The sequence below is a fragment of the Simochromis diagramma genome, unplaced genomic scaffold (genome assembly GCF_900408965.1).
Source record: "Simochromis diagramma unplaced genomic scaffold, fSimDia1.1 OVJJ01000343.1, whole genome shotgun sequence".
NCBI classification, from domain to species: Eukaryota; Metazoa; Chordata; class Actinopteri; order Cichliformes; family Cichlidae; genus Simochromis; species Simochromis diagramma.
Genome location: NW_024386831.1, coordinates 6,668,714 through 6,786,793, shown reverse-complemented (window position 1 = coordinate 6,786,793; position 118,080 = coordinate 6,668,714). Strand labels below are relative to the sequence as shown.

At 40.9% G+C, this 118,080-nt stretch overlaps 5 protein-coding genes across 12 annotated transcripts; 2 read left to right on the top strand and 3 right to left on the bottom strand.

Moving 5' to 3' along the window:
- Positions 1–7,185: 7,185 nt before the first annotated feature.
- On the bottom strand, positions 7,186–75,451 carry tmem163a (transmembrane protein 163a). The gene is made up of 8 exons (XM_040027737.1): positions 74,888–75,451; positions 68,042–68,161; positions 25,905–25,948; positions 24,760–24,851; positions 20,237–20,333; positions 13,437–13,548; positions 10,875–11,016; positions 7,186–10,694 (listed from the first exon to the last, which is right to left on the bottom strand). The coding sequence occupies exons 1-8, from the start codon at positions 75,087–75,089 to the stop codon at positions 10,634–10,636; spliced, it is 870 nt and encodes a 289-aa protein (XP_039883671.1). The 5' UTR covers positions 75,090–75,451; the 3' UTR covers positions 7,186–10,633.
- A 687-nt stretch (positions 75,452–76,138) lies between these two features.
- Positions 76,139–82,127, top strand: acmsd (aminocarboxymuconate semialdehyde decarboxylase). Its single transcript, XM_040027736.1, has 10 exons — positions 76,139–76,296; positions 77,240–77,284; positions 79,115–79,211; positions 79,301–79,350; positions 79,523–79,759; positions 79,900–79,993; positions 80,162–80,257; positions 80,431–80,603; positions 80,821–80,919; positions 81,300–82,127. The coding sequence occupies exons 1-10, from the start codon at positions 76,240–76,242 to the stop codon at positions 81,360–81,362; spliced, it is 1,011 nt and encodes a 336-aa protein (XP_039883670.1). The 5' UTR covers positions 76,139–76,239; the 3' UTR covers positions 81,363–82,127.
- A 3,190-nt stretch (positions 82,128–85,317) lies between these two features.
- On the top strand, positions 85,318–113,837 carry ccnt2a (cyclin T2a). Of its 7 annotated transcripts, XM_040027730.1 has the most exons (10): positions 85,322–85,526; positions 86,237–86,318; positions 86,411–86,539; positions 86,840–86,900; positions 88,102–88,164; positions 89,587–89,632; positions 93,782–93,945; positions 94,113–94,183; positions 100,397–101,672; positions 101,849–103,051. In XM_040027730.1, the coding sequence occupies exons 1-10, from the start codon at positions 85,369–85,371 to the stop codon at positions 101,920–101,922; spliced, it is 2,124 nt and encodes a 707-aa protein (XP_039883664.1). In that variant the 5' UTR covers positions 85,322–85,368; the 3' UTR covers positions 101,923–103,051. The 7 variants fall into 7 exon arrangements, with proteins under 7 accessions (XP_039883669.1, XP_039883667.1, XP_039883665.1 ...); XM_040027733.1 differs by lacking the exons at positions 100,397–101,672; positions 101,849–103,051 and adding an exon at positions 113,732–113,837 and having other exon boundaries at positions 85,321–85,526; XM_040027729.1 differs by having other exon boundaries at positions 100,397–103,051.
- map3k19 (mitogen-activated protein kinase kinase kinase 19) lies at positions 103,079–113,855 on the bottom strand. 2 transcript variants are annotated; one of them, XM_040027727.1, is made up of 13 exons: positions 113,728–113,855; positions 113,489–113,604; positions 111,925–112,085; positions 111,183–111,243; positions 110,232–110,319; positions 109,401–109,529; positions 109,086–109,240; positions 108,984–109,018; positions 106,645–108,867; positions 105,759–105,863; positions 105,259–105,497; positions 104,910–105,162; positions 103,079–104,800 (listed from the first exon to the last, which is right to left on the bottom strand). In XM_040027727.1, the coding sequence occupies exons 1-13, from the start codon at positions 113,829–113,831 to the stop codon at positions 104,588–104,590; spliced, it is 3,882 nt and encodes a 1,293-aa protein (XP_039883661.1). In that variant the 5' UTR covers positions 113,832–113,855; the 3' UTR covers positions 103,079–104,587. The 2 variants fall into 2 exon arrangements, with proteins under 2 accessions (XP_039883661.1, XP_039883662.1); XM_040027728.1 differs by lacking the exons at positions 111,183–111,243; positions 111,925–112,085; positions 113,489–113,604; positions 113,728–113,855 and adding an exon at positions 110,427–110,636 and having other exon boundaries at positions 103,079–104,223; positions 104,592–104,800.
- Positions 113,856–114,388: 533 nt separating this feature from the next.
- Positions 114,389–117,572, bottom strand: LOC120731371. Its single transcript, XM_040028382.1, has 4 exons — positions 117,306–117,572; positions 116,348–116,480; positions 115,709–115,903; positions 114,389–114,412 (listed from the first exon to the last, which is right to left on the bottom strand). Exons 1-4 carry the CDS (start codon positions 117,314–117,316, stop codon positions 114,389–114,391), a joined length of 363 nt encoding a protein of 120 aa, XP_039884316.1. The 5' UTR covers positions 117,317–117,572.
- Between the last annotated feature and the right edge of the window lie 508 nt (positions 117,573–118,080).

The following is a 118,080-nucleotide window of genomic DNA, read 5'->3' as shown; positions in this document are numbered from 1 at the left end:
TGCACTGCCAGCAGCGTACGAGGTCAGGGGACAGAATCTGAAGTTGAAAAGATTCATTGGAGAGAAAACTCAAGAGACGAGGCCAGCGGAAAAGTTGGGTCTACAGAGAGAGCAGCGATTACAGAGAGATTTTCTTGTAAAATGATGACTTGATTGATCTGAGGTCAAAGCTGAAGGGTAAAGAAAGTTTTTGAAAAAGTGCCAGCAGTTAGATGACCACGTGTAATGTCATCTCGGAGAGGGGAACAACAATATGCCAGCGTCTGAGACCATGAAAGTCTGAGTCGGCTGAAGATCGTTTCAGAGATAAAAGCTGGTGTCAGTTAAGAAGAGACTGAAAGCAGAAATGCGACATTAAAAAGGATCGTGTCATGTTTTAAGAAACATGAAACCAGGTTCAGAGGATATGAGAAAGAATAGGTAGACAGTAGAAGATGATAGTATAAAAATAAAAAACCAAAAGCGCTGAACGCTCCAACATTTTAATTATGACAAACAGAAAATTAAAGATGCCAGGTTAAATAAAGTTGCACTTGTCCTGGTCCTCAGCTTTCTGCAAACGAGCCATGTGTAGGTGAGGAACAACGAGCTGCTGGGCCAGCATACACCAGACTAAAGTCAAACTTGTCCTCCATGGCTGAATGCCTGCATATAAATTCAAACATTCATTTCTGTATTTTGCATCCTGATCCTCATATAGACTTGGACTTACTAACTCGCTCTTATGGAAATTCTAATGCACTTTTTATTATTAAGGCAGATAGATGGCATACACCGAGCCAACGAGTCAAATAAAGCTAAAGACATGTGCCCACACTGATAGAGAAAAGTAACACTGCAGCAGTTTTGTGGACTGTAAGGTGAAAAGTATAAAGTTTTGCTGTTTGCTTTTGTGTTTCTACTGTGTGTGCTGTGTGTACTTTGTGGCTCTTTCCTTTGGATGAACGTGACAGATCTGATCTTAACCGCGTCCAATCTCCTGGGGCTGAACTGAGACTGATGGCTTAATGTTCAACACAAGCCCCCAACCTCACTGATGCTCTGGTTGAATGGAAGGAAATCCCAGTCTGTACTATCTGGCTGTTAGTAATCCTTCACAGGAGAGCGGAGACTGTTATAGCAGTAAATGTGTGCAAATCCACCTGGAACATGCAGTGAAGGTTTACAATGCTCAGACGTCCACATAATTCTTCTGTTTCAGTTTAGTTAGTTTATAGCATCACTGTGTAATTGTTTGACAGCTGAGTAGATCAGTATGAAGGCAGTCTGATTTTGCTTAGGTTTATGATTGTTGTGCACAGGTGCGCTGGTGTCTGTCAATCAGGTGCATGATTCATGTGTTGGACTCGTGGAAATGAGCCAGACTTCAGTCACGCAGCCTCAGCCTGAAACCAAATCTAACGTGACCATTTGGTGGCCTTGATCTGATCCCAGCGCTGCTCTACACCATGTTCCAGACGGCTCTGACTGTCTAGCTATAAGAAAGACAAAAAAACATAATATTAATATTATGTTTGTGTCACCTAATATCTTTACTCGTTAATGTCACATGTCAGTCCTGCAATAGACTGACAGCCATCTTTCACCTTAAGACAGCTGGGATAGGCTTTTAGTTCAAGCTAAAGTTTGTGACTTGTTTTGAGGAGCCTACACACCACCAACACAGACATTTCTGACTTTGCGGCACATCATCAGCTGAGAAACTTCCTTCTTTCAACTGCTCACTTTAGGTGTTGCAAGCCTAAAGCATTGGAAATATTTTGTCTCTTCATGTTTTCTTTATATATTTTTATATATTTTTTTATCTTCGTTAATGGGGCTGCAGGTATGGAGTAGTCTGCAAGTTCAGTGGTGTAATCCAGATTATTTGCATTGAAGTTCTTTTCAGCAAAGTTCCACTGGCTTTCTTTGCCATTGCATGGAAGACTACAGAGGATTATCTGGATGTTCATGCCATGGATGATGACAGTACTTTGATTCCTATGTGGAAAACCACGACATTGTCTCTGCGACTGATTTAAGCATCTGAGGCGAGCAAATTAAGTATGAGTTTCAAAAGTTATCAGTTCGTAACTGCTTCACTGAAGCATGTGAAATGTTCAGATTTGCTCGTTGTCGTTGAAAAACTCGGTATATGTATATAAATAATTTTTCTTTCTTCTGACCTTTTTAAAAATATTATGAAGTCCTGAAGCTGTAACATTTATCAGATTGGGCTTAAATATTTAATGAGGGAGACTTATTAAAGAGGACCAAATCAGAAGCTAAATGTCTAAAAAGAAAACACAAAATCACGGAGATAAAATTTACCCAAAGTGCTCACGATTGGACTGCGTTGCTCATTTCAGTCTTCAAGTTAATTAATGCAGGTTTTGAGATGTTTGACTTTCACATCTTTGACTTGAAATGAAAAACAGCACAAACCTCGACTACGGAGAAAGTACATCCTGTTTCAGTTCTAAAGTTTTACACACAATCAATACGTTCTCTCTGTCACCGTGCAGACGAGTGATTTACATCAGTCAGTGAGAAAAAAAATGTTGTTTCATGTTAGAAAAATCCTTGAATAATAAAACACTGTAGAGGTTTAGCTTTAAGGTTTTTATGACAGGATAGATTTATTTATTCTAAGGATAGAATGGAAAAACAACATAATTGATGTTATGTTGTTTTTCATTGTGCTTTTGACTGTAGTGAGTATGTTGCGATATACTGATTACAAACCAGCACTGCATCTTTATAATTCGATGTAATTATCTGCTTCACTTGTATATTTTTCTGTGTAATTAGGGGCATATATACAGGACATACAGCTGACATAATAACATGAAATTGCTGTCCTGTGGACCCTGAAAGAGCGGTGTTACACAATTACTGTCAGTTTGAAAACAGAAAAAATACATAACCAAAGAAATCTGAATTTCTGTGAGATAGTGGCAGCAATAAAGTACTGTCAAGATAATACAGATCACATAATCATATTTTTAGCCGGGTTCAAGGATACCTCTTCATTCAACATGCATTCATTTAAGGATACAAAAAGTCAAGAAGAAAAAAGGTTTCAAACAAATTATGAAATTTGATCACCTGTATAACTGAGCTGCAAAGACAACAGTGAACTGTATCATCTAAAAGTCTGCAGGAGGAGAGCTGCTGCTAGATTTGTTTGTCATTTATTATCCTGGTGTTGGGGGCCACCATGTGGTGATAGTAAAGAACTGCATCACAGTACCTTTCAAACACATGAATAGGTTAATGATGCAACAGTTCATAATGTATGTATCACACATTAATGCATACATTAATTAATCCGGGAACTTAAAGTGTTTTTGAGGTGTCATTGGCACAGGAAGGGCCCGGACAGTTTCCTGACCCTTAAGTTGCAACCTTCACATTTTTCAAAGTAAAGTCCGACATCAGAGAGGTCAGTGGTTATTTTTAGTATTGAGGCATTTGTTATGATAGATTATCTACAGAAAATAGAGTTTCAGTAGCCAGCCTCAGCAGAGCCTCTGCCCTTGACTGCTGCCCGACATGCACCCATCACCTACTGGGGCCTCCTGTGTGTGGTGAGCGCACTGGTGGGTGGGCACATGTCACCTCTTCAGGCAGAGTGTAGAATAGAGCTTCTCCTCAAAACGACCCAGATGAGGTGGCTCGGGCATCTGACTAGGATGCCTCCTGTGCAAGGTTTTAGGGTAGGCCCAGGATATACTGGAGGGATCATGTCTGACTTGGGAATGTCATGGTTTTTCCCAGATGAGCTCGAGGAGGTGGCGGATTGCAATTCCCCTTTGGTGTTGCATGTGGTGCAAGACTCAAAAGCAGCTTTTGTCTATTTATCCATTTATTCCTACAGCCACTTCTAAGCAGAGTACACTCAATGTTCTGGCCTCATGTGTAGATGCAAACAGCTATTCATGCTCACATTAACGCCATTTACCTTATACCTCGAGGTGCATGGAGGACATGGAAGAGAACAGCAACATGCTCCAGCTAGGATATGAGTAACAGAGCTTATTAAACCTGTGTGTCAGCACTGCTTTGCGTCCTTAGTTCTCTGTGTGTGAAACCTTACCATTTCAGTATTAGGACCTCATGACTGGATGCACAGATGTTGTCGGGGCTTCCAGCAGTCGGCTCTCCAGTTTTTCAGCAGTGTGAGATCCTAGCACGCTCTGATTCGCAGCTCTGCCTTTAGAGACTTCATTAAAAACCAAATAGTCTTACGGAAAGTATGAATCTACCTGTTACAGGGATGTTAAAAAAAATCAAACAGTGTAATGCACATCTCTTTACACACTACATAAAGATCTGCTCTAGGATCAAAGTACAACAGCTTCTCACATATGCAGTTCCAGCTGGTTGAGCAGGTGTCTTCAGGTTTTATTCCTTTTTCCAGGGGATGGATGTATGAAGCTATGCTTATGCGTTTTTCTACCCATTAACTGGTTTGTGCAGATTTCATGCATGCAAAAGGGCAGGTCGAGGTCAATAACATGAAGTGAAGATCAAAAAAAGAAATAGGTGGAGACGGATTCTTCCATTCACCTTCACTTCGCCTCTTTGGGTCCTTTGCAGCGAACTTCACAGTCGATCATGAATCACTTTTCCTTCAGTGCTTATTTTTATGTTTGTGTTTCCAAAACTGAGACAAACAAAACCCACATTCCTTCCTCCAGTGAAGCACTTCTTCTTTGATGTTGTCTTAATTGCCATGTCTGATAACTTGAGATGCAAGCGATGATTTTATATGCAAAAGGTGACATAAGTGACTGCCTACATACATTTCTTGACTAAAGATTGGAGCAGAAATGAGACTCGTGCATGTGCACCAGATTTCATGATAAGTTCTATAAAAGTGATCAGTGTGTAGACGTGACTGGAAAAATCTGAAAAAAGAGTGCCTTTGCACTTTGCTGCCTTTTGTGCATACACACAATTTTAGTTGTTAATCAGTACAGAACCGTTTGCATTTGGAAGAGTTGGGTTTGGAGGTAGATTTTAAATGAAAGTCTAGACTCATAGCTCAGAGACTGACTCCTAGTTTCTGTAAAGTCAGCTTTCCAGCCCAGCAGGAAAGCTGTCAAAGCTCTAGACTGGAGTGGTTACATGAATAGCTTCGGTGCCATGATTTATTCCTCCTAGAGGCCTAACTGCCAACTAAAAGGCATTAAACATTAGTCTGTGAAGTTCTACTCCTGATAGAAGAATTCATTCACACTTACTTGGTGATGTAAAAGTGTTTTACAACTGCTAGAAACTCCGAAGCAGACACAGAGATAAATTCCCATTTTTCTGTCGTCACTTTGTGGTGTTCTTAATGCACAGGAGCCTTTGCAGAACAGTGTGCGTGCAGGTCGGAGATGATGATGATGATGCAAAAGTGTGAAATGTAATCATAGGAGGTGAGAAAATACACTGAGGTACAGAAATGACTTCTATTAGTCTTTAACCCTCTCTTTGCTGTTTCTGTGCTTCAACACACAGAATCCAGCCTCAGGGAAACACAAGTTAGTGTACTCCTGTTGGCTTTCCCAAGCCTCGATGAATGTGAGGCTTGTGTCAGGGAAGGGCGTGTGGTGTAAAATCTGTGCCAAATCAAATATGTGGATCCAACTGCTGTGGCATCACCCTGGGAAATAAGAGAGGAGCTGCAAATACTGCAAAAAATAAAAAGATGAAAAATTAAGAATATGATTGTTGCAACACCACCCACACACTGGTCAGCATCCACAGTATAGAGCAGCTCAGAATGACAGCATGAATACTGGATACAAACACACAAGTAACCTGTAAAACCATCAGTGTAGACACACGTTATTTTACATTTATAGTTTAAATGTAAAGTGACATTACATCACAGTAAGACTGTGTCTAAATTATTCACAACAAAGCAAACATTGTACAGATGACCTTCAAAGCATCTTCTGTAATGAGTGTGATAGTTTTAAGAACTCAAAACCATACATGGCAACTTAATTTGCACCATAACAATTAAGTTTTTTTTTGTTTGTTTGTTTGTCAAAAGTGCAAAAGTAAAGTAAAAACTTCTTGTAGTAACGCTTGACAGGTCTGATATTTACAATTTTAAGTATATCAAGTAGCGAGTCAGCAGGATCACTGATTTGATTATTAAACTTAACACATTGTTAAGGTAAATAGTTTTACTAAAAAAAAATAAAATTGTTATTATAATATCAAGTAATGCTTATTAAAAACAAACACTTAAAAAGAGACAATATAACATGAAGTAGTACTTAATTTAAAAGGTTTTCCCTTATTTTAAGGTAAACAGCATAAATTAGGACATTTTACAATAAACCTAATCGATTTATCCTCACAGTTTCTATTTTATTTTATTTTATTTTTGTGTTTATTTAGTTTTCCGGTGTTTGAAGGAGACACGACTGTGCGTCTGTAACAGTGACAAACATCTCTGCCTCTGAACACAAACACACAAGAATCAAAGTCTAATCATCATACGACAGGAAACAATGACAATAATAATTTGGTGATTTTTAACTTAAATACTTGTATTCAACGAGTCCGCGTGAGAAAACCACCACAAACCTGATCTTCTTCACTTTGTCATTTTTAAATGAATTAAGTAAGAGTCATTTCTGTGCTGGAGTCATTATTTTCCATTTTCTAATTAGATTTTATTTTAATTTATTTTGACTTTTTTCAGTTTACTATGGTTTCAGTGAGTTTTCACAGTGGGTTTGCTCATTTCAGTTTAGATTTTAATGGTCCCAGTGCTAATGTTGGTCATTTTTAAAAAACTAAATGAATATTACATGGAGGAAAGATTTTAGGAAAATCAATACAAGAAAACCTTTCTGAAAGCAGTTGATTCCCAAAGCTCCTCCTCTGGCAGGTTGTGATTATACATTTTAGCAGGCAAACAAGAATATTTCCTGCATATTTTTAGTTTATATTAGTTTGTTTTACAAGTTTCCAATTTTGTAAAATTATTTCAGTTTGTTTTCAGCTTTTTTCTAAACGTCTAGTTTTTATTTTTGAGTCACCCGTAATGTTTTTGGTTTAGATTTCATTCGTGATAAAGGTTTTTCATACAGTACTTACCATTATTGTCCATTTTTCATTTAAAATCCTAAGAAGCACTCAGCTGCTCAACAATGACGTCTCGCTTCTTGCTTTAAAACGAATGACTCAGGATTGTTGATGATTAGGCAGGATAAAACTTTATTGATCAATAAAACATTTCTCTTTGACAAAGAGATATTTCATTGTTTCGTTTACATAAATAAATAGTGATTACATCATCTGCAATACCACCAATGTCGATATTGTACAAACAATTATGTCACATCGTCTTGATTTATTGTAAATTTGGTTGTCTGTGTGTGTGTGTGTGTGTGTGTGTGTGTGTGTGTGTGTGTGTTTAATGCATTTGTAACCACTGAAAGTGTAAGGATTTTTTTACAAGCCCATGCAAAGCCTATAGCAACGGAGGAGTGGTTAGTATTGCTATTATAATCTCATGAAACTCTGCAGAATTGATAGTTTGATGCCTTTTCTTGGGTCAATGGGAAGTTCATTCATCATTACAAGCACACCAAAGATACACACATTTCAACAGAGCTGACAAATGGTCTGAATGATTTGGCACAGTTCATTAAGCTACAGAAGTGGTCATATTTCTGACATGTTTCAATGAAATAATGAAATGGTTTTCGTGTATCATGCCATTCTTCAATTAATGAGAGGTTTGTGCAACATATCATAACAAGATATTCATGTTTCAGGGTTCCTGTTATCAAGAGAGATGGAGAAAAATGAAAACAAAACATTTCAGATGACTTAAACGCAACTGCAGTGATCATCAGTTACATTTGACATTTTTTGGCATTCAGTTGTTGCACAATCCCCACGACTGGCAGCAGCGAGTGCAACACTTTCAGAGACTATCCGTTGCTAAGGAGGAATCGAGTAACCAGGGCCTCAGTCGTAGCACCCGGACTAAACATTAGGGGGGTTTGAATGCACACAACAGATGTGGCATGAAAATAAAAGAAAGTGCAAAGAAGAGAGGTAGAAAGGATTTTGCTGCCAACTTCAAAACAGTGTCCACTTTATCCAACATAGCAGTTTACTTTAAATGAGCAACAGAGCTACTGTAAAGCATGATGAGTTTGTTCTGTGCCTTACACTGTGGCTTTAGCATGTAAACACTGAGCTTTGCTAGTAAAAGCCATGGTAAAGATTGTCTTCTATGCATTAAAGAGGGAGAGGGGCATTACAAATCAGTGTGCTGTTGGTGAGTAGAAATGGTGCGAGCTGAATCACACCTTCACTTTATATCTTAATCATATTCTTCACACAATGAAACTAAAGATAATACCAATAATTCTGCACCACGTCCAGCCGACTCAGAGTTGATAATTACAGTGCAGAGTGGATGTAGGCCTCTCCACAGCCAGTGCCCAAGGCTTTCAGCTGGGGATAAATTTACACGACTGAATATTAATTAAGACTGCTGTTGTGACAGTTCCAGCCACAAGAGGGCGCACATACACCATGGCTCCACCAGCTGAATACTGAATATGAGTCTATATGTTGCTGTTAAATGCCCAGTTTTTACATGCTTGGTTATCTAATATCTGAGCTTGTAATACCTACAGTATTATAGTAAAATATTAGCGATTTGTGCTAGCAGGTAATATGTGGACGTGATCACCTGTAACTTCTTTTTCAGCATGTTAAAGAAATTGTTTTTATAAGTGAAGTTTGCCTTGGACAGCATTGCTGGAATCCACCTACATCCAGTCAGATATTTTCACCTACAGTGCAAAAAACTTACAGTAAGACTCATCATTTTATGTCAACGATAATCTACAGTAATATGTAAAACGACATTTACAGTATATGCACACTACGGAGTAAACGTTTGTAATTATACGCAACATTGATCAGTCTGTACTTTAACTATATATTGTCTACTCTCACGTCAGCCGTACAGCACTGTGACGATGTGTGACCTTTTGATACTGATGCACCCAAACAGTGCGGCGAACATATTTACAGACCGCGTGCTTCGTATTTACATTCCATTCATTGCACGGAGTAATGACTGATAACGGAATGGAAACATGCAGGACAAAGAGGAAGCACAGACGAACACTGTCTCTGCCAATGACATTTTACAGGCTGTGTGATCTCTGACGCTGTGCTTAGAGCCACCGCTGCTTTAATGGTTCAAACATCGCGCTTACAGACAAAATGAGGAGAATGAAGCGGCATTAATGAACCTAATAAATCCCAGACCAAATTAACAACATAAACAAATGGGTTTGGTGCCCCTGTCGTCACTATTCATGAGTTTTAATTGTTAGTCTGAACACAAACATGTCTGCTTTTCCTAAAAATGACTTCACTATAAGCTTTAAGCAAAAGGTTAATTAAATAAAGCACAGCCTAAGGTTAGTCAGACCACAGCTGAGTGACAAATTCCACATCGAGCAGTGTGTGTAGCATTGTTTTAGGCTGCAAGCTGCTTTGGAACCCACCATCACTGCTCCTCCTCTTTGCCATACTTTCTAAATTAATGCTATCTTTGTTGTTCTGCGGCTCTGGTACAAATTGCTGCACACAGAAATAAAAAAAATTTCACTTCTAAAGTGATCCTTTCTGAAATATTGAGCAGAGTGTGCAGTGTAATATAAATGGGAGAAATACATTGAGATTTGTGCTCTTATGTTTCATTTTATGACAAGTGCTTGTACTTGGTGTCTCCAGTCCTCTCTCTTTCTCGTTAGCTTTAGGTGTAGCGTTCGTAGGTGCTTTTGTGTTCAGAGGTAGCAGCATTTGCTGACTCAGCATGCTCTGCCTGAGTCTCTCTCCCTGCTTCCTGCTTCCTCTCTCGCTGTCTTCCCGATACAAACTAGGAGGTAGAAAGGCTGCACTGACATGAGGAGGGTGATGACAAGTTTTCGTTTCATCTCTGTCCTATGTGCTTTACGATAACCAGAAAACTACAAAATAAATAACGAAATAAGTTAGCCGGCAGCCTCCGTTTATTACAGGGTCACAAATAAAACACGTTCCTGAAGCGAGTTTTGGGATAACATGCATTATTTTCACTTAAGCAAAACCTACAATCTTTCCTATTGGTTTGAAAAAAAATTCAGCTATGGCTTCAATGATGTCCTCTTAGCAGCAAGTGATGTATGTCCAACTTGAACAAATCCAAAGCAGTTCTTGAATATTTCTTCTGTTTTGTGTCATCGTTTCTTCTTTTTATTGGTGCTTTATTGTACAAAACGCAAAGACGAGGAGATAAAATAATCAGAAATACTTCCTTTATAGGAGGATACTCTTCCATCACGTCCTTCTCAGAATCTCTCAGGTCTGTGTGTGTGTGTGTGTGTGTGTGTGTGTGTGTGTGTGTCTGACACATGTATTAATCTTTAAATGTATGTACAGTATGTACAGATTGTGTGTGTGTGTGTATACATGTCTATGGGAGTGTGTACGGTCCCTGTCAGTGTGTAATGAAATGTGGATGAACAGGTGTATGAAATACAGAGAGAGGCGGGGCAGGAGGCACCCAGGTGTGCAGGTGCGTGAGTATGTTAGAACCTGCTCGTCTGGTCGGCACACAGGTCTCTCATTCAAAGCGCTCGTAGTTCCTTGTCTGTCTCACACGGGGAACCATGTCCTTCAGGAGCCTGTGGGCAAAGAAACAAATTCTAATTGTAAGATACGTCAGCAAAAATGGCCGTTCGTGCAGGTGCAGGTACAGAGCTGCTGAGCTGTATCGGTGGCATTAGCATCGTGTAAATAAAGCCTTAATAACTATAAAAGATTAAAGATTTCAGATTAGACACTGCTGCTGCTTCATGTCTTACTTGACCCCATATGCCAAAATAATAAGTCCCATTAGAACTCCAATGGTGGCATCCAGAAACCAGACGTCAGTATGGTGCTTGAAAACTTCGGCGCTGATTAGAATGGAAAATCCCATGATTGCTCCAACCAGAGAATTAAACCCTGAAAAACAAACAAATATAGGTGAGGACAAATAAAAAACAACATTTCTGTTAACAACGACAGTCTTTTCCTGACCTTAATGTAGTTGCTTTAGTTGGACAGATACGGTGAAATGAAGGACCAACATGTTATGTGTGGTGGTGGTAGCTCACTCCGGGCCACAAGGGCTGGTGTCCTGCAGGTTTTAGATGTGTCTTTGATCCAATGCAGCTGATTTAAATGGCTAAATGGCCTCAACATGTCTTGGAGTTCTCCAGAAGCCTGGTAATGAACTAATAGTTTGATTCAGGTGTGCTGACCCAGGGTGAGATCTAAAACCTGCAGGACACCGGCCCTCGAAGCCTGGAGTTCCCCACCCCTGATTTAGAGGACCTGGTGAGAAGCAGCATTCCCTCAGAGAAAGGATTGACAGGTGGGATAAAATATGAACATGTATCATCTCCATTTCACTTTGAAGCACAAACTAAATGTAAACTTGTATGTATGAGCTTTAAGTTGTATCGATATCCATTTTAAAGGATAAATCTGAAGCTACAGCTGAGCTTATGTATATTCTTCTGGTAGGTGTCGGATCAACATTTTGCAGCTGTTTTGAAGTCCTACATAAATGGCTCCACACTACATATACTGTGTTTGAATGACCCTTTATAGTGGCTGCTGTTGTTCTTTATAATTACATGTGTGAAAGCTAGCACGGTGGTTATTGTCTTGCCTGCAGTAAGTGTAGAGTCTTGTGGGAAATAAGAGGCTCAGAGAACAGCAACCTCAGGTTTATTGGATTGATGCCCTGTGTGTTTTGAGACCTGGGGATAGCAGTGTGTGTTTGCCAGAGACGCTGTGTGTGTGTGTTTGTGTGTGTATGCTGTGCTTTTGTTCAGCTGAGCACGTGCATACGAGCAGCGGGTCATCACAAACGACATTTTTTTCAGTTCATTTGTGTTAGAAAGTCACGCAATAAACACAAGCAGGCATGTTCTGGTTTGCAATGTTTGTTTCAGCTGCGTGTGTTTTATTTCCTTTGGTTTAATGTGTTGGCACAAATATTCTGTTTCCAAAGGCTTTGATGGTGCAGATGTTTTAAAATGCCACAGTCGTTTGGGGGGTTTGAATTATTATGAATTGATCTAAGAATAATAACTGTGTTCTGACTTTTCATTTTAGTGACGATTTTTAGTTTTTCCTCATTTTGAGTGAGTTCATAGTGAGTCCTCTGTTTTTGTTGTCTCCATCTCATTGATGTACCTGGTTATGTCCATGCTTAGGTTAATCTCCAGTGTCAGTTCTCTTTTTTGAGGGGTATAGAAAGAGAGATTAAGGGGTTAGCGAGCTTTGTCAGACTTTTCTGTGTCACAAAAGTGAGTAAATCACGTGGTAACTTCTGAACACATAACCTGATTCAGGTCATGGGTTTTGGGTTAAAATCTGCAGGAAGTGCCAAGTTTTCACTAATTTTTTATGTACTGTTTGAGTGCCCTTTCATGTGTGTGCACCTGTGTCTCATTCAGCCCTGTCCTCCTGTAATCTGTTATTATTCTGTGCAGCTTATCCTCAGACTGTCTGTGAATTGCTGTTTTTGATACACTTTGTTAGTTTTGGACTTTTTTTGTTTCAGGTGTGTCTTTAAGTAATTAGATTCTGAATCCTGCGTCCTACATTTGGGTGCTGGTTCCTGCACTTCACCACCACAACACGACAGAAGCTCAAAGAGCAGATAGAATATGATGCATACACTTAATCCAAGAATATTAGCTTCCTCTGGCTCACCTAAAACCCTGGAAGCTTCTGACAAGTTAATGCATCAGTGATACCAATCCACTCATAATTAATGTCATTCTGAAAGTGGCCACGATGCTTCATGAAAACTGTTGTGTATTTTGTAAAACTCTCGTATTTTTCATTCTTGTGTTATCTGTGATATCATTAGAACTTTGATACTTTTGCTGTTGTTAGAAGAATTTCACTTGATAGGTAAAAATTTAATCATACCAGATGGAAAATGTTTGGTTTGAACAACTTAATTACGATTTTATTAATTCATGTGAATATACCAAATAAATACACATGTTTTAACTCCACTCTAAGTCTCCCTCTTTAGGGACAGTGTCTTCCCTCTTGATAATTCAAACAACTGAAAGTTGCTTATGCAGCTGTTGTGGCTGAATCGTGCCCATGAGGGCGGAGTTACAGGCCTATCGTTGTTAGGCAACACATAACCAGTAACACAGAAAAGAAAGTAATGATAACAATAATAATTAAGCAGCATGTACAAAAAAACTTTAAGTCACCTATCTAGTTATCTGGTCCCTCGTGCTCTTCTGTTGTGTTCTTCATTTATTTATAGTCATCAGTGTCCGTGCATGTGCGTGTGTGTGTGTGTGTGTGTGTGTGTGCGTGTGTGTGTGTGTGTGTGTGTGTCCTACCATCAGTGATAAGTGCCCGACTAGTCAGCACTCTTCCCAGCATGAACTTGGCCACAGCCAGCACAGCACATGTGAGCCCACTCACTATGGACACACTAAAGAGGAAGTCGTCCTGGGGTGAGACACGGGAGACAAAATATAAGAGAATATGGCAATATTTGTAAAAGTATGCAGAGTGAAATTAAAGGTTTCATCCTAAAAAACAAACAAAAGTTCAGCAGAAACACAGAGGGAGCTACTGTATAGCTGCAGAGCAGGAACCAACAGATTGTGTGACCCATAAAGCTTCTGTCAGCTCAAGCATTATTAATATATACAGGCTCGCCTTGGTGCATCAGCCCAAGGTCATACAGATGAAGTGATGTGAGCTTTGGGTGTTTTCAGGTTGTGTCTCAAACAGACTCAGCAAAAGAAAAAAAGGAAAACGCTTGACTCGAGAGCATCCACCTTTCAGATTTAATTGACCCGCAGCAGGGACTGAGAGCCGGAGATGAGAGGAAGAGAAGAGCCTAAAGGACACGTCTGAGGGGGAAACAGCCACATTGTTTTTGTTTTGACTTTGTTGTTCTCCACCAGATTTAAAGTCACAGCTATATCAAAACATATCGGGATATTATAAAGCGGCATAAACTACCTGCTAATAAAACCCCAACTGTATTAGAAAAACATGCACACAAATCAGAGTAACTGCACTTCAACATTTAGGAAAACTAAAATTTTGGAAACAGCTGATTCCATCCTCCTATTTTCAGATGTTAATCTCACCTGCTGGAATCTTTTGAGTAGATTTACAAAGTTAAATTAAAGGCATTAGGCCTAAAATGCTGTTGTGGGCGAGTGAAAAACAGACGTGGATCTAACAAATGTTTTTTTTATTGCAATTAATAATAAACTATAATTAACAATCAATAGTTGGGTCTATGTAATGTAAGGAAGCAGTGATCAATGTCTTTGCTAGTTAGGTCTCTAAAACGAATTTGTTTTTTGTGTTGTATATATTTAGCTGCATTTGCTGACTGATACTTTCAGTCTTACTGACTGATTGGTATCAGTTTGTTTCATTACAATACTAAACAGATGTACATGTAATCCCAGCAGACCCTCATCCAGTTTCAGAATTGTTGGGAAAAGCCACTCACTTGTTCCCTTAGAAGATGCTTATTAGTTAGTGTGCAGAGAATCATTTTTACAAGGGCAGCATCGTACAACAGCAACCTTTGCAAAGAACAAGAAGTATTGCATTGTAAGCAGATCTGTCCTCATTTTATCCACTGTACAGTTTTTGTAAAGTACACCCTCTTTATGTATTGCTTTATATATAATTTATGTATCAGGATATGATAAAAAAAAAAAATTAGCAGCTATTAAAATGAGGAAAATAAAAGCTCAGATGAACAGCAAAACAAGCAAAACACATTACACAGTGATTAAGCGAAATAGAGGAACAGTGTTTGAAAACTAAATACACTGTTTGCATAGAAACCAAGAGAAGTAGCAGAAGTTTGTATGAGTTTGTAGGTGTGGACCATTCAGCTGTGTGTTAACACAGTGCCAAGGAGGGGAGACATCAGTAATACAGACACTGAAGACAATCTTCTCAGGTGAGGATTAACCCAAGAGTCAGATTGTGCAATTCTCAGAGAAACTGCAAAAAACCCCAAGAGCTACATCTCAAACTCCACCGGCTACTGTAGCATGTTCAGGGTTAAAGTTTATGAATTAGAAAAAGACTGAACAAGCATGGCTTCAAAGGGTTACCAGGAGAAACCCTCTCCTCTGTGAAAAGAAAAACATGGCAGCACAGCTTAAGTTTGCAAAGCTGCAAAGGACTTGAGCGCCTTTGTGTGGAGCCACTGAGGTGACCAAGTGTTCCAGAGTCAAATGTGAGGCCATCTGTCTGACATGCTGGTGCAGATGGAGTCATGCAACAGGACAGTGATTCTAAGCACAGCAGCAAATCTACAACAAAATGTCAGAAAAAAAGATTTAAGAATTAAGATGTTGCAATAGCCCAGAGTCCAGATCTCCACCTGATTAAGATACTGTGGCAGGACCTTAAAGAAGAAGAATGACAAACGTCAGTGAACTGAGGTCGTAAAGAAGAGAGACTGACAAAGTTGTAGAAACAATAATTTCTTCCAGTTATTGCTGGTAAAGGTGGTTCTACAAGCTCTCCAATCATGGGGTGTACTTCGTTTTTCACACTGCTTTTTATATTTTGGCTCAGTGTTTGAATAAATAACTAACGACCAATATGTCCCATGTTCGTTTTTCTTAAATCTGAGGTTAATCTCAGGTTGCATTTACATGACTTTACATACTTTATGTCCTGATATGTTACATTTTTAGCCATCTGTGCCTTTCTTACTCCTACGTATTTGACATAGATGGAGTCACTTTTGTCCTTTTTCAGAAATCCGACCACACTGAAGTATTTTTGCATTTCATGAGATAAAAACAATCATACAGTTATATATCTATAAAATATATTTAATATAAATTAATGTCAGCACAGTCTTGGTCTGAGACCTTTTTGTGGTGCATCTGTACTGTTTGCTTTCATAGGGCAACAAGAGGTTTCCTTTCCATTGCAAGTATCTCCCAATAAATCCATAATTAAAAAGTAAATTTCACTTATAGCTCTGTGTAAAGTGGATAAAAAGCAGCCTGTCTGTGACTGCATGGTGTGTACTGTATGTATGTGTTGCATGGCTACGTGCTGCTCTCTCTCCCAAGCACAGAGCTGGTGGGGGCCAATCTCATCTCTCTGTGTTTAATCAGGCACTAGACACCGACAGCCTGCCATGAGAGCGAAACCAAGGACGTGACGTGAATCCAGATTCCCTTTCTGCAACCTGCATTTACACAATATGAATTTACAGACCAGTACTTGTTCTTACTTACTACTGTTTTTTAGGGGGTTGTTATACTGAATGTGTTAGTAAGGACAAAACTGGATAAATAAGAAGAAGATGAGATCCTTCCATCCTTCAAACGCCTGTATTTAACCAAGGAAAGAAGCCAATGACAGTGTTTACATAAAAATACAGAGCCAGATGGCTGACATCACTCTTAAACAAACTGATAATTAACCAGATGTGAGTTATTCACTGAGAACCGTTCATTGCTTTTTATCCTCTTACAATGTCAAATACACCAAGAGGCCAAATATTAATAGAGTACATGCATGTTTATCATAAATATAGAGCCTGAAATGGAACAAAGATTGATGCTGAAAACACGAGACACGTCAAAGAAATGTCCCAGAGACAGGCAGCGGTAATCGGCTCGTGCTGCTGTCAGGAAGGTCCTCTGAGACCAAACAGACAGAGTTTCTATTAACATAATGGCACTGAAGCATCACACACAGGCTGCAGAATAGATGCAGCCGTCTCTTGGCTGTACCCACTTCAATCTGTGCTAAAAGGGGCTTCAGTGACTCAATTTTTGTTTTACTTTTTATTTATGTTTTTGTTTTTTTCGCTTTATCCCAGTTCAAACAATTGATTCTCATGTTGTTTAATTCATTGTTCAGACTCTATTGATATGCACAGCAGTTACAGTTTTGCTCTATGTGTCAGTTTTCTAATTGGTCCACTGCTGCTGGCTTTTAATGTCCTGCTAATTTATGCCACTAATGAAGCAGTTGGTGCAAAGAGAAGATTCTCTGCCTGGAATTGAACAAATTAAGACCAAAATGTGTCTGGGTCTAAATGATCTTAACGAGATGAAACTCTGAGGTGAATACACGTAATAACTATTAAGAGATCACATGAAAAAGCACAGAGTAAATGCCAAGAGCAGTGACTCTTCTGGAACATTGAACAGTTACATGCATGCACTTGACAGATTATGAAATGAACAACGCCCAAAGAATAGTCCTGTAATAAATTCTTGTTTTGTAGCATTTGCAACGTTTTGGTGTTGGGAAGTTGTTTTAGAGAAATGTTAAAATACACCAGCTTGGAAAACAAAGATTTTGGTACTGGCAGAACTTTTCTCATCTGTTATTATCCAAAAGGAAGACTTTTAGATTGTGCTGCATTTATGTTATTTAATTTTAATAAATCAATGTTTCTGAGACAAAAAGGCTGTTTGTACACTAGAACTAGGTGTATACCCCAAAATCAAAAAGTGCCTCACTCCATTTCTTGCACCCTGGTGATTCCAGAGCATCTCTGTGAGCTGGATAGATACGTCGACACGCTGGTAACCTTTATGGACATCTGAGTTGATGTCATTAGCAATCACTGTATTGTTTTTCATGTCATTCATGCATTAATTAAACTGCAGTTTGCATGTAAGTGGTTTAATAACTTAGTTGTGATGCTTTACAGCACAGGCACGACTCTACTGCAGTCTTTGCATGTGATATTTTTCCTGCCCTATATCCAAAATATTTCCAAACATCATGGGATGTTTGGAAATATCTTCTGCTGTGCAAGACATTTAAATTTTGTTGTATCTAGTTTTAATGTAGAGCTACTCATCCAGGAAACCTGAACCTGCACACTGTGAGGAAAAGCTGTTTGCTTGATTTGCTTTTGCTTTGTGTGTTTTTTTTTAATTGTGTCCTAGTCTTATGCACATATTATACTTTTCATTTTAAATCAACACAAGCATTGAAATGAAGTGGTACAAGACTAGTTGCATTGTTCTTTCTCAGAGACATCGTTGAACTAACTAAACTGGGGTACAATGGGAGAATTTGTTTTTGGTCTCCCTCTTCTCTGGTTAGTGAAATGGACACATGGTTAGGGTTAAATCATTTACACACAAAGAGGGTCTCAAAGCTGAGAGTGAGAAACATTCTCAGTCTGATGGCGAGAGAGCTGGGCTGTACCCCAGCAACAGAAAGAAGAGACTATTTTGGGACCTTATTCATACTCCTACACCTCCAGAGAGCGGTGGTGGGGGAGGTGGAGCTGGCATTAAAGAAAAAGAGTGTCTGTGTGTGTGTCTGCGCATGTCTGTGTCAAAAACAAAAAGCAAACAAACGTCAGGTGGAGGGAGACATAAGCTCTGACGTCAGAAGAACAGCAGCAGAGGGCTATAAAAAGAAACCTTACTCACAGTGATGTGTGTGTGTGCTGCTCTGTTTGTGTGTATGGCACTAGAAAATAAATCATTATCCATCATTACAAATATACACAGATCACAAAAAACATCCTGTTTATGTCTATATCTCCAGAACTGCAGCTCTGTGAGGTGTTCCCGGTCTGCAGCAGTCCGTTTCTATTAGCAACAGGGTCACGGGTTGCCAACGGTCACTGAGCTACAGCTGCAATAAAAGTTCATGCTGGTTCTCATAGAAAGCCAGAATACACAAAGCATCAGAGTTTGTTGTGTATGGAGCTGCAGACCAGTCAGGGTGCCCATGCTGACCCCCGTCCACCACCGAAAGCGCCGACAATGGACACGTGAACATCAGAACTGGACCACAGAGCAATGGAAGAAGGTATGTCAGTCTGACGAATGATGATTTCTTTACCGGGTGACTGTGCGTCGCTTACCTGGGGAACGCCTGGGAACAGGACACACCATGGTGTACCTCCTACCTAAGCATTGTTGCAAATCATAAACATCCTTTCATGGAAACAGTACTCCCTGATGGTTGTGGCCTCTATCAACAGGATAATGTGCCACCAATCAGAAATGGTTCAGGAATGATTTGAGGAACACAACAACCAGTTTGAGTTGTTGACTTGGCCTCCAAATCCCCCAGAGCTCCATCAAATTGGGTATCTCTGGGATGTGATGAATAAAGTAGTCCCATCCATGGAGGCCTCACCTCACAGCTAACAGGACTGTTGCTAACATCTTGGTGCAGATACCACAGCACACCTTCAGGGGTCTAGTCCACGCCTGGACGGTCAGGGGATCAACACAATATTAGGCAGGTGCTCATAATATCATGCCAGATTGGTGTATGCATGTGAATGTGTGAGTATAGTATGTGTTGTGAGCCACACACTCTAGTCACATGTACTTTTTCTTTAAAAAAAAATGTATTATCAGTGCACAAAGACACAAAGGCCAAACATTAAAACATTATTCATAATATATCATAATATCAGAAAAGATCACCATTAGAAAAGAGCCACAGCCAGTTCTGAAGTAAACAGTTTTTTCATTATTGAACTCAGTTTACTCGTCATGACATGTACTGAAAACAGATTAGATACACTATATTAGAGCATGATGTCTTCTGTGGCTTCCCAAATTGGAAAAAGTAATTTTCACAATGCCATCAGAGCGGGCTGTTTCCCAGAGAAATGTTCTTCTATTTGTTGACCTGGTCTTACTTCACTGTGATTGGCTGAGCTATTTCAGAGTTCAGTTATTAGACCACATAAATGTGACTAGTGGAGAGTGTCTATTTATCTTTCAATATATTTTCAGTTTTACTCTGAATCTTTTTGCAGTTTCTGCCAAATAAATGCCAAATCACTCGCCCACGCATCCTTTGAATCCATTGCTTTAAATTGTTCTCTATGCAAGATTTAAGACAGGCTTTTTAAACCCACTCACGATGCAATGAAAATGTATCAGTCAATATTGGAAAGTTATGCAGAGTTATGAAATCAGTGTTCAGAATATATATTTGAGGGTTTGTCAGACCCGACAACAGTAACAGTAATATCTGGTTGCATTATGTAAAATACTTCAGGTTAGGGAGAGGCAAAAATCACAATTAAGTCAAAGCTGTAACTTTCCTTTATCTAAATTACACAAAGAAAGTGCCGGTGCAGTGTGAGCCAGCGTCTGTGTCCATATAGTGTATGTGCATGTAGCCTCACCACTTTGGGGGGCATCCTGGTAGCCAGATCGTGGATGGCCTTTCCAAGAATACAAATAGAGGAGAGAACGAACACAACCCCAAGGACGACACATGCTCTGCAGACAAACAGGCAAAAGAAGAAGGTATGATGATTACTGATGTTGCAATAACCCAAAGGAGCTTAAAGGGGAGCAGCAATGCTTTCCTAAGGTCCTATTATTTTTACATCCATCATGATTGCTGCTTTTGCATTTCACAACAAAAACATCTTTCACATAATAGTTTCAGTGTTTGACAGACATTTGACAACATCTTTACATTCTTTTATTTTTAGTGATATTTGTTAAAAACATGGCAAATAATCAAAAAGTTCCAGCTACTGGAACCTGCACGGGTAAAGTATGAATGCATGAAAAATGTCAACGAGCAAACAAATAATGGATGTGCAGAGATGTTGCATAGACACTTTAACATGTCTTGATCACACAGGGCTAATTAGGGGAAGTAAACAGCTGGGGAAAAACACAGGTGCATACAGTTAAGGTAATGAGATAGAGGAAGTAAAGGAGCAACTATTACAGAAATACAGCCGGAAATAAAAATAAATCCCAAATCGAACTTAACATACGGGAATTGACACAGGAAGTGGAAAGAAAACGTGGAGGGAAATAAATATATAATAATACAAACAAGCAGAAGGACTCAAAATATATAAGAATATGCACTAGGATGAAAACTGAACCAATAAACAAACTAAAAAAAAACAAATAAAGAATACTAAGTAAACAAAAACCCAGCACCCAAGGGCCAAGACTGGGAACCATGAGGACATTATTTTGGTCACTACCCAGAGCTCATGGCCATTGGAACATAGACTGACTGACGGCTTTGCTTTCACACTCATCTCTCGTCACCCCATCAGATCAACGTAGTATCCTCATTACTGAAAACACTGCACCGGTCCATCACTTGTTCCACTCTCACTTCTTTCATGAACAAAGACCCTGAGCAGTAGCGTTTTTTGGCGACATGGGCGTTTGCCCGGGGCGGCATCACGGGCAAAAAAAAAAAAAAAAAAAAAAAAGATTACTCGTACTCATGCTGCCCCGACATCAGCCAGCGCATATTGGGAATGCCAGAGGCACCGATCGGTTTTCTATCGCCCATTTGCTGGGAGTAAGGGCGCCCTCCGTGTGCGAGGTGCGCCTGCTGCTTGCGGCACAGGGAGGAGAGGGCGGGGCGGCATCTAATAACCAACTCGCAAAATAAAACAAAACAAAACAAAAATAAAAACAAGCCAACAAACACAAAACACCAGACATCATGATACAGACTTATAATTTGCACAGATGTTTTTTTCGAAATTCTATACGCGAAAAGTGAGCGCGAGAGCCCTCGGTGCGCCTGCTCGCTGCTGAAGTCAAAGTAAACTTTATTGTCATCTCCGCTACACACAGTCCAGGATATAGAGAGACGAGACGACGAGGCTCCAGTTACAGCAGTAAACAAACAATATATATATATAAGAAGAGTAAGAAAATAAATATACACTTTAGGACTCGGGGTAAAGGATCAATAACAATTTCAAATTTCTAATTTACAGTTTGATGATTTAAAGTCTCACACACAACCTGTCGAAAGGGGGTCGGCTGCTTCCAAATAGAGCACATTTCATTCATAATGTTGTAAATCCAAGCCCATCATGTATTCATGAGTTGAATCCTGGGTTGTGCGAAATCCCAGAAATAAACCTTAGACAAAGTGAATCTGTGAACTAAGGTGTAGGTCTATTAGGTTATGTTGTGCTGATCCTCGGGTTGAGGGATTTGTGTTCATACTGGAGTGCAAAATTAAAACCAGTGGAAGATGGACAAGAAGAGTTCAAAGCCATCAGGTGCTCAGTTTAGAAAAACTAGAAAAGAAGAGGAGGAGAAACGATACAGGTAAGCAGATATGTGATTGGATAATGGCAGGTCATCCTGAAACAATCAGAATCAGAATACTTTATTAATCCCTAAGGAAACTATGTGTGTTACAGTTGCTCCAAGAAGAAATGGTAAAAATAGCAACAGTAACAAACTAAACTCCAAACAATACATTATGTTACAGATTTTACACATTTAAGAAATAGCACTAATCAGATCAGTCAATTATAAATATCAAGGATTAACAGAGGGGATTATAAATAAATATCAAGAAAATTGACAAGAATATTACATCAGAGTAGAAAAGAGCGTGTGTAAAAAGGGTGTAACTATTGCAGGGGTGCCAGAGGGAGTGCCCAGGGCGCCAAACAGGCTAGGACCGCCACTGACCCTGAGAAACCCAGGGCAGCAAGTTGTCCCTATGTTGAATCATTTTGGGAGGTGCCTGATGAAGAACCACAAAAATCTGAGAGGTGATCCTGAGGCCACTAAACCTGTCTGGAAGCTAGTCCATAAAGGTGGGATTAGAATGATGACCTCAGTGGCACTATCAGTAGTAGTAAGCCTATCCTTGCATCTTTTACACGAACCAATCTCCAGGAAGTAAAACATCTTGCCTCATTTGCAATGATATGCTCACACTTTTTTCTACTTTTCCAACATTACACTTTAATTTTCTACAGAAAGAACATTAATATAATATAAATTGGGTGTTTTGTGGTTTGTGTGTGTCTCTGCATCCAGCTGACAGCACTAACAGAGAAAAAGATCCCGTGTCTGCATGTGAGTGACTACGTGTGAGTTAATGGACAGTGGAGAGGCAGCTCGGTCTTTCATTATCTGTAACACCTCTGAGCTACACAGAGGTGTTCTTGCAAGACAAACAGGGCTCCATACAGCCTGACAGCTAATTGATTCATTCAGCCAAGCCACAGCAGCCCTAAAACCTGGTGGATTAACGCACGTGTAGCAGTGACACATTTACAGTAACGACACACAGTTAATGGCCCATCAATAAGGATACAGTTCTCTCCAGCCTGCAATTTAAAAAAGCACCTTTTCTGAAATTGTTTAATCTATCTGGGTATACTGAACATAGCAAGAGCCTAACGGGGAAAATTATTTAGACCTTCAAAGGGAAAATTAAATTAAAGCTATCGTGGCAATATTCTCTCTACTGGAACTACAGATTTTAAAATTGTCAAGTATAAAAAAACATTTTAAAAATCCACATAAAATCAAAAACAGACTGCAACAATTTGCAAATCTCATAAACCCAAATAAAACATAGAAAACATATCAAATAAGACACTCATTTTGAACTTGATGGAGCAACAAGCGTCCCTTCTTCTTTGAAGAACTGTGTAAACGTCTGCGAACTGAGATTCAAGCTGCTCAGCAGTCCTGAGTCTTCTTTGTCATATTTTTCTGTGTGATGATGCTCCAGATGTTCTCAGCTGGTCCAGGTCCAGACTGCAGGCAGGCGGGTTCAGGACCCGGACACCCGAACAGTTTAGTATTGTCTTGCTGAAATATGGTCTCATCTGGAAAAATGTCATCTTCATGGGAGGACATGTTCCTCTAAAACAGGGCTGGGGGAACTCCAGGGCTCAAGGGCCGGTGTCCTGCAGATGTGCAAAACGCACATCTGCCTTTCCAGGTGTGCAAGCATGCATGCTTTCCAAAAATAATTTCCACTTTGGATTTGTTTGGACCTCAGAACACTTTTCCATTTTGATTGAGTTCACTTTAAATGAACTTTGGTCCAGAGAAGACAGCTGCCTTTCCAAATCCTGTTCATGTGTGGCTCCTTCTCTCCATGTTGGAGCTTTAACCTGCATTTGTGGATGGCACAGTGTGCACCTGAGTCCACGCGGTTTCCATTGAAGAACAACGCCTGATGTTATTGCAGTGCTGCCCAAGGGCCCAAAGATCAGAGAAAATATTGATTTTCAGCCTTGTCCCATTCACACAGATATTTATTCTAATATTCAGAATCTTGTGATGATTATGTACTGCAGATGATATTTATAGTCTTCATAACTTTCTGTTGAGGAACATTATTGTTCCACTATTTGTACATGTAGTTTATTTGCAGTTTAATGAACCTCTGCCCATCTTTACCTCTCATAACCTCTGCCTCTCTAAGACGTTCTTTTTATATCATGTTACTGACCGGCTGCCAATTAACCTCATTAGTTCCTCCATCTGTTTCTTTATAGCACAACTTACTTTTCCTGCCTTTTCTTCCCCAGTCCCAACTTTGTTTGAGTTGCTGGCATCAAATTCAAAATGAGCTAATAAACATATTTTTTATGAAATAGTAAAATTTCTCACTTTAAACATTTGATATGTTTTCTATGTTTTATTGTAAATAGAATATGAAATCACTGCACTCTATTTTTATTTATATATTACATAGGATCCCATCATTTTTTAAATTTAATTTAAAAGATAAAATCATATGCATGAAATGACTGGTGGGATTCATGGGTAAAAGAAGCCAAAGAGTAAAGATGAATGAACAAATAAATAAAACATACAACACCTGTGGTTTGAGAGTTGTTTATGATTCTACCCTTGTATCGTTGATCAAAAGATAAAGTTTTGTACTCACATATACTCTCTGTGTGCAGAGTGCACAGCTGCTGCATTGCTGTAGCGCCACAGGACGATGGCTGATGACATGACATCCAGCGTGGCATCAAACTACAGAAACGAGAAGCAAGTAATTAACGAGAGAGAAGTGAGGAAGGTCAAAATTATCCATTGGACCTATACCACGACTCTTTAAATGATCAGATGTCCAGTAAGACGTGTAGACAGCTTTAAATAACTTATTTGTGCTGAAAATAAAACCACTTCATTCTGAAATCCCGTGGAGGAGAATAACGCATTTATTTCAGCACAACAGAATTTCAGCGGGCACATGAACTGACTCAGGTTATGTATGAATAGGGATGAGTGGATGTAAGGATTTAAGAGTCTCATTAAGGCTTATAGTGGAAAAACTGCCGGAACCACTTTCAAGTCTGTTGCACCACAAAGAGCGAAGTGTTGATGTTTGGCAGGAAAATCAAAGCCATAAACATCATTAACGCAACAACAGCAGCTTCATGTTGGATTCAGGACTTCTCAGGGACAAACTTCTCTCCCTGAAGCCGGATCACAAAATAAAATCGTTATTAGTTAATTTTCAAATCATAAAATGTAAAAAGTAAGAAAAGGATGACTCAAAGTCTCACAGAGCTATCGGTGACAAGCTGCTATGATCTAACCTCTTTGCATTGGGGCACATCCTCTTATTTTCTTCCTGCTTCTGTTTTAAAACTGTCATCTGCAGCCAAGCAATTAAACTGCTAATTAAAATCCAATCTTTAAGGAAGAGATAGCTAGCTCTGCAGATTATGGGTTATAATATTTTAATCACATTAGGCTAATCACATCTCCCTCCCTGGGCCCGGGTGTGGATATTGTAATTTTCACCTTCACTGCCATTACGTCATATTTTTATGATAATTCTCAGTGATTTCCTCCTAATAAGATTTCCGCTGTGTTCTAGTGGAGATCTGTTTAGCAAACACAAGAAGCATTTTGACATCCAACCACAGCGCCAGCCTCCAGTCCCTTCTCTGCCCTGTTACCTTGGAGACAAAAGGACCAATAGGACTTTGGTACTGGGATTCATTAATAAATCACTAGCACCCAAGTTATGACTAATTGATCAATGCAAATAGAGAGAAGAAAGGGGCGGGAACTTACGGCGAATCCAAATGCTGACGCGCTGTGTCTCATAAACGATACAGCTGTGGAGAGAGAGACGGACTGTTTACATCATACAAGTCTTTATCCCTTTTTAGTCACACTAACATATATGCACATGTGATTCAGCACATGTCACATGCACGATCAGCAGGTTTGTGACGCTAAGTGGGAACCAATGTGTTTATTAAATCAGCATAACAAAATGAAAAGCGACTGTGATTAGATGAGTTATTTCTTAAAAAATCAACACTGATATTTATAAATGTTCTTCCTTTCTATTGAAATCTCCAGCACCTCTCACATGCATACACTATATCACTATATCTAGAAACAGGAAATTAAAACCACTGGGTTAACCTGAGCTGGAGTTCAATCAATAAAGAGTTAAAATCTAAATCTTTGTTTATTGTATTCTGTCTTTTTGGCAAACGATTAAGCAGAAAATGCAAGTGCAAAAAAGAACAATTACATTTTTATTTATGATACCACTTATGACATGTGAGCAAATTAAAGGAGTTCTTGGCAGGTTGAACCTTCATCTGATCCAGATTTTTACAGCACTGTCCTTTATAGTCTATAATCCTACTCAGTATCATCCAAAGCAGAACAACAAGCATTAAAAACTAATAGAAAAACACACAGCTCATGTGTGTCCATCTGATGATGCTCCAGGCCATCCGAGTTTGATACGTGTAAACTTGGCATGATTAACTGTTTATTAACAACATTAATGATCGGCTAACGCAACATGAAGTATCCCTCGAATAGGATTAAAGGTTTTGTCATCCTTTATCTACCACACCTGTGCTGTTCATCTACCTGTCCTGGTGTGCTGTCCCCTCTTTCTGTGTGTGTGTGTGTGTGTGTGTGGTAGTGCATGTGTGTGTGAGAGAGAGAGAGGGAGACTCTCAGGGGACAGCACATGGTCAGTTTAATCACCATGGCAACAGGAGATTTGAGGGCAAGATGGCCGTTGGTTTGAACTCAAAGCTTTCATCTTCTCTTCGCCAAGTCTTTCCCTTGGCTGGTATCTCCTTTTCTTTTCCTTCCTTCTGGTTTTCTTGTCATGTTCCCTGTTTTATATATATATATATAGATATATAAATATATATCTATATATATATATTGTAGCGGAAGCCTTTTGGCCATTTCTGAGACTTTGATGCTTCACAGTGTCAGGTAGGATGTGACCTTATTTGACAAGCTTTAATGACTACAACTGTGTTACAAACTTTTCAATTCTTTTGATGCCCCCAGTATGAGGATAGGATCAGGCTTAGCTGTGCTACAGCTATGCCAACACTGTGGAGAAGAAAGGATGGAAAAGCTGAACGGGAGACCGAAGATAACACGTGGTTGCTCACACATATGCTGTCTTTGTGTCTGGTTTTGTCCCAGATAGCATCACCCAGATTCTCCTCTTCATTCTGAGTCACGTTCACCATCTTTCACGATTATCTGTGCCCTCACGTACAAACTCTCTCACTGTCTTTCACATACAAAGTTTATGAATCTCTGGGGCTCAACCAGACCTCCGACCCATCTGTTGAGTCAAGAGAAAAAGTCGAACTGAGAATGTTTGAGAAAGCTAACACAGGGAAGTCGGACAGGTGGTGACTCCTCAGTCTGTATATACAGTCTGTCTACTATGTATATATACAATACATTATCCCTGGTCCAACATCAAGCTCATAGTTTGTCTTTATTTGAAAGGAGTTCCAGTAGACTGGACATTTCGTCTGAGTTGAGGTAGCTGCATTGGGTTCATTTGGTGACTACACTGTCTCTGATGCATTTCATAGACAGAAATGATGGCATATTTCATATTGCCATGTGATTGTGCGTCATCATGTTTGCTGTTAGGCATGTAGGAAAGTGCAGGTCGGACACAGCTGGATGGATGGTATCGAGCGTGTATGTGTGTAATGATCTATGTATCAGTTTTAAACTTTAGTTTTGTTAAGCAGCTATATTTGTGACTTTTGGTGTGACGACTTCACTACCCTTGTGCCAAAACAACAATCAGTGGGGTAGCCGAGTACTCCCCCGCACTGTTCACTAGTTTTTATAGCTCAGTGCTTTGTCCATGCTCATCCTTTTGAGGTGCAATCATCCATTTTCATTTTATTACACAGTTTTAAATACAAACAACGTCTGTCCAGGACATCTTGGGAAATATCTGACAAACATGCAGTTTTGCAAGTACTGCCCATCACCAGAGGAAGCTATAACAAAGGTAAAGACGTACCCACACAAGAAGGGAAAATCACCGTAGGTATGTGAGGATAGTGTTTTATCACTGATAAGACCCAGACAGGATGTGGATGTGACATCATCATGATTCCAATAACTCAACCGGTCACCATCGCCATTAGTTTTTGGTCTGGACAGTACAGTTGAGAGCCTATATTCTACATTTTTACTTCAGTGTGGGGAAAAGAAAACATGTGTAAGATTTTCTCAATATCCTGGAGATGCTCTAGTATCGCGCATCATCATATGCAATTCTACATTATTAGAAAATTAGCTGCGGTGATTGATTCTGTGCTTGGTGCCAGAAATTCAAACAGATATTATTGAAACTGCAGCATATTCAGAAGCAAGAAAAGACTTTTTTGTAATATATGATGCAATCTTTAAAATAGCCAAAATGGTTCACACAGGATAATTATCCACTGAATAAGAGAAAAAATCTGCTTACATCTGCATCTCTTTGAGGAACTTCTCTCTGCATAATATCTGACCTTCTGTCTTCAAATACAAACTGTAAAGCTAACGACACGTTCACTGAGGAAGCAGTTTTCACACATGCATACATACAATGAGCCTGAGATTTTTCTGCTGTATTTAAAATGTATTCAGTGCTTCAAAGAACAGATTCGTCTATTAACTCATTTGTTATTGCTGATATTATTCCTCATTCATCATATTTGTCTTTCACTTCATGCCCCCCTTTAATTAAACATGCACTCAGATGGAAAAAAAACAGAATTCTCCCCTAAATAAAGCTGCTAATTTTTAAATAGCAGCCTCTTTCCTCTCCCAGCATGTATTCATTTCTCCAGTTTCTGCTCTCAGGCTCATTTGGATGTGCCAGCCGTCTGTGTGGTTACCGCCTGCCAGCAAATCGATGCCTCTCTTGAGGTGAGCAGACACGATTCTGTGTAACATCCTCTGGGTTGTTAGTTAATCAGGGAGTCAAGCATGCATGACCAGTGCTAACAGGACTGGGGAAACAAAGAGGGAAAGCAAAGCAGAGTATGGTAGAAATGGAGTAGAAGAAGGAGGATATAAATGAGAAGGAGGAGCAACTAAAAGAAAGGGGGTACGTGCTTACAAGAGAAGGAGAAGCAGGGACTGGACGAAAGATGCAGATGTGAGGATCATATAGAGTCCGGGGAAAAATGGGAACGTGAATAAGAGCAAAAATGTGTGTGTGTGTGTGTGTGTGTGTGTGTGTGTGTGTGTGTGTATTCATATCTTCCAAAAATTGGAAGTTTACTTAGATACTTGTGGGGACCAACAGCCCTTATAGGGACAAAAATGCTGGTCCCCACAAGTTTAAAGACATATGTGTGACTCAAAATGTGGTTTTAGTGAAAGGGTTATAATTGGGTCATGGTTAGGTTTACGGTAAGGGTTAGGCATTCGTTTTTCATGGTTAGGGTTAGGTTAAGGGGCTAGAGAAAGCATTATGACAATTGGATGTCCCCACAATTAGATGTGTGTGTTTTATACATAAAATGTTTGCACAGAGAAAAAAAACCTGATAGCTTGGAAGTTCTTAATTGTGATTCTTCTGTGTTGCAGTATTTATTTTTGAGGAAAACACAGTTCTAATAAGAACAATCTAACAGTCTGACAATCTTCTATTCTATTCTATTTGCTAATAGTCCACTTCGATGTCCTGTCAACACCTGCATACCTCATAGCTGTAGCAATGGTTATGACTTGGCAGCAGTAAAAACCTAATTATCAGTGAGTTATACAAGAACTGGAGCCAGAGCCAGCACCAATATATTCTCTCTCTCTGGCTCTCTGGCTCTAGTCTTCCCTTGGCACTGATCACTGATTATAAGCAGGACTTGGATGAAGCAGCATCTGATCAGACATCACTTCCAGACCAGGCTTTGAACTCTTGGGGGTGTTGAGGACCAGCGAGCGAGACATGGTGGAAGCATTCATAATGACTATTAATAGTTTCTGAGCTCTGTTGTCCTCTGCTTGAGGCAATATGCAGAAATGAAAATATAAATGATAAAAGCTTACAGACTATATTGGACAGACTTCCCCCTTTCTAATGGTTTGTTGGTGCTCTTTAAAGCTCGTTTCCTTTGGTTTCTGCTTGGTGCAAATTTTTCTTACTGCTTTGACTTTTCATTGTTAAAATGGTAAATGGTCTGTATTTGTAAAGCGCTTTACTAGTCCCTAAGGACCCCAAAGCGCTTTACACATCCAGTCATCCACCCATTCACACACTGGTGATGGCAGCTACAGCCACCCTGGGGTGCACTGACAGAGGCGAGGCTGCCGGACACTGGCGCCACCGGGCCCTCTGACCACCACCAGTAGGCAACGGGTGAAGTGTCTTGCCCAAGGACACAACGACCGAGACTGTCCAAGCCGGGGCTCGAACCGGCAACCTTCTGATTACAAGGCGAACTCCCAACTGTTGAGCCACGATCGCCCCTGTTAAAGATTTTGCCTCTGTGAGAATAGCATGCAGCTAATATTGGACTTTGAATAACTGGACAAAAGAAGAAGAGTCGTGTTTTCTGCAGAAGCAAAAGAGTTGAGAGTGATTAAGTGGAGTGCATAAGGTGAAGTCACTGTGATGTCGACCGCTGGTTTGTAAAATCCCCCCACTACAGCACCGAGTCAGTTGCATTCAGTAGCTGACTGAGATACCAGTCACATGAACTAAAGCATGCCCTGTTCTCTTACAGATGTCTATGTGATAACATTATATTTTGCAGTCAGAGGAGTCACCCTGTTCTGGCCAAGGCACTGCTGCTCTGATGCCCACAGCATGTCTGTATTTGGATAGAAACTGAAATGAAAACAAGACCTCGGAGAACCTCACAGAGGTATTTACTTGATAAAGAGAGCGCTGGAACTTGTTAGACATCCAAGAAGGCAACATTTCTATCAGATCACCAAGAAACAAATAAAAGCCATCTGGCCTTTGTGACAAATGTTCAGAGGGGAACTAGTGAGAGTGACAGATTGTAGTTTTGAGCTTTCTGGGGTGAAAATGAGCTCTGCAGAGTGTAATGCAACTAACGTGTGAGCTATCTTTGTCACACAGGCTGATAAAGGATAAATGTATAAAAGATAAAGCAAGCAGATATACAGCAAGTCCTCACTGGGAATTGACTGATATTGATGTTTTTTATTGATACAGTACTTTCATTGATTGGGTGTGGTTCCTTATTGATTGCTTATTGATGTCTGATCAGTTTTAAAAACTGTAGATTTACACAGTTTTCCTTTCAGCATCAAAGGAACTGGTTTCTTATCTCAGAGTGAACACAGTGTAGAAACAGAATAAAAGGCTTGCTCATGATTCACACAAGCGCTGGTAAAATAAACTTAATAGTATTTGAGGTAAACGGTGCTAGTGACTGGACAGTTTTGGCCTGGTTCTGAACCAGAAGTCCCATCTCTAGTAGCAATCACTGGAGTTACATTAGCTCCACCAGTAATGTGACCTTCCTGAATTTTCCCTGTCAGGAAGTTCTGTATGATGGGCAGAACTCAGAGGACGTAATGTAAAATGAAAGCACAGCTTTGTTGCTGGACACAAAAATAAACATAATGTAGGTCAGGAACAAACAAGACTAAAACTGGAGAACACACGAGGAGAGACACGGACCATGAGAACACAACAAAGATGCAAACTCATAGATTACACCAGAGTGGAAACACCTGGAGAAAAAACACAGCTGAGCTAAATCTAACGAACAAGACAAGGGAAGCAAAACTAGACATAATGCACACGAAATGAGAGACTATCAAAATAAAACAAGTAGTAACTGAACAAAGAAACAGGTGGGCAGACTCGATACAAAGACAAGCACATGCAGACTTCATACAGGAGACGCTGAGGACAAAACACAGAAACGAGACTAGGACAGACAGGCCATGAAAAGAAACTAACATACTACTAGACTAGAAATAAAGATAAACTCAGAGGCACTAGGAAATATTACACTTGTAAGACAAAATAAAGAACTTGAACATAAATTATCTCCTAAATGCAAATGAATAAATCGTGAGTTCACAAAAAGCTGGACACACTGGGTGAGAGAGCCAGGACCATGTACCATTGGTTAAAGCTGATCTGTAAATATCTACAATGTTAAAGCTAAGAATCTGCTTCATTCTGGTCAAACTGCTGAGAAATACAGTGTATATCCACAGTGGCACTTTCTACAGCAAATGCTTGTTATCCATCAAATCACCTCTGTTGCTGATTGTACTGGGGGGAAATTCTGTATTAAATTAACAGAATCATTTGCAACCAAATAGAAGCATAATTATGTCCTCCCCTGTGTTCCTCAAGGGCAAGAGCTCAATTTAGGGATGTGAAAGTCATTTTACATCACACAGAGGAAAGGAGTAATCTGGGAGACTGAGAAAAAGGCGGAGGAGGGATGAGAAGGCAGCAGCACAGGCAGCAGATGGACAAATAGAGTGACACAGTGAGACAGCACGGGTGAGAGAGCAGCAGACAGAGAAAGGTGAGAGATTAAAGTGAGAGAAAGATGAGATTGTGGGAGGCACTCTTGCACTGCCAATCAATGCATCTCTGAGCTTCTAATCTAATCGAGGTGACTCATCTGCACTTTGAAAATAACTCCCAGTAGACTCGTATTGAAGTTGAAGATGGTTCCAAGATGAGGACAGAGATTCAGAGTGCTTGAATCGTAGTCATGTGGTTCAAGAGCAGTTAATTTTATTCCTTGAAAACATGGTCCTGGTAGATCTGTTATTTGCACAATGTAATGACGAGATGGAACTAGCAAACAGAGGCGGGTACGTAAAGAGCCAGAGGGAGAGGTGAGCAAAAAAGCTGGACAGGGAGCAGAAGGAGGGGAGAGGGAACACAGAAGGAGGCGAGCTGACAGGGAGGAGGAATTATGCATCATTATAGTTGGACGTAACAAGATTTTTATGCAAATCCACCTGTCTGAGCATAAATTTTGCAGTTCCAGTGGAAAAGAACATTTTTGTTTTACTATCTGAGGTGGAAAGCAAAACAAACTCTGACTAACAATGCTCAAGGTGACCTGCTGCAAGGCAATTCAAAAGACTCGCACTGAAGATGAAAATAAATTCAAAGTGCAAATGCAAAAATGTAGAATAGTTTTTTGTCTTAAATTAATTTAAAAGAAAAGAAAATTTCATTGAATGTAAAGTGAAATATTTCAAAGCTTTGTAGCTCATAGCAGTAAGCTAAGATCTACATTTACACTCCACAAGTTCATCAAAGAATTGAACAAAACATTCACTCAAAATATGACATTATCGATTTTGCACTGATTGGGAGGACGTGCATGTAAAATGATAACAAAACTTTTGGAGGTGGGGCTAAACTAGGAAAAAAATGTACTGGAAAGTGTTTTTGCTAACCCGAACAAAGACACTTGTATCCTCAAAAACGTCACTATCGCTGTCAGCAAAGACGAGTGAGCTTCACTGACTCACTGACTCGTTCTAGGGCCTCCTTCAGGATAAAGAAACGTGGACACTTCTCACCCAGCATTGACAGCTGAGGTAAACAGCAACGGACTGACATTCATAAATGGACAGGAGCCAGAGTTGTTTGTCCTACAGTGGCCTACAGCGTAATAAAGCTGATCATTTTAGCCTCCATTGATAGTTTTCCTGTTCATTACAGCTCTTGAGGTTTGCAAAGTGATTGGTTGGATTTAGCTTTGCTAACAGCTGCGACTGGATCACCACAGGATGACTTTATGGTGATTACATCCGTTTACTCTGAGACTCTGTGGGAGTCACTGTGAGTCACGATATAAATAAACACAAACTACTAACCTTACTACAAAACATATCGCCTTTCAGAAAACTATTTTGTGAAGTGTAACCACAGTTTATAAAAGACAGGAGTGTGACTTCAGTAGATACACCTATTATTAGATTCATGTCTGTGTGTGTATTCCTTTGTGGTTGTTAGTCTCCACTGGGGCAGGAAGTTAAAACTAAAGCCCTCAGGACGCTGCTTTCACATTAATTAGCAGCTTTAAGCAGACAAACAAACCCTCTGATGGCCATTCACAGACCCCCCCCCCCCACACACACACACACACACACCAAACTCTAAAAGCACATCTACATAAAGGATCCAAAATCAAGACCTTTAACCAAAGAGCTCGAGCTAAATTTCGATCTCCGCACACAAACAAAAACACGACCCTTGCCTTCTCGGCAGACACATCCGACATGGCTGCGGCCGTTTGCTCAGCTGCAAAATATTCTGTTTAATAATTCAGGACCTACTGCTCAGCTCTGCACTATGGCTGAGTTCACCCTGCGGAAAACCCTGCTGGGATACTTCCTTTCTCCCGCCGCCTCTCCCCCTCAGTCCTCTCTCATTTTAACCTCTCCCTTTTTCTGTCCTCCTTCCTCTCTTCGTCCCCTGTGGGTGGCGCTCTTGCTCTCCCTTTGTCTCTGCCTACCTTCTAAAGGAGAAGTCATTCTTTGCCTCTGTTGCTGCAGTTGTATTCATCTTCCCATTCTCCTTCCCCACATCACCCCAACTTTGTTTTACTATTAATCACCCTTTTGTACTCCCTCCCTTCCCCCCTTTACTCTCGTCCACCACTCCTGTCTGTTTCCATCTCTTTCGTCATGCTTCTTAATTTGTCACTTTCTTCACTCCTCTGTCCATTTGTTCTTTCCCCTATCTTAAGCCGTCCTGCCTTGATTCGGTACCTCCCTGCGGGGCTCCCCTACTCCCTTCATTCATCAGCGCTCTTCTCTCACTGTAGCCCAGCAGTATTGATTTGCAGCAGGGCAGAGCTGCAGTCGATGGGCACAGCGAGGGAGGCGTCATCTGCGAGCGGCTTGGTGCTGTGGACTCACGGGGTTTCATGCAGAGATTAAGTTAGGGCAAGCACACAGCTGGTTGGCCTCATGCTTCCGAAACACCTGCAGGTTTTAAAAAGCTTCATCCTGGAACCATTTTAAAAGCTTTTAGGTGGGGTTCAAGGATTTTCTGCAGCTTTCCTGCTCAATGCCAAGAAAGAGGTGTCACTGGTACGCTAGACACGAATGTGTTTAGAAAGAAATTAAAGTCCAGCAGAGTCATAAATGGATTGTGTTGGTACATAAGACATTTCTAATGAAGATTCTCTTAATTTCCTTTAGCAAGGGAAATTACTGTGCTGCAGGTAGCCAAGGGACATCCTGTAGCAAATTATGAGGCATCAAACAAGATTTCCTCTCAAGGTCTCCGCTGTGACCTTGAGGCATCATTAAGACCTTACTTAAGAGACTCCCGAGACCTTGGAATGCACTTCCACTAGATCTCCAGGCTACAAACTCTCTCTGCTTTTAAATCATGTTTTAATACCCATCTATTCAGAACTGTACACCATCATGACTTGATCTATTTTTACCTCGATTCACTTTTATAGTTGTCTTTTATTTTGTTGTTGTATAAGGCGACCTTGAAGGCCTTTAAAGGTGCCTGTAAATGAAATGTATTATTATTATTATTATTATTATTAAGAATGAGACACTTTAAATAATTAGACATCCTACGTTTGTCCGATACAACATCACAGTAGAAAGCATTTGTTCGAGACTAAACCTTTGCCAAACTGAGCAGATTCCAACTGTTCACACCGTGTGTTTTTTATTGTTTTCATTTTTGTTGCCAACTTGGACATCCTTTGCTAAAATCTGTCAATCCACCACAGAAAGTTGACCACAAAACAAAGTACGACTAAATGTGGGAACTCAAATATAGTGTTTCACTTGAACTGAACAACACAGTTGTCAAAAAGCAAAAATATCATCTAGCTGTCAAAGTGCGGCAGTGTCGGGGGCAGGATGTTGGCACAAATGCAGGATTTATTCCGAACTCTTTAAAAAACTGTAGCTGACAACGTGTTAGCATTCCAAAAACAACGAATCTCAGGAAAACAAAGAGGGCGAGAGGAGACTTGACATATCTACACAGGGTAATGAGGTTAGGGAAAAACAGGTGGGAACAAATCAGGGATAACAAGACAAAGGAAATTAACTCAATGCAAGGCACACAAGACAAGAGACTACCAAAATAAAACAGGAAATAACTTTCACTGAAGCCCGAACAAAAAAACACGGAGACAGGACAGGAGGTTATAAACAGTGTGAGAACCAGATTAACCAGCTCTACTGAAGGAGGTAATACTGCTCACCTGCATCTGATGCAGACACTGTGTAACTAGCTTACTTCTGTTTGGTATTAGCTGCATGAATTTCTATATTTTCATACAGTTATTTAACTTATTTAACACAAAAAACAATATAAACTTTGTTTGCTTTAAATAAATGCACTAATCACCCTGTACACTAATTACAACAAAGACTCACAGGAAAGCGCTTCCTGTGGGCCCATTACCACTCCTGGCAAGCCCATTAAATAATCTTCTCACTGTTTACTGTTTACCTAACTAATTTATTTGCTTTGATAAGACTCGAGCCTTCAGAGTTCCTTGTCAGGGATACAGTGAGTAATAATTAGTGGAAATCACGGAGCCAAACTCGGCAGCTGCTGTGGTTAACTTTGGCCCGTAAGTTCCACTGTGAAGTGAGTGGGAACAACTGCTACAGTCTGACATGTAGACAAGCAACACTGTGGCACACAGATAAACACGCTTACAACCAAACCACCGACATACACGTAACCTAACAAATTTCAGATATGGCAGGATGGATTCAGCTGAGTCTGACTGTCTGTTTCAGCCCTGCACGGAGACACCTGATCCCCTGCACTAGCTTGAATGTCTGATCTCCCGCCAACTCTTTCCCTCTCTTTCTTCGGTGAGATACATGCACTTGAGAGCTACAGTAATTTCCCAGCCTCTCTTTGTATCACTATTACTCAATTTCCCCTGGCACCTCTTCCTGAGAACATTTTCCATCTATGCTGCTCGAATAAAACAAGATACAATGAGTTGCAAAAGCCTCCTCTGTGCAAATGAAAAAGCTAAGCAGACGCCTTCTACCGCCAATCTGGATTTATGCATGAACAGGACAGGAGATTATTCACATCCCTGTACTGCTTATTTAATGGTATGAAAGCCTGCAACTTTAGATATAACTTTATGTAGATTTGTATGCAAATATTAAGCACACTGTTTAAGGTAGTATGCTATACTTTTAATCTAGATACAAAATGTTTATTATCTGCTTTGGCATTGCCTATTATTTGACGTCCAGAGGACAAAACAAACAAACAAACAAACAAACAAACAAAAAATCCAATGTGTTCACACTGTGTGTACTTGCTAGTCTATTCAATACATATGTCTCTGTCACTGACCTTGAGGAGGTGCTGATTCAGAGATATTTCAGGTGAGGATTCGTTTTCATTGTAGCGCAATAAAAAACTGGAGGAAGTAAACTGAAGATAGAATGATATAAAATAACATGATGATGCATGCATTCATGCAAACCTCACAAAGTAGCACCTACATTTAACTAATAGAATAGAATAGAATTTATTGTTGTTATAGAGGTTATAGACTGGTATCTCCTCTAAACCCATTAAAAAGAAATTTAAACAAAATTTAGTAAAAACTAGACATCATCACTCCAAAGGGAATAATTATATAGGGTGAAATATATTAGACCGTTAATGGATGGTGGTGTGGTGGGGGTTGATGGAGGCCCCAGCTCGGGGGGAAAACCTGAATTGATCGTTTGCTTGATGGCAAAAGTTCAAATAGAGGGTGAGCGGGGTGTGAAATGTCTGAATTGATTGTTGCTGCAGGCCTTCTTCCTTAGATGGTTTGCGTAGACATCTTCTACATGTGGGAGCTCCAACCTTACTCCATACGGTGTAGGTCCTTCAGCTCGGCAGCTGCACAGCGTCTGTGCCACATCGTGATGCTGTTTGTAACGATGCTGCAGATGTTTCTGGGGGAGCTGTGCTTGTTTCAGCCTCCTTAAGAATAACAGTCTCTGTTGGGCTTGTTGGGCTTTTGTGCCCAGGCTTCATGTGTTGTCAGACTAGATGGCAAGAGCCTCTCAACACTCTCTGCTTCTCCCTGTATGTGAAGGAGGAAGTGGGCTGTACTTTCTCTTCTCCTGAAGTCTTATAACAAAGTATGTAATTAATCATGCTTTATGAGTTACTCATCATGTTTGTCTTCATTATCAGCAGCACACAGTCCAAGCTGAAATATAAGGCTGTTTTGTCTGTTACACACAAGGCTGCCTTTGGCATCAATGACTTAACGCACTATCCAAGTAACATACAGTATTGTGCAAAAGTCTTGAGCCATTCATCATTTCTGTATATTGAGGTTGGAGTTGGTTTGTATACCACTGTGGTTGTTTGGCTTCTTTCCTTTTTATAAACTTGCTGGTTAGTTTTAGACACTTACATGGTAATTAGGGAAAGTTAGGGAAAGATTATGATTTGAGGGAAAATACACATACTCACAACACTGAAAGTTTAAAAATGATAAGTTGGGATTGACAGATGTGTCTGATTAACAGCATAGCCTGAGGACTCAAACTATCCCATCCTAGGATAAATGAGAACCCACTGGTGGTTTCACGTTAAACAACTAAACAGTAATGGTAGTGAATATTGTTGTAATTATTATGAACTAAGCGAGTCACCACTTTAACAGAAGTTAAAGAGGTGACTCTTGTATTCTTCTATGGATGGTTTCAATGCACGAAGAGCTGCTTGAATTCGTTATAATTCATGTGTAAAGTGTCACATCCTTGTGTGTACGCTGTGAGTGCGACTTCGTCTGAATATAAGTTGAGAAAGTTGGTTTGCTGTTTTGTTTTGTTTGTGAAGAACTTAGTCCTAAGCAGATCCACAGTGCTGATCTCCTGTGCACCTCTGACCACAGCGTATATCTCCCACAGCTAAATAATGAGCTCTGTGGAGACTGTTTTACATAATCAAATTGAGACATGCAGACATACAGAAATCTCTGAGATGCTCACACAAGCAACTGCACACACACACACACACACACACACACACACACTGTGGGCTGCTATTTGTGGGAGGTAGGGGAAGATTATTTCAGCTGTCAAACACCAATTACTGTGATATTTTTGTAGCAAATGATAAAAAATGTTATGAGCTAAATAAAGAATTAGAGCTGTAAACGTCTCATTAAGGGTTCTCACTGTTATGCAGCCATGTGATTCAGTCGCAAAATGATGCAAATAAAAATACAATTAAAAAGACTTGAGAGGTGACTCGCCCCCTGACCCAACACTGACCCAACACTGACCCAACACTGACCCAACACTGACCCAACACTGACCCAACACTGCTTTGAATTTTAGTTTGTGCAAAAGTATTTTCTCTAAAAAACAGTGGATTATAAAAGCAGACAGGAAACTGAGGCTACAATTGTCTAAGGAGCTTGGAAAGAAAAGCTACAATTCACACAGGTTTGTGAAAACTGGAAAGTAGAAGACAAAACACTGCCAGGCGTGATGAGTCTCGATTTCTTCACTGGCACTGTCTGAATTTGGTGTAAACAGCATAAAAGCACGGATCCATCTTTTTTTCTTCCTTTTTTGTGTGTTATGTTTGATTTTTCCAACAGGTTTTAAAAGTTTCTAATGTGTTCAATTCATACAGTTGGCCAATTAAGATTTTATTTAAATCTATTGACGATTATAAGGAACTGACATACCCTGAGAGAGTATCCAAACGTCACACAAAAAGCACCCAGTTAACCTACAGATCCATATCCAGGACCTGCTTAATGGGCGGTGATAGTGCCAACCGCTGCACCACCTTTCCAATATGTCACTTCTTTGATTTAGTTAGAAACCAGTGAATTATCAAAGAGACAAAACATGGCAGCTAACAGAACAGCTCAGGAGAAATGTTGATGGAATGGTTTCAGGGTTACTTTGATCAGTAATGCACCCTTAATCACCCTTTGAGCTTTTGGGTGCACATAAACAAGAGCCCAGACTTCACACACATATTTAAACACAAATAGTTGAAAAATCCTTCTGAATATTTACCATTCGAAGGAAAAACCTTTCTACCCCATCTGACATGAGAAAATACTTCACTTATTTACAGGGAAATCCTTTAAGGCCAGTAGACACCAGTGAAATTGCATTTACTGTAAATTAAGGGCCCTCGAGTAAGCTGTAACCAAACCTGTGAGTCCTGATCTTGAAAGACAATCACCTACTAGTCATGTCAGTGGACAGTCTGAGAGTTATGTGCGGTTATGTGTAATTTTTCTGGTACAAAAAGTTGAGGATTACTGATTTCTGGATGCACAATGTGACAAGCAATCCTTTCATAGCAACAGGCCTCCTGTTTCATCATCATCATTCACCGTGGTAACAACAGCACAGAAGGCGCCGATAGGCTCCTCGGCTGAAAACACTGTGTGATGAATTGGACTCAAAAGTGTGTGGCAGCTGAGGAAAGTAATTGAAGCCAGTATAACTGAAACTGGATGAAGATAGTGCAGCAGTCCGGCTTGAGAAAGGATTTTAACACTTGTTGTGATGATGCAACTCTTCCACAGAACCACAATACTCCGTTCTCCTGAGTTTAAAACAAAGAAAAGACAGATTCTTATTATCACGGCTCTGACTTATCTCCACTACATTTGAATGTCAGTAAATGTTCCTGCTTTGATAAATTTCGTATGAATCTGCTTAAAGAATCATTTGCACTTCAGTCTACCTCACATCACAGCCCAGTTTCACTCATTCAAACAGGTCTGCACCAACACACAGTTTCATCTTGGTTAAAAATGAATGAGGTGGGAGTCATGACCAGAAACTATTTCCATTTATTCTGATTCAGAGTTGTCGCTTCCTGCGATGGATTAGAGGGGTGTATCTGACTGTGAGCTGGTCCTGTCATAACAAAGTAAAAAATGCTGCACTTCTGGCATCTTTGAGGTAAAGCTAATTTTGAGAAGGTACCACACGCCCTGTCCAACATCTCCCTTTAATTTGCACTTGTAATTCCTTAAATTAATTAAATGGTTCCATAGCTTTCAACCTGCAACCATCTCTTTGGGGTGTTGCCATATTTTAATTTGTTGGTGGATTAACAAGTTATTTATTTCTCTTGGGACTAAGTCTCTTTCAGAGGCAGCCCCCAGTGGCCACTACTGGTACTGCAGTTTTTAGCGCTGCTTCAATCATAAGCATTATTTTCTTGTTTTTTTAAATGCTGAAAATATAGCAAAGGCACGATACTGTGGTTTTCAGTAGCTAAATATTAAATGCTTTATTTATTATACATTATATTACAGACTATATTTGGCTTATAATGGCCTTAATGATTACAAAATAGTGACACCGAGTTGGTAATCTTTTTTGAGGCCCTTAAACTATTCTTAAGTGTCCAAGTTCATTCAGTCCCTTTTATTTACTCCTTATACATGCCTCAGTGGTATCCTGCATTAGGATTTGATGAGGCACTTTTCCTAAACCATGACACTATCTCTCACTCACATTTTGTTTACCATCAGCTGTTAAAACCACCCAATGGAAAAAACAGAATCTATCTCGACATTTTATTTGTTGTAACAATCACAACTGAGACTGAAAGACGAAAAAGAGGAATAAAAAAAACAAAATGTTTTGCTGTTACAAGCACAAATATAGGCTGGTGTTAGTAACTACCAGGCAGTCGTGCTCATCTTCTTACACCTGACTTTCAGGGACAATAACAACATGCAGTTTTTGCACCGTGTGAGTTGTGTATCATCACGTAGTGTGTGCTTGTCCTAGCTGAATGAGGGAGACGCTGTATATACAGTATGTACTTTCAGTGCTGCAGGAGCTGGGACACCTGGCAGCTCGAATTTCATTTCTCATTTTATTTTACATTTTTTTCTTGGCATTAAGTGAGCTGAGGGGAAAAAGAGACACATACCTTAAGCAGTGCATGCACCATTATCCACAACCGACACCCCGCACAACAGAAACAAGATGAAACAGAAAGGTTTACAAGCCCAAGTGACAGTGATTGTTGTTTTTGGTGCTTCCAGTTAAGGGTTCACTAGAATTTTGTCAACTCATTCTCACCACATGTCTGCTATAACCCCCACCTTCAGTGTAAAATCCATTCAGTGTCTTAGTGTAGTGCGTCGTGTGCAGGCTGTCGATTCACTAGAACATCCTGAGCCACAGTTATAAAAGACTGAGCCTGAGATTGTGAAAGAAAAATCTATTTTTGGTTTATCGGCCAGGATTACGTTTTTACACACACGCATGGACACAGACACACAAACACACACACACACACACACTTGAAACAGGAGACTAATTTGTACTCAATTTTCAGGGACCTCTTGTCGAGACAGCCAAACCTACTTGCATTCTGCCTGTAAGTGCTTTACCCTGTGTTATTCTGTGTGTGTGTGTGTGTGTGTGTGTGTGTGTGTGTGTGTGTGTGTGTGTGTGTGTGTGTGTGTGTGTGTGGACCGTCAAACCTTTGATGTTCAAACTGCAGCAAAGATATCATCGACCAACAACCTGATATTATTTTTATATGAAAGATAAACTTGGCACAAAAAGAAAGGATGTTTGTGATTGGTCGATTATTTCTTTACTGTAACTATGCTACTTGGCAATAAATCTGATAATCTCCTCTGGAAAGCTTGTTTATTATTATTATTTAAAAGGAAAATGCATTTGTGGGTTGAGCAGCAGAGTTGAGTATGTTGCACCCATCAAAAACTTGCCAAATCTTCGCTGCTAATGCCAAACAGCTTATTCTGCTGTGGACTCTTATATCGTGTCATTTAGATGGATGAAGTCTGAAGAAACAAGACATATTGGCAATTTAAACATTTTTTAATTTAACAAACTGGGGCCTCAGTGACATGTGGAAGAAACATAAAGAGGAACAACAGCCTGGCACCTCCTCCTCATGCTGATTGTGTTGGTCACTCTGGTACGGACAGCACGCTTAAGCTGATCACATAACTGTTCAAAGGGGTGGAGGTCAGGACAGCAGGCAAACCCCGCTGTGGGATTGCCAGTGGTTGCAGAATCTCATCTTGATATCTCTGCACCGAGAGTGCCTCCAATGACAGCAAGCCTTGTTTTTCCAGAGAGAGAGAAGATGACCTTCACCATCACACTGCCTCCACCAAAAGCTGTTATCAACATAGCGTTCTCCATGTCTTCTCCATACTTTGATCCTACGACAGGGCAAGGAAATGGTCTTCTTCTTAGGATGTCCACTTCGCCGCCTGTCTCTGACACCTTCTATTATACTGAACTTAGCCTTCAATTTGGAGAGGGAACAACGGCTCACTCAAAAAATGCTGCAAAATGGTTTAAGTTGCACTATGGCACGGGCCTATCCAGACCAGTGAAACAGGGACGCTGCTCCAAAATGCTACAATCAGGCACCTAGATAGATAGATAGATAGATAGATAGATAGATAGATAGATAGATAGATAGATAGATAGCATGTACCATGAGTGGGAGGTGGGTTACTGTCTATTCAAGACAAAGAAGCTATTATGATTCAGCTGTAGGGAAAACAAATGATCCCAGAAACACATAGAGTTCCTTTGTTAACTATAGATTTTCCAGGGAATGTGTGTTTAGCAGGTGGCTTTGCAGCCTGCATGAGTTCCCTTTGACGGAAAAAACTGCATAAAGTTCCTCCACAAGAACCAGAATGTGTACATTAATTTCCAGAGACTTCTGTTCTCAATTTACCGGTCGATCTACGTCCCTACCCTCACCTATGGTCACGAGCTGTGGGTAGTGACCGAAAGAACGAGATCGCGAATACAAGCGGCGGAAATGGGCTTCCTCTGAAGGGTGGCTGGCCTCTCCCTTAGAGATAGGGTGAGAAGTTCGGCCATTCGAGAGGGGCTCAGAGTAGAGCCACTGCTCCTCCACATCGAAAGGAGCCAGACAAGGATGCCCCCTGGGCGCCTCCTGGGTGAGGTTTTCCGGGCATGTACCACCGGGAGGAGGCCCCGGGGCAGACCCAGGACACGCTGGAGAGATTATATCTCTCGGCTGGCCTGGGAACGCCTTGGTGTTCCCCCTGTACAAGCTGGAGGAGGCGGCTGGGGTGAGGCAGGTCTGGGCTTCTCTGCTTGGGCTGCTGTGACCGTGACCCAGCCCCAGATAAGTGGAAGAAAATGGATGGATGGATGGATTCTGTTCTAAATCTAGTCTTTTGTTAAGGGATGAATAAATAGCCTGAATGCTAACATTAAAGGGAAAATTGAAGGTCGAGTATTCATCTACAGGCATTTCATCCACTGTATAAATGTACTGTAGCTAAAAACTGCACCTTTGCAAAGAGAACATTTTAACGTACTATTCATTTCCTGAACCACTCAAACTACTTCTGAATTCACCACTTACTATCATCAATGCTCAAATCAGTCTTTATATAACTAGATTTTTTCAAAAGAGATAAAACTCCTGAACTCTTATTCCTGGAAATGGAGGTACCACTAACATTCACCGGCGTTGCTCCAGCTGCTCCGTGGACAACAAGATAAGCTATCTCTGTCCACATGTTGTGAACTTTATCAGCCCTTTACTTCTTCCCCTCTTTATCCTGTCACCTACTTATCTTCATATTCTCTATCTGACTGCACTTCCTGGCCCTTGTGTGTTCTCCCATGCACACCTTTGTATTCTGCGCTAACATAACCCTAACAGCCAGAATGATGAAGGAAGAAATTGAAATTACTCTGCAGAATGAAGATAAACGACTTGCTCGTTCTTTCTCGCATTCATTTCCTCGCTCCCTTATGTCTCCAATAGTATTTACCTGTTCCATCAGCTCAGTGGTATAGCCTCAATAAAACATTCATGCATTAAGGGGAAAATTAGGCTTTCCCAGTCGCTTTTCCCTGAGGTCAGCCAAGTCAGCATATAATCTGTTCCCTGGAAACAAATTGCAGAATGAAGAACCCCCGGCCTGTTGGTAATGGATCCAGTGCAAGCATCAGTTTACCATTGATCACACTGGACCTTGGCTGTTGGGTGTTCTTGGAGCTCTCCTGTCTGTTCCACTGTGTTATCCCACTGCATGAGGAAAGAGGGTATCTAGTATAAGAACGCATATAAAAATGCACTGCTGCTTTCATTCTCACTACTGAAAACAGTGAAAACTGTTATTCTTACTCTCCTCAGATCAATCAAAGCAATTTGTTGAATTTCTGATTTTTGTTCATAACCAGTGAAGTATGTCAACATGTGCATGTCTGAATCACTTCAGCGGTTTGTCCTTCACTCTGTAGGAAACAACAGTAAACTTTTTGAAGGTTATTCAGTGGCGATAAGTGTGAAACGTAAAGTCCTCACAAACGTTATGAATGTACTTTCAGTGATGTACTGAACATGTCAAATGTTAGATTCTGTGTTTTGCAATGTGTATGAGACATAAATGTAATTTTGCCTGTGGCCTGTGATGTTAACTACATTACATGGACATAAAGTATTGAGCCACAGCTCTCTGAATTCAGATGTTTTCAGTCCTATTTCCATATATGTATGAAAGCAAGCTGCTAGTCATGCAATTTGACTTTGCAAAAGAAACTGTGGTTCTTAAGGCAGATTTCCAACAGTCTGCTGACTCAGTAACTGCAGAGTCCCAGACCTCCTCTGGCATTAACATGAAAACAAACCTGTGCGTCAGGAGCTTCATCGCATGGCCGAGCATATCCTGTAGGTGTAAGGTGTGCAGGTCCCGCTGCTGTTGTCCATATACTGTAGACTGTTTCAATGCCAGTTAAATAGACACAATCCTCCTGAATAAAACGCTGCTGAATGGCACTTGCGGTGTTGCTCAAAGTACCAAAAAAATAAACGTGAACATCTCAACAGCAATCATGACTCAGTTACTCAATAAAAGCATTATTTTAAGGAGCTTCACATAAGAACTATTTTCTGTCTATTGAATTACACACAGAAATTCAAACAGACACATGCAGCTTACTAACATCACAGCGCAGACAAAATTAAGACCATTAATCGTTATATTTTCCATGTTGTCACAACTATTACATGCCGATGCATGCTTAGGAGATGTTGTTGGGTAGAAAGAACTTTTCTGCATAAGAAATGCTAACGATGGTCATGGAAATGCCGTACAGAGAGATATAAGTGCTATGGCACGCTGAGTAGACTTTGAGAGTCATTTAGTGACTTTGTCCTCTTCACTCCGTGTGGGACAAGGCTTATCATCATCTATCACAAGTGCTAAGCTGTTCCAGGACCAGAGATGGGCAGTAATAGTAATCTGATTACTTTTTTCAAGTAACAAGTAAAGTAAGGGATTACTATTGCAAAAACGGTAATTAGATTACCGTTACATTCCCGTAGGAACGCTGCGTTACTGCGTTATTGCGAGAGTCTCATGACAGTGACGTAAGCGAGTGCGACATTCGTGACAACAGCTGTGTGCAGATCAACAATGGATAATATATCGAGTGTGGGAGAGAGTATGAGCGTGCAGCGTTTAAAGCGTGGAAGTACTGACCTTACTTTGAGTTTGATTCCATAAAAAGTGACAAAAACATTAGTGTCCGCTGTGCGTGGGAAGAAAACTTCTTTTACAGCGAAAAAAACCGCCTAAACTTCCAACAAGACCAGAGTAGCGTACGAGGTAATGGGAAACTCACAGAGAAACTCACGGATTCTTCAACTGACCGCGGCACACCTGCACCAGGGTAAACCTCCGCCTGCCCTACTCCTGCTTTACAGGTGAAAATAGAGCAACAGGACCGCTGAGTCTTTGACTTTATTTATTTTCTGCTGTGTTTTACTTGCATCTATTTGAAAGACTGAGTGTAAACACAAAAAATATTTTATTTTATGTGCTGGAATGTGCAGAAAATAGGTTTAAATGTTAAACTAATTTATTCGAGTCAGAGAATGTTGCAGATAATTAAATTTTTGCTTGATGCATAAAGTTAAAAGATTAAAACTAATAAAACAAGTTTTAAAAAGAGACTTTTCCATTTGATTACATTTTGTATGATGGATTATGCAGAAAAAGTAGAATTGGGCTGAAAGATCTATCGCTTTATCACCTCTTCAGGTTGTAAATCGTGTTTTTAAAAAGTAAGTAAAAAGACATTTAGCTCCATTATACTTAGGAGGATGTAAATGCATTTACAGTGGGTTGTTTCAATGTGAGTTCACCAATTTAACTGATATTAAGTTCAGTTCAATTCAATTTTATTTACATGGCGCCGAATCACAACAACAGTCGCCAGCTAAAGCTGCTACAAAGACAACCCCAACAACTCCATCAGACGACCCCCCTATAAGTAACCAATTGGTGAAAGTGGGAAGGAAAAACTCCCTTTTAAGGGAGGGGCGGCCATGTGCTGCGACCGGTTTGGGATGAGGGGAGGAGGAGGAGATAAAACTGTGCAAGGTAATAACTAAAGATTAAATGTGGAGTGGTGTATAAACACATAAAAAATCATAAACAGAATTACAGAGCAAAGTAAATATATGCAAAAATTATGATGTGAACCTGTAACTTAATTAGAAAATGATTGTCATTCTTCTTCATCCTCTCTCGTGGACTCCAGAGTATTTCATTAAGATGTGTGGTTGATGTTTTGAACCATTAGGAAGAAAAAAAAGCAAACTTCCTCTGCTCAGCACTTGAGTAGCTCACATGGGATTGAACACAATGCTGCCTCCACTTGTGTTACAGGCCGATTAACTGAGCTGTCATTAATATTTAACGATGTTCACAGGACTGCTTTTCTCATGCCTAGATCACATGCAGCTGCACGTGACGCAAGACGTCGAGCCAGGAGGTGAAGCTGTGGGCCTCAAACACAACGCCGCAGCGAATAAGGACAAATTAGCTCCTGTTAAGTCTCTGCATCCTAACGACCGGTTTTCTGTTTGTATATTTATTTTCAGCGCATACCTGCTTACTCGTGTTGTGAAATGCTACACCCTGACGCTGTACTGCAACCACACCGTGTGACTAAAGCGAAACATCCTGAACACACTTTCACTTTCTCTCGCAGTCTCTTCTGACACTTTCTTTTTTCTGATCACACTGCACCACCCCACTTCTTTGGCTCATCAGTGAGGTGCAAAAATAGTCAAGTGGTGCTGACTGATAAAAGATGGTGTGAGGCTGCCTAGAGAGGCTGTCCTATAATTATGCTGCAGATGGAGAGTTTCTGACAGCCAAGCAAATACACAGATAAAACACTCCATGGCTTCTGATAAAAAAAAACGCCAACCCAGAGTTCCCTGACGCACCAACAGGAGAGGAGAGGTGTGGCGGAGAGGTAATTTTACAAACCCGAACGAGCTGTTCACCATCACTGTGGAAGGTTTCTGGTTTACAGTGTTTGACAACAGTGGAATCAAACTCATTCAAATATTAAAGGTGTGTGCCTAAACGTCAGTTTGCCTCAGCTGGAAAATAAAGTACCTCTTACTCTGCGTCAGCCCTGCAGCATTGTTAAAACAATTTCTCCTGAGCCGCGGATCGATAGTGCACTGTTGCTACAGTGAGGTAGGATATCTTCTGTGGCTTCATCTTTAAAATGGCATCAGGAAACTTTACATATCGGCACAAAGCAGTGCCTGTAAGTAATCCAGAAACAGCACCTCGACCAGAAAGATAAACCTGAGCCGTTAGTGCGCTCACAACACTTCACCTCTCTCTCTGCACAGATTTTTAGACTTCATACATCCTTAAAAAACTGGAGTAAAGCTTATTCTTACTTCACTTCCTGATTTGAGCGGAAAAATATGTTAAAAATTAACTTCAACAAACTCTATTTGCCATTAGCGGACAGAGTCCCATTAGCCACATCAAACCCAGGAGGCAGCGTGGTTGTAAAACCTGACTGCCTGTCACAAAGTGCAGATGGAATATGAGGATTAATGTAGTGTGAAACCTAAACAGAGGCCTGTTCAGCGTGACTAAAAGGCTGGGATGGACAGGAGTACCTTGACAACACTGGAAACAGGTTTAAAAGGTTATTACAAAATGCCACCATTTGTAGATGAGGAGATTGCAGTGAGTTATACACAAAAGGCATGTTTGACTTATCAAATTGATCTAATTACTTAATCTAGTTTTTTTTTTCTTTTTTGTGATTCGCTAAATGTTTCCACAAACAAATTTCTGCATTAAAAGGAATTGAATGAGAGTGAGAAGTTCATTTCATAACTGATTTAGCTCAGAGCCAACTGACGACTGAAGTAGTTTAATACACCGTGCATGACCACATGGTATCCACTGAACATCAAGGGTTTGTAGCAGAGCACAAGGGTGTGCATACAAAAAGACACGCACACGCTATCGTTCAAAGGACTCGTACATAAAGTTACACAATGAAACTAAACAAGTGCAGCTCAAGCGTAACAATCCTGGAAGACGATCATTTATAATGACGAGCAGAAGTTCAAAGTATCAAAGCGAGAAAGAAAGATGCTTTGAAAGTGGCATAGTTGCTGGTGCTACACAAGCGCGTCGGAAAATTTCAGAAACTGCATAAAACCTCCATAAAACTCTTGTGTTTATGGAGAAATGTCCAAAAATGTCCATAAAATAATAATACATTTTATTTGAGGGCGCCTTTCAGAAACCCAAGATCACCTTGCAAGAGAAAAAATAAGCAAATAATAAAAATAAGGTAGAGTATTGGAAATAGGACGAAAGCACGGCTCCATCCTGCCTTGTATCAGTGGTCCAGGCTGGTGATTGTTGTGTAAGGGTTTGGGGGATAGGCTTTGGTACCGGCTGAGCAACATTTAAATGCCACAGACTGCCAAAGTATTGCTGCTGAGCATATTTGTCCCTTCGTGACCTTAGTGTGCCCATCTTTCAGGACAAAACTCAAATGATCTCAACAATAAGTTCACTGTACTCAAATGATCTCTGCAGTCAGCAGATCTCAGTTCAACAGAGCACTTTTGGGATGTGGCTAAACGGGAGATTCACATCATGGATGTGCAGCCAACAAATCTGCTGTGTGATGCTTTCAGGTCAGCGTGAGCCCAAGTCTCTGAGGAGCTTCCAGCACCTTGTTGAATCAGTGCCATGAATAGTTCTGAAAGCAAAAAGGGACTAGACTTTCTGGGTGTTCCAGTGAGGACAGCACACAAACAGAAGCACTACTGCGGGTTTTGCCCTGATTTACTAATAGATGTAGTAAAATTACCAAGGCTTATAAAGGAGAAAAATGTTTTAAAAAGAGAAACAACTGCTGTTCTGGTTGGAGGGGAAACATTAGGACTGTGATTTATACCTCTGACATTATTCTCAGCCTAGTAGAGAGTTCATAAATGGCTTTGGAATTACAGAAAGGCCTGAGTATAAATACATACACCGCCCACAGTGTGATACATACAGATTTATGCACATGTAACTAAACGTCCAGTCAGTAATGATTAAGAATCGACTTTGAGCATTAAAATGATCAAATCCTTGACATTAGTGTGAGCATTTCAGGACAAGAGAGATAAGAGTGATCTTTATTATTACTCTTTAAGCATTTGCACTGATTCTACTGCTTTAAGACATGTATTAATAACCTCAGCCTACATCATGCGGCGTCATGTTGGGATGTCACACCTATATGTGCGCGCTTATGTACAGTGGGCCTAATTGGTCTGCAGACGCTTGGTGTTGAAGAGGAGGAGGGGAAATGGGATTGAAGCATCTGGTGTGAGAAACTGCTGATAACAACCTCAGTGCTGCAGTCTAGGATCTTCAAAGAGTGCAGATAGCAGGGGATCTGTATATTGTGACAGTGTGGTGTAATAATGCGGTATCCCTGCACTGTGTTATGATAGTTTTCATTATAAAGAGAAACATGGCAGCTTACAAGTGCATCTCACTCTGAAAGCCTTGTGCATTAACCCAAAGTAATTTTTTTTATTATTATTAATTTGTGTGTTTTTTCTATAAAAAACACACAAATTAATAATAATAAAAAAAATCTGTAACTGTAATGAAGAGCAGTTAAAGAAACTGCAATAAAAGCGATAAGAAATAAAGAATATTAGAGATATTTTAGTAAGAAGCGACTCGCTGGAATATTTTTAAACGGTGTATTTATATTTGCTATTAATGTCACTTTCTTTGTTTGCATCATTGGAGTCTCTCGTTTCTGTTGTTAGTCAGGTGCTGTCTCACTGCTCAGTTCAAGCTGTTTAAGCTCGCTTGGTAACCCGTTCAAACCAGTGCAAACAAACCAAACAGAGCTCATACGAGCTGCAGTAAACCCCAGAGATCCCATTGGCGATTAGTGAAGACTTACCATTTGGCCATGGCCAGCAGCTATCAAGGGCAAAGGACTAGTTTTCTGCGTGGCTGTTGCAATTTACAGAAACAGATAATGTTTAAAAGCTAATAAAAAGCCAAATGACTGTCAGATAAAAGCTGATTGACTTCAGCTTGTATTTCAACAAACATGTTTCCTCATTTGCTCTTTATGAAGACGGGAAACAAGTCTGTGCGAGCTTGATTACTCAAGAGTTCATAATAATAATAATGGACTCCAAAAAGCTTCTGTCTGTGTGGAGATTTAAAGCTAGATTATGCTATTTATTTATAATATTTAGTCCAGATTATATGATCTGCAATTTTAACAATTATAAGAAGAAGTTGTTATGAATCTGAATCTTTAATGAATCTCATAAGTCAAGAACACTGCAGGGGCCACGAAGTGATGCATCACACAATAGAAGCTATGCAGGACAGCCGCCGTAGCGCCCCTGTAACCTTACTCTATCCCTGAGAAGTCAAAGTACCCTCGTCCCCATTCTGCCAACAGTAAGATGCACCAACCCGCTGAATGCAGAGAATCCTACACAGAGCAGTTGCATTCATAGTATAATTGATAGTGAATGGTTAAGAGTCTCAGCACATGCCATCAAATTATGACGCGCAAAGAGAGCATTATCCTTCGCACAACACAACACACAGACACGGCAAATAATGGGACGCTTGACATTTAACAAGATTAGCATTTCAGCTAATCTGTGGCCTTAGCCCAGTTTGCTACTCTCCATTGTTTTACTATTGTCTGATAATCAGAAGCACCTGAGGAATGACGAGTGTAATCACTAAACACTGCACAGATACGGAGGAACTGAAAGCATTAACTGTGGAAAGGAGTATCTGTGATTTGACCTGATATGTTTATAATTTACACGGGTATAAAAAAAATGTTTAGAAAACAGTAATTTGAGGCAAATTACACACTTCAAAGTCCAAGTACATCAATCAACCCTAAAAGCCATCTTTTAACATAATAACAAGCTTCCATTCCAGCATTTGGCTCATAAGTAGACAGGAAGGCTGAAGGCTCAGAGAGTTTAGATTTAGCCCTAAAAGTGGTGACTGGAGGGGAAAAACTCGACGATCACATATTGAATCTGTAAATGTTTTACGAGTTAAACAAAAAAACAGACTGAACGAACGGAGCTCAAACACAGATGCAGAACGCAACACCTGCAATCTGTTCACATTCAAATAATGCTTTCATTCGCACCTTTGTGCCAGCAGAGGCAAAGGTTTCGTAATTATTTAAGTAAAGATCTTGTTTGATCATATATGAACAGAGTGAATAAAATGGATTAGTTCCAGCAGAAGTAGAATATACGGCACTTGAACACCCAGAACACCAACATAAATAAAAAATAACTTGATGGGTGAGTTTAAAGCGTTCTTAGATAAACACATACACACACACGTGCACAGAGGTGTACTAACAGGCACATTTCTTAGTTCTGTCTGCGCAATACAAAATTCATGATCTGAATGAGCCCACAGATGGCTGCCAATTTCATACCCTGACATGCTTTTTCTGAACATTATGTTCATCTGTGCATGCTTTTCATTGTGCAAGTCCAGCAAGTCTGCAAGTACTCGAATTGGAAAAAGTTATTCTTTCAGGACTGTCAGTATTTATTCTGACAGCAGCGAGGATTATACAGTCCATAGAAGTTGTCCTGCCGTGGCATGTGTGGCATAATATTTCTGACACGTTTAGCACTGACAGACAGAAAAAGACGACTGGCTGACGCTACAATGACACACAATGACCATTTGGGCCAGGAGATTAAGCCTCATCCAATTACTAAACTCATCCAGTAATCACATAAACAATACACATCTGGGGGGCTCCATAAAAATAGAAACTCCTAGCAAGTCAGAGCGTATACGATAATGGGAGCGAAGGCAAAACAAACAACAGCAACGAAAACGCCAATAGAAACAGACTGCAATTGGGAGCGAAGGTAAAACAAATGAATAAATGATTGTGTTTTCTACCCCGAGGCTCCGTGGCGACAGGGGTGGGGTCGAGTTTTCAAGTAAGGTGGAGGCAGAATAAAGGAAATAGAACATGGCGAGTGGAAGCTTCTGAAGAAAGAAGGTCTGGGTGGAGAGGAAGAGAGGAGGAAAAGTAGGAGGTGATGAGGGACTGGGGGAGTAAAGTGCAGAGAGAGGCAAAACTGGAGCAAGAGAAGGAGGGAGGAGGGAGAGAGATGTATATTAGCACGCCTGTTTCTGCAGTGACTGCCTGGATGTGATAAATGTCCTGCAGATAGCAAACAGATATCGTACAACTCAACACAAACGTCACATTTTTACAGACTCTGCTGTCTGTGATTTACACTTTCATTCATTTATTCTTTGTGATGGTAACATGAGATCTATAATGATAGTGAGCTACTAATGAAAGCGTCAAATGAAACATGAAACTCATGAGGTTATGACTGAATCCTTACAGGAGGTAACACTCCAGCGTAAGTGTTAAAAAGCACAACTTAAATAACTACAATCCGGGGACCAGCCACCGTTACACATTTCTGCCTTAGCTACAAATGTGGATTCATGTCGAGCACCGTCTGTTCAGATGGCTGCGTGATTCACATCACTCTATGAAAGGTTGTCATTATTCTTTCTTTATTTTAGTGTAAATACATTTTATTAAAAGACCAACGCCGTCGGGAGCTGTGTCTGTGACCCAGCATTTTGAGTTTATTTTATATTTTTGATTTCTTATGTTATTTTGGAAATATGTAAAGTTATTGTGCTATTTTTTTAGTTGGGGTTGAGTTGTGTTTAGTCTAGTCTAGGTTTCATCTATGCCCCTGTGTTTGTGAGTCTTTTCCTGTCTTCTGTGTCCGTCTGTCATGTGTTTCATGTCTACATTTCTCCAGGTTTCCTGTTTTATTTTGAAAGTCTTATATTTCCATGTTCGTTGTGTTTAGTTTTACTTTCCTTTGTGGCATCATGTTTATTTGTGTCAGCTGTGTCTCCCCGTGTTTCCACTTCCCTCAGTACCCTCCTCTGTATTTAAGTCCTCCTTCTGTTCTTTGGTGGGTTTTCTGTTTGTCTTTATGTCAGAGAGTTTCTGCTTCCTACTGTTCGGGTTCATGCTCAAACTCACGTTTGGATTATTTCACAGTTACGTTTGTTCCCGTTCAGTTTCATGTTCTTGTCGCTCATCGTAGTTTTCACAGTCTAGTTTTCCCAGTTGAGGTTTTCGTTTTCACTCCATAAAAACTTCTCTGGCTTGTTTTTTTCTTACACACATTTACTTTAACTGCTGAATTTTTTAAGAAGAGATTATCTGAAAACTGGACACCACAGTGTTGTCAAATTTGCTTAAAAATGAGAACATTTTTTAGGGAGGATCTTAAGCTATAGATTTAACACATATTGTCGTGGTTCTGGGGACCCAGCGTTTATCTTTTAGATCATTTATTTTCTGTGATTTTATTGGTTTTTCATGGTTTTGTCTTTTTTTCTAGCTCTCTTAGTTATTCTTTAGTATTTTGGTAGTTTCTAGCCCTCTGGTTTTGTTACTGTGCCTCCCTTGTGTTCCCCGTGTTACGTTTAATTATCCTGGTTTCTATGTTCGTGTATTTCCTGTTTTACTTTGACAGTGCCGTGTCCTATGTTAGAGTATTCTGCTTCCTCCCTGTCTCGTGTGTGTCATTAGTCCCCGCTGTGTTTCCCTCCTGGTCCTCGTTACCCTCTTGTGTATTTAGTCCTCTGTCTTCCTCTGTCTGTTGGTTTGTCTGCCTTTCTCCCCCCGTGTTTCCATGTTTTAGGTTTCCTGTTTTCAGACGTGACACATATTGACAGTTTTCTTGAATATAAAGGCTGTATTCATGGGAATTTCAAAAAAAAAATCATTCTCCTCTAGGTCTTCTGGTTTTATGAAGGTCTTTCAAAGATTTTCTATGAACATTAGCTGCTTGTTCGCTCATTTTCAGTCCAGTCCTCATACTTGTACCTGACCGTTTTCAGAATCGTGTTTGTTTTAGTTCGTTAAGCCCCTTAATACTGACCTATGAATCATTCAAGCATAAAAATGCATCATAAACCAAAGCTGTGTCTACACATAACAAAATAGCTCATTTTAAATCGTATCCTCGGGCGCTTCGCTACAAACAGCTTGTTTTAAAAAAAACTGAATTTATGAAGATGATAAATGCTAATGCTAACAGCGTGAGAGGCATCAAACTGTATGTTTTAACCAACAAGGTGAAACTAAGGGAAAAATCTGCAATATAAACCCTTTAAAGACAAAAAAAACATTTATACTGAAAACTATTATTTCCAATAAACAAGTTACACAGCAGAACAAGTTTGTGATACCTGTATTCAGTCAAGAGAGCATTATTTAATCGAGTATTGCACTGAATGAGTTTATGAAGTCAAAGAAAATGGGCCTGAGTAGAGACGAGCGGAGTTTAATCTGTGACAGCAGTCAAACAGGGGTGTCATTGTGCCTTCAGCACATGTCAAAGATTACAAGTTTGTGCAGAGGTTGTGTTACAGAGCTACGTTTTTTTCTGCATGCTGGGTTTCAGCTACTTCTGTCTCCAGCCACGCAGTCGTGGCACACATAGATATCCATAAAGTGCTGGATTATTTATAACTATGTTGGGCTTTTGCTTTATGTATCTGGGTTAAATCACAGTAATTACGCCCCGACTGCATGAAGAGAAAGAAGGAAAAGTAAACAAGAAGTACAGAGGAAGACGGAAGACTGAAGGAGAAGCTGCTGAAGACAAATCTATTTATTTCTGTTTCCTGCTGTCTTACTCTTACTCTGCTATATTTATAATTTCACAGTATTTTAGTAACATTCTTCCTCTTTTATGTCCTCTACTTCACATCCTGTCACTACCGCACCACCACATTTCCCTCTTTCTTCTTCCGTCTTTCTAAATCTTGCTTTGGCGTCTTCTCAATCTCAGCTTTATTCCCCTTGGCCATCCTCCTGCTTTAACCCTCTTTTACTCATTTCTACCACAATCTTCTGCTTGCTCAAAAATTAAATGGCTGTTGGCAACAGGCCTGATTGATCTCGTGGCTGCCTATTAGTGTGGAGGCCTGTAGCCTGCTCCTAAATGTCCTAGAGGCACTCTGAAAATCATTCCTGTTGGTGTGCACTCAGTCCCTACTCTGAGTGTGGAACAGCTTCTCAGTGGACTGCCTGGCAAGCACCATAAAATGTACCATATGGCAGAAATCCTCTAATACTAACAATTCACACGAGAATCTTTAATCAAAAACACTAGAAGGCTTTATATGTTTATTATATGCTGGTTGATGGCAACACAGAAAAATCAGTTTTCTACTTGAAGGAACGGTGTGTGTTACAGTCACGCGTGATGCAAAAACACCTGACTTTTACATGTAAGCCTGCAGTTCTTGTCTCCAGTCATAACAACACATCAACATAATTCTCAGACCACAAAACTAAAAATTAAATAGTACGTTTTCATACATTGTGCATCCATTTTCAATGAATACAACTAAATTAAGACTGATATGAATACTGTACTAAACTGCATCTAATATTATGTAAAGACTCATATTTTTACATATTAGTCGTGTATAATTGTGTAGAGTGACAAAAAATGAAAGTTGGAGGATGACAGGAACTACTGTGAAAATTGATTTTTTTTTTCAATACTTATCTATTTTGTCTATTTATTTTATTTTAAAAAGAAATTTTCATTGATTTCATCATCCTGTATATGAATATCAAAATACTTGTCCATCTATCAGTGTGATTACCAAGATATAAAGGAAATGTTGTCGTCATCTTCTAGTTTCCTGTGTTTCTCAGTCACAGAGTTCATATAATTACCTGCTCACACTCTGCTGGACAGCTTAAAGCACAGAGATGTTCCTGCTCCTTTCTCTTCAGGTGTGGTCTGTGCTTTCTCTCTCAGTCTGATGTGTCTGATAAAGCCTCAAAGACTTGTACCACTTTCACAGGTGAATACCTAACCACAAAAGGCAGCTTCTCAAGAGAGGTTGCAAGCTCACCCAGAGCAGCCAATCGTGACCGAGACATTCGAGAGTCAATACAATTGAAAGTAAAGCAGAAGAGGCTTGCAGTGAACCCTTCTCCTTTCTAAATGTTAAAGTGCTGCTAAAGGTCACGGAAGGATAGAGGATTATTGCAGATTTCCACAGAGAGAGCTGAAGACAGAGAAGAAGAGGAAAAGGAAAACTAGAAGGGCAAAAGCTAAAAGGCTGGCAAAAACAGGATCCAAAAACGGAGCTTTGTTTAAACATGTCCACTTCAGGAAAACTCATAAAAGCTATATCTATGACAGTATTTGATTGTGACAGAATCAAACTATCTTTTGCCTTTGCCAGCAAATCACAGAGAGGGAAAAATGAGTAAGGAGGGAGATATATGCTGAGAAAACCCATAAAGAGGAAGTAAACAAAGCAGAGTGTAAAGAAATACGTTGACAAGATGTAAAACATAAAAAATGGAAGATGGTGGGCCTGAAAGAGGGAGAAACTAGGGCACAAGCAGGAGGAAACGACACGCCGGTATTCTTTAAAGTTGAGCCATCGCAACCACTAAATCCCCGACGCCGCCTGCCAGGACTCATCACGCCCGGTCCTGCCTCGTCCCCTGGCGCCATCGTACCTTCCAGAGCTTCATTCATTCGTCCATAGCCATCTGCCTCTCTTCCCTCTACTGCAGGTGGCAGGAGAGGAGACGGAGAGCAGTGCATTCATACTTTAATTTTCTGACCAAGTTCCCCTGACTTGTCTTCTCAGGGCTGCGTTTAGGAGACGTGGAGGTAAGCGCATCTACACATCTGGGTACCTTCTGCTCTCTTGTTCTTGTTTTTCTCTCTCTCTAAGTTTAGAAGTTCATTTTTTAGTGGGTCATCCTGTTCTTCTGCTGAAGTCTCTGTTCTCTGTGCTGAGAGTCAAACAACACACACACACACACACACACACACCATTCTACACTTCGCCTCTTTCTCCTCATTCATCCCTGCACTAGCTTCACTCTGTGAGCTGTATTAATTCATGCCAGTGTAACCCCTGGTCAGCTTCTCTTTCCAGCGCTGTGTGAATAAAACTCTCTGGACTCGAAGTGGGTAGAGCTCAGGCGTGATTTATTCCCCTGCAATAACATGGGACATGAATAACCATGGGTTTCAGCAACAGGATTCCGCCCAAACACAGCGAAAGCTTCATTGCTACTAACGATAGGCTTAGGGGGTAGCCCGTTTACCAGTAGCAGACTTCCGCTGCGGATTTTCAAAATAAAAGTTCCAAAATAAACCCATGGTTGCGATCCCAAGTTTAACAGGAATTTAACAACAACAAAACCATATTCATTCTTTTACATCGTTACATACACCCCCCTTAAATTCTGTTAAACTCCAAACCAGTTCAAGGGAGTATCAAGGGCCAGAAACAAAAGAACTATGAACAGCAGGTGCTTCGGGGTAAAATCGATACACTAATATTAATCATTGTCGATACAGAATCCTTTTATATAAAAGTGTCGAGACATTGAGTGGTACCAAGCCCAATACCTTCAACAGACTAGAGAAGATGCCATCTACACCTCCTTAACATCACATATAAGAGCACCCGAAATAATACTCCAAATCACATCCTGGACCACACAAAAAAATAAGTCGAAAGATACATGAAACCAAGTCAGTTCCCTCAGAGCTAAAACATACTAGTCAGAAATGCAAAAACTGACCCTGAAACAGAAGAAGTTTCCTCAACTTTCTGCGCTGCCATCTCACAAATCAGTCTCTTGGGAGGCCTAACACTTCTCCCATACCTAGTGATAGCTAGCCCATCCATGCCCGCCTGAATAGTCTGAGGCTGTGTGCAAATAGCAAGATCTAAGTCAACATCAGCCATGGGAACCACAGGAGCCACGGCAACAGGTTCAGAGCCTTGACGGAGAGCAGCATCACTGATCACGGGAGCAGGCAAGGGGGACACACTAATGGAGTTTTCAAACACTTCAGCATTAACTTCAGGGGGTGGGTCCTCCGCTGCGATAGAGCCACTGCTGGGGTCCACATCGCAGAGGGAACCTTCAACTTCCACCGGCTCATCATCAGCGAGACCCTGTATCTCTGGTGTTTTCAGCAGCCAGTCCAGTGTCCTGTCATGATGATCCATCTGTGTTGACCTCACAGACCCTTGGTCATCTCCACTGTTCGGGTTCCCTCTGCCCAAGTCAACAAGGGAGGCCAGGCTCCCCTCCACACCTAAGCCCAGGAAGTTAACAGGGAGAAGGAGGTTTCTGTGTACAACTTTTTCCTTGCCTGTATGGCTCTCTCTTATCCTGTACACATTGATCCCAGACCTAACTGACACAACATCATAAGGCGTGGGATCCCACTTGTCGGCTAACTTTCTTTTTCCCCTTTCACCATGATTGGCCAACAACACTCTATCACCTACAGCCAGAGGTGAGCCTTTGACTTTACGGTTGTAGAGTCTGGCATGGCGCGCTTGCTCATGAAGAGCATGGTTTTGGGCAATCTGTGAGGCATCAAACAGGTCTTTCCGCAACCGTGAGACAAACTCATGGTGGCTGATCACATCATCATTTTGCAGCACATATTGGAACATCATGTCAACAGGAAGGCGTGGAACTCGCCCAAACATGACATAAAAGGGGGCCAAACCAGGTCGTCTCATGCACTGTGCAATTGTAGCAGAACGTGAGAGTGCGTAACATCTGAGGCCACCTAGCCTTGGCTGTTGGAGGGAGAGTCCTCAGCATATTCCCAAGTGTCCTGTTGAACCGTTCAGTGACCCCATTGCCCATAGGATGATATGGCGTAGTATGCGATTTCTGCACACCTGCCATCTCTAAGAGGTCCTTCAACAGTCTGCTTTCAAAGTTTGATCCCTGATCCGAATGAATCCTCTTGGGAAAGCCATAAACACAAAAGAAATCATCCCACAACCTGCGTGCGACATGTTTTGCAGACTGGTTTCGGCAGGGGAAGGCATGTGCCATCTTGGAGAAATGATCGGTTACGACCAGGACATCCACTTTCTTATTATCGCTGAGCTCAGCAGTCCAAAAGTCTATGCACACTAGCTCCATCGGCTCTGACGTCTGGATGTTCTCTAGTGGTGCACAGGCATGAGGTTCAGGTGTTTTTCCAACCACACATCTCTCACACTGTCGAACATGGTTGGTTATGTCTCTCTCCATCCCGACCCAGAAAAACCTCTCACGGGCAAGGGAAAGTGTTCGTGCCTGGCCCTGATGGCCTGCATTATCATGAAGGCTGAGGAGGACTTGAACCTTCAGGCTATCAGGAACAACAAACTGAAAAATCTTCTTACTCAAGCGGTGATGCCTCATCACCCTGTACAGGATGCCGTTCTGTACTTTAAGCTTCTTCCACTGCCTGAGAAGTCCACCAACACCACCTGGTTCTGAAGCTGCTTCTCGCCTCGTAGCCTTCCTTTTTCTTCGCACATAGAAAAGGACTCCGTTTATTGCCTGATCTTGCTGCTGAAGGCTCGAGAGCTGGCTTTGGGGAAGAGGAACGACCGGGTCCACCTCAGGGAGCTGTGATAAAGGTGGGTTGACATTGGTCAAACCATGGTCACACTGCGCACTCAGCACAGCTGACACCTCATCAGCATCGATCGAACCCCTCTCGCTCTGAAGGTCGCACTCAGAAACAGAGTCTGGTGAGTCTGGCTCTGTGTCTTGAACAATGTGGCAATTGTTAGTCAGCCGAAAAGCATCCTGCACAGTACCTCTCACAACCCCGTTGACCTCATCTAGTAGAGCAATATAAGGTTCTTTCAGCAAACGATGACCAATACATGACTCGACAAATGGTTCACGGCTCAAAGCATCAGCAACTGTATTTCTAACCCCTGGCACATACTTTAGATCAAAATCATATGCCGCGAGCTTCGCCACCCATCTCTGCTCACAAGCATCTAAACGTGGCTTTGTCAAGATGTAGGACAAGGGGTTATTGTCTGTCCAAGCCGTGAAGTGCCTTCCTTTCAGCCAGTGGCTGAACTTGTCACACACGGCCCATTTAAGCGCCAAGAACTCTAGTCTGTGCGCTGGGTAGTTCATCTGAGACCGTGACAATGTCTTGCTGGCAAAGGCAACAGGTCGAGCCACTGTCTCGCCAGGAGAAACCTGTGAGAGTACTGCCCCGATGCCATCAAAGGAGGCATCAACCGCCAGGATGAAAGGCTCACTAAAGTTGGGATGAGCCAGGGTGACAACATTAGCTAGTTCCATCTTGAGCGTTTGAAATGATGTGCGACATGCTGATGTCCAGTCACTTGGTGTCAGAGATGGTTTGGCAGAGGGTTGCTTCCTGAGCTTCTTTCCTTTCCTCCCATGGGGAATTGCCCGTCGTCCCGAAAGTAACCTGAACAAGGGCTTGGCCTTCGCAGAACAATCAGGGATGAAATGTTGGTAATAGAGGATCATTCCTAAGAAGGACCGGATCTTCTTCTGGGAGGGAGTCACACCATCGCTCTCCATAAGCTGTTCTTCCCTGATGTTGGTAATGGTGTTAACCTTGTCCGGATCAGTTCTCACACCATCCGCACAAATGACATGTCCAAGAAATCTAACTGACCTCTTAAGAAGATGGCATTTCTTAGGGGCCAGCTTAAGGTTGTGACTCCTCAACCGAGAGAAGACCATCTCAAGACGCTGAAGGGCAGTTGCCTCGTCAGGCGCAAACACCATCAAGTCGTCCAAGTAACAAAGCAAGCTGCTGAAATTCTCGTCACCAAAGATCGACATCATCATTCTCATGAATGTCGCCGGACTGTTCGACAGGCCCTGAGGCATCCGGTTGTACTCATGGAGACCAAAGGGCGAGGAGAATGCTGTGTATTTCTTATGAGGCTCGTAGAGAGGCACATTGTAAAATCCAGAGGTCAAATCCATTGTTGAAAAGAGAACATTTCCACTGAGAGCAGCCAGGGCGTCGGCTTGGTGTGGCAGCGGGTGCGCGTCTTTAACAGTCTTTGCATTGAGCCATCTGAAATCAGTGCAAATGCGCAGGCTGCCATCCTTCTTCCACACCAAGACCAGCGGCGATGCATACTCACTGTTCGACTTCCGGATTATGTCCCTTTCTTCCATCTCATTCAGAGCAGTTCTTAGCTTCTCATACTGACTCGGCGGTACTCTGCGATAAGGCAAACGAAAAGGCTTCTCATCCACAAGGTGTATTTTGTGGACAAAATCGGTAGCTTCTCCACAGTCCATTTTATCCTTAGAAAAGATAGACTCATACTTTTCCACAAGCTGCAGAAGCTGATCTTTCCATCTGTCAGACACCTCACAACTGTCTAAGTCCAAGTCTTGTAGTCCTAGTCTGTGCAAGAGTTCCTTCCTTTGTTCAACAGACCTTATGGGAACAGAACCCTGTTCAAAAGAGTGGCTGTTAGACATGATCTTTTCAGGGGGAGACAGCTCTTCAACTGCGACACAGGGGTAGACATCAGCGATTTTACAGTTCTTCCTCAGAATCACACGCTTGTTGCTGGGGTTAATCACCTTGAGAGGAACCCATTTGTCACCCCACAATGATGAGACGGAGCGGCCAATCAGGATGTCTCTGGGTCTACACCGTGACTGTGTAGGCTCAACAATAACAGTGCAGCCTGCTGATAGAGGTGAAGAGGGAGGTAATTTACCCCACACAAGGTGTTCCTGAAGGGGTTCCAGCGTAACACGCTGTCTCAACTTCACTGTGCCAATCTTATCAGGCACCGCCCCTCCTCGCCAACGCTCAACATTGGAAAGCATGGATAAAAACTGTCTACAGTCATCATTGGTGACATCACCTGAAATAGATACAAGCCTCCAATACTCATCCGTATTCTTCATTACATGAATCAACGACTTAATAGCGTTACTGCCAATAATCATGTCGTCACTTTGGCCTGGAATAACCAGCGTGGGGATGAGCAGCTTGAAACCATAAAGAGTCACTTCCAAATCACAAACTGCTTTAGGTTGGAACTGGTGGCCCCCAGCACCAACAACAACAATGTCATTAGCTGGTTCGAGCTTCAGATCAGGGCAGGACTGTAAAAGCCGCGTAGCAGTAGCCTCACTAATAGAGCACGACATAGAGCCACTGTCGATCATGGCTCTCAGTGAAACTCCGCCCACAGTCCCCACAGTCGTATAAAACAAACTGTCAGATTTCTTAATTCTTTGCGTCATTTGGAAGACGACTGTCGTACCAGGTGGCGAAGTGGAGCACAGAGATTCATACATGGATCCCAGGTCATCGCTGTCGCAAGTGGGAGAGTCACTCAGATGATCCACACTTTCCTCCCTCAAATGTGGATCAACTAGTTTTCCGACCGTCGAGGGGCAGAAGACGACGAGGATCCAGGACAGGCACGCCTGGTGTGGTCAGGTGAGTGGCACAGAAAACAGAGTTTGTGATCTCGGCAGTGCATGAAGGCTGTGTGAGACATATCATGACAGACGGAGCAGGGCTTATCATGTAGGCCCTCAATCCTGGAACGTCTGGAGTTAGGCCGCGTGGTCAAACCAGGCTGAAAGGATCTTTGCAGAAGAACCTTCTCAAGCATGCCTATGAGCCGCTCCAAAGTAGCTGAATCTGTCGACTGTGGCTGAATGTGCTTCTCTGTTGGCTGGACAGGCAACGCTGTTGATATCTGCTGCGCATTCACTGCAACTCTCTCGGCCGTCGTGCTGCTTGAGTTCAACGTTCCTCCAGAGTGGGACTCACACAGGATTTCCTGGACCTCATTGGCTGTCCATTTATCAATTGTCTTTGATCTAAAGATCATGGCAAGCTCAGGGGAGGGCAAGTTTTTGATGAACATTCGGGTGACCTCAGTGCTGGGGCTACCCAATGCCTGTCCTCGTTCCTTCAGGCGCTCAACAGCAAGATCAACAGCACGGTGCAGCCTAAGCCAATAATCGAATGCATTTTCGCCTTTCTCTGGGAGAGTGGTGTAGAAGTCTGCCAGTGGAAGAGGTGAGCACTGAGCAGAGTCAAAGTGTCTCCTCAGGATTCCAAAAATAGCCTCAGGATCACGTGTGACATCTACGACACTGTTTCTAATGCCAACCTGGACCACATCCTTAGCCTTGCCTCTCAAATGAACAAGAATCTCCTCAGCCTGTTCTTCGGGTCTCAGACTCCCCAGCTTTATAAAGGCTCTCATCAGATCCTCCCACTCTCTCACAGAAATGAGATCAGAACCATCCCCTCTGAAGCATGGTGGGTCCTTAAGCTTCCTGTGGGACACAAACTGCACCGGCGCAGCATTGACAGCAGATGTAGATGACACAGCATGGAAAGGTGTGGCCGTAGGTGCAGGTAAGGGGGTACTAGCAGACGGGCTGAGCTGGGTTAAGATACTCTGCGCTACTCTCTGACCAACCAGTTGGATCACATCCCCCATCTGACTCACAATCTCCGTGGCAATAGTATCTGGGTTAGGAGAAGGTGAACTGTTGTTCTGAGACGTGTGTGACACATGGCTAGGGGGAGGGACAACAACCCCTTCACTGGACTGGGGCCCTGGGATCCCCTGACTATCCCCCCTAACAAAACCACGCCCACTAACAGGAGTGTCATAACGCAAACGCAAAGGGGAACATAACAACCCCCTACCCCTACCAACAACATTAGGAGTACTCGATCCCTCCTCTGTGATGTCCATCACAACAACTAGAATAAAACAAAAATGCTATATATGCTCCTTTTAAAAAAAAATGTGTCAGAAAGAACAACAATGAATCACAAACGTGCAGCGCTGAAACTGGCCCACGTTGCTGAGAGGAGTCCACCGTCCAAACACTCGATTGACGGCTCACGGCACCAATGTAACCCCTGGTCAGCTTCTCTTTCCAGCGCTGTGTGAATAAAACTCTCTGGACTCGAAGTGGGTAGAGCTCAGGCGTGATTTATTCCCCTGCAATAACATGGGACATGAATAACCATGGGTTTCAGCAACAGGATTCCGCCCAAACACAGCGAAAGCTTCATTGCTACTAACGATAGGCTTAGGGGGTAGCCCGTTTACCAGTAGCAGACTTCCGCTGCGGATTTTCAAAATAAAAGTTCCAAAATAAACCCATGGTTGCGATCCCAAGTTTAACAGGAATTTAACAACAACAAAACCATATTCATTCTTTTACATCGTTACACCAGCATTGACAATATAATATTTATTTTTTCTCATCTTGGTCTATTTTTACACATAGAGGTTGTATTTTTTTTTTTAAATGCACTGAATGCTGATTACTGTGGGTCTGAAGAAGAAGTGCTACTCGTATCCAGATTTCATCAGCTAATTAAAACTGTGTTGTAATTACGAGTTGATATCTGTATTATAATATCCTTTTAAATATAGGTAGCGATTTTAGGACAATCTGTGTGGAATAATCTATTCAGCATGTTTTGAGGAGCTATGCTAAATGACCAACAACAGCACAAACGAGAGCAAAAATAACCCGTACTACTGGATGTTGCATGAAAGACAGACCACACCGTCCTCCTCCCCTGCCACCTTCTTCACCTCTTTGGGGATGATACCTGCTGGCCATAACACGAATATTCTGTCCAGCGTCTTGTGAGTGTGTCTTCAGGTCTCCTCCATGTTATCTCACATTATCTTTAAAGAGAGCCCACAAACTCTTTAGAGGAGACTTTGTTTGCTAAATGGATCATTATCCGTAACTAAGGACTGAAGCACATTTTTACCAGTAAATCAACAGCTTTGCCTTTGGGCTTCACTGTTTTAGCTAATCACTGCAGACCCTGCCCTGGCCCAACTGTTGCCCACTTCGTTCGTCCAACACTCATGAGCAAGAATGCAAAACACTGCTGCTTATTCACTTGAGACACCAGCTCACTCCAAACTGGAGTGGACGAGCCAGCCTCCGCCAAAGTGGAGGTGCTAATTCTCCTCTCTACTGCAAACCCCATCTACACATGTAGCTCCTGCTTGGAAAATGAGCTTGTGCTTCATCAGTATTTACTTGAAAAGACAAAAGGCTTGAAAAGGTTGGGACACATCACAACTTGAATCTTAGCAGAATGAAGAAGCAACAACCCCTTTGTCACTGCAGACTGCGCCCTCACACATCCTGTAAGTCATAAGACAAGAAACTGTGTTGAAACTGTTGCACGCAACGTGAAGAACTTCCAAAAGCAAAAGCCTTTTTGTTCAAATCAGATGAAGTGAGTTTTAACAGCTGAGTGTGAGTTAAATAAGTAGTTAAAGAGGCATGAAGACAGTGGAATAGTTATTACAGCTCTCAGACTATATTTACTTCCATGTTAGACATTATATCGCTTACAAAGGCTTCGAGGATAAACCTGAATTTTGAAAAAGTAAACTTCTGTCAGACTTTATTACATGATTTGATGCTGACAAATTAGTTTTAAGCCGTGTAATTCAGAGATTATGAAATTACTACAAGTGCAGCAGAAACAGACCTAACCTCTGCAGTCTAGCTATGATGAAGAAACTGTTTACATCGAGCTTGCAGAATAATAGTCTATTTATGCCGAATCCTCACTTCAGTTTTTGTAAACAAAAAGGTTTATAGTGATAAATTACAGCACTGTGCAAAAAGTCTCAAGCAACCCTCATTTCTTTGTATTTTGCTTCAAAACAGCCAGACTGTCTATGGACATTGGCTCCATGAGTGAACATCTCATTTTCATTTCAGACAAATGGTTTGTTTGTTTGTCTATTAAACACATTTAACACTGACTTATGAATCATGAAGCATAAAAAAGACAACAACAGACAACAACAACTCAAATGTTTGTACGGTGATCAAAGCCTGAAGCTAAAAATTAAAGCAGTTTCACAGCAACTCCTGATGTTTTCTTTGGAGCAGTAACGTGTTCAGTGCTCCGTCACTTGGACTCTGGTGTTATATACAATAGCTATGAATTTCTCCAACACAACAGCTGACAGAACACATCTGGTGAATTAATATCAGTCTTTGTTGAACCAAACACGCAGCATCAAACCAGAATTTCTGAATTAAAAAAAGGACAAACTGCTACAAAACACCAGCAACAAACAGCAAAATGTAGCTTTTAAAATCGATTTCTGAGATTCAATCACTTTATCATGTCAGCACAGGTATCAGACGCGCTCTTTGTGGTCATACACTCCAGACATGTGTGATCTGTTCATGTCCATTTAAAAACAGTAGCAGATGAAATGTGCTGGGCTTCAATTTGCTTCACTTTTATAACTGGGAAAGCTTTTAGAAATGCTATGAATTTAGCGTTTAAGCGCTTTAACTACGGAATCACTGATCATTCATCAGCACATTTTTTATGGCTTGGTATGTTAGTCACATCGTTTCTCCTTTGTGTATGGTTTGGTTAAATCCAAAGTGCTAAATGGGATCTTTGTCATGAATTAAACCAGAAAAAAAAACGTTTTAACATTATACAACTAAGTATTTCAATCCTGAGTCTTTTCCAACTCCTTATGAGAGGGTTTTTTTTTTTTTACTTTAATGTGAGTTTTGACAGTAAAGTGAGAACTAAACAGCTCCATAGTTGCTAAATATGGCAAAAAATAGCAAAGTCTCACTGAAAGCTGCCACAGCCAGAATAAGAGTGACGACGATGGAGAGCCAAGACACCCAGAGCGCCTTCTTCCTGTAGTTCTGTGCTTCATGGGGCTTCAGGCGCATGCTGCTCTCCAGGAGACCTGCAGTCAGACACATAAACTCTGTTACAAGGACAACTCTCTCTTTTTTTGTCTCTGGTTTGCAAGGTTCATTTAATGAAACACTTTGTGATCAAAGGTAAAGTAGGTGGCAATCTGAGTTATTAATACACTTAAAAAGGCGTTCAACTCTCTTTAACCCTGAGTAATTAGTTTAGTCTACTGAAAAAAAGCCTAAAGGCAATCATGTGTCTCTGAGTCCCACAGAGAAGAAGTGTTAAGATGAAATCTTGAAGATACAGAAAGATATTCTAATATAGTTTAATTCAACATTTTGCGCAAATAACTGGACTCGGAGTGTTTAGTACAGAGCGCTCAATGTAATAAAGGTTTACTGTGATCAGTAGAAAAGACGAATAAAACAGAGCAGCTATAGCACAGTATGCTGGAGTTTTCCACAAAACGACCCGCTTTGTTTCAGGTACACTTTCAAAAGGGTGTCCGGTGGAAAAAACTCCCGGGACCACTGATGTGCCCTACTTTTCCAGTGCATCCTTGTATAAGAAGAATCTCAGATTTCCTTCAGTGTGAAGGAAGGTCACTGTGAAGATCCATTTAAAAAGTTTCAGTGCAACACCATTTATAATGACTCAACTCCAAATGGCCCGGCAGACGTCTTCCTGGGTAATTATTATTGTCTTCTCATTCTATCACCTTCCAAGAGAGCATTAGAGGTTCATGGAATAATCTGGAAACACGAATCATACTGAACGGTAAACCGCAGCTCGTGTATGAAACACATCAACAGTGTCTGATATTCACCTTTCTTTTGAACCTCAACAGCACCCGTATCACTCCGCCACCAGCACTCACAAATTCAAAGCGTACGGACGCAGTAAAGTAGCTCCTTATTTTAGTGTTAATATCATTGTTATTGTGTTATTGTAAATAACTAAAACTAAACTAAAACTACATTTAGACATGAAAACAACAACTACACTTGTGAAAAAAATGTAAACTTACTGAGACAATTTTCTTAATTTGAAAAAACTAACTAAACTAAAATATTGTAGCGGTATTTGTTAGCTTTAGTATTTATTAGTTTCATAGAAATGGAATAAATAATTCATGTATTTTAAATAAATCAAACTGTGATATTTTACAGCTTTATTGGACGGATTTATCAGGCAGCCCACAGACTACAGAGATGTGGTGTTAAAGAAAAAGAGAATAACTCTTGGTCTAGACATTCACATGAATTTCAGCCCTGCTGTGGTGTGAGACTTCCTCGCCTGAAGTCACAGACTAAACAGCCCAGATTCTGGACTGCCTGAAGCGTTTTCATTGTCATGAAATGTGAGGATGGCTCTGCAGAGTCATGCATTATTTATAAGTCTGAACTTTTACATCCAAAAGCGATTGTAAGGCTGTTTTCTTTTTTTCCTGAAATGTGTCCTGGGGACTGTCACAGTCATCACAAAAACAAGTTGAGAATAGAAATTAATAAAGGGAAAAACGAGTAACTGTCAACCTCTGAACTCCCTGAGCCAAATGTTTGAAATGCAACTTGAAATCAGCTTTTGAGATTTGCTTTAAAATCTTCATTAAATGATAGTTTATGCATAATTAGTTCATATTCTCAGTTATTACTGAGATATTAAGAAAAATGTATATTTTTCCCACGCAGTAACACAGCTCTGTGTTTAGCCTTTAGTGGAGCTGAGCCTTTATTCTTCTGGTCAACTCCAATCTAAAGGTTACAGTGGTCACAAGCTCAAAACTCCCTTTAAATGGCAACACAGAACTGCGTCACAGAGGAGGGAAAATCTGCTGATAAAAAGCTGACAAGTCATAAGATCGTTTCATAAAGTGAAAGTGGTTTTACTAAAGGACACGCCTGATGGCTGAACTTGTCTTCAGTGGTACCAAATTAGAGAAAGAGGAGAGCTATGTTGGGGCTCAAAGATAAAAAATCATCTTTGAAAGAATGATGAACATTAATGCGGTCTGAGCAAGCACTTTGGTGAAATACAGAACTGAATTCAAAATCCTGCTCCTCACATACAAGGTCTTAAATAATCAGGCCCCATCTTATCTTAATGACCTTGTAGTACCATATCACCCTATTAGAGCACTTCGCTCTCGCTCTGCAGGCCTACTTGTTGTTCCTAGAGTATTTAAAAGTAGAATGGGAGGCAGAGCCTTCAGTTTTCAGGCCCCTCTTCTGTGCAACCAGCTTCCAGTTTGGATTCAGGAGACAGACACTATCTCTACTTTCAAGATTAGGCTTCAAACTTTCCTTTTTGCTAAAGCATATAGTTAGGGCTGGACCAGGTGACCCTGAATCCTCCCTTAGTTATGCTGCAATAGACGTAGGCTGCTGGGGGACTCCCATGATGCACTGGGTGTTTCTTCTTCAGTCACTATGTGTTACTAGACCTCTCCTTCCCACTGTCACCAAAGTGCTGCTCATAGGGGTCATATGATTGTTGGGTTTTTCTCTGTATGTATTATTGTAGGGTCTATCTTACAACAGCACCTTGAGGCGACTGTTGTTGTGATTCGGTGCTGTATAAATAAACTAAAATGAAAGTTGAAATAAAAATTGGTGACAGTAGGAACGAAAAACTCCCTTTCAACAGGAAGAAACTTTAAGCAGAACCAGGCTCAGGGAGGGGCGGGGCCATCTGCTGTGACAGGTTGAGGTGAGGGGAGGAAGACAGGATGTGTAGAAGAACACCAAATGTTGTTTACTGTCAATCTGTCCATGTTTTAATGAATTCAACTCAATTCCATTTTATTTATATAGCACCAAATCACAACAACAGTCAAGGCGCTTAATTGGATTCCTTCAGATTCACAGAATACATCACGCCGCACATACCCTGAGTACATCCAACAGACTGTCAAATTTCCCTTCAGTTTCCACAACAGCATCATGTTTTCAGAGAAGCTTGTTGCTCAGCAGTCTTTGTTACAACCACATTTCAGAGTCGCTAAGTGACTCTTTCGCCACCGATGCCGTGACGTCAAATCAAATTAAGTCCATTACTTTTATTTGACTTCCTTTTTTAAATGAGACCTCTTTTCTTTTGTGAGTCTCCAGCTCACCCTGCGCACAGGCTTTTCTTGCTGCCACCTAAGGCTGTTAGTCTTACGTGGGTGCAGACAGAAGGAGACAAGTCAGATAGACCATACAGCAACTCAGATATAATCCCTCACCAGATTCCCACCAGTGAAAGCTACCAACTGTTCCAAATAAAGCTTTGGTTTAGTTTCCAACTTGGTCCAGACTATACAAAAGCAGTTTGGACCCTAATAGATATAAAGATTGTAAAACTATGTCTTTCAAAAGATACATTATAGCTCCAAAATCTTTAATCAAGACAGAAAAAAGCCCCCAGTCTGCATGTAATTAGTTTATGAGGACTTAAACTTGATGTATTAAGTGTCTGATATCTTTTATGGATCTCGCAACAATAAGTTACTGATCAGCGTCAAACTTGTGTTTGTGTTGTTACAAAGTGTAAATTACAAAGTATAAATTTGTCACCATGAAGGGGAAAACAGCAAAACTCCACCTTCTTTGGTAAAACTGTGACGCAGAAAAAAAATTATCCCGTGACTCATCGTAACTAATCTTTTGCTCTAGCTGCAACAGATTTTGTTTTTAAGGCAAAAGCTCAAAGAAAACCAGAAGAGTCACATGGACTGTGCAAAACGGGAGATGGAAATCATCTGGACGACTGCCATCAGAGCAAACTGTGGTTTCTGTGTATCATTGGGACAAAGATCCATTAAAATGACTTTAAACCAAACATGCATGGTTTATCAACAGTTGTAAAAGACCAGCTAAATGCTACAATATCAATGAATCATGCTATATGGCCTATTTTATTTTATATTTGTTCTGAAGAAACTTTTCTTACAACCTGAGCTGAATGTGTTGTAAACAAGGTGCAAAGAGTGATTTTCTATGGATATTGTATAGTGCCTTTCCATTCTATTAGAGCACTCAAAATGATCATAAATCGCACCAACATGAAGTGTCTTAGTCAAGTGCTGAGCTGCCTCTAGACTACCCACTAGACCCCTCTCTTGAGTTTGAGTGGAAATGTACCAGCTTGAGATAGACACGGTAATTAGGAATAACTTGTATTGATTTTAAGTGACTTTAAAAAAGGGGGCAAAATTACCCATAACAGAGTCACCGGCTCTGTATATACTTCAGTGCAAAATCTTACTAAGTAATACACTGTTTTATAAATGACAAATAAAAATGACATGTGTTTTTTTATTGTTTACTATCAGTTAAAAGATAATATAATAATAACATCGGCTAATCGGTTAATAATTGGTTTGTAAACCATCTATGAACATTGGATTTATGGCATTTATAAAATTGTAACTAACTTTGCAAAACTTAAAATAGTAAGAAATGCTCTTCAGTAGCTCTGTGAACGATGTTTGGTAATTTAAAGTTGAAACTGGTGTTTTTTCAATACTTGAATTAAAGACAAAGAGTAAAACAGTGAAAAAGGTAAACTCAGTTAAAACCTTAACTGGTTAGTTAAAGTTTCAACTGAGTTTACTCAGTTAAAACTCAGTAAACTCGGTTTACTCTTTTACCCTCAAGTCTTTTTAATTGTATTTTTATTTGCATCATTTTGGGACTGAATCTGCATAACAGTGAGAAGCCTTAATCAGACATTTACAGCTCTAATACTTTATTCAGCTCATAACATTTTTTATCATTTGCTACAAAATATCACAGCAATTGGTGTTTGACATCTGAAATAATCTTCCCCTACCTCCCACAAATAGCAGCCCACAGTGTGTGTGTGTGTGTGTGTGTGTGTGTGTGTGTGTGTGTGTGTGTGTGTGTGTGTGTGTGTGTGTGTGTGTGTGTGTGTGTGCGTGTGTGTGTGTGTGTGAGAGAGAGAGAGAGAGATACTGAGGGGGAAGTGGGACAGCATGGTAAATCACTTTGCTCACATGATCTCCAGCTGGGGGATCAGACAGGAGGCATGTGCTCAACATCTCCTCGTACTCTGACTCACACACAAGCTTGTGCGCATTTGCGCACGTCTCTCTCTCAATGCTCAACTCCTTCACACCTTTCTCTTCTAAAAATGATGAACATCAGCCACAAAGCTCAAACAGCAGATTACACATCTCCCATATGAACACATACATGAGGAAATACAAGAGAGATACTCCTGAGAGGGGTGTGACAAAACTGCTCCTAACCTTTTGTAACCCTGCTGTAAGCCTTACTATCATCGGTCATCAATATGTGCACCGTGTCATGTGTATATCTTCATTAGTAAGATAGATATATAGACAGCATTATTACAGGATACATTTATCATTTATGCAAATCAGAAGTGTGAAGACAAAAAGACTGGGGGAGGGGGGGTGAACGAGACGCTGTGAAAGTGAAAAATACTGAATGAATGTGTGTGCATGATGTACAGCAGCAGTGCTTAAACCACCATGCATCTGTTTCACCCGTTTCTTTGTTTTTTTATATGAAGTGTCCTCTTTTTTCTCTCCTTACAGATTTTTAATATTGCTAAAGTAATTACTTTCATTTATATCGCCTTGGTTGTCATCATGAGCGGTACCACGGCATTGTAAACATATCCCCACAAATTTATGGTCCGTTTTTGCAAGAATCTAAGACCTGCTGTTTGGGTTCATTGCAACAGCGCCCTCTAATGGCTGCAGTTATAATCAAAGGGACAGCAGTTTAATGATGTGGTTGCACAGCCATCGAGTCTGCACAGGATGGAGGTTAAGGTTGACAACAATGACACTAGACACAGAAGACTGCTGTTCTTTTTCCATTCCAAGCAGGAAGCCACTGTTCCTTTTAACAATGACTAAAAACAAGAGTCTTCTAACCAAAACCTTAAACTTTCCATAAACATAAAAACTAGAGGCAAAGACATTGGGAAGATTGTTCAGGTTTTTTGGTCAGTTTTCTACAAAAAAAAAAAGGTGAATTTAACAGACGACAAATAATATTTTTAATAAACACAATGTTAAAGGTGTCTGTAGTTCCAGTTTGTTCTTCTGACACCTGACGTGTATCCTAAAAGCTATTCCAAGCTGGAGTATCAGTCTTGTCTCATCATTCAGTGTGATCCCAGACATGGATTTCAGCTCTTAGAAATAATCCATCAGAACATTAAAACCTTTCAGCAGTTCATTATTATTGCAGACATGCTTGATCACATTGCAAGACTACTGGGAGAAACAGTATTTAATCAGCATGTCAGCAGATCCAATAAACATTCTTTATATTTAATAGAGTCTCAATTACAATACAGGCAATAAGTTTATTTTTTGTTTTTTAATTCTCTGAAGAGTTTTTAAAGTGATTAAGCAAATGCAAAGGCACACTGGAGGGTTTGTGAAACATATTAACAACCAGCCTCTAGTTGCATGTCTTTTAAAAAAGGCAACTTTTTCCAAAGGCAATGTAGGCCAATGTCTGAGAATGAATGAATGAATGAATGAGTCTAAGAGCTGAAGCGATTTTAAAGCTTTAAACTTCACTTTGAATTTGGTCATTTGGTCTGGTATGAATCCTGCTGATGAATGGTTGTCATTTATTATTCAAGGAGCAGACTAAAAATATCTCACATGAGTAAAAATAACCATCCCATCCCCACAGGGCACACACGCACACACACACACGCACATGAGCATCCATAACTTTCACAATGCATCCCCAAACCTGCCATAGGTGTGTCAAGTTACCTTCTCCCTCCACCGTGTCTGTGATTTTCATCTCCTGGCCCACGGTGAATGACTCAGGCTCCGTGGGGGTTTTGGCTTGCTGGTGATTGTGGTTGGTGAAGCCATCCGGGGCGCACTGGCCGTTCCGCACCGTTGCCGGGAAGGGATCCACAACAGTCGGGTCTGGGACGGGGTAGGACTCTTGGGTCACCTGGTCTGTCATTCTTACTGCGGTTGTTTTGCTTTCAGTCTCAGAGGAAGATGAGGATGATGGAAAAAAGATTCACACCGGTTCGATAAGTGCAGCAGCCATCCAGCGCGTCCAATATGCCACCGGTGTCGACTCAGTTGCGCAGAGGGGAGAGAGAAGAGATGGCGATAAGACAAGATGGGAGATAACGGATTTATCTTCGTAGCATCAGCAGCGAAGCAACTCCCTCTGAGAGAAGTGAGCACTGTAGGATCAGTGCAAACACCCTGCTGGCTGAGCCACTTAGACACAGTTTAGGGTTAGATGCGACAAAGCGATAAATTGCAGAGATCTGCTGTGAATCAAGAAGGCGGTACCTTCAAGTTTCCCCCCTCCTCCCCTTCCTCTTTCTCTCCTCCTCCCATAATTCAGCTCTTAATTCAGAATCAGTACATACAGTGACATCTGCCCCGAGTTAGCCAAGCATTTTTACACTTTCTCTTTGAGTTTGCTGTGATTTATACGCACAGGAGACCTGTAGCCCAAAGCCCAGACCTTTACACAGGCATTCAATAAGCTACCGAGCAACTTAACATTGCCCTGCTGCCACAGATGGCCTTAATGCACGTTAGTAAATTGTATTTAACCATTGTGTTTTCTACTTATATTTGTGCCAGTATGTTTATGTTATTAAAGGTTTTTGCATCATGTGAGGGATTATTGCCCTAAATTCGATGTGCTTGCATATTGACAATAACCAGTTTTGGATCTTGAACCCTGGCAGGTTGACCAACCTTAATCAGCCACCAGGTGGCATCCTCGAGCAGCGATATGTGCAAGCAATTAAATAAAGTTGGCTAATGAAGGTCGTTTCAGTACATTTCAAACTGTGCAGGCTAGCCACAGAAATAAGCTGCAGCCATGATGTGAAACCAAAATAATCAATTAAAGCCATGAGTGCAGAATTCAGGCTCAGTGTAACGAAGGCAGACAGTTAAAGGAGCAGGTTTACAGCCTCTGCTCTGGTTTTCTGTTTGTTTCAAAGATTGGGCAATAAATGTCCCAGCAGCAGACATTGGTCATTGGTTTCAGGCTGAGGGTGGGGAGTGCGTGTGCCCACAGTTTTTCCCAGGATACCTCAGCCAGCAGACCTTTACGTTTTCCGTGAATAATAATCATAAGGATGAAGGTTGATATTCACAATCATATTTTACCAAAGGAGTGGCCCGACCTGAAGCAGGTAGGAACTGTCACAGACAAGATGATTTGACTTTTAATGTCACGGAGCTCCAGTGTTAAATAAACCCACAGTCTGTAGATGAGATCTCACCTGAAGTGGGTCAGTGGGTTTGAGAAAAACATCTTTGTGTCACTTCCCTGGCAGATGGAGCTTGAACCGGGGCTATTAAATGCTACTAACGTTTAATATATAGACTTTTCAGCTGGCTTGTCAGCAGGGAGATTAAAAGTCCACTGCATAAATCTGTCCTCTATGGATGGTTAAACTTTAATCAATAGACCTTGGACTTGGTTTATCTGTTCCTGCCCTTATGTCTTTGTCACTGCCTGGCTAATCATTTCCCACATTTAAAGCTGAACAGAAGACATGAGCTAAATCGTGTCTGTAAGAATCTTTTGCAAAGAATGGGATATTTAAAAATTTACGTTGGCTGGAGTTGGTTAAAGGGCCCTAAGCACAACATTATTTGAACTTGAGATCAAGTCCACAGTTAAACTGGCATGATGACATTTCATTTAAAGCAACCTTTCACTGAAACAGCTTCTTGAGGCCACAGATCCACACATCAAACACGGATGTAAAACCCATCTTGCAACTGGAAAAACAGAAGCTCCTCAGTGGCATTATCCAAGTACACAGTACAGCTGATCTGCATGGATATGAAAAGGGGCTTTTCTGCTGTATTGCTCACGTAGCTCATCTGCAGCTTCATTTGTATGCAAAAAGTGTCAGCATGCTCAAAAGGCAATATCTTTTAGGTATTCAGGGCACTGGAGTGGCCAGTCCTGTAGGATGATGACCAAACCCTCACAGATGGGATAACAAAATCTACATTTTCTATCAGAATGAAACAACAAATATGCAATCAAATATATGGCTGATATTTATATGTGATGCTTTTAAACTCTGGGTTTGTAAAACCTGTATTTTTTATGTGTTTCAGAGGTACGGCTATGATGGGTTTGTCCAGCTTCACCATCACTGCGAGGTAAGTCACTATTTCCTCTGCTTTCCTGTGCAGCTACAGACAGGGTGCAGGTGCAGGAGCACTTATGCACTGCACTACTTTGTTGAACACACAGCAGATTCATCCCAGCTGGCGACTGCACCCACCCCGCAGACCTGCCAGGCTGGTCCTGGCTATGTGAGCAGCTGCAGAACTCAGCGAGGTGACACAGCATCAGTCAAGTGATTCGGTTCAAACAGCCGTAACGCAGCCCGATACAGAGCAGCTTAGCAACTTTTAGCCCCAAACATGGGCTGAGCATTTTAGTAACAGCAAAGTATACTGAAGTATTCTTCAGAATTAATGCCTAAACTTGGATAAGCAATGAACTTGTGCTTGTGTGCTTCGTATTAAACATCTTAGAGGAGTCCAGGCCTTTTGGATTCACCCAGAACATTTGCAGTAATATCAACTGTCTGCTGCCATCATGTGGCTCAGTTTTGTTAGCAAATGTAAAAGTTACAACATGTGCTTTAAAACCTAACCTAACACAAACCTAATTTCAAAAAGGCTGGGACACAGCATGAAATGTATATAAAAACAGAACGCAGTGATTTGAAAATCTCATAAACCCATATTTGATTTACAGCAGAGCATAGAAAACATATCAACTGCTTAAACTAGGAACACGTACCATTCATTTTGAATTTGATGGCAGCAACACATCTCAAAAATGTTAAGAAAGGGGAGATGGGGCCATCTTTTCCACCGTCTTTATTTCCCGTCTGTAAATGTCTGGGAGCTGCTGGACTTTTGGAGGGGGAGTGTTGTCCCATTCTTGTCTGGTGGAGGATTCTAGCTGGGTCTTCTGGCAGTCCTGTGTCTTCTTTTTAGATTTTGATTTCATGTGCAAAATATTTTCAGCTGGTGAAGGTCTGGACTACAGGTAGGGCAGTTCAGGACTCTGACTCTTCTACTACAAAGCCATGCTGTTGGAATAGACACAGTATGCAGTTTGGTGTTGTCATGCTGAAATATGCAGCGACTTCCCAGATTAAAGACGTCATATCAATAGGAGCATATATATGTTCACCTAAAACCTGTATATAGCTTTCAGTATTGATGGTATCTTTCCAGATGTGTAAGCTGCCACTGCCACAGGAACTAATGCACCCCCGTACCATCAGAGATGCAGGTGCTTTAAGTGGGTGTTGAAAACCAGCTGGATGGTCCCTCTCCTTATTAGTCCAGTGGAGGAAAAGGGCATTTTTTCCGAAAGGAATTTCAAATTTAAACTAATCCAACCACAGAACAGTTTTCCATATTGCCTCAGTCTATAATAAATGAATGAGGACAAGACTTTTTTGGCTGATGTTCACATATGGCTTCTTCTTTGTATCATAGAGCTTTAACTTGCATTTGTGGATGACACAGTGGCTAGAAGTGTTCCTAAGCCCAAATCACATGCACTGATTTCTATGAAAGAATCGCCCCTGTTTTTAATGCAGTGCCGCCCGAAGGTCCGAACATCAGTGACATTAGCACTGATTTTTTAGTTTTGTCCAGATTCTCTGAATCCTGCTGATATTTTGCACTAAAGATGATTAAATATTTAAGTCGTTGGAATTTATTGTTGAGGAACATTATTCTACTTGTAGACTTCTGAGAAAGTCTTCCTGTCTAAGATGCACATATTTTATGTGAATATGTTTCTGGGATCATTGCACTCTGTTATTTGCAAGTCTCACAGCATCCCAGCTTTTCAAAAGTAAGGTTGTAACTGACCAACAACACAAAGAAAATCTGTCCAAAGACAATCCAAAGATATTAAAAGAAACTAGAGCTGATAGTGGTCTTAATGTTGTGTTTTAGGGTGAAGCAAAGATGATGAAGGATGGGAAGGTTTTCCGGGTAATACAGGAAAACTGCTGGGATCCAAATGCTCGCATAAAGGACATGGATAAACACGGTACATGCGCAGACACAAATGACACAAAGTTTGGTAGTTTCTTCCTTTAATCAGTGACTAAAAGCAGCATTTCTTTTCACGGCCTGCAGGTGTCACGCTGCAGGCCCTTTCGACCGTTCCTGTGATGTTCAGTTATTGGGTAAATGCACAGCCAGTCACAGCAGATTTGGTCAAAAGCTGTGTGACAAAGTGGTGTCTACTGTGTGTCAGATAACTGAGTTGTGCCTACCACTAAACTTTGCAATACTACAAGCTGCTTAATGATCTTCACAGATATATTTGTGTATATTCATCGTGTCTTTTGATTGCAGGCTAAGCCTCACGACACACTCGATCTCTGTGTCCTTTTGAATGACGACTTGGCTAAGACAGTGCGTAGCCACCCCAAGAGGTTTGTGGGCCTGGGCACGCTGCCCATGCAGGCCCCTGATTTAGCTGTGATGGAGATGAGGCGCTGTGTGAAGGAGCTAGGCTTCCCTGGGGTCCAGATTGGGTCGCATATCAACAACTGGGACCTCAATGCCTCTGAACTCTATCCCTTCTATGCTGTAAGACTTTACACACTTGCATAATAACATGGGGTTATTGTGATAGTGTTTTTTAATTATGCCTACATTGGTTCCAATCATTTTTCTTTATAATTATGGCCTAATTTCTTATTCATTTCTTATTCTGATAAACACTACAGGAAGCAGAGGAGCTGGGCTGTTCCATATTTGTCCACCCATGGGACATGCAGACAGATGGGAGGATGGCAAAGTATTGGCTACCCTGGCTAGTGGGTGAGGAGGATACTGGAGTGGGAACAGAACATACTGACTATTACATCTGGTCCAGCCAACTAAAAACAACACTAATATTAAAACAAGCCAGCTTTCATGTGCTATTTAGTGCATTGTGATGGAAAAATATTAATGTTTATATGTTTTTAAATGTTTTTCTTTCCTTAGGTATGCCATCTGAGACAACCATGGCCATTTGCTCGATGATATTTGGTGGTATCTTTGAGAAATTTCCAAAACTGAAAGTCTGCTTTGCTCATGGAGGTATAAAAAGATAACACCATGCTTATCATTTAGTTTACTATTAATATCACAGCAGTATATAAAAAACATTAGGCAGCCAAATTTTCAATGTATTCTTCCTTCATGCTCTTCCTTTAAGATGAAATAAGTGTGTTGATATTTGACGTTTAGTGCCTGTGTTCACGTGTATCCAGGTGGCTCTTTCCCATTCACTGTTGGCAGAATTGAACACGGCCACAAAGTCCGCCCTGACCTTTGTGCAGCCGACAACGATGTCAGTCCACGGAAATACCTCGGTTCTTTTTACACCGACTCCCTGGTTCACGATCCCGCCTCCCTGAAGCTGCTCATTGACATTATTGGAAAAGTGAGCTGGTGTCCAACATTCATTCGTTCCACGAGTCACACCTCTTTGGTGGCGAGAGAGGATAGATTCAAAACACACTGAAGAGTACTGACTAAACACAGAGAATGTGGACTGTGAGAGTGTATGCTGATGTGTGGAAACACTGATGTTTTCAGGATGGAGTTATTCCTGCTTTCACCAAATCTTCATGTGCTAAGTTCACATTTTCCTGTTCCAGGATAAAGTGATGCTGGGAACAGATTATCCATTCCCACTTGGTGAGCTACAGCCAGGATCACTCATCGAGTCGATGGGTGTGTTTGATGATACACTAAAGGTAGCATTATTTTCCTCTCGTTTACTTAAGCAGCACAGGAGAAAGGGTTTGTCATCGTGGTGGACTCTACCACACATGGAAAGAAAGGAAAGCCAGCCATTGTACATCATGTAAATCCTGAACCATGTTTATTGAACACTTAACAAAGAAAACAAAACCAAAGAAAACTCTAAAACAAATTTAACAAATATATGTGTTTTCATTTGTGTATGTGTGTATTTTTCTTTAGATTTAAAAAACAAATCACACTGATGATATAGAGGCCCCCCAAAAACTCATGTATCCAATATGATATACTTGGCATTACAGTTTTTTTGTATATTTTAATGACAGATTTTTTTAATATCTTCAAAATAATGACTCTCTCTTTTGTGTTACAGGATAAACTGCTTGCTGGAAACGCACTAGAATTCTTAGGACTGAAACGGGAGCTTTTTATGTAACATGATACTGAAATACCACCAATGGTCATTAAGTACAAAGGATTTTTTTTTGCAAATATTTGTGTTTGAATGATTTTTTTTTAAAAGATTCTAATTATGGAACATTGTTATTCATGTTTATCATCAGAAGGTAAGCATTGTACTCATAGAAGAGACAGCTGATGTTGCTATTTTCAGAATGTAAAAATGTAATGTTATCACTCTAAGTTAGAGTAATTACGGTATAGTAATTGTAATGTTGTAAATGTAACAGGTTTTTCCATCTGTTTGAAGTTGCAGCGTTTCAGTAGGCTCTAAATAAAAATGTTAATATGATGCAATAGGCCGCTCTGCTGCTTTGCTTCTTCGTCACTTGTTTTGAAGCAGTATTCTTCTTTCTTATAGTAAAATAGCTTTGGACAGATTCATCTCTCGGGTCTTTGCTGACATGGACATAATCAGTGATGGGAATACAAGTAACGGCATTACTAACGGTGTTACTTTTTTCAGTTACGAGTAATCTAACTAATTACTATTCCTATCGTTACAACGCCGTTACCGTTACTAACAAGAAAATGCAGTGCAAACAAGTGGTTGAAGCTGTCCTCAGCTTACCGCATCTTATATCAGTTGCACGGAAGTAGCTGTAAGTAATCTCCCGCGGGCAGCAATCACTTTCTGTCCGACCATCACTTTTTGGCACAACACCTGGAGCTAAGGGGCAAAACAATCATATGAGTGCTGCTGTTTGACTGAGGAAGAATAAAGTAGTCGTGGTAAGCCAATCACATGACCACTTCAAGATGACAAAACAACAAGGTGATATATACCAGTTTTTAAATTGTGTTGATAGGCCACATAAAACCAGAGTCATGATAAACAATATACACGCAGCGTTTTTTCCTCAATAGTTTTTTCACGTTTACTGTCTAAGGACAGCGCAGCGAGCACTCTCTGCTTATGAGCAAAAAATTAAAAAAACAAAACAAAACAAAAAAACAGCCCGTTGTTTTGGTGAAAAATGTCAACCAATCAAAAAATGATATGGCAACATGACATTTGGATGTTTAGGAAGAGGGGGAAGTTTTAGGAGTGACAGCGAGAGAGAGAGATAAAGACAGCAGAAAAAGAGAAAGAGCGAGTTTTGAGATGTGAGAGATTTGTGACGTTTAGTGTGTTTGGAGTGTGTAGTTAGGTGTTGTCTTGTGTAGTTAGTGTGTAGTGTTGTGGATAGTTTTGTGTTGTGTGTCAGAACAATGAGGCGACTGCTGTCTCCAGGTAGAAACAGGAGTGATACACCTGCTGCTGTCAGACCTGCAGGTATCAGGCTGTGATGTTTCCTTTATAGTGGACAGAAATTATTTTCTTGGAGTGGCACAAATAATTTGTGTGACATCTTATTGAATGCAGAACAGCTGATTGTTCTGTAAATAGTTTGAAATGGTTATTTAATAAGGGTAAGATGTAAATGGCTGCAAATAACTTTGTTGTTTGCAAAACTTGTGCTTATGATTTTAAAATTGACAATTTATATTTGCATTTAAAGTTATGAAATATGATTCATTAAACATGTTTGTGGTTGTTACAGTAAAAAAATATAACTTTTTCTACTCGGAGTTTATGTTTTTTGTCTGATTTTAGGTCAATTGTGTTAATACAGTATGTCAAAATGAAAACATAACTGTAAATTCAGACACGTGAGGTTGTGCTGAAAAGAATGATACCAAACAAGGCAAAGTAAATAGTTTTTAAAGGTAAAATCAAAAGTAATTAAAAATGGCCAATTATACCCTGGACCCCAGAGGGTTAAACTTTTTTTTTTTTTAAGTAACGCAATAGTTACTTTTCAAGTAATTAATTACTTTTAGAATCTTGTAACTCAGTTACTAACTCAGTTACTTTTTTGAAGAAGTAACTAGTAACTATAATTAATTACTTTTTCAAAGTAACTTGCCCAACACTGGACATAATACAGATAGGGGTTTTCGGCCTGCGACTTCTTTTGTTCGTTACTTGTCCAGTTTCCTCATTGTTTATAAGGACACACTGCATTGGACTGCAGCTAATAACTCTTTGGGAATCCACTTGTTGATACAAAAATATCATTCCATCTCTGTCAAACTGTGTTATTGTTTCCTTTTTAGCACAGCTTCAACTAAAGTATTCATAGATGAGCATATCAGTAGTTTGTGAGCCACGCATTCCTGACATGTTCATTTTTACGAAATGTGGGACACTGTCCAGGTGTGTGAGACAAAGGGACGAGAGATAAAATCCTGTTTAGTTCCATAAAAAGTAGGACATCTAGCCATCCAAAGCGGAGATTATTGTAGGCGATCAGTGGTTCCGGCCTCTGAGGAATAGAAGATAAATGTATTAACTTCAATTTTAAATCATTAGCAGTCTTTAAAACATTAATAAATGTAAATTACAATGTAGTTTTAAAGCATCTTTTTTGACTTTAGGAGCAACAGGCCATGATAAGACCTCAATATAACTCCAATATACATTGGTGTACCCAGGTAGAGAGGTTGAAAACCTTTAATTTATTTGGAAACACATCAGTGAGGATCTCACCTGATCTCATAACACCTAGAGGTTACTCAAGAAAACACGACAAAGACTGTACTTGAGGAAAGACTTGAGATGACGGAGGACATTTGGCATGTCAACTACAATCCTCAGCAGCTTCTACAGATACAGTTAGTGTTAGAGTGTCTTCAGGTCCTCAGTCACAGTGTGGCATGGAAGCTGGACTGTTCAAAAGCTCCAATATATCACTTGAGCAGCCTTCTCATCAGTACAGGACAGCTAAGCCACAAGGGTTGTTAGGAGAACCCACAACAACATTAAGGACAATACACACCCATAACACAGTCTGTTTATGCTTCTTCTCTTGAGCAGAAGTTAAAAGAGTCTGGAATTCAGGACTAAAAGACCCCAAAATATTCTTCCACAAGCAATCAGACTCCTGAACAAGACATACACTCACCCACTGCTACTGTTGACTCCTTCTTCTTTTGGCTAGTCTGTTTAAGGTTTGCCGCAGTGGCCAAAGTATTTTATCTGCCTCCATCTGGTATCCCTTGCATCCTCTCTGCCACAACAACCCTCCACGTGTCCTTTTTCACATCCACAAGCCTATTCTTTAGCTCAGGAGGTAGAGCACGTCATCTACTAACTGGAAGGTTGGTGGTTTGATCCCTGGATGCCAAACATGCTTGGGCAAGATACTAACCCCAAGATGCTCTTGTATGGGTGTGAATGTTTGATAGAATGTACATAGCATAGAAAACAAAATTGCTTGGGTGAATGAGGCATGTTGGATAAAGTTCTTTATCCAACAGAGCAGAAAAGTGCTATATAAGAACCAACAGCATCTTCTGTGGTCTTCCTCTTTTCCTCCTGCCTGGCAGCTTCACATTCAACATCCTTTAATATATCCACATTCACTCCTCTGCACAAGTTCAAACCATTCAAGCCTTGCCTCTCAAATCTTGTATCTTAACTGCTTAGCCTTAGCCGTCCCTCTGATATGCTCATTAAGAATCCTGTCCATTGTGGTTACTGCCAATGAAATTTATAACATCTACAACTAGGCTTCCCGGCTTTTTGTCAGGTCAAACCATTATCCGTTATTACACTAATTAAGATCTGTTACTAGACTTGCGCAATGCAAGGGACAACTAAGGCTTTCAAGCTTAGACATTTTTTTAAACTCATTTCACTGTTTCTATGTATTACTTGCACTTTCTTTTGTCCATTTCTTTGATCTTTTTTTTTGCATTTATATAATTGTTTTGTGGGAAGGGAGGCTGGGAAAACAAAAGTTTTATTATACTGTGTAATACTGTAAAACTGTAAAGCATTATATTTATTTCTATCGTGCATATGACAATATAACCTTTGCAATAAAGCAGTCTTCATTTATTTAAAAACCGGGCACACAAGTCGGAAAAGTTGCGTTTCCTGTGCGACACTGACGTCATATCCTCTTTCTTGATGCCCAAGCAAACGTTGGAGAGTAATGGCGGCGTGCCGGGGGTCTTCGTCGAAATGGTTTTTCACCCGGGAACAGCTCGAAAACACGCCGTCTCGCCGAAGTGGAGTAGACGCAGATCGAGAACTCTCCTACCGACAGCAAGCGGCAAATCTGATCCAAGATATGGGTCAAAGACTCAACGTGTATCCTTTGTAAATATCTCCTCCTCCAGCAGGCTGGACGGAGACATGGCGCTAACTAACCGTTAGCTATGCCCGTTAGCTGATTTTGAACCGCTTTTGAGGTTCGGGAGCTTGACGCGGGAGTTTTCAGTTGGTGTGCTTTGTTTTGTTATGTTCTTGAAAAATATTTTAGCTTATTAAGTCGTTTACCTTTAAGTACAGTAATGCATTTCACTCTTAATTGTTTTCCCTTTTGGCTTCGCGCTAATGTAGCATGCTAGTTATTTCCCTAGCTAATAGTTCGCGTGTTGAAGGCCTTGAAGCGAATTTGCAGCTTCGATTGGCCCACAGAAATACACAGCTTCACAAAAAATCATTTATTTACTGGATAACGTTATATTTCCATAGTTTGGTCTGTAGTAAGTGTTTTTTTAAATCCATTATTTTTCCTCTTCTGGTTTATATTAATGTCACTCTACCGACATAAATACAAACTTTCGATTTCTCTCTACACTCAGTGATTTTTGTTATTTAGGCCATTATTTAAAGCTAATAAGATGCGAATCGTGACTCTATAAACTGTCAAATTGCCGGGGGTTTTTTTTGTTTGTTTTTTTAAAGTTGAGAAAGTTGACGTATATCGGCTCCTTCAGCTGGTTAAGACTGTGTGTATGTTGACATAAATATAAGAGCATTTGTTTTGCTCTGACTTTCCTTGACTCTCACTTCAGCTCTCAATTAACAATAAACACAGCAATCGTTTACATGCATAGATTTTATATGCACCATTCTTTCAGCAAATTCCATAGGAATGTAAGTAGTAATATAGCTAGCTCTCTTGTTTACCACAAGCCACCTGTTGAGTAGATTTGACAGATATACTTACATTTTTAATTTTTATACAGATAATCTCTCCAACCACCCTATTCTTGGCTGCAAAAGTGGAAGAGCAGCCTCGGAAACTCGAACATGTAATCAAAGTTGCACATGCTTGCCTAAATCCCCAAGAACCGCCTCTAGACACAAAAAGTAATGTAAGTATCGGCATCTGTGCATATTGTATTGTTTAAAAAAATTCTTTCCAGTTGTCTCAGTGGTCATGGTTTGCCTGTGTTAAAGCGGCTGGGCCGCATTTCCCTACGCTGTAAAACGGTTCTGATTATTCTCCACTGGCCTGCAGTTGGTGTGTACAAAACAAATCACCCATCAAGGCTTGCAGTAATAGTGTAATGAGCCTCTCTGTTTGGAGTTTTGCCATTTGCAATCAGATGTTAAGGGGTTAGATTAATAGACACATTACAGTTGTGTTGTAATGACTGTCTATCAAACTTCAGGCATACCTCCAGCAAGCTCAAGAGCTGGTGATACTTGAATCCATAGTGCTGCAGACCCTGGGTGAGTAGTGGTGACTGGAGTGGATGACTTGAGAGCGGTTTGTTTGTCAATATCATTGGTTAATTATAAGTAAGGGAGTAGTGCTATTGATTACTGATGAATTTATTTATCACAGCCTGCTGACTGAAATGTTTTATTTGCATATGGTTGTTTTCACATACATGTTTTCAGTGAATCATGTAAAGGTGACATGTCATTCTCTTTTTGCTAATGCTAGTTACGAATGTGGCACTGATTTTTTTTTTTTTTTTTTTTTCTCCATCTAATTGCAAAATTCTATGTTGAAACGAGGGATGCACCGATCCAACTTTTCCCATTTGTGATACCTAAAGCGTATCTGCTGATACTTTAGTGATTTTATACCAGTGTTGAAATATGTATTCTTCACTAGGAAGAGACTTGGGATAGTTTTTCGTTTGTTTTTAATGTAATGTTAGGCAACATGAGATTAATCTTAAACATCACTTTCTTAGATTATACGTAAAAGAAGGGCTAAGAAAGGAGTACCCTAGATAAATTACATTTCATGGATCTGCAGTGATTAGTAAAATGTTACATGAAAACTTACACAAAACATTTCATTATTTATTGTGGGTAAATAGATTTATTAGTGTTATTTCTGTCATTTATTTGCTATAGCACTATTTGAGCTTAAAATTCACATAGCTCTATGTTACAGTCATGCTTGTTTCTCCTTTTGTTCCTAGACTAGAGAAGTGTTATATAACTGCAAATACTGTACATTACATAAAAGCTTCCCCACAAATGCCCCAGAACAATCCTCCCTCTGGCTTCTACATCACACGTCTGTGAGACAGAACGAGATGGAGTCAAATAGATCGAGTGTAGATTGGGTCATTAGCCTTGATATTGCGCCAGCTTTTTGAGTCACAGTTGGACAGATACCAATCCCAGTATTGGATTGATGCATCTCTGGTTTGACTAGAACAGTTTGTGCTCTCCTACTTCAATCGTGGAAAATCTGTTCATACAAGTCAATTAAGTCTCACTTCAAATGTACCCAAATTCATTATTAAGCTCCAAAATCTACTTTTAACAACAGTACACAGATGTGTACTAATATTAATTGATCGCAAATTCCCTTGCTTTTTTACCTTTTTTTTTTTTTTAAATCACAAAATGACATGTCACCTCCCAGCTATGTCTGTGTTGAACTCACCTGTCATGTATTTTGTTCCAGGCTTTGAAATAACTATTGATCACCCACACACTGATGTGGTGAAATGTACCCAGCTAGTGCGAGGTAGAGGCTTCCTTCTTTGCTCTTTGTGCCCTCTGCTCTTGTTTATCCCACCTCAGATGTGGGTGGGGAGGGGGAAGAAAACCTTGCTGATTTAATGCTTACGTGAAAACACTTAACCCTGTGTTTTGTTTTTTCCTTCACATTGTTTTTGACATAGCATAAACAGCCAACGCTTATTAAAGCAAGACTGAGATGAAATTAGTTTTGAGATATTACTATTCCATATAACTAGAATATAACTGTAACCTTTAATAAACCACGAGCTGCAAAAATTCAGCTAGAAACTGTTTTCAGATTTATCTTTGTTTCTAATAAAAGCAAGAGAATGTGTGCTTTTAAAAAACGTTGTCCATCTTAATACTGCCAGGCTAGATTACCGGCAGCTACAGTCCTAAAAAAAACAACCTGGTAGCTTTAAATTTCCTTCATACAAATTACTGATTGTCTAAAACTTTTGTTTGTTTGTTTAGAAATGGGAGCTGCCTTTGTTATTGATAAATTGCTCCAGTATTGGTGGATTTTGTGTTGGCCCTCATGCAGAGCATGATTTGTCTGCCTGACTAAACTGTAACCCAGAGTCCATGCAGCCTTTGCAGAGCAGATGAGAGCAAAGAGAGAGAAATCACCACTCAGAGCTGTGCATTTAAGTGTTCTGAGTTTGGAATATTCTTAAAATAAGACATAATTATGAGCTGAAATTTATATTTTTAAATTTCAGATTACACATACTTATTTTCCTGTCTCAGAATTAGCCTGCACCCTATTTCATAATGATATATGCATCCTCATGGCATTTGTGATCGTTTGACAAACATTTATTCCTATTATACTTGAGTTAGTGAAACCCTTAACAAAAGGGCACTATATTTAGGTTGCCAAAAATTCTTCTGTGCAGGAAAAAAACTACCAAAACATTAATATTTTCTGTCATCCAGGAATGTATTGCTACCATTCTACTTTGTGCACATGACATATAAATCACACTTATGAATACAATTCAAAATGAACAAAATGTTAATTTCACTGTTTACTAGACAATAGTCTATAAGGGGTAGTATTAAATTTGTTTGTTTTTGTGGTGTAGACTAAGGATAAATTTACAGTCGATGTCCGGTTACAAACACGTCTTTACATTCCCTGTTGCCCTGTTGTATTACCTTGGTAGTGGCTTTAATTGGCTATAAGCCCTTTTTTGAGATTAACATTTCTCTATTCAGAAAAGGTACCACAGCTTTTAAGTTTCCAAAATGTTGGACTAGCTTAGCTCAGTTTTTATCCAGTCTCGGTCTTGCCTTAATTAGTGCGTTGGAAATCTGCTTAAATGCTAAACTTGACATTGTCCTTATATTAATGATAAAATAATTTTGGTTTGCGGAAAAATTGATTTTTCTTTTCCTTCTGTCTTTTTCCCCTCTCTTTCAGCAAGCAAGGATCTGGCACAGACTTCCTATTTCATGGCTACCAACAGGTTGTTATCCTGCCCCTCTTTGTTGCACTTTGACTGCACACCATAGCTTCCTGTAATGCAGGGTACCCTTTCAGTGTCCAACCGGCCCTACTTGCGCTGGTGGTTGTTGGGACGCTTGCCTCCTCCCCTCAGCTCCCCTCCCTTCTTCCAAGGTAGCGGGACGTGGTGGCTTGTAGCGTTACCGGCCCCAGTTGCAGTGCGGTGTATTGTACAAGGGACCACGTGTTGGCACAGATGGGTTGAATGCAAAATGTGAAGTGTAGTGGTGCGCTTGAAACCCACACGTTTGTTCGGTTGCGAAAAAGTGCATAATTCTAAAAGAAAGACACTTTGGTAGCCTGAATAGCAGCTAAAGATTTCACAGATGTAAACATTTCTCATAGAGGGCCTTTGGTAAGTACCGCAGATTAATTCTTAAAATGTTGTTTTTCATATGAATCTGTTCAAAATGTATCATCTCTTTAGATATCTTCAGCCTTTGTAATGTTTGCTTGTCATTAAATGCACTTCTAGTTCAAAGTTGATTTAAGCTTAAGAAAAAGCTAATTATAACCCATTAAGGACCTGCAAAAAAAATCAGGGTTTTACCATTAGCCCAGGTTGGTCCACTTGAGCCACACCATGCTAAGTCAAGCAATCCTGACATGCATTTCCACTACAGCCCTACAGCAGGATAGGAGTGAGTGACACAGCCTCAACAATATATCACCATAATTTGCGATACTGATGTTTATGACAATTTAGAGAAAGAGATCATGTTTAGCGGTTATTGCAGCTTGCAGGCAGCAACATTTAGTGCAGATAAAAATGAAGGACGTTTTCCATCTTTCTTTTCCAGTGAGCTGCTGTCATTTATGACAGGTTACATAAATAATGCTGCATTATATTGCAATGGCAGGAAGAGAGCACAAGAGTTGCCAAAGTAGACTTTTCAATTAAAGTTGAAACAACTTTAATAACTAAATTAGGTCTTCAGCAGCTACACGATTTTGTCATATAACTGTGACGGTGCTGTGAAAAATGTTTTTCTAGTTTCACTTTGGCTCGAGCTCTTTTTAGTCACCCAGTTAAAGCCCTGCTTCTCTACTGTGTAAGTGAATCGGGAGTATAGGATCATATTGGTTTTTGCCAAAACTTGATGATATGTATCCACACAGAAACTCTGATTCGGAGTGCAGAGCGAGATGATCTCTTTGCTTCTGCTTTTGATTTCTTCTCCTATACCAGCGCTGGTGTTGACAGTTTGTCTGAGAGGTGACACATGTCATGCAGAGAGCGCCAAGTTTAAGGGGCCAGTTGAGGAACTGAAGTTTTTGCTACTTGAATGCCGGTTTTCTCACCCTTCTGGTTTGGAGTTTAAGGCCATTTTCCATTAGTACCTACTCGGATTGGCTCAACACAGATCGACTGGGTTCCAGTTTAGGATCTGTTGTTGTTGTTTTGTTTGGAGTTTTTTTGGTGGCCGTTTCCTTCGTTGCCAGGTTTCAAAAAAGGTTGTTTTTGATTTTTGTGAACGAGGCGCTCTCATGACTCAAGTGCCGCCACTGACCAGCCAATCGGTGCCATGCAGTCTGACGACGTCACAATTTAGTACCTGCTCAGATAGCTTGGAACTCGGCCTAGCAGACACTACTTTAGTACCTGGTACTATGAACTAATGGAAGGCTGTGGCGATTCGCTCCAAGTAGGTACTAATGGAAAAGAGCCTTTAGTTTGACTCCTGTGTTGTTAGCGTTTCATTTTACTAGTTATTAGCTGCTCGTAAATGGCCTGTATTTGTATAGCGCTTTACTCAGTCCCTAAGGACCCCAAAACGTTTTACACTACATTTAGTCCTTCACCCATCCACACACACATTCACACACTGCTGATGGCAGCTACATTGTAGCCACAGCTGCCCTGGGGCGCACTGACAGAGGCGAGGCTGCCGGACACTGGCGCCACCGGGCCCTCTGACCACCACCAGTAGGCAATGGGTGAAGTGTCTTGCCCAAGGACACAACGACCGAGACTGTCCGAGCCAGGCTTGAACCGGCAACCTTCCGATTACAAGACGAACTCCAAACTCTTGAGCCACGATCGCCCCAATAACAATAGTTGAACTCGTTTTCTGCAATTGAAAACCAAACCTTAGCTGTTGTAGGATGCTTTTTTTTGAAAGCTCTTCAGTAGTAAACTGCTCTCTTCCATGAAAAGCAGATAAGTTGCAGCAAATGGAATGTGTTTATCGCTGCATTACTGATCTTTATCAGTGGTTCAAGGAAATGACTATTATTGCTGTGTGGTGCAGTGGAAAAACAGTTGTACCATTTACTGCATGGCTTGGCACAACTTTACCTCTGCTATGGAAAAACCCAAATATGATGCGCAACTAATTTCATCAAATCATTTAGTGTGCGTGTGGTTTTTGTTTTTTGAATGTAAGGGCAAAAGGACATGCCATGTTTCTTAGGTGAAAAACCGGGTCCTTAACGGGTTTCTTTTAATGTAGGTGCTAGAGGAAATTGTTACCAATGTCTTTTTGTCTTCTGAAACTTCAGTTTACAGTGTCTGGATGCTGAGTGTGAGTGGTGGAGATGTGTTGGAACTTCAAATGTAGAAAACTTGTAACTCAAATTTATTTTGACTCAGTAATAAGGATTACATTAGATTTGTTTTCAGTCAAATTGGTTAAATATACATTTAGAGAGCGAGCATATAAAGCATTGGCTTTGATAACTGTCATCATCACAACATTTAGACAGATTCCAGGCATTGTACTCTCTGCAGTGTTTAAAATGTACTGATGCAGAAGTTATTGAAAGCTGTTTTTCTCCCTACAACGGCATTAATAATATATTAAAATGTTGTTAAATTTAACTATGAAGTCGACTGTCTTCCTTTAGGGTTTTTGATTATGGATTAAGGTCCCATTAGCAGTGAGATGTTGTGCAGAGATCTAAATCGTGGCCTCAGTACACTTGAAATGTCCAATGATAGCTCCTACAAAAAAAGCGAACCCCCCCCCCCAATAATTAAGAACCTAACCTTTGTTTTTCATATATCTTAGCTGTCAGTGTTTAACTGGTAATAGTAGTTAGTCTGTATTCTGCAGTGACTCTTACAGGTCGAACTTGTGCAAAACCACACAGAGCACAATGGCACAAAAATTCAAAAACACAGGAAAAGTGATTTTTGGAACACAATAACTTGATGGACCAGCTGCATAAGTGACAGTCCTAACCTTAAACGGCCACAGTATTATTTAATTACACACATTACGTTGATTCGTTTTCTCCCTCTAACACTGAAAAACCCTCTGCTTCCTCTGAGTGTGTCTCTGTGCTTCATATCTTCTGGTTTCTGTCACTTCTGCAGCTGGTCCATCACATTACGCGAGTTAGATTTTGTTTGTTCAGCTTCTGTTGTGCTTTGTGTGCCTTCGCAACATTTTCCTATTTGCTGGCATTTACTTACGTTTCAGTACATTTAAACTCGTGGCCACCGTAGTATTCTCATGTTTGCAGTTGAGTTTTACAGATACATGTCAAACTGAACTGCAGTTATACGTATTTAATTAGGGTTTTAAACTTCATTCAGTGCAATCATACCTATACAACAGGGCTGTTAAGTTGTATGCCTTCATTGCCTTGATGTTGAGCCACCTGATTAAGCAATTTAAACACAGTTCAGAGAGAGAGAGGGGGGGGGCAGGGGGTGCTGTAGGAAGGTACCCTTGTCAGATAACTGTATGATGATGTCATTGTTGCATAGGTGGCCTCATTATCCTTGTGTTTTGCAAAGACATGACTATGATTCTGAGTGGAGTCATTCCCTACTTCACTACCTTTTTGTTGTTCTTGATATTTACATTTGTTTGTTGAATTGATTTATTAAATTTTTATGATACATGTTTGTTACTTTTAGACACGATTAGAATGATCTCCTTATCATACCTGCAACCATACAGCTGTGCTTGTATTAAATCTTTTACTTCAATTTAACATGAACACTATTAGAAAACAATGAGTCTTGGAACCTGTTCCAACATTATATTAAAGCTGTCGGCCCCCTCTTGTTTTTCTCCTTTGTCCACATGTGGGACTAATCCTGACCACACTTGCACTGAATCAACTGACTCGCGTGCCTTTACCATCACACAACGTGCAGTCTGCACCTCACTACCTTCTGCCTCCAGTACAAGCCCACAGTGATTGCCTGTGTGTGCATCCATCTGGCGTGCAAGTGGTCCAACTGGGAGATCCCGGTTTCTACTGATGGGAAACACTGGTGGGAATATGTGGACAACGCTGTCACTCTGGAGCTGCTTGATGGTGAGACAGAATTTTACCTTTAATTCAGAGTAATCTCTTGCAATTTGCGTTAAGTCCTTTTCTTGGTTCTTTTGTAGGCATACTTAACCAAGGACAACTTTATAGAACTAACGGCTTCAAAAGTGACATCAGAATTTTTTAACAACATGCATATCCTGCGTTTTCAGAGTTAACCCATGAGTTTCTGCAGATTCTGGAGAAAACGCCCAGCCGACTAAAGAGGATACGCAACTGGAGGGTAGGCTGGATTTACTGCCCTGTTTGTTAGCCATAAATGTATTTATATTTTATTTTTGCAGTATTGGCAGCAGGTTTTTAAATTGCAAATACCTCATGTAGGTGCTGTTAGAGAACTGTAGCCGAAATCTTGCCACATTGAGCATTACTGCCAGTTTGTGTAAGTTATTAAAGGGCTAGTTTGAGTAGAGATAACTGACTGATGCGCAGCAGGAAAGGTTATTTATGGAGCCCAGATGGTGTGAATGATGAGACTTGAGACAAAGTTTGTTAAGAGAACAATGTAGGCGAAAATCATGTAGCTGCTGAAGACCTGAGGAGAAGTGGAACAAAATAAGTACAACCACAAAATAAATAAATCTGCTTACGTTAATTTCACTGCTTGAACATTCAGGACCTGTAGGGCCAAGTCCATTAGCATTTCAATTTAAATTCAGTTTACCGGTAAACACATCTATGATTCCACTGTTCCATACAATAATGTGACTGATCATTACATTATGACATTTCACAAAAGTACAGTAGTTCACTTAAATTGCTCATTGTTTTAGGTTCATAGCTTTATCTGTACACTTCAGGCTATGTTCAGGTAGTGTTTGCAACAAACAAATACTGAAACAGCATGAAAAAAGGCAGTTGTCTAACAGACAGCACAGCCGAATTTAAGCCAACAAGTAAGAATAATCAATTAAGTGTACACTGTTTCAAAAAGAGCATGTTTAAGTGATTAAATAAGCTAGAGTGTACGGAAACAATCGTTCTCAAAGCAAAGTATAAAGAATAATGCAAATTCAATTATAGAAACAACTGACCAGCTGCCATTGCTATTGCCAAAGGTTCGAGATACTTATTGCTGAATTACCAGCGGTCCCCAACCCCCGGGCCTCGGACCGGTACCGGTCCGTGAGTCGTTTGGTACCGGGCCGCGCGAGTTGAGGCTCAGGTGTGAAATGTATGGTTTTCAGGGTTTCTGTTTTTTTGTGATCAACATTTTATTGATTTAAAACGGGGTTGGGTGGGGGGGGGGGGTTCAGACATATACAGCACAACTGTAAACTGCAGTAGCAAAGCAAACATTAGCAAACAAGGCATAGGGACAGCAAAGAAAAGACACAAAAACACAAAGTTAAAACCAATTATTGCCTCTTCCAGGAGATAACTCTGGATGAGAAGATTTTCCAAGCGTCAACAGTCGTGGGTTGAGCTTTATTTAATTTTGCTGTGGTATGTTCAAAACCAATAACACGGATAAGACATCGTCTCCAGAATGATTCCATACAAATGTCAGGACTGAACCATTGCTTTGTAATAGTCTTCTTTGCGGATGTGAATCCAGCGAACAACATTTTGCATTGCATTTGTTTTAAGGAGATTTCAGAGGTATCATTAAGGAGACAAAGACCAGGATTGGGAACATAAAAAACTTCCAGTACCTCAGATAACACAGAGTTCACAAAGACCCAAAAATTGGATACCACAGGACAGTCCCAAAACATGTGCAAAAACGTGCCAGGTGATGAATCATTGCAGATGTGACAGTGATACGTAGCCTGTAGTTTCATCTGGAACCTCCTATAGGGTGTAATGTATGTTCTGTGTATGGTTTTGAAATGAATTAATTGATGCGCCAGGTTCTTAGAAGTCAAACTCAGATTAGACCACACTGTATCCCAGTCTATATTAACCTGTAGTTCTCCCAGTTCCCTGACCCAAATAGATTCAATGGGCAGGGACTTTATACCATGTTCGGCTAATTTGTTGTAGATTTTGGAAACAGAGGGTCTGCCAGAGTTAGGCAGGATCCAGTCCAACATGGGATGAGAGGGAAGAGGAGAGTCCCAGGGAACACCATATGCTTTTAAAGCTGATCTGAGCTGCAGATACACAAAGTAAGAAGATGCAGGAAGAGAAAAACGTGTCCTTAAGTCCTGAAATGAGCGAAGGCCTTGGGCGTTGAATAGATTATCAAAAAGGTTTATCCTGAGTGAGGACCAAGAGGGTTGAACAAATGGTCGGCTGCCACATAGTAACTTTAAATTATGCCAGAGTGGTGAGCTTTTACAAAATTTAACTGGAGCACCCAGCCGCCTTTCTATTTTCCTCCATACCTGTATAGAGTTGGCAATAATAGGTCCGATTTTGTTGTTGTTGTAGAGCGTATTGGCGGGAACATTAGCAAACAGATCTTGTAGTCTATGCGGTGCTGCAAGCCGCCCTCGGATAAATCCTGTCTGGTCTGCATTGACTAAAACATGGATAACTCTTTCCAAGCGCAATGCGAGAGCTTTTGCAAATACTTTGAGATCAGTTGTGAGCAGAGATGTCTGTCTGAAACTAGAGCACTCAAGAGGGTCCTTTCCCTTTTTTAAGAGAAGGGTAATAAGTGCTGTTTTCTGGTCTCTATGGAAAGACCCGTTCCGGATTGCAAAATTAAATGAGCCAAGCATGAGCGAGCCTATTGTATCCCAAAGTTCTAGAAATAGTTCTGGCGGAAGGCCATCCAGTCCAAGTGATTTACCTTTGTTAAGGTCTTTCAGCGCTCTATGCAGCTCATCTAGAGTTAATGGGGCCTCTAGCTCATCCTGATCTGCTTGTGGAATATGAGGTAGATCCAGATTTTCGAGAAAGCTATTACAGATAGTATCCTTAAAATTGATATCTGATTTATACAGATTGACAAAAAATGACGAGAAAGTGGTATTAATGGACTGAGGATTTGTCGTAATTTTACCATTTGCAGCTGTTATAGCTGGAATATGTGCCCTTGTTTCACATTCTTTAAGCATAAGTGCCAACAAATGACTGGGACGCTCTGGTTCAAAATAGTACTTCTGTCTAGTTCTATGCAAGATGAACTCTGCTTTGGACAAGGTTATTGTATCATATTCTTCTTTTAGTGAAGCTAGGAGTGTAGACTGATCGTCCGACCGGCTAAGTTTTTGCAGATTCTGTAAAGATTCCATCTGATTTTCTAGATTGGACACCTGAGCAAGTTTTGTTTTTGCCAACATGGAGGAGAATGAGATGGAAAAGCCACGAATGAAACATTTTGTAGTCTCCCATAAGACTTGGGTCGATATCCTCATTATCGTTGATATCTAAAAAAATCCTTCAGCTGGAGCTTAAGCAGGCTGAGAAAGGTAGAGTTAGTTAATAGGGACGTATTAAAGCGCCACCTGGGGGCCCTATTCTTTAAATTGGGCAGATCGACAGAGCATAACAAAGCTGAATGATCCGATATCAAGATTGGCTGAACAGAAATAGATGTATCACCTGAAACTAAGGAAGGACTAACAAAAACGTAATCTATCCTAGAGAATGTCTTATGTCTATTAGAAAAGAATGTATAATCCCTAATGTCGAAATTCTGCATCCGCCAAAGGTCGATGAGATTAAGATCTTTTATAAGTGTATTCAACAGAGAAGATGAGAGATTAGCTACTGCATCTGGATGAGATTTATCTAAAACGGGGTTGACGACGGCATTGAAGTCTCCACCCAACACTATGGAATAATCATTGTATTCTAATAGTGTATTGGCAATATAAGTAAAAAAGTCCCTGTCTGGCTCATTTGGACAGTATACAGATACGAATACCAGTTTATGGTTTAAGATACTGCCAGTTACAAGTGCCAGTCGGCCGTTTTCATCACTCGTGCTATACCTGGTAGTAAGGTCGAATTTTCTCTTCAGCAAGATACAGACACCCTTGGTTTTATTTGGGGCAGAGGACGAAGCTATTAGTTTGTAGTGTTTGTTTTGAAAACGTGCCACGTCACCTTGTTTCAGATGTGTTTCTTGGATTAAAGCAATGTCAGCCTTTTTACGGTATAGGTACTCAAGGACACGTGTCCGCTTAATAGCGGAGTTAAGACCATTAACGTTAAGTGACAGAATAATCAATGGTAGCATCGGTTCGGCAAGTGTCCAAGAATGGTCCCAATGTGAAGATAGCAAGAGAGGAACGTCAATGTGTAGTAAAATATAAGGCCACCATACCCCTGCCAAGTACTGCAATGTTTCACTAGTGCCACTGGATTTTTAACTTTGCATAGAGATATGTCTGCAAGGGAGGGGACAGGGGAGGAAAAAACTATATACAAAAACTGGTGCAGACCGTGCAGAGCTCCCTCCATAGGTCTGCTAAAACACAAACTTCTGATTGATTCGTAACCGGTCCTTCCACTCCAACACAAAAAACTTGAGGGTCAGACGTGCACACATAGTCAACGAAAATTAAGTGGGTAAGTATATCCCACACCCTCCCGACTGAGTGAAATTATCTTATAAAGCGAGAAAAAAAATGAATATAAAATATAAATATTTGCATAAAAAATAAAATAATACAAATGTATCTTATATATGTACAGTAACAACAGCCAGCAAATGTTTGACCATGATAAGCTCAAAGAAAAGTAAAATAAATAATTAATTTAAAAAAATACATATATACATACATACACAAAATAAGATAAAATACAAAAATAAATAAAAAGTACCCCCGGTAGGGGCGAAGCAAGTCGCTAAATTAAATGTAACCAACCTTAACCCATGAAAGTGATCCTGCCGTCAACCTAGTTGAGGCCTGCTGCAACTAAAACAGGTCAACTAACTGGCGTTCAGTCATTCATGTCCACTAAGTTGCCTTCTCCTGCATGCTGATTGCCAGCGTTGTTGGCCGCGCTGTTTAGATCGGGAGGAAAAGCGGGGGCCCCATCAACACACTGCGGCGTTGCAGGATTCAGCTTTCGCGGCAGGGAGTTAATGAAATCTTCTGCCAGTTGAGGGTATTCGAATGCCATCTTCTTACCACCGTGCTCTATCTTCATCACGGCGGGGTAAATGAGGAATGGTTCCAGGCCCATAGCCGTAGCCTTCTTCATGACAGGAGAGAAACTCTTCCTCTTTGCTGTTGTAGTCGGACTGAAGTCAGGGAAGAAAAGAAGAGTGGTGTTGGTGGCATGCTTCACTGGATATGCTTTGCGCGCCCCTTTGAGAATTGCCGATCTGTCCTGCCACCGTAATAATCTGAAGATTAGGGTGCGAGGCTTCTTGGTATTAGTATCGCGGCCGTCGTACACCCGATGCGCTCGTTCGATGTCGATGTCGCGCCCCTCCAACGACGGAATCCACTTGGGGAGATTAGCCTTAATGTAGCCAACTGTATCCGAGCCTGATGTTATTCCTGCGACCCCTGTCCTCCAGATCTGTAAGCTTTGTCGTGAGTAGGTCGAGTTGTTTCTTCAGATCGATAACCGATCGTCTGTCCTCACGCGCGGCGGCTTGCACTGAGTCCACTCGGTCTTGAGTGCGTTTAGCCATTGCAGCTACCCTCTCGATTTCCCCGCTAACATTATTTACCACTTCATTGGTCTTTTGAAGGTCTGTGCGTAGGTCGCGCAGAGCAGGAATCAAGAGAGTCCATAGCTGACTGCCCAGGCAACCACTGAATCGAGGGACTTTTGTTGTTCCTGAAGTGCTAGCTTTACACCGTTAGCAATAGCCTCGTCGAGGTCTTCCTTAGTGACGGAGGAATCTTTAAACTTCTTCTTTAAGGGAGACTGAGCAATCTCCCTTTTCCGTGAGTCTCTGGTTGAAGAGGTGTCCATAGTGGGATCGGCGTCGAGATAACTAATTTATATGACAGGATAGTGACAGTGACAATGTGTGCAGAGCTAAAAACTATGCTGGCATTCCTGCCGACGGGTCACATGATCTCTGTTTTCAGGGTTTCTATCGGTTTTCAGCGTTATTTTGTTATCGTTTTTATCGTTTACTGTTTTCCTGCGTCTTTTTACTGTGTTATGAATAAATCTGATTTTTTTTCGGTACTGGTACTAGTTTTATTTTGTTGTATTTATCCGCGACACCTTAAAGGCCGGTCCATGAAAATATTGTCGGCCATAAACCGGTCCGTGGCGCAAAAAAGGTTGGAGACCGCTGGGATTACTACAATTTTTATGGTTCATTTGAGAGAAGGAAAGAGCAGTGTTTCCCACGCCATTTTCGACGCCGTTCATGCTTATAGCCACAGCAGAAGCCGAAAAGTTTTCCTCCACACCCAGGTCTTATCTTATGCAGCAAATCAGGAGAGGGACCTCATATCAGCTGACGTAGGTCATGTGGCAGTGCGTAGTTGACGTGGGTTACATTTGCCATCATCTTGCAGCTACAAAAACCAAAGTCATACCAGCCTTATTTTCTGTCCTGCAGGCAACGCAAGCTGCCAAAAAGCCTAAGACTGAAAACGCCCAGATGACTGACAACTCATTTCCTGGACCTTCACTGGCCCAGGACCAAGCTGATGCCTCATTTCCTGGCGTTCCTTCTTCCAACCCAGGGTTTTCCAAAGCAGGCACTACCTTTCCTATGCCCATGCTCAGCCAGTCCGGTGGAGCAGCTCTGGCTCTAGACTCCATAGCCACCGCATACAATCCAGGTAGCCACAGTGAATGGCCCCAGGGCAACCAGAGCCAGCAAGGATACTCTACCACCTGTATAAAACAGGAATCGCTCAGCATCCCTATCCCAGAATCTTTGCAAACTTCTACTTCCTCTTTGCTTCAGCATCCAATGGTATACAAGACTGAAAAAATAGATTTCAACCCAGTCAAACAAGAACAAAAGGGAGCTGGTGCGAGTGGAGCTGCTAAGCATCAACTAGCACCTCAGTCTGCTTACCCTCCACCAGCTCAGCCGTCTCCGGCTCAGAAGCTGTCACTGGATAAATACAGAGAGAAACATGCTGCAGAGCTGGCTGCCTCCGGGCAGAAACGTAGGCAGGAACAGCATGGTGGAGTAATGGACTGTGATGTAAGGGGGAATTTGTTGTCCTCCTCTTCTAGCTATGCACCATCCATGATGAGCCAAGGAGACAACAGAAAACAAACAATCCATGGCAGTGGTGGCAGCGCCACAGCTTCCCCAATGAAAATGAAAGTGCCCTCCTCATCTTCGGGCCAAGATAGACGCCATCACAGTGACAAACGGGACAAAAGCTCGCTTAAAGTTCGCTTAGCTGTGCCGGGGGCCAGCAGTGGTTCCCAGCTGGATAAAAGCAGTCAACAGATGAGCAAAGATGAGCTTAAAATGAAGATTAAAGTGTCGTCCTCTGAGCGTCACAGCTCATCAGATGAAAGCATGGGCACCAACAACAACAAAAGTAAACATTCCAGCCCGATGGTGAGCAAAGAGAAACATCGTGGGGCAGAGCACAACCCCCATCGCCACCATAAACACAGTCACGCCCCCACACACAGTGGCAATGGCCGCGGAGCTACAGAGGGCTCAGGCGTTGGGATAGGCCTGCTGCGAGGTCCTCCTGGACTCATCAGCATGGAAGGAACAACACATGGGCCTCCTGGGCCCACCTCTTCATCACGCAAGAGGGCATATCCAGAGCCCAGCCACAACCACCACCCTTCGGCCTCATCCTTCACTGCTAGCTCCAAAGTGAGCAAAATCTCCAAGGGTGGCTCTAGTGCTGCAGGTACTTCATCTTTTTCTTCCCCCTCTTTCCCTCCTTGCTCCTCTCCTGTACTGCAGTGTGTCTCATCTGGCTTGCAGCTCTATGGCTAACCTCCTTCCCTCCCTACCTCCACCCCACCCTTCTCCTCCTCCTTCTCCTTATTCTCGTTTCTCCTCCTCCCTTCCTGTCACACCCAGGTGGGCTGCGGACCTCTCAGCAGTACCCTCCTCCTAGTGAATCGCCACATGAAGTGGGAGAGCAGAGACACTGAGTCCACCCCTCTGCAGCCATGGCCAGCACATGAAAATGGCAACAAACTACACACAGTTCAAACTTTAAAGACTATGCTCACCTCTTTGTTAAGTGCCCTAGAAAAAAAACCTCTATGTGATGATAAACCCTTTATTGAAAGGCAGAAAGTTATCTGCAAAAAAAAAAAAAAAGAGTATTGTTGGACTTCTCAGCTTCTGAGATGTGAAAGATGAAAAATTATGCTTCCTGACTGTCACATCTCTGGGCTTTGGTGCTCAGTCCTCTTTCTGTTATTGTGTTGAATTGTTGCTTTGTTATTCTTCCTCCTCAAATGGGTCTAGGAACGTGTAAAAGGTGGTTGTGTGTTTGGGAAAGCTTGTTTCCGTCAGGGGGAGAAGTTCTTTCCCTACATGTCAGATCTCCATATGAGAAAACACAAGTATTACAAGTTCTATAAAAAGCAAGGAAGGTGCACTTTCCTTGCTTTCTTCCTTTTTTTTTTTTTTTTTTTTTTTTTTTTTATTATTTTCATTGAATCACATTTCTGTGGTTTTTATGGAGGAAGATGGTGGCCAGGTGGAGATGCCTTCAGTTTGCTGATATTCCATTTAGTACTGTTGATGGATGCAATTTTTTAGGTGTTTAAAATTCATCTCCTAAATTACTTTCTTGTCTTGGTTTCTTTTTATACTTAAGTACTGTGCGTATGATTTGCATGTTTCAATCAAAGGGATTTGGAAGGAGAGCGCTAACTTGCTGTTTACAAAAATGGAGATAAATGTACATACGTTTTTGTATGTTTAAAGAAAAAAAGCTATACCATGACTACTCAGGTTAGGAGCTGCTTGTAAGTATAACAAGATTATTGTAATACCTATAAAAGAGTTTTATTTTGTTGATCAGTGGAGTGGGTATCATCGGGTAAATGATCGAAGCATTCCAGTGCTTCTTACAGCCTTGCTATAAGACAGTGATGTACTGTAGGTTTCCATCAGAGAATATTACTTGATTCCCTCAGCAACTGGCACATCCGACACCTACTTATCACATAAGAGCGATGCAATTTGTACCAAAAAATTATTTTTTTGGACCTCTTAAGTAGACTTGAAGCTGGATGCCAAAGGTTGTGCCTCAACAAGGAAAAAAAATAAAGCTGGCAAGGACAGTAGTTGTGCTATTAAAGTTTACATAACCCTTTTTATTTTAACTGCATCAGACATTTCATAAAGTTGTAGCCCTTTAGATAAAAAGGGAGATGCCCATTGTTCAGTCACTGATTCACAGGGTACTGTTCAGGATGAAACACTTGTTGGCTCGCTTTCATTTAGCTGTGAATAATTGGCCACAGGCAGATTGACCTGCCTGATATGTAGGTGACCTCAAATATCTGCAATGTAGACGTGCTTCATAGTTTGTGTATCACTGACTTTCTTTTATTCAGTTGGTTTTATTATGTTTGCAGCCCTGTCCGTGTCTGGACACGGCTTTATTATCACTTTCATACATTAAACACTCTTCCGTTGTAGATTCTTGATATGACCCAATCTTCTCTGTTTCTGACTGGGTTACTTGTTTTATGTTAAGCGTGTGCAAAATACAAATTAGGCTGAGGCTATATTGTACTCAGATTGGGGATTTGCATTCGGGCACACAGGATTACTGCAGTTGTAGAACATAAGCTACTCTTCACATCCTTTTTCTCCATTTTTCATTTCAAAATTCCAAATAAACTTTAATGTTGCCACTACCCTGACACAGAATAAGTCCTGGTGGTCTTTGTCATTTCATGCAAAATAAAAACGTTGTACTGTACTGATTTGTAGTTACATTTGAGGAGACATGGCATGATATTTAAACACAGATAAATGCTGAATTCTTTGTGATCCAATATAAAGGTATGGGGGGTCACTGAAAAATGATGGTTGGACTGAAGTATAGATGATGCATTTTCTTTTTATTAGAACTGAAAATACCATAAAAACTAAATGGCACATGTATGAGGAAGGAAAAATCCTACATGTAATTCCCATTTTATAGATCATATCACTGTATACAAAAGTGCTTCTCATAACTATGGTTTTTCTTTTTCATCCTGCCCATCATTGGCACTACTACTATAGTGCTGAATAGATAGTAAGCTCTCACAGGGTCACAAAAGACCATTTGATGTTTTGAGTTGTATAAATCAAACTCAGTGAAATCTTGTAATTTGAAAACCGTCCTGTCTGATCGCGGTGCATATTTCCTCTTTCACGTCACATTTGTGGGGATGAATGAATGCTTCAGCAGCTGGTCAGCTGATGGACGTAGCTTCTGGTCACTAGAGAGACAATGAAATTAGATCAAAGTAAACGAAATAAAAGATGCAACGCCTTCTGCATGTAACCACAGACTGCACATAACAAAATGGACAACATGCCCACCATGTTGAAACCTCTGCACAGGATACCTTACATTTTAGACACGTTTCAAACCGTTAATGTCACCTTACACTGAAATAGTTAAAAAATAAAAACAGTCAAGTATATAGACTTACACAGTGGATTTCTGCTTCTGTGTTAGACCTACACAGTATCACCAGGTCTCATACCTGCTTGATGATGTAAATCTGAAATTGTTTTGGCATGCAACTGAGCTTGTGAAATAAATTAATACATTTTTAAAACAAATCTTTGCACTACATCTCACCTTGTCAAGCAGATTTTTACAAATTCCTTTGCATTTTCTGAGAAACTGTCTGGTAAGGAAGGCATCAACCCTCTCTGAGCCCCAATGTAGAACAAGGCAGCCATCTTGTCCATGTGTGCCAGCGGTGGTTTCCCTGTGGCCATTTCAAACACCGTGCACCCCACGCTCCATATGTCTGACTTTCTCCCATATCCTGTTTCATTGATAATCTGAAGTGAGAAGACAAATGTCTAAAAAGTAAAGTTGAGGTCTCATGGCAGCGTAAATGTTTGCAGAGTATTGATTTAATGTTTTTTTAATGACTGAACTCCAGTGTACCTCTGGTGCCATCCAGTAAGGCGTGCCATGGACAGACTTGAGCAGGTCGACACTGTTGCAAGTTGTGTGATGCATACAACTTAGTCGACGTGCGCATCCAAAGTCTATGAGTTTGATGACACCAGTTGGCATTAGCATGACATTGTTTCCCTTCAAGTCTCGGTGAATCACCCTGTTCACGTGAAGGTAAGCCACCCCTTCCAAAATCTGTTGAGTGTACAGAGCCAGGACTCGCTCTGGCAGTGGACCAAATCTGAGGGCATCGGATAATAACTTGTACTCGGGGCTCTTGTGAAGAACAGTTATTTTGCCAGAAGTGATAGCTTCAGACAAAATATTTCAGACTAACCTGTGAATGATGCTTGCAATGGAGCCTCCTGGGATATACTCCATGAAGATGGAAACCACATGCTGCTGAAGCGAGGTACCCAGGAAGCCAACAATGTTGATGTGTCTGAGGGTTTTAAGCAACTCCACCTCCCCCTGCAGACGACTGTATTCTTTATTTGCAGCATCAGCGTCCAAGGAATCGAGGATCACCTGCTTCACAGCTATTAGCTGACCCTGACTGGTCAGGCCACAGTACACCTGGTAATGTAAGGCAATAAGACCTGCTGTTGTAAATGATTTTGTTTTTTCTGGAATATTCTGGAGCGCATGTTTTAGTAAATGAAAAGCAAATTTTCATGTCAGAGAAAATGTCAAAGAAGGTCAATTCTAGTAGTTCATTTAGTGACACATTTAGAACACACAGTGGCTAAAGTAGGTCATTCTGAGTAATTTAACAATTTTTGGCTCAGTTCTTGTTCAGTTTTTTTGCTATGTGCTATCAAAAGGTAGAATACATACTGTGCCATAGGCGCCCCTGCCGAGTACTTCACCCTTTCTCCATGTGACGGTGTCATCCAAGACCAACCCAGAGCCAAGCACAGTGCCACTGCCTCTTGAAGCAATCTTCAATAAAAGGCACATAATGATAATTACACTACAAGAAAGCGTTATCACAGCTCATTCAACATTTTGTTATGCATTAGTAATGCTTCAGTTTTAAATATGATCAGTTTATCTTTATTAAATGGGCTTTAAAGGCAACGTTAATTAAACCATTACTTAAACCTTTACTTGATCCCCCTGTCTTAGTGCAGGCCAATGTTTAACCTTCATTTAATTAAAAAGATTCTTGAAGGAGTAGTTGTAAAACAGCTGGGTTATCGTCTGCAAAAGGATGATTATTAGAATAGTTTCAGTCAAGATTTAGAGTTCACCATAGCACAGAAATAGCTAATGAATGCAATGTTATTCTGTCAGGACAAGCAAGGAAAGCAGTGCTTGCCCAGTGAAATCTAACAGCAGACATAACACCGAACTGAAAGTAATCCCTCTCCTGCCGTCACAAACAGCATCTGCTTGAATGTGTTATTGTTTGTTTCACATTTACCAGTTCTGTTTGCATTGTTTATTCTCTAATACATATTGTGCAAATTACACATACATTCCTACTTCAAGAGTCCTGGGAGAATCACGGTGCTTAATTAACACATGGCACGTATAGCCCGTGTCCAGTTCTGCATGTATTCTCCGCTGCTCCACTTCTTTGAAGAATAAACAATCTAACAGCATCTCTTCTCCAGACCCTGATTCTCTAACCAGAATTGAAAACCTTATTGTTTCCTCCTCAACCAGCAGTATTTATCGGTAGATAAAGATTTGACAGTTTGACTTCCGAAACGGTTACCTCGGAAAACATATTTAGTCCCATGACACGATCGTCTTCTCTGCTGGATTCCTGGTTGCTCTTTTCCTTATTTGGATTAAGCGGGCCTATTGATGCATCCCTCTCATCCAAAGAGATCAGTTCCTCTGCCAGACACTGCAGCAGATCGTCTGTAAGTGGCCCGTCACCTGCTTCATCCAGAAACTTCTGGTAAACAGGGGACGTAATTGTGTAGCTGTTGCTACTTGAAGATGTCCATGTGTCCATCTTTGGCCGATGAGGACGTTTTGATAACACGGGCTCTGGAAGTGGTCTGTTTTGATTTCCTGTTAATGAACTTACTGTTGTGTCTTGAATATTTTTGTGTGTGTGACTGAAATCTGCACCATGAGAGGCAGATGTTGGTGTAGTGAGAGTGCTGTCATCATCACATTTGATCGTTTCAGAGTCATGTGTAGGAAAGGTCTCTTCTATTGTAGACAGGTGACTTTCACCCTTGTCTTGACAAATGTTGACACCTTTGTTAAGAACTACCTCAGTGTCTAGTTGAGGATTATTTCGCCCTTTGTGGATGCCCTTCCTGACAGGTGTGACTGGAGTTTTTATCCTGGACGGCGCAGGCTTTGCTTTGCTTTTAGCTGAAACCACTGTTGTCTCAGCTGGGCTTCTCTTCGGCTTACTGTGTGCTGATTTCAGTTGCCTGTGTTTTGCTTTGTGGCCCTGTTGTGTCTTCTTAGGTGGAGCACACTGGGGTGGGCTTCTCTCGTTTAGTTTCTCACAGGTGTAGGGAACTCTGAGGTTTTCATAGACAGGACCGGCAAACATCTCATAGATGGCTGGCCCTTCTTGACTCTGACTCTGTATCTGCTGAAACATATCCTTGTAGGTGATGAGGTCAACGGCAGATTTAGACCTTGGTGTTTCCTCTACACAGGGTTTTCTCAGCTGCTGGGCACTTCTCAGCTCCCTCCCTTGTGCGTGCTGCTGAGTAGTGACAGGATGTATTATTTTGCTCTGTGCATAATCAATAACCTTCTTCCTTTGCGATTGAGTGCCAGAATTAGAGTGAGCACATTTTGATTTCATCTTTGACTTGGCTTTAGTTACAGTACCCTCTCTGCTACCAGTTTGCTCAGGACTTTTCCTGGTTTTATCTTTGACCTGAGTATTCAGCAAGGAGTACTTAAAGTTGCTTTTGGACTTATTCCGATTTAAAATGCTTCTGTCTTTATGTGCTCGTATGTTGAAAGGCTGCTTAGTGTGATTGCTTGTTCTCAGTTCAAAGTTCACATTGGTTCTTTTCTCCTTATCCGGTGTAAGCTTCTCATCTTTCTTGTGATCTCCATCGTTCTGATGAATGTTTTCAGGTGAAGTACAAATTTGAATATTCCCCACAGCAGCACCGGGATTTAACGTTTCATCTACTGGACTGCAAACTAATGTTTTGTCTACCTGGTGTTCTTCATCACAGGAATACTTCATTATTGTTTTTTCTGTCTGTTTCACATTCCTCAATTCATTTAGATCATTATTCACATTAAATACAACTCTGTGGATAATCTCAGTCCCGGGTTCAGAAGTGTTCCCCACGTTGTTCTTCTCGTCCTTTGACTCTGATGTGAAAACTATTACATTATTCAAAATGCCTTCATCCTGAGTCAGAGTGTCTCCATTTTTTGCAGAGTCATATGCTTTTGATGACTCGCTGTCAGCACACTCTTTTGTAATATTCATACGGCTCACTTTGCCTTCATTCTGAGAGTTCAAAGCTATTTCACTGTTGTGAAGATCATTTGTATGATTGATAAGGTCTTCCTTCAGGCTATGTCCTGATCTGCGGATCAGTGGAACATGACTAATCTTTGACTGAACTTTAAAATGCAGCGCTGTCTTCCCAGTCCTATCAGCCTCAGCGGTGCTCGCATCCTTCGGAAGCTCCAACATCCCGTCATGACTGACAGTCAGATATGCATCTTGATCCCTGTCAGCGTCCTCATCCTCTAAATCGACTGAGCTGTGGCTGCTGCTGGACCCGCTCTCCACACTGCCATCCTTCGTCGTTGAAGGGTCAATGCATGAGCTGCCCCAGGACAGTCTCTCTCTTTTCAACCTGGTCCTTGTAGAAATAGGGCTCTGACTGATGGGCTTCAGGGGAACATGTTGCTTTAGTACAGGCAGAGCGGTGCCGTCTCTGAAGCGTTTGTCCAGGGGTGCCAAGAGTTTTGGTGTTCGGGGCAAGAGACCCTGTAGAAACCCGTGGCAAATTAATAATACAGGAATTATTCATTATAAAAACATTATGTGGATGAAAAAGAAATGAAAGTATTGGGGAAAATGGAAGGATTGCAGTTAAAACATACCTTTTGTTCATTTATAGTATGATGAGAACCCAACCCTGCAGATAGAAAGAGATGTAACCATCAAACGTCATTGAAATATAACGTGTAATGCAGAGTACATACGGGTCTGGATGTGTGCTCTGGCCTGCATCATAGTGTTTGGACACAGCAGAGGTTCCATGATGCTGGGAGCCGATTGGCTGAGCTGACTGGGCTCTGGCACAGACAACAAGTGGGAGGGTGGCGATGCAGCAACCACACTTCTTGTTCTTCGTCTCCTGAAAAAAGAAGAAGCAATATTTAGTTTTTGTGAGTGCCAGTGATTTGTTAAACTTTTTCTTGTCAGCACTGCTGCACCTGCTTCTCTTCATCTGTGATGGTAACAAGTAGCGTAACGAGTTAGCTATCTGCTGCTTGATAGTTCACGTTTATGTATACCTGTGTGGTGGGGGTACTGGCTGGCAGGGGCTTCTCACACTCAGCAAGCCAGACACCAGAGGATGGTCTGCATGGCCCCGGTGTCTGCTGTTGTTGCTCTTGTGCAAACTGGGCAGAGACACATCTTGACTGAGGAAAAGAGTGGAAAACCCTTTATGGTTGTCATGGAGAAACTGTCATTATTATTTGTGGACACACTATAATGTCTGAACTGAGAAATTATAAAGAAGAACATTAATGAAAGAAATGTACAGATGCATTTGAAGTTTGTTTTGTTTCAAACTGCATGTAAAGCCTCACTTTGCTCACATTTCTGGAAGCTGACGCTATGAAAGGAGAGACCGGCTTAAAGACCTTTGTTCTCCTTGGAGAGCTTGGACTTGATTCAGTGGTGAGAGCTGCTCATAACAGACAATGGGCTGATTCACCAAAGCCCCCTCTCCCCCTGTTCCTAACCTGTTTGGCTAGAACAGGTTGTCCTCTGGACACGGTGACAGGTGCCCGTGCGCAGATCTGTGGGTGTAACCAGACACTTTTCTGCTGTTGGTGTTAAAGGACGGGGGATTTGTTGACCAGCCCATTGAGAGTGTATGCTGTATATACAGGACTGTGTGTTACAGCTGCAGGCTGTTACCTGTACACATCAAAGATGTTTGTCTGTACACAACAGTCTGTGGTTACCTATAAACAGATGCTGATGCGTTCACAGGAGTCAGCGCAGGATCACCAGCTTGTAAATTATATTCTTATCCTGATACAGTGAATGCACACTTAAAAAGACCGCACATGATAATGTGTGTGCTTGAGAGAGAGAGATTTTAGCATGCCCACCTGCCTCCCCTGCCTGCCTCCTGATAGGCTTCCCTCATGTCTATCAGTGTTTCCATGGATTCTTGGGAACAGGGGGGGATCCCCTTATCTGCTCCGGACACACACAAACACACAGCGTGACACCCGTTCATCAAATGTCATTTTTATTCTTTCAGTCTTCGTAGTAAAATGCTGAGCCGAAACTCATCCACGTACCATCCAAACAGTCTGTCAGTGGTACAAAAACAGAAAAGCCACGTTGTACCTCCTGTAACAGTCAGCAGGAAAAGAGTTTTCTAACTCCACAAAGAGCCGTTTGTAACCATACAAACAAACAAGTTCAACTTAAGTTCACACTTACTATTTTCTACATTAAACGTACAGCAGCACAGCGTTCATATTTACCGCACTAATGCTCATCACAGAGGAAATAATAGGTTTTACCTGTTTCTGAGCCTGCTGGTCTCTGATCCCATGATGAGGCCACTTTAAAGAACTCTTTTTTTAAACTATCACTCCTCTATCCCGTTTTCTTGGTCAGTAGTTTCTTTCTCTCACTGTAGTCGAAATGCTTTTGGTGTCCTGTCTAACACCCTCGCTTTCCCTCTGTGGTGTCCAAACCATGCCGCCTGGGGTTGAGTACGAGACCACTCCTATCTAGTCACCCCCCCCCCCCCCAACCCCCTCCTTTTAGAAGGTGATTTGATCTCATGGCCTATTTGGGATGCTGATTATGTTCCTTTTTCAAAATCTGAAGCGTTAGCTGCCATCCAGGACCCGTGAACTGAGAGGCATTTTTATTGCAAGTTAATGTTAACTTTGTCTTTAACCCTTTTGACCTCTTAGGTTAAAAGGTTAGGTTAACTAGGGCACAATTTTAGTCTAATCTAATAAGTCCACAAAAGGAATGCCGCTTCATTTTCACCAAACACTTCAAGTAAACATGGCTAAAACCTCTGAAAGCTCCCTTACCTTGGCTCAGGTCTTTATGATGGTCAGATAGAGGGGGGCTCCCTGGAGACTCTGGAACTTCCTGGAACCAAGAACAAAGGTGAGGTCGTCAATACATGCTCCAGTCTTAAAAATGAGGCTCATAAAAGATCTTCCAGATGGAATTTATGTTTATAATGCTTAAAATAATTTAAAACAAATATATAAATTTCAATTAGATTAAATGTACTTGTAGCATCAATGTCCACAAGCGACTTTGACACAAAAACGTAAAACTTTATAACGCTATAATTAAAATATGTGACTCTGAACTTTCCTGTAAGCTGAATTTCTTCATTCTACACTGAGTCTAATATGCTATGGACTCGCCCTGTATTCTATATATGTATTACTCTAAATGTGTTGTGCACACAGACATTATACCTGTGTGTAATATGTGTGGCTGTAGAATACATACATACACTACAGATCTTCCCTGTAAACCACCTGCTGGTCTCCTCCAGCTAACCAGCTGTCTGCTCATCTACTTTTCCTATAAGAACACCCACAATACAGCAGTATGGCAGTACGGTGTCAGCTACACAGAGCACGTGTACACACACACACACACACACACACACGTACACTCAAACAGAGAGCCAATTACTGGTCCATATATTTGTCTTCTGGGTGACCACACTGCCGTCTCTCTGTGTGTTTGTTAACTGAACTGACTGCACTGAAAAACACAGCTTGCTGGTCACACTGCAGATGTAAAACTCACCCTGGTGTGGCTGTACTGAAGAAAGTGATCTTGACGGGTTGCTGTCATTGTGGGCGAGGCTGCTATCGACTGGTTAGGATAAAAGCTCTCAATGTCCAACTCTCCGTCTGACTCTCCAATCTCTGAGACCAAATCCCGTGTTTGTGAAATAGGAACGGCATCTACACAAAACCAGGAAAAGAAAGAAGTAGTAAAGTGTTTTTTTCTTCCTGCAGAAATCGTGCAAATCCCTGTTTGGGGCCACACTGCTGGGGTTGGGGTGCAGGGATCTGATAGGTTAGAAACAGTAAAAGAAAAAGGAAAAAAAGCTATTTTTATTTTTGGCTTAAACAATGGTTTTTTTTGTCATCCATATTGATCCATGCTCTCTCTGTCACATGGTTTCAGTTTGTTGACGCAGACTCCGTCACATGTAAAGGCTCTTAGTAAAGTGCTCCCTCACACATTAACAAACAAGTCTTTCTTATACCCACATGAGTGCAGACGTTTTACTGTGATAAACAGGATTATGAATGAATCTGGTATGCCGGTAATTTGTATCTGTATAAGAAAGCCAGGAAGATCAAGAACGGAGAATTTGAGGCTTTATACTTCGTACATTAGCACATGCTTACTTTAGATTCATTTTAATAAGTTTAATAAGTAGCTGATCAATTAAACACTAACCAGAGTAAAGAGCAAATAACTCACTCGACAATAAGAGTACTCTAATATAATCTACAGGCAGTGTCACAGAATAAGAAACAGGGATATCAGCTGATTTGGTTTATAATCTGCAGATCGAAGTCATGCATTGTGATGTTACACTCACACCCCAGAGCGCCGTAGTGCTGGACAACAGTGTTAAAGTACTTGTAGACAGGATCATTTACATTTTACAGAAACCTTTACAAACTGCATGACATGATCCGATTTGTGATCGTTCTGAAAGAGCATGAAATGATAATCCTTACTTTTCCAAAGAAGATTAAAAACACTGTTGAAATAAGGAATTTCATGATTTTCGCACAACTGAGCAGGGACGTTTATTTCCTTTGAACCTTTTTATTGTCCCTTTACCTCCTTTTTTGGTCTCCATTGACTTTGGGAGGAACATCTGTCTCTTTAGGAACTGCTGATGTTCTGATCCTGTGAATCCTGTGAGCTGTGGGATGGGGCCTCCACGGGTTAAGGGAAATCCTGTGTATGTTACTGATGGAGTTTGGAAGATTGGTCAGTTTTTCATATCTCTAAAGCTGTTCCTGAGCAGTTTGTGTGGTATGGAGGAGACCGCTGCCATCGGGGATGCTGTAGCTATGGAGATTGTATGTGAGGACTGCACAATGTAGGTAGGTGGGAGGTGAATGCCAAGGCCCAATGATTTCCAGCAGGACTTGCCATTGTGACAAAATCATCAGTGGCATTCAGTTCACCTGGTCGGGTGATCAATTTATTGCCAGTTAAAGAGAACTTGTTGGTGAAATAGCTGCTGGCTGAATGAACACTGATCGCAAAGAGTGAGACAAATTAGGTTAAGGTGTGTGTGTGTGCATGTGTGTGTGTGTGTGTGTGTGTGTGTGTGTACCTTTTTGACTTAGCGCCTCCATCAGAACATGGATGATGTCTTCTGTCAGAAAGCTGTTGGTATTAGCAGCGTAGTGGAGAGCAGAGCAGCCGTTATGGTCTCGTACCATCAAATCACTGATGAAGTTAAAAGACAGATGAAACAAATCTCAGTACATTTTTTTGCACTTCTAGTGAACTTTACATATTTAAAACTCAAATCTACTGTATAAATATGAGCATGTATTTGTGCTTTCTTACGCAGAAACTCCCAGCAGTTCCTTGATGACCTCCACGGGTTTGTGCTCCCATGGCAGATGTGCTCCTAAGTCTTCAAACAGGTCGACGTCCCTGACAGCAAGCATCACAGCTGTCACACCGTCGCTGTTTGGAACATTCACATCCAGCCCGTCGGTCTGAAGCTGACACGTGCAAACACACACAAACACAAACACAGGGGGGGGAAAATTATAAATCAAACTGCTGATATAACAAGCAGCACACTTTAGTGTCATCCATTTCCACCATTAGATGTTACTGGCCTCAATGTGTGTAAATTAGTTATTGTGAAGCAGTCAGATGGTACTAGTCAGCCAACAGACACTTCTTCACGGCTATGGGAGAATTAATTTGATGCTTTATAGGGAACTAAACACTAATGAAGATCTGTTTTCTCCTCGTCTTCCTTCCATTTTCTCATGTAGTCACCTCATGCAACATTTGATCACTTTTCCCATCCAAAGCCAATCAGCCCCAGTCCCTGTTCTATAAATGCATCGTGTTCATATTCAGACTCTGTTCAATCCTCTTTCTCCCCATCTCTGCCTCATCGAGGTTGTCCATGGCATCTAATTCAAAATCTTCATCAACCATCTGCTTTCTCCACTCCAGCCTTTTAGACTCTGTATCTCCTACATTTGTCTCAGATAATGCTCCACGGTGGACCCTAACACCACAGAAACATTTCATCTTGCATGTTCACATTTCTTAAAACAAATTTTGGCCTTTTGTTCCAACTGATCTCTTTATTAAAACTGCACACGGAGTAACAAAGTGCTGCAGTGTGAAATGAGGCCATGAGGCTCAGACCGTACCCTGCATTCAGTGAGCTGTACTTTGTGCTGGAAATGTTTGTAACAAGTTAGAGTTTTGGAAAAATGAATTAAATAAGCAGCGACAGACCGACGTTTTAAATATAAAAGAATCCTGCATATGAAATACCCCAAACACCTGTGTGCTTCATAAATAAATAACCAAGGTGATATACGTAAGTTATTAGTTCATTCAGTTTATGTTTAATTCATAAATAAATAAATAAATAAACCTGTGTACTCAGCTGTCAGCATACCCAAACAGTGTGGGCTATTTCCAGTCATTTTACAAAAGCACCTGAGCGTTAGTATCACATTTCCAGATACACAAAGTCACCAAAGGACACACTAACAATGGCAGGCCTCTTTGCTGCTCTGAGCTGGTTATGATTCAGGAATGCATTTGGAAATGCCAAATTAAATGTGCCTTATTATTACATTACAGAATCACATATATATTTTCTCATGATTTTATAGGTTTAACAACATTTTCAGTCTCAGAATCAAAACTTTTTTTGGTTCAACCACCGTTTAATCCAACGACGGCAAACTCATTTTAGTTGTGGGCTGGACCAGTGAAACTCTCCCTTTGTGCCAGTGTAGACATCACATGTTTAAAATCCCTGAAATAGCTTAACATAAGAAAAAGAAGTGCACTTTTAACAGTATTAACTTTTAAACACTTTTAACTGTTTTTTGACATGATAAATGTAAAATCTAAATGTATTTATTTATTTGTTCATTTTTATTGTATTTTTTTTTTTTTTTTACTGTGAACTCATTAAAAAGATTCTACAGTAGATGAAAAATCTGAAACATTTGTGTCATTTAATTGTTTATCTGTTACTTAATTACTTTGGTGTCGCGTGCGTGGCTATGGGGCGGGCCTTATTAGTATGAAAAGCTTATATAAAATAAACTTATTAAAATACAGTTAAAAGCCCAAAATCTATGTCATCCTTTACATTTTCCAAAGCCACACAGTGCGCAACAACTGCATGTGCTTTTGTAATGGGAGAAGATTGTTGCCCTTGTTGTGTTGTCTTTACTCATCTGGGAAATCCTCTGACTCTCAGGTGTGAGTGTGTGTGTGTGTGTGTGTGTGTGTGTGTGTGTGTGTGTGTGTGTGTGTGTGTGTGAAGTGAGCTTACCAGCAGGTGCTGTAAGGAGTGGAAGTCTCCCTGCCAGGCAGCCTGCAGTAGCTGCGCCTGGGGGGGCAGATGAGGCCTTGACATCCACCTCACCATTTTTTCCCGCAGCTCTGGCGGACTTATGTGGAGCGCTGTCTGCTGGCTGAAGTTGCACAAGGTCAGGTCAGCATCAGTCCTCAGGAGCTGCTGAACCACCTGTTAAACGCACCACATAAAAAACCTGAAACATCTCAAAAAAATGTGAAGCGTAGATGTGTCGTTTCTGTCAGTAAAAGGATGTTGTTGCTCATTTTAGTGTAAACACCTTGTGGTTGGGTGTATTTTAAGAAAACATAAGTTTGAGTTATAATTGGAGAGTTTCCCTCCAGACAAGCCTGTTTTGAATGTCTCCCCCAGAGGATGCAGAGGAGCTATGTTAAAAAAAAGTTGCATAATCTCATGTGATCACAGCACTTTGTTGTTATTGAAAGGAAAAGTACGACGTGTTACGTGACAGAAACTGGTTTTGTCTACCCAACCAATCATATCCATCTGGTGCTTTCTAGGGCTGGAGTAGCCAGCTTACCAAAGCGGAAGCATGGTTACAATAGACATGTACTTGCCAAACTCTCTCTACCGCACACATGCACACGCCGTTACCTCGCTCATGGCACCGCGGCAGGCAGCGATAAGGGGAGTGCATCCTTGTTCCTTGTCTTCCTTCAGCTCTCCTTTCTGCACCCCATCATCAGTCTCACCCTTCTTACACCCTTTCACCATCTCCCAGTCAGACCTGTGTGAACACGAGCCAAAGAAAAGCACAGTGTCTGAGCTGTGAGTCAGGGCAGACTGCTACTTTCATCGTTATTTAGAGAAACAAACGAGGTGGAGAAATTATTGTAAACACGCCGCTGATAGATATTACCAAGCACTTTCAGCTAGATGTCTTTGGCAGTCTCTGTGTCTGTGCGATGATTAGTGTGACATTAACCTTGTGATGTAAGTCTCTGGTGATCTAGTGCTCCCTGCAGAGACTAGACTCAGGGCAGAGTATGAAGTATTATGTCTCATTATTACTGCTAGCGATACACATCTTAGTGCATTATGGTACTACATAAACGCAGAGTTTGTGGAGCTAAATAATAATATTTCAACTTGTGTTGATCTGGAAACACTTCTGTGTTTCTGTGTGGTTATGTGTCACCACGACAGGAAGAACAAAATAGCCCAAAGTCTCAGGATTGACTACTTCATGAACATAAAGTGTGTTTTTATTTTAGTAAACCACCTTATTTGACCATGTTCGCGCACGCTAACACTCCCCCCTAATGTAATGTGAAATCATTTTATAAGTGTTTGTATATTTGTAAAGTAGAAATGTGTCTGTGAGGACTGAACTCCCTCTGGTTTAATGTTTGACAAAAGTAACAGTCAAAATGGATGAAGTGTCTAAAGCGAGTGCTGAGAGAAGGCTAATTTAAAAGTACAATAGAAAAAGTGCCTTGTACACATTTCCTGACATTAAACGGTTGTAAGTGGTGCTCATCTGTGTGAGCAGCATTAAGGGAAGACGATGATAATTGGAGTAAAAAGCTAAAATGAACTATTGTTTACTTACATTTGTTTCATTTGTCTGAATCCACTTGTATATCTTCTCAAACCTTCTGTGGACGTTTGATCAGTGAGTCTTTGATCTTTTCAGCGCACTCTCCACTCGAGTGTTTCCTCCACTTTCCTCTGTTTTGTCCTGCATGCCTTCTGCCGTACGTTTACATTTGGTTACCTTGGAGACAGTCAGACAGACAAGCTGTGGCTTTAAATGCTTTCAGTCTGTTTGTTGCCTGATGCATTAAATCTAAGTGAAACCACGAATATGATTTCTGTCTAGTGTGCTCGACGCAGTTAGACTGTGCATGTAGTAAAGTTTGCTTCTGCGCATGATCAGGCTTCGTTTTTGGAGAAGGGGAGAAATGCACAAGCAATCTTTTAACTCATCAAGCTCAACTGAACAGGGAGGCTGAAGAAACCTATAAGTGAGCACGATCATATATATATATCCAGCCTTTATATCCATAAATACGATACTGTATAATTAACATATTCTCTAAATGAGGCTTCAGGATGACTGCTTGTGCACACGGTGCTGTTTTAAACTCCAAACCTGCTCTTGTGTTGTTGGATTTTGTTGACATGGTTAAAACATGCTAGTCTGTATGTTCAGAGAGTACCTACGATTACAGCTGAATGTTCAGGTGTGAGCTTCCTTAATGACAGTCACACCAAACTGAGGTATAATCTAACGCTGTATTACTTCTCCACAGCAGCGTGAAAGTCTCTGTTTTTAACTTCTAGATGCAACTTTGTGTTGGTTTCAGTTTCAGCAGCAAACTGGA

Coding starts and splice junctions, on each gene's coding strand:
- tmem163a (XM_040027737.1), bottom strand. CDS start 75,089: ATGACAGACCAGGTGACCCAAGAGTCCTACCCCGTCCCAGACCCGACT. Junction 24,852..25,904: donor CGTCAGCATTTGGATTCGCC/GTAAGTTCCCGC, acceptor TCGTTTCTGTAG/TTTGATGCCACGCTGGATGT. Junction 10,695..10,874: donor ATTTTGGCATATGGGGTCAA/GTAAGACATGAA, acceptor CTTTGCCCACAG/GCTCCTGAAGGACATGGTTC.
- acmsd (XM_040027736.1), top strand. CDS start 76,240: ATGAAGGTTGATATTCACAATCATATTTTACCAAAGGAGTGGCCCGAC. Junction 76,297..77,239: donor AGTGGCCCGACCTGAAGCAG/GTAGGAACTGTC, acceptor TATGTGTTTCAG/AGGTACGGCTATGATGGGTT. Junction 80,920..81,299: donor TGTTTGATGATACACTAAAG/GTAGCATTATTT, acceptor TTTGTGTTACAG/GATAAACTGCTTGCTGGAAA.
- ccnt2a (XM_040027729.1), top strand. CDS start 85,369: ATGGCGGCGTGCCGGGGGTCTTCGTCGAAATGGTTTTTCACCCGGGAA. Junction 85,527..86,236: donor ATGGGTCAAAGACTCAACGT/GTATCCTTTGTA, acceptor CTCTCACTTCAG/CTCTCAATTAACAATAAACA. Junction 89,633..93,781: donor TATTTCATGGCTACCAACAG/GTTGTTATCCTG, acceptor CACAACGTGCAG/TCTGCACCTCACTACCTTCT.
- map3k19 (XM_040027727.1), bottom strand. CDS start 113,831: ATGCTTGCTGTCAGGGACGTCGACCTGTTTGAAGACTTAGGAGCACAT. Junction 109,530..110,231: donor GAGGCAGGCAGGGGAGGCAG/GTGGGCATGCTA, acceptor TCTTTTCCTCAG/TCAAGATGTGTCTCTGCCCA. Junction 109,019..109,085: donor CAGAGCACACATCCAGACCC/GTATGTACTCTG, acceptor TTCTATCTGCAG/GGTTGGGTTCTCATCATACT.
- LOC120731371 (XM_040028382.1), bottom strand. Junction 115,904..116,347: donor GCCGCGGTGCCATGAGCGAG/GTAACGGCGTGT, acceptor TGCGTTTAACAG/GTGGTTCAGCAGCTCCTGAG. Junction 114,413..115,708: donor ACTCCTTACAGCACCTGCTG/GTAAGCTCACTT, acceptor CTGTGGTGTTAG/GGTCCACCGTGGAGCATTAT.